Raw genomic sequence first — 144179 nt, 5'->3', positions numbered from 1 at the left:
CTGTTCTGTTCAACTGGTCTATATGCCTGTTCTTGTGCCAGTACCAGGCTGTTTTGATTACAGTGGCTTTGTAGTATAACCTAAAATCTGGTAGCGTGATCCCTTTTACTTTGTTCTTCTTTTTCAAGATTGCTGTGGCTATTCGAGGTCTTTTTTGGTTCCATATTAAATTTTGAAGTATTTGTTCTAGTTCTGTGAAGTATGTCTTTGGTATTTTGATAGGGATTGCACTGAATCTATAGATTGCTTTGGGTAATACAGACATTTTCATGATGTTAATTCTTCCAATCCATGAACAAGGTATATGCTTCCACTTTTTTATGTCTTCCTCTATTTATTTTTTCAATGACCTGTAGTTTTCTGCAAATAGGTCCTTTACTTCTTTGGTTAAGTTTATTCCTAGGTATCTTAATATTTTTGTTGCAATGGTAAATGGGATTGTTTTTTTTTGTTTTTTGTTTTTTGTTTTTTTTTTTAGTTTCTCTTTCTGTGACTTCATCATTGGTGTATAAGAATGCCATCAATTTCTTGACGTTAATTTGCCAAAATAATTTATTAAGTCTAGTAAATTTTTGATGGAGTCCTTGGGGTTTTCTACGTATAGTATCATGTCATCTTCAAATAATGACAGTTTCACTTCCTCCTTTCCAATTTAGATCCTTTTTATTTTTTCTTCCTGTCTGATTGCTGTGGCTAAGACTTCCAGTACTATGTTAAATAAGAGTGGCGAAAGTGGGCATCCTTGTCTTGTTCCTGTTCTTAAGGGGAATGCTTTTAATTTTTGCCCATTGAGTATGATGTTGGCTGTAGGTCTTTCATATATGGCCTTTATTATGTCGAGATATGATCCCTCTATTCCCAGATTACTAAGCGTTTTTATCAGAAATGGGTAATGGATTTTGTCTAATGTTTTTTCAGTGTCTAGTGATATGATCATATGATTTTTATACTTTCATTTTGTTTATGTGGTGCATCACATTTATTGACTTGCAAATATTGTACCAGCCTTGTGTCCCCATGATGAATCCCACTTGGTCATGGTGAATAATTTTTTTGATGTATTGCTGGTTTCGATTTGCTAGTATTTTGTGCAGGATTTTGGCATCTATGTTCATCAGGGATATTGGCCTGTAGTTTTATTTCTTTGTAGTGTCTTTTTCTGGTTGTGGAATGAGACTTATCTGGCCTCATAAAACGAGTTTGGAAGTGTTCCTTCTTCTTGAATTTTTTGAAATAGTTTGAGGAGAATGGGTATTAGTTCTTCTTTGAATGTTCAGTCAAATTCTCCCGTGAAGCTGTCCAGGCCTGGACTTTTGTTTGCTGGGAGAGTCTTGTTACATCTTCAATTTCTTTTGTTTTTATTGGACTGTTAAAGTTTTCTATCTCTTCCCGATTCAGTTTTGGGAGACTATGTGTTTCTAGAAATTTGTCCATTTTGCTTAGATTGTCAAATTTGTTGCCGTATAATTGTTCAGAATATTTGTTGCCGTATAATTGTTCATAATATTTGTTAACAATCCTTTGTATTTCTGTGTTGTCAGTTAATATTTCTCCTCTTTCCTTTCTGATTTTGTGTATTTGGGTTCTCTTTCTTTGTTTCTTGGTGAGTCTAGCTAAGGGTCCATCAATCTTGTTTATCTTTTCAAAGAATCAGGTCTTTGTTTCATTGATCCTTTGAATTGTTTTTTTGGTCTCCATGTCGTTTATTTCTGCTCTGATCTTGACTATTTCCTTCCTTCTACTTGCTCTGGGACTTTCTTTTTGTTTGCTTTCTAGCTCTTTAAGTTGTGAGGTTAGATAGTCTATTAGAAATTTTTCTTGCTTCTTGAGGGCCTGTAGTGCTATGAAATTCCCTCTCAGAACTGCTTTTGCTGCATCCCATAGATTTTATGTTGTTGTGTGTTCATTTTCATTGGTTTCCAGGAAGTTTTTAGGTTCTTCCTTGATCTCCTCGGTAACCCATTCATTGTTCAATAACATGCTATTTAGCCTCCATGTTTTCAAATGTCATTGCATATTCTTGTTGCAATTGATTTCTAGTTTCATGCCATTGTGATTTGAGTTTTCTTAAACAAACTAAGTCTGTGCCCTAACGTGTGGTCTATCTTTGAGAATGTTCCATGTGTACTTGAGAAGAATGTGAATTCTGCAGTTTTGGGGTGTAATTCTCTGTAGATATCTATTCAATCCATTTGATCTAGCACTTCATTTAGAGTCTGTGTTTCCTTGTTAATTTTTTGTCTAGAAAATCTATCCAGTGATGTCAGTGGGGTATTGAAGTCCCCTGCTATGATTGTATTGCTGTTGGTTTCTCCTTTGAAGTCCTCCAAAAGATTTTTGATATATGTTGGTGCTCCTATATTGGTGCATATGTTTACCAAGGTTATATCTTCCTGTTGGATAGATCCTTTCAATACTATGTAGTGGCCTTCTCTGTCTCTACTTATGGCCTTCATTTTGAAATCTACTTTATCAGATATGAGTATTGCTACCCCAGCTTTTTTTTCTTTCCGTTTGCTTGAAAGATTTTTTTTCCATCCCTTCACTTTCAACCTATGTGAGTCTTTTGTTGTGAGGTGGGTCTGTTGTAAACAACATATATGTGAGTCATGCTTTCTTATCCAATCAGCTACTCTGTGTCTTTTTATTGGAGCATTCAAACCATTCACATTTAAGGTGATAATTGATATGTACTTATTTATCGCCATTTTTGATTAGTGTGGTTCTATTTTTCTTCCTATTTCTTCTAATTACAGCATTCCTTTTAGCATATCTTGCAGTGCTGGTTTGGTGTTAATATATTCCCTTAGCATTTTTTTTTTGTCTGGAAAGCTCCTTATTTGACCTTCTATTTTGAATGATAGCCTTGCTGGATAGAGTAGTCTTGGATTCAGATCCTTGTTGTTCATTACCTTGATTACTTCATGCCATTCCCTTCTGGCCTGTAGTGTTTCTGTTAAGAAGTCAGCTGAGAGCCTTATGGTTTCCTTTGTAGGTAACCTGTTGCTTATCTCTTACTTCCTTTAGGATTCTCTCTTTGTCTTTAATTTTTGGCATTTTAATTACTATGTGTCTTGGTGTGGGCCTGTTTGGGTTCTTCTTACTTGGGGCACTCTGTGCTTCTTGAACTTGAGTGCCTTCTTCCTTCACCATGTTAGGAAAGTTTTCTGTCACTATTTCTTCAAATATATTCTCTAACCCTTGCCCATTTTCTTCCTCTTCAGGGACTCCTATGATGTGAATGTTATTACGTTTCCAGTTGTCCCGGTCCTCAGCTTCCTCTGCCCTGCTGGTTAGTCTTTCTAATGTGTTCTTAATTTCTGCTATGTCATTCTTCATTTCCACTTGGTTGGTTTTCAGTGTTTCTATATCTTTACTCATGGTGCTGATGTCCTTACTCATGCTGTTGAGCTTCCTGAAGATCATGGCTCTGAACTCTACCTCTGATAAAGGCTTAGCTGCCTTTCATTGATCCCATCTTCAATAGAGTTCTCTTGTTCTTTCATTTTGGGATTTGTTTCTTTGTTTCACCATTTTGGCTATCTCAGTGGGTTTTGGAGCCTGCCCAATTTTTCCTGTGGGTGGTGGTGTTCTGCTGTTTGTGGCTCCCTCTACTGGGTTTGGATGAGCCTGGTTGGGCCCACGTTGAAAACCCTGTCAAGTCTCACTTTCCTGGGTAGATTTGCAAGCCAAGGAAAGGTTCAGTTATCCTCTAGCTTCTTCTTGGTAGCTAGTAGTCTCAGTTGCTCAGTACTTGGAATGTAGCCCTGGTGTTCTGCATAAGAGGATTTCCATAGGGATAGATGCTGGTTGCTAATGGGCCTGAATTTGCATTTTTTTGCCTCACCTGGGAAAGGCTGAATATCTGAGGCTGGGGTGGGGCTGCAGCTGCTTTCCCCCACAACTTGGGGAAGGAGCACACTGGCCACTGTCCTTTGTGGCCACAACTCAGCAAAAACTCTGAGTGCCCCCCAAATCCCTGGTATCCCTACAGAGTTCCAGCCCAGTCTGGCCTCCCTCTGCCATAGCCCCTAGGTGAGTGGCTGTGGCTATTTCAGTGCTCTGTCCAAGCTTTCTGTGCTGTGGAGTGGGCTTGGTCTTTATTCCCCAAGGGCAGTGCTCACAGCTAAGACTGCAGCTGTCCGTGGGCTCCCAGCCTGCCACCCTCTCGTGCCTCCACACATCCTACCAGTGTCCCTGGTTATTTGGTCCTGTCTTGCTGTTTCTCTGTTGCTTTTTCTGAGGATTTGTCTTTATTTTAGTTGTAATTCCAGTTTGGTCTTGGGAGATCGTCTGGGTAACTTCTATTCACTCCGCCTCCATTTTCACATCCTCTACACCTGTCTTGTGTGCAGCTGGGTCGCACAGGACTTTCTGGTGCACCCGCACCCTGCAGGTCCCACGGGTAACTGGACAGCACAGTCCCTTTGGGGACCTGGCTCTATGCCTATGTTATGGGCTGCTGGGTCGCAACAGGCCTCTCTGGTGCTTCAGCACCCCACAGGCCCCGTGGGTAACTAGATCGTGCAGTCCCTGCTGGGTCGCACAGTCCTCTCTGGTGCCCCCACACCCTGCAGTTCCTGTGGGCAGCTGGATCGCACCAGTCTCTCTGGGGCTCCAGCTTCACACTGCTCTTGTGGGTTACTGGACCACACAGGCCTCTGTGGAGCCCCAGGTCCCGCCGCTGACAACTGGGGAGTGCTGCTACTCATTAGGGCTCAACTCCTGCTCAGCTTTTGCTGTAGTTTTTGGGGATAGGTCTCAGCTGCTGGTCTGTGCTTCTGTTTCCTGGGAATGGATGTCTGCTCCCAGCCTCTGTTGTTGGGGGTATATCTCGACTCTGTTCGGGCTGCTACTATGGGGGATGATGCTGGGCTCCGGGCTGTCTGCGGCTTCCATGACCAGCACCTTGGGAGTTCCACTACTGTGCACTGGTCTGTGTTGACACAGAGTGTCCACTGGTCCAATGGTGCCAGGTGTGCTGGTGGGCTCAGGTTGCTGGGCCCTAGCTGCTCCCACTGCCTCCTCCCAGGGAAGATTCGGGATCTTCCAAAATGGTGGGACCTTCCTGTGGCGCAGGGAGAGGAGCCCTTTGGGGCCACTTACCGTGGTAACTGGCTTCTCCCATCCACAGCACACAAACTTTCTACCTTGCGGCTCTGCACTGCTGGGGTTTGGTCATCCACCTTCACATCCACTCACACTCTCTCAGACACTTGCTCACTCTCTCACACACTCACCCTCCCTCCGGTCCTGCCTGCCGCCATCTTCCCTTCTCCTCAGCATGTTTTTTACTACTAGTTCTTTGTAAACATCACTATTTAAAGAATATTAAGTTACATACCTACCTTCTTAATTTGCTGAGGCTAAACCTTAAAGTACTTGCAAGCAAGGGCAGGACCTTATCAACTGGCATCCCTTTCTCCATACCACCCCAGGACCCAACCTGAAGTTGCTTTGATGGATGTTGAGTTAATGAATTATATCAGACCACAAAAACATTACAATCAAGAGAAAGCACCAAAACAGAAATCACTGGGCATACCAGGTCACCTTTCCCAAAGAATATAAATTTCTAATATTTATATAAAACTTTATATTTTACAATCTTTTATGTCCATACAATATAATGAGAAAGGTAAACTAAGGTAAAAGGATGTTTCAGGGAAATCAGCACTGCCTCTTAACCAGCTGAAAAATTCATATGCACTTTAAACAATGCCCAAAAGATACTGTACACAGTGTATCTAATTTGTACCAAATAACTTCTTAAATGATCCAGTGTCATTTATAAGTGATTGTCTCCTACAACTGTCTCATAACTGGATTTAAGCTTATTACATCATGACTGTCTCCAAGAAGGTACATTCCTTGTAATGAGGTATGTTTACAGAGTCTGTACAGAGTGGGGCAAAAGCAGGTTTAGAGTGGGAGTATGTGAAATAGGTTATTCTTGTATTATTATTTATTAATACATTATTATTATTGTATAATAATATTCTTGTATTATTTATTCTTATATTATTATTTATTATGTTATTTGCCATATGAACAACTGTACACTTACTTTTGCCCCACCCTGTATGTCAAGGGCATGACCAAAAGGACACATTTCACTATAAGAGGTTGAAACAGGTACCCTTAGAATCATATGGGATCTTCTAATTCTTTAATATTTATGCTTCAGTTGCAGAATTATAACAACTGAAGTAGGATAATTCCAGGTTAAAATCCTTGATTCCAAGTTTAGACTAGCTCTTCTGACCCCTAAGGAGGACTGAGAGGTGGGTGCCTGAGTGTCTTCTGTCAATGCAGCCACTGCTGATGGTGGCATAATTTGTTCGACCAGTGTGAACATCTGTGCTCTGAAGACCAGAGAGCTGCTTACAAAACAAGCTGTGCTGGAATGCCAGGACAATAAAGAACAGACAGCTGTGGGCTGAGGCATTCCCTGGACATTTGAATATCCACGACACAATGCTAAACCACCAAAGGATCAAGCTAGGTGACAGTCATCGTACCCTCACCTCAACTCCCCTGGATCAAGGGGCTGGGCATCTCACAAAGGCATTCAAAGGAGGAAGGCTCTAGACTTGCCTGTTTTCTCTGAGGTCATATGAGGAATGGCAAGTGGCACTACCGTAGTCAGCCTCTGCACCTCCATGATGGTGGCTTCTGTGTAGGGCATCTGGGCCTTGTCAGTCAGGGAAGGGGCTCGGCCGGGATGAATGACCCTTTCAATTTCTTCATGAACCTTTTCTATATAAAAAAGGAAAGAACAAACTAGAAGATAAGCCAGGAGTGAGTTAAGACTGCCCTCCTACACCCACTCTCTATCATCTTGTTCACACACCAGTAACGGGGCAGCACAGGCCTGACTTGGCCTGAGTGAGTGAAGCACTGGTCAGATCATTCCAAGCAGAGCCAGCTAGCCTCAGGGACCCTGTTCCACTTTGTGACTTTGGAGGATAACAGAACAGAGAGATGGGCAAAGGAGAAAGCATTCTGTATCCAGGAGCACTTTGAATCATTCTCTCATGTGAACATGACTGACTTTTATATATGACAATGTATGTTAGCCCAACCCCAATGATCTCATGCCTCTTGATTTACACATTCTTTTTAATTTTGTAAAATGGGTTTTGAGAGAGAGAGGAAGGGAGAGGGAGAGAGAAAAACATCAATGTGAGAGCAAAACACTGATTGGCTGCCTCCTGTATTCCGCCTACTGGGAGATTAAGCCCACAAGTTGGGCATGTGCCCTGACCAGGAATTGAACTGGCAACTTTTTTGTATACCAGACAATGCCCAACCGACTGAGCCACACAGGCCAGAGCTTGGTTTACACATTCTTACGCAGTCCCCTCCCACTTTGTACCAAATTGGTCTAAGTGACCAATAGAGTAAGGGAGAAGAGTTGGATTTCATTTCTGAACTTAGGTTATAAAAGACATCGTGGCTCCTGTCCTGGCCATTCACTCTCTCTTGGGCCAAGTCAAGCAGCCCTATGGAAAGTCCCAAGAGTTAAGCCCTGCAGCCAGTAGTCAAGAGGATGAGCCATCTTGGAAGTGGATCCTTCAGTCCCAGTCAAGTTTATAGATGACTGCAACTCCAGCCAGATTCAACTATAACCTCATGAGAAATCTAAAGTCAGACCATCCAGGCTAAGCTGCTCCTGGATTTCTGATCCTCAGAAACTTTGTGAGATGTTGTTTCAAGCCACTAAATTTGGGATAATGTATTACTCAGCAATAGATTAAATAGTGCAGGTAGGCAAATCCCATCTATAGTAGGCAAAAAAATGGTCCTTCAAATATGTCTATAACCTAATCCCCTGAAACCTGTGAATATGCATCTTACCTGGCAAAAGAGACTTTACAGGTATGATTAAAGTAAGGACCTTGAGATGGGGAGATTATCCTAGATTTTCTGGTTATGCCCAATCTCATTACATGGGTTTTTAAATTGGGAAATTTTTCCCAGTTGGGTTTAGAATCAGAGAGAAATGTGACTATGGGTGAATGGTCAGAGATTCAATATTTCTGTCTTCAAAGATGGAGGAAGAGAATCATGAGCTAAGGAGGCTGGAAATGGATTCTCCTCTAGAGCCTCCAAGGAATGCAGCCCTGCCAACATCTTGATTTCAACCCAATGAGACATGTGTCAGACTTCTAATGTACAGAACTAGAAGATAACAAATTTGCATTGTTTTAAGTCACTAAGTATGTGATTATTTGTTATAGGAGCAACAGAAAACTAATACACTGTCCTCCCCTGAGTTCTTCTACTATGAACTGCCACTGGCATTCACTGCCTATTGGTATTGATGTTGTGGAACTAGCTGTGTGAACTTGTGAAAGTCACATAACTTCTCTGGGCCTCTGTTCTCCATTTTCAAACAAGATGAATGGGTTTAGATGATCATTATGATTCCCTTCAGCTCTAAATTGTTATTCCTCTCTCAAGTTCTTTCTTTATCATAGATTCCACACAGAGCAGACCTGCAGAGGTTTAAAGCAGGGGACGCACATGTGACACTGTCTGGAAACATGGAGTTTCACTGCTCACACCGCTTCACTGCTTAGTGCCAAGAGCCACAGGATCACCAAGGTTGCTGATGCTAATTTAAATAACCTCATTTTGCTATTAATAAAGAAAGCATCTATTCATTACCTTGTATGTGAGGGTTCAGTGACATATACAGAAGGCACCAAAGCAGAGAGTTAGTCGTGGTGTCAGTCCCAGCAATGAAGAGATCACCGATGATATAAAGTAAGTAGTCTTCATTAAAACTACCATTGCTATTATTTTTCTTCTCTTCCTCCATCTGGAGAAGGTACATATCTATGAAATCCTGAGGGTTCTCAGCATCCAGTGACTCTTGATGGTCTTTGATGATTTTTTTAAGGAAAGTGATAATGTCCTTTTCAATTTGTCTTAATTCCTTAAATTGTCCGAAGGGAAGGTAATAAAGCCAGGAGCATATGTTGATAAATTGCAGCTGGACGTTCAGAGAGAGTTCTAACCCTCGTGACATAAAATTAAGCATTTTCTTAAACTCACTATTGGTGTAATCAAAGCGCCGGCCAAAGCACAAGGAGCAAATGATGTTAGAGACGGCATTGTTGACAATGGGGAAAGGGTTGAAGGGGTTTTCTCCATGCTTTTGCATTTCCTCCTTCACGTATTTGAACTCCTTAATAATGTGGGGCTCTAAGCTAAGTTTTCCTAATCCAAAATGACGAAGAGTTGAATGAGAGAACTTCCTCTGTTGTCTCCAGATTGGACCATAATGTGCAAATACAATTCCTGCAAAAGGACACATGAGAAAAGAAGGTGAGAGAGAGCCATGCTTGATAATACCCACCAGGACATGCCAGGAATGTATTCTGTATTTCTCAGATCACTTGTACAAAAGTTCATATACTGATACATATCACCAGCCAAAACAAACTATTACCAAAATGTAGTTGTCAAGGTACTATATGTTTCTAATAACAAAAATCATATGCAATTTAATTAGGAAAAGCATTTGCTATATAGCTTATTATTACAGATTCTAACTCCTGGTGAAATGAAAAGCAATGAATTTCAATTTCTACGGTTAATGTAACTTTCAAAATCTTATTTTCATAAAAGTGAATCCAGGCTTTGAAAATATTTTAGGCTGGATACACCCACATTCTAAACATTCTGAACAAAAGGAGTGGTGTGGTAGCAGACTGCACATGAGGACAAGGTTAATATCTGATAGTACTCATCATTAAAATCCTAGCTTCTGATACAGTGCTGGGTACAAAGGAGCTTATTAAATATGAGCTGAATAAATCATTAGTGCAAATGGATTAGGCCACTGGCCACCAAACTTTGGACTCAAATAACTGGCAGGTAATCTAAAATGTCTGCTGTCGCCCTGGCCGGTTTGGCTCAACGGTTAGAGCGTCGGCCTGCGGTCCGGAGAGACCCGGGTTCGGTTCCCGCTAAGGGCACGTACCTCGGTTGCAGTTTGTCCCCGGCCCTGGTTGGTCGTGCGGGTGGCAGCCACTCGATGTGTCCCTTTCACATCGATGTTTCTCTCTCTCTCTCTCTCCCTCCCACTCTATCTGTACAAAAAATGGAAAAATGTCCTCGGGTGAGGATAAAAATAAATAAATAAATAAATAAATAAATAAATAAATAAATAAATAAAATAAAATGTCTGCTGTTGGCAACAGCCCTAATTTAAATGTCTGAAGTCAAGGTCATCCACAACTACATGTTATTTGCGTCTCACTTATGTTATACATCTCCCACCAGACTTGCTCTCAGACACACCTTTTCTCCTGTCGCCTATTTCATCCTCCTACTTTCCATGGTGTGCCTTATTGTTTCAGCCAGTTCTCCTCCTTTCCCATTTTAATCTTCGCCTTTTCTGCTACTTTCAAAGATGTGCTTCATTTACTTAGCATATTTCTGAGTGCCTACTATGTGCCAGGAACTGGGATGTAGAATAGTAAAAGTGGTTACTGTTATTTTATAATAAGGTATATAGAAACTTTATAATTAATCTAATATCTAATGGAGAAGTCTTCCCCTACCCCCTCACCACTGCCGCTGCCTTGTTCTTTTCCAAAATTGTTTTTGATTATTTTTCACTCTTACCTCTTTTATAAAACTTAATCATCTGGTCAAGTTCTATTTTTTTTTTTTTTAAGTGCCTTTGGGATTTTGATTGAATTTAATTTATAGATTAACTTGAAAATTGTCTTCTTTTTGATAATTGGACTTGCTTACAATCCAAGAATAAATCCAAATTCAGTTATGATGTTTTTATGCTTTTTAAAAAACACTGTTGGACTTGGTTTCCTAATTTTTTAATTTAGATTCACAAATGAAAATAACCTATAAATTTCCTTTTTCATGATGTACTTGTCTGGATATACTGGTCTCTAAAATGAGCCAGGGTGTATTCTTTCTAAAAGAAATTGTCAAAAATTATGACATGTTCCTCTTTTTTTCCTTTGAATTTATTCTTTTTTGGATATATAAAGTTGGTCTTCTAACTCATTGATTTTTAGACCTTTATTCTAATAAGTGAGTTAAGACTCTGCAATTTGCCTTTGGGTACCACTTTAGCTTAGGCCACAAGTACTGTTTGCATGGCATTTTCATTACAGTTTAAGTTTAAATTCTTTTCTGTTATGATTCTCTTTTGCCACCTAGCTCAATTTGTCGCATCCTGATTTCTGACATTGATGAGCTTGCTTTTTAGCCTGGTATATGATCAATTTTCATAAAACTTCAAAATAGTTAAGAATGACTTTTATCCACGCAATCGTTGGGTATAGGATAATCTATATGTCCAACAGAAAGGAATTAAATCTTCTATAACCTTAACAAATTTTTATCTGTCTGATCTCTCAACCACTTAAAAACTTATGTTCAAATATTCTGCTACCATGATGTGTTTGTCAGCTTCTTTTTGCAGTTCTGTAAGTTTTTATTACATGTACATATCATAGCTATATATTTATATATATATATGTATCTGTCTATATTGTTAGGTACATATATATATACACTAGACAATATTTTTAGGTACATTACAGTTTAGAATTATTATATCTTCCTTGTTAAAAAAAAACAAAACCTCCTTTTATCATCATGCAGTGCCTTCCTTATTCTTAATAATTAAGGGTCTCAAAGTATATTTTGTCAAAAATACATCAGCTTTTCTTTTTAAAGTTTTTTTTTTTTTTTTTTTGGTATAATCTTTTCCTTTTACTTTTAACTTGAACATACCCTTATGTTTGGGGTATGTTTCCTTTTTGGGGAGAGGGCATGTATCTTTGAAAACATATATTTGGATTAAAAAAAAATCCATTCTGGCAATTGTTTAGCCTGTAAATTTAGTCCATTTACATTTAATATAAGTACTATTTCTAACATTATTTTGCACTTTCTATTTGTCCTGCCATGTCTATTCTCTTTTTCCTCTTACTTTCTTGCCTTCTTTTGCATTGAGAGAAACAGGGTGTGTGATCACCATTTAATTTTTATAAAGCTCACTTAAAGTCTAGTTTAGTGATCAACAAACTACAAACCAAAAGCCAATTCCAGCCTGCCACCCCTTTTTGTATTTTCAGAGAGCTAAGACTAGCTTTTACATTTCTACATGGTTGAAAAAAAATCCAAAGAATATTTTGTGGTATGTGAAAATCAAATGACATTCAAATTTCAGTGTCTATAAATAAAGTTTAACTGGAACACAGCTGGTTAATGAGTCACTGTAATTCATTTACATGTAGTCTACAGCTGCTTTTGCACTAAAATGGCAGAATAGTTGCAAAAGAGGTTAGTGATGGGGGACAATTTTCTCTGCCAGGGTCTAGGTCAAGACAGGCAATTTTCCTTGTTTTCTTTGGCTGGTGACCAGGTTTGTTGAGTGTTCTTTGTCTAATTCACTCAGAGTTAAGCTCTTTAAGAGCCCTCTCTATATCTAGGGGTAACTTACCAGCTTTTGTGGTACAAGACCATAACTCTCTGCCCTTCCTTCCCTGACTCCATCCCTGACTGCCCAAGAGGTCACTAAAACCCAAGGTTTTCTATTTTCTGCAGGGGAGAAGGTAGTACTAAGCCTTTCAGGCAATCACTATTTTTAGCCCACTGGCCTACCCTTGTAACTCTAATTCCCGAGTCTTTTGGAAGTTCTACAGTGTAAATTGTCTCACACCCCACTACTACTCTCCTCTGTGGTACACATAAAGTTGTCATCCTCCATTCTATTAAGTCATTTGCTAATCCCGTGTCCCCTTTTTGCCTTCAGATGTTGTGGGCAGGACTGTAAATACATTTATCAGGGGTAGAGTATATGCTTCTGTTAAAAGTCCCTCTGGTTTGGTATGTGATTTTTAAGACAAAGATGGAATGAAATGTTTCAGCTATTCCCCAAAACAGAACTCTGCCTTTGTTTTTATTTTATTTTATTTTATTTTATTTTATTTTACATTATTTCTTTAATCCTCACCCAAGGATATTTTTCTTTTTCTTCTTTTTTTTAATCCTCACCTGGGGATATTTTTTCCATTTATCTCCAGATAAAGTGGAAGGAGCAAGGGGGGGGGGTGCACAGAGGGAGACATATCGATTGGTTGCCTCCCCCATGACCCCGACCAGGGCCGGGGACAAACTGCAACCGAGGCACATGCCACTGGCTGAATTCAACCCGTGACTCTCTGGTCCACAGGCCAATGCTCTAACCACTGAGCAAAATCACCCAGGGCCCAAGGGTATTTTTCTGTTTATCTTCAGATAGAGCGGGAGAGGGAGAAATGAGGGAGAAAAGGAGGGAGAGAGAAACATCAATGTGAAAGACACACATCAACTGGTTGCCTCCCACACGACCTTGATCAGGGCCAGGGATGAACTGCAACCGCAACTGCAACCAATGTACATGCCCTTGGCCAGAATCAAACCCACAACTCATTGGTCCGCAGGCCGATGTTCTACTGCTGAGCCAAACTGGCCAGGGCTCAGCCTTTGTTTAATAAAGCTCCGTAAACAACTCCCTAGGCAACCACTCTTGCTATCTTTAACCATGGCCAAGTCTTTTGCCAAATTCAGCATCCTTTTCTTTTCTTGGAAAGACATGGCTCTCACTCTACTGCATGATTCAGTACTAACTCTTACTACCATCCCATCATTTAAGATATTACATATGACATTTCTGCTTTATCCTGTTACTCAAGATGCTTTATTCTTCCTTTGTTAGGTCCTCGGTCTGTACCATCTACTCACCATCTTTCAAATTACACATCTGTATTTCAGAAATACTTTAGCAAAATGCCCTTTTTCTTTTTTATGGTACGTGCCCCTAGCAGGAACCGAACCCAGGACTCTCTGGTCCACAGGCTGACATTCCAACCTCTGAGCCAAACCGACCTTTTTTTTATCCATCTTCCCAATACTTATTTAGAATGTCCTATGTGCTCAATACGAAGGGCACAAAGATTTAAAAGGTACAGTCCCTGTTTCCAAGATGCTTACAGTCTTGTGAGGAACTGGGTAAAAACCAACAGTCCTGTTGGATTGGATTGAAGTTGCATATTGTACTGAATGTTGTTTGTTGGAAGTATATCAAAGTTGCAATGTAGACAGGAAGGAACACCATGTCAGCTAAGGGAAGACAGTACTTCTTAGCAGAAAGGTCATCTGAGCCGGTACTTCATTTGTCAATGAGGATGTGCATGAAGGCACCTCTTAGAAAAATAAATAACTTCAGCAATGTCAGAGAGGGTGTATTTCAAGGAGGGCTAAATTACCTTCAAGGGGAAATCAGGTTTAGATAAAGCAAGAAAGTGGAGGAAACATTCTCAGACGAGGCTAATTCTTGAGCATTTGGGTTTCTGATGATGAGCCGACAGGAATGAAGTGCAAGGCAGAAGGGGTGACCGAAGCGACTTGGTCTGAGAATGCTGGGGATCAGACGTGGACATAATCAATGGCCTCAAGGTTCCAAACTTGACAGACACTTGTGATGTGGAGCCAGAATGGCTTAGGGTCTCAGACGTGAGTGTAAGAGATTGGAGCATATCCTACAGTTGGTGACATTATCTACATTCCTAGCCCTGAAAAGCAGTGGTGTCCATGAATGTATGCAAAAACTTCATCTCGCAGAGGATAATGATACCGGGAACAAAAACAGCTCCAAGGAATCTTTTGGTTGAGAATGACAAAAGGTCAGTTAGGATGTGGAACCAAAAAACAAAACAAAACAGAAAGGGCGGGGGTCACCACCTCAAGGAACATTAAATGTCAGAACTTTTTCTTGCTGCACCCAATTTTCACTTCCTTCTGCCCGACTGACTTCTTTCCTACTGCAGAACAGCTTTTCCGAGAATAGCAGCTGTCTTGAGATGTCTGTTCTCCCGTCTTTACCACCAGAGAGAAAAGCCCTCTATTCTCCAGGTCCGACCTCAAAAACACTGGGGAAGGATTCAAATGCTTCAGCCCAGTATGCCACAATGATAACATCTGGGACACCTTGAGTTCATTTTGTGGCTTGAGGTTTTCAAACTATGCCACCAGTGTAAATTCTTACCCCAAAACCAGGTGAGGATAGATCTGTAGTTATGCATGTTTGAGTTCTGTGCCCAACCCACAGACTAACCAGTGTTACAGAGAAGTAAGATGTTCTGATCAATCCACCTTTGATTAGGGGTCTGTCCCTCAACAAGTCACTGTGGCCAGGCAGAAGTTTTTATCAAGATATGGTATCTTTTATTCCAGCCACAGTTAACAGGTACAAACGGACTGTGGGGACAAAGAGTTCCTCAGAGGAAGGGGGTGTTCTTATCAGAATAAAAGCCAGAAAGTTGAAGCAAAAATTCACCTCAAACCAAATAAAATACAGGCTAAACTATCATACATTCTCACAAAGAAATACTGCACAGCTCTTAAGAATTTTGCAGGACAATTATTTTCAATTTTTTTTTTCTTTTTACTGAATTAATTGGGGCAACATGGGTTAAAAAAATCATATAGGTTTCAGGTACACATTTCTACACATCATCTGTACACTGTATTGTGTGTTCACCACCCCAAGTCAAGTATTCTTATGCCCTCTATACCATCCACCACCTCCCCATGGCAATCACCATACTGTCATTATATCTATGAGTATTTTCTTTCTTTTCTTTTTTGCTCAATCCGTCCATCCCTCCACTCTGTCCCTTCCCCGTAGGGGTCAGCCTGCTCTCCGTCTATGAGTCTGTCACTATTTTGCTTATTAGTTCATTTTGTTCATTAGATTCCGTATGTGAGTGAAATCGGAGACAGAGGGACCCTCTGAGGTTTGTGCACGGCAGCTGTGGCAAGAGCACCAGTGTGGAGGACGCGATGTTGGGCGCCCCTGCCTGCTACTTTGGGCCTCGGCCTGCCTGGGCCTGCGGCTCAGCACTGCACCCTGGCCCACACTTGTCTTCAGCGCCCACCAACCAGGCAACCCTCGCACCACTCACCCCTGTGGCACCAGAAACCTGTGAAAATCACCAAAGCTATGTTTCCTGGGTTAATGCTAGCAGTGATGTTGTTAATACTACCTGCTTTGGATGGAATGTAAAGAAGCAGGTGAAAGCTACTCTTCACATAATTCAACAGTTTCTGGTTGCCAGATGGTGAACAGTACAGATTTATGTTCTGTGCCCACTGCCTTTTTTTTTTTTTAATCCTCACTGGAGGATATTTATCTTCAATTAGAGTAGATGGGAGAGGAAGAGAGAAAAACATGGATGTGAGAGAGACACATCAACTGGTTGCTCCTCGTACGTCCCTAACAAGGGCCAGGGACAAACCGCAACTGAGGTATGTGTCCTTGACCAGACTTTAACCTGTAACTCATTGGTCTATGGGTCAATGCTCTAACTGCCGAGCCAAACCAGCCAGGGCCCTCATGACTCTTTTGGCAGTTAAATTCAGTCATTTTAAAGCCCGAAAGCTGCATTGTTTTCATCCTATCTCAGGATGTGCTTCAGTGACAGGAATTGAGAAGAATGTGCCAAAGGGCATCAATCAAGTGGATTTTTGTCAATCATTTTAAAAATGGAATAAATTTATAAGTTTAATGCCCATATAGTAAACTGTATCCTTAGAGTAAAATTGTATGCTTGATAACTTATTTTTTTCTACATTAGAAATAAGATGCCACACAGGGAATTACATTCCAGATTTAAAGAAATAAATGGGAAGGATACAAACCATTAAGTCATAGCAGGTTATTGTTAGTACTTGTAAATCACCTTATATCATTGAGAAAACAGACCAGCGCCTTAAAAGACAGACTGAAAGGTAGACTGTAACTTAATGTTTGTGACTTTCTGTTCCCATTAAGGAAGGTAAAAGGTTGATCTGAGGACGTAACTGTAGATGTCAGCAGTAGTAAACCTGCTTTTAGATACCATACTGTAAGTATTGAATAAGGATTTCCTACAAATATGTAAACATTGTGTGTGTGTGTGTGTGTGTGTGTGTGTGTGTGCACGCGCGCCTGTGGTGAATTAAAGATGACCATGGCCCTGACTGGTTTGGCTCAGTGATTTGAGCGTCGGCCTGCGCTCCAGAGAGACCTGGGTTTGGTTCCCGCTAGGGACATGAACCTCGGTTGCAGTTTGCCCCCAGCCCTGGTTGGGTAGTGCAGGTGGCAGCCACTCGATGTGTCCCTTTCATGTCAGTGTTTCTCTCTCTTTCTCCCTCTCTCTCCCTCCCACTCTATCTGAACAAAAAATGGAAAAATGTCCTCAGGTAAGGGTAAAAAAAAAATGGCCACGAATTCTTGTCTCCTGACTACTCTTCTCATGGAACAGTGGAATCTATCTCCCCTCTACCTGCATCTGGAAGAGCTTTTAACCTACAGGCTGCAGATGCTACTTTTAATATTTGCTTTCATCCGCTTGAAACCCAGTTGCCATTGTGTGAGAATCCCAACCCATATGAAAAGACCATATTAAAAGAACCAAAGTGCTTTAACCAACAACAGGCCCAGATTAAACTGGTTCTGACAAGGAAGATTAACTTACTTGGCAAGGCAGTAAGGGGGGGGGGGCACCTCCCTCAGCAAAGGCATTTAACATCTGCAAAGAAGTGGCTCAAACCAAAAGAAAAATAAGAGGTCTAAGACCTATGCCAGCCAATAAGATAAAGGGAGTCCAGTAGGTGTGGCTGAATGGATTGAGCGCTGACCCATCAACTAAGGTCCTGGCTCAGTTCTCAGTCAGGGCACATACCCAACCTTGATCCCCAGTATGGGGGATGGGGGTGGGAGGTGGAGGGGATGGTGCTGGTGCAGGAGGCAGCCAATAGATGATTCTATCTCTTTCCCTTCCTCTCTAAAAAAATCAATAAAAAAAAAAAAAATTAAACCTGGCCGGTGTGGCTTAGTGGTAGAGCTTCGACCAATGCACTAAGAGGTCACTGGCTCAATTCCTGGTTAGGGCACATGCCCAGGTTGTGGGCCCGATCCCCAGTTGGGGGCATGCAGGAGGCAGTCAATCAGTGGTCTCTCTCATCGATATTTCTCTGTCTCCCTCTCCCTCTAAACAATACAGAGCCCTGGCCGGTTTGGTTCAGCAGTTAGAGCGTCGGCCTGCAGTCCGGAGAGACCGGGTTCAGTTCCCGCTAAGGGCATGTACCTCGGTTGCAGTTTGTCCCCGGCCCTGGTTGGTCGTGTCGGTGGCAGTCACTCTATGTGTCCCTTTCACGTCGATGTTTCTCTCTCTACCTTCCTCTCACTCTACCTGAACAAAAAAGTGGAAAAATGTCCTCAGGTGAGGAAAAAAAATAAAAACCAATACAGAAAAAACATTTTTTAAGTATTAAAAAGATAAAACAAAGGGAAGAGAAGACATAAACAAAGAGTGATAGATCTAGATAGATAGTCTGATTCTGGGAAGGAGAGGGTACCCCTGGAGAGATGCAGCCTATCTTCACACCTTGTTCTCACCCCATTTCCTTCCATTGAGGAGACAGATAGGCAGGCTAGGCAGTTAGGAAAGAGACCAAAGGAAGGGAAATAGAGGACCTTGGGAAGACTGACACAATGCAGCTTGCCTGTGGAGATCACCTCGTGTAAAACGAGATGATTTAGAGCTGAACCCAACTCGGTGGGAAAACACAAACCTTAAAATATAGATGTTGCTAAGGCAGAATTCTTAAAAGAATCAATCAGAGACTAGTAAGGTATTTATCTACCCATGGACGGTGGAACCCCACAGGCAACCCACTTGGGTCTTTTCTTTCCTTGACTTTTGTCCATGAATTCATTCTTCTAGTTTGCAAGACAACAAACCAGACCGAACACCGTCCCTTGGTTTCACCATTACCCTTCTGATCTTGAAATATGAACAAGTTACTCAACAGTTACAGCTGAATGGCATCTTTTATAAAAATATGTTTTTGTTTTATTTTTTAGGGAGAGAGAGATAGAAACATCTATGTGAGAGAGAAACATGGATGGGCTGCTTCCTGCACGCCCCCTAGGGGGGATGGAGCCCGCAACCCAGGCATGTGCGCTGACAGGAATCCAGCTGAGACCTCTCAGTCCTAGGGACCAAGTTCAGTCCCGTGAGCCAAACCCGTGGGGCCTGAATGGCATCTTAAAGGCGCCAGAAAAGGCATCACTGCCCACCGCCCAACCCCCTTGGCTCAGATGCGGAAGTTTGGTGGGGTGTCGGGCTGGAGGGGGCATAGGACCCACAGCCTCGCAAGTTCACGCGGCCCATGACACCCCAGGCTCCCAGGCCCAGCTCACCCTTCTCCTTGGTCATGTGGGAGACAATTGGCATCCGAGGGCGGTCGCTGAAGACCTCGGCCTGCTGCACCAGCGCCTCGCGCACGCTGTGGAAGTCATTGAGGACGACCACCAGGTAGTGGCCCAAGAAGAAGCTAAAGATGTTGCCATAGACTTGGGCCAGGTGGGTCAGCACCACCTGCGAGCTCGCGGAGGGGTCCACGCCTGCGCCCCTCTTCGGGCGGTACATCCAGCACCTCTTGCGGAGGAAGGGAGGCAGCAGCACGAAACCGATGTTACCCACCAAGGGCCAGGGCGTGGGCCCGGGGGGTATGCCCGCAGGACGGCACCGCCGCAGCCAGCTCCAGCCGAGCAGCGCGGCCAGGCCGAGCAGCAGCAGCGCGCCGCCGGTGGGGTCCAGCCGGAGCAGAGGCGGGGGCAGAAGGCTCAGCGACCAGGGCGAGCCCTCGGCAGGGGCCTGGGGCGGCGCGGGAGCAGCCATGACCTGAGCCCGGGCAGCCACAGCCTGTGTTCTTCCTGCTGGCCGGAGGAGAGCGCACGCAGATGTGGGCTGCGGCCTCAGCCTGGGGGGTGAAGGGGGGCAGTAGAAAGCACCCCATTGGCTGGCCTCCTGCTCCACCGAAGAGCAAAGCCCAAGCGGAAGGGGACGCGCTCCGACGCCGCAGGCTCTGATTCCAAATTGCAGAAGCGGGCTCCTGGGGGTCTGGCTCGCCTGCGCCTGCGCCTGCGCCGGCCACGAAGATGCTGGCGGCGTCCTGGCGCTCTGCTCGGCTGCGGCATTTCCTTAAGTCATGTTTGGAGTCGAGTGTATACAACTTGCCGGGACAACAGGCCCCTGATGTGTCTCAGCTTCCACCCCAGCAGCTATACCATCACTGGGAAAGGGAGTCCCCGCCCCACGCCCTGGCAGCTAAGAGACGGGGCTACTTGTTTACCCAGATCGGGAATCGGAGGAAGAAAGAGCCCTTTCCTCTTCCCGGAGACAGGAGGACGGTAACGCAATGCGTTAGATTTGTAGGTGCAGGTGGCCAACTCCGCGGGAAGGATGGCCAGGTGGGGTGAGGGAGTCAAGTTCTCAGAACTTGCCAGGGTCGGGGAAACCTTTGCAGGGAGGAAGAGCTCAGTGTCCGTTTCAGCCGGCGGCCTGGGTGAGGCAGAAGGCCCGGAACTTGCTTGGAGGATTTAAGTAGCTAATAATATAAAAAGAAAATGAATAAGGTGAGGAAGGGTGGCAATATTATTATTGATATGAGACCAAACTTGAAATGCTGAGGTTAATATGTTATATATAAATTGTATTATAATTTTAAGACAAAAGTCCATCTCCTGGTCTTCCATCATAATGGCTTCTAGGTGCTTCCCTTTCCCCTCTTTCACACGTTAAATCCCCTGTTTTTATCTACTGAAAGATCAGCTTCATATGAGTCATCTTAATTGATAATAACGAACAAATCTGCCTCTCGATTTCTGATTATTTTGTATTCTTCCGCCCACTAAGAGTTTGAACACCATGCTGTACTTGGCTTACAGAAATGAGACCAAAGCATAGTGAGTCCTCCTTATTCTTCTGTGATCCACTCTGTTTAATATAAACAAGTGATGCCAGGAGGAGGCTATGCTAACTTTCAAGTCTACTTTGTTCTAGTATTATTTTTTGCCATGTTCTTCATAAGTCATTTTAAGCATAAAAAAATTATTTAAAAAAACACCTCTTATCTTCTATAATTAACCATTAATTTTAGATTACTTTTTTCATTTTTCAAAATTTAGAGAATGTTTTAAAATTTATCTTTATTGTTGCAAGTATTACGATGCCCCCCCCCTTTCCCCCATTGACCCCCTCCTCCCCACTCCCACCCACTGTTGTAGACAAACTAGACAGACCAGACTCAGACTCCCAACTGGGTTCAGATTTAGAGAGCTTTATTAGCCGCGTGGCGACTGTCCCATCCTATGCAGAAGAGAGAGCAGCCCCAAGCTCAGGGGGAAGGTTGCTTATATAGTTGTCTTAGCCCCTGGTAAGGAATTTAGCTAAGGGTTTGCAAGCAAGTACAGAAGCAGATAGTTGCAGTTAGCTGTTATGCCTGAGGGAGCAAGCCTTTCCGGTGTACACAAAGCAATGGTTATGTATACAATGCAGTGGTTATCTATTAACTCTAGCAGCTAGTTCTTGCCATTCTCTTAAAATCCAGGGGGTAAGGTCTGCCTGATGGGAAAAATTTTACTGTATGTTCACATAGCATGTGTTTGTCCTTTACACCACCTCCTGCCTTCCCCACACTATTTTCTGTGTCCGTTGGTATGCATGTCTGCATAGAAGTTCTTTAGTTTATCTCTTCCCACCCCCACCCCCCTCCCTCTGAATTTCATTAGTCTAACAACCAATTTGTACTTTTTTTTAGTGAAGCTCTTTATTTATTTTTATCCTCACCCGAGGACATTTTTGCATTTATCTTAAGATAGAGTGGGAGGGAGAGAGAGACACAGAGAGAGAGAGAGAAACATCGACATGAGAGAGACTTATGGACTGGTTGCCACTCACACAACCCCAACCAGGGCTGGGGACAAACTGCAACCGAGATGCGTGCCCGTAGCAGGAACCGAACCCTGGTCTCTCTAGTCTGCTCTAACTGCTGAGCCAACCGGCCAGGGCCAATTTGTACTTCTTAATCCCTTCATCGTTAAACCCAATAATAGGGTGGCCTATTGTTGTAGGTGTCCTGTAGGATCCAGTGGCACAGCCTCCCTGATCACCCCAGCTGGGCTCTCAAGGTGTACCCCCATATCTGGACAGTACACCCTTCAGCTGTAGTTGAGACTCGATTGCTGTTGGCACATCATTGGGAGAGATTTACTCAGGCTGATCACCTGCAAGGACTGGCTGTGACCACTGACCACTGACATCTGACCACCTGGAGTATCAGCTGTACAGGGGTCTACCACACAGAGCACTTACTTCAGCAGGGCTCTGGTACCCACTGAGTCCATCCCTTGAGTGTGTTGCTTGTGGAGATGGTTGGATGGTGTTGTTTCCACGTGGTCTTAAGCTGTCCACTGGGTGTGTTGACTCTGGGGCCTCCCAGGAGGTTCATGTCAAGGTCAGTCACTGCCTGTGTTCTACCTGGAGCCACCAGGCATAAGCTACAAAGTGATCTGCAGATGGCTGCTCCTTGTGCTGGGCTTGAACGTGCCTAGGCAAGGCCAAGCTGTGAACCAAGTCCAGCTGCTGCTAGTACCAGCCCTGAGGCCACTTAGCCAGAGGTATGGGGTTCACTGAGGCCAGATGTTGTTTGAGAGATTTTTAGCAAAATCTGAAGCATGAGGTCAGACAGGCCATTTCTCTGGTAAAGCCACTGGAAACAGCTTGGGTGGGCCTGAAAGTTGGGTGGGGCAGCACCTCAGGGAATCACCAGGGCGGGGCAAACAGTGTGAGCCAGGTTGCTAGAGTCCCAAATCTGGTTCCCATCTGCCAGCCCTCTGGGGGAAGGGCTCACCAAAGGAACAATGGCCTCTGCCAGCAAGTCTGTCCTAGAGAAAGGTGCCTCTCCAGCCCTCGCCCTAATGTCAAACAACTCCCTGTAGGTCTCTGATGCCTTTCAAGCTGCCTCCCTGGCACTGAAGCTGAAGCCCGGAGGGAACAAATCCCAGCAAGTTCATGCCTGTGGGCCATTTAACAGGAACTGCCTGGGGCTCCAGCAGTCTCAGCCTTAATTCCCACTGGTTTTTATAGCCAGAAGTTATGGGTCCTTTTTTTCCTGGCACTGGAACCCTGAGCTGGGGGGCCTGGTGTGGGACTGGGACCCCTTGCTCCTGTAGAGGACCTTCACAGCCAAGGTATCCGTCCTGATTTTTATCCACCACCCATGGGTATGGGACCTGCCCTTCTGTGTCTCGGCCCTTCCTACTGGTCTTGATGTGGCTTCTTTAATTTCATAGTTGTAGAACTTCCATTTAGCTCTATTTCAGGGGGTTCTTGAATTTAGAGAACTTTTTTTTTTTTTTTTTTTTAATCCTCACCCGAGGATATTTTTCCATTTTTTGTACAGATAGAGTGGGAGGGAGAGAGAGAGAGAAACATAGACGTGAAGGGACACATCGAGTGGCTGCCACCCGCACGACCAACCAGGGCCGGGGACAAACTGCAACCGAAGTACGTGCCCTTAGCGGGAACCGAACCCGGGTCTCTCCGGACCGCAGGCTGACGCTCTAACCGCTGAGCCAAACTGGCCAGGGCGAATTTAGAGAACTTTTAACATTTAAATTGTTGTTCTTATTTGCAGATATGAACAACATATCATTTGCTTCTCTTTATGGCCTTGCTCTCTAAAACAGTAGCCAATAAAATCTTTCCTTACAAGCAACTTAAATTTCACAAATGATTTTAAAATAGTTGAAGATGTGACTGATTTAACAACCCTAACAGACACCCTCTTGTACAGGATATAATTGCGTTGATAGTGTTTTACTGAATATTCTCTTATTTTATTAGATCTGTGATGCAGATAGAAATTGTTGTGGGCTGAATTATGTTCCCCTGAAAATTCATATGTGGAAATTCTGATCCTCCAGTACCTAAGAATGTGACTGGGTTTGGAGACAGGGTCCTTACAGAGGTAATTAAGGCAAAATGAGTGAACCTTAGTGAAATATAACTGGTGTCCTTATGAGAAGAGAAGATCGGGACACAGAGGTGTGCACAGAGGGAAGGCCATGTGCGAGCAAAGCAGAGAGGCCTCAGAAGAAACCAGCCCTGCCAGCACCTTGGTCTTGGACTTCCACACAGGGAGGAAATTAATGAAAGCGACCAAGTCTTTAGTACTCTGTCATGGCAGCCCTAGCAAATGAATAGAGGAAGCTGTATTGTTCATAATACCAGGGATAAATGATTTTAAACACGAAGCCACATAGCACATCTAGTGCTTCTTAAAGATGAATTTCCCCAAATTGTATTCAGGGCTTTCTTCCCAGAGAAAGGAATACTTCCTTCTCCTTCCTTCCTATTTTAAATAGGGGGATAATAATCAGTAGCAATAAAGAAATAGAATACTAAATCATTGGGGTTGGTAGAGAGGGGAAAGAAGACAAGGAGGACATTAAGGAAAAAATAATAATTTTTTATTGAATCCCCAAAGGTCATCTTTATTTTTATTTATTTATTTATTTATTAAAAAAAATTTTTTTTTTCCTTTATTGATTATAGAGTGAGAGGGAGAGAGAGATAGAAACATCAACAAGAGAGAACATCGATGGGCCGCCTCCTGCATGCCCCCCACTGGGGATCAGGCCCACAACCTGGGCACGTGCCCTGACTGGAATCGAACTGGCGATCTCTTGGTGCATGGGTCGACACTCAGCCACTGAGCCACACCGGCTGAGCGCAAAGATCATTTTTAATGCACTCACTTTCCCACTGAAATTCTTTCTTGCTATACATGGATTTTGGCCAGAATTGTTGGTAACAGTATATCTAAAATATCAATGTACTTATTATTTTGTTATAAAGAGTGGTGTTAAATTACTCCATTTGTAAAACTACGATTGTCTAGCTAATCTGTGATTCCCTGGGAGGTAAATGTCTTACACTACACCCATCCAGAGTCAGTGAGTGTGAACAGAGTTTGCAAAATGCTAATGAGAAGAAGTAAAATGCTATTTATACTATTTAGTTGCACTACTAGCCATTTAAAAATTAACCTCTTCATTTCCTTTAAGCCGCTGTGATTTGCTTCATATATGCTCCTTTGAGTATCTTCTATTTATAATGTTTATGTAGTTCTTTATGTACCCTCTGAGTGTCCATGCGCTCTACCTGAAGTTGGGATGATAAATGTACCTACATCAAGCATAAGGATTAAATGAAATAATTAGCACAATGTCTAGCATTTAGTTACAGGTTAATAACTACAAACTGTAATTAAAATAATTATCATTGGGACCGTGATGGTACCTTAAACTCTATAGCATAATAATCTCAAGGTCCATCCATGTTGTTGCAAATGGCAGTATGTCATCCTTTCGGATGACTGAGTAGTATTCCATAGTATATATGTACCACATGTTCTTTGTCTAGTCCTATATCGAAGGACACTTTGGTTGTCTTATGTCTTGGCCACCATGAATAATGCTGCAGTAGACATAAGGGTGTGTATATCTTTGTAAATAAATGTTTTCAAGTGTTTGGGGTAGATACCCAGGAGAGGGGTTGCTGGGTCCTATGGTAACTCTATTCTTAATTTTTTGAGGAACCACCACACTGTTTTCCATAGTGGCTATACCATTCTACATTCCCACTAGCAGTGAATGAGGGTTCCTTTTTATCCACAGCCTCTCCAACACTTGTTATTACTTGTTTTGTGTTGTTGATAATTGCCATTCCAACAGGTGTGAGATGGTATCTCATTGTAGTTTTGACTTGCAGTTCCCCAATAGCTAGTGAAGTTGAACATCTTGTCATATATCTGTTGGCTGTTTTTTTTATCTTCTTGAAAGACGTGTCTGTTCAGGTCCCCTGCCCATTTTTTAATTGGATTGTTTGTTTGTTTAGTGTATGAGTTCTTTATATATTTTGGATATCAACCCCTGGTTGGAGCAGTTGTTTGCAAATATCTTCTCCCATTTGGTTGGTTGCTTTTTCGTTTTGTTGGCAGTTTCTTTGGCTGTGCAGAAGCTTTTTAGTTTGATATAGTGTTATTCATTTATTTTTGCCTTTACTTCCCTTGCCTTTGGGGTCAAATTCATAAAATGTTCTCTACAGTCAAGGTCCATAAGTTTCGTACCTGTTTTCTTCTGTGCAATTCATTGTTTCAGATCTTATATTTAGGTCTGTGATCCATTTTGAATTAATGTTTGTACATAAGGACAAATTGTAATCTAGTTTTATTCTTTCACAAGTGGCTTTCCAATTATCCCAGCACCATTTATTGAAGAGGCTTACTTTTCTCCATTGTATGTTTTATGTTTTTGGCTCCTTTGTAAAAAATTCTTTGCCCATATACATGTCATTTTATTTCTGGGTTCTCAATTCTGTTTCATTGGTCTTTGTGTCTGTTTTTCTGCCAATACCATGCTGTTTGATTATCATAGCTGTGTAATATAACTTGAAGTGAAGTAGTGTGATACCTCTACCTTTGTTTGTTTGTTTTTTCTCAGATTGCACTGGCTATTTGGGGTCTTTTGTGGTTCCATACAAATCAGATGATTGCTTTTTGTTGTTGTTGTTGTTCTAGTTTATTAAAAGATGACATTGGGATTTTGATGGACATTGCATTAAATCTGTATATTGCTTTGGGTACTATGGCCATTTTAACTATGTTTATTCTTCCAATCCACGAACATGGAATGCCTTTTCATTTCACTGTGCCTTTTTCAGTCTTTTTAAATAATGCTTTCTAGTTTTCAGTAAATAGGTCTTTCATATCTTTTGTTCATTCATAAGTATTTTATTCTTTTTGTTGCATTGCAAAAGGAAACATTTTTTATTTCTTTTTCTGATGTTTCATTGTTAGTATATAGGAAAGCAGTTTATTTTCTTCTCATTTTTGTTGACTTAGATTTTTTTTTGTTTATTTATTTATTTATTTTGGTACGTGCCCCTAGCGGGAACCAAACCCAGGACTCTCTGGTCCGCAGGCCAATCCTCCAACCACTGAGCCAAACTGGCCAGGGCATGTTTTTATCTCTTTATTGAAATTATTACAGATGTTCTCCCTTTTCCCTCCCATTGATCCCCCCTCCTCCCCACTCCCAGAAGTTTATTTTTGTACATTGACTTTATATCTTGCAACTTTACTATATTTTTTCATTGTTTCTAATATTTAATCTAGAGTTGATTTAAAATATATGGATGTGCATAGGTTATATGCAAATACTACATTGTTTTATATAAGGGACTTGAACATCTGCAGATTTTGGTATCTGCGGGAGGTCCTGGAACCAATCCCCCATGAATACTGAGGACAATGTATTAACCAACAATTGGCTATTGTTTTGATCCCTTGGGATTTCATATGAACTTTTGGATTGGTTTTTCTATGTCTGTAAAAAAAAAAAAATCCTTGAGATTTTAATAAAAATTGCATTGAATCTATAGATCACTTTGGGTAGTGTTGTCATTATAACAATATTAAGTCTTCCAATCTATGAACATGGGACGTCTTTCATTTATTTAGGTCTCTTTTAACTTATTTCAGTAATGTTTTGTACTTTTTTTTTTTGGTATGTGTCCCTAGCGGGAACCAAACCCAGGACTCTTTGATCCGCAGGCCGATGCTCCAACCACTGAGCCAAACTGGCCAGGGCTGTTTTATACCTTTTAAAAAAATCCTCACCCAAGAATATTTTTCCATTTTTGTTCAGATAGAGTGGGAGGGAGAGAGAGAAACATCAACGTGAGAGGGACACAATGACTGGTCACCTCTTGCACGACCCCAACCAGGGCTGAGACAAACTGCAGCTGAGGTATGTGCCCTTGACTGGAATTGAACCCACAACTCATTGGTTTTCGGGCCGATACTCTACCACTGAGCCAAACCGGCCAGGGCAATGATTTGTACTTTTTAAGTATACAGGTGTTTCACCTCCTTGGATGAATTTATTCCTTTTTTAATGTTATCATAAACCAAATTGTTTTTTAAATTTCCTTTTCATTGTTCATTGTTAGTATATAGAAATATGAAGGGTTTTTGTGTTTTTTTTAATCCTGTAACTTTTCGGAATTAATTTATTTGATTTAACAGGTTTTGTGTTTGTGTAATATTTAGGGATTTTATGCATAAGATCAGATCATCTGAACAGAGATAATTTTACTTCATTCTTTCTAATTTGGATGACTTTTCTTTTTCTTATCTAATTGTTCTGGCTAGAACTTCAAATACTATGTTGAATAGAAGTGGCAACAGCTTGTATTCTGTTGTCTTCCTGATCTTTGAGTGTGATGTTAGGTATGGGTTTTTCATATTTATATAGCCTTTATTATGTTGAAATAGCTTTCCTTTATTTCTAGTGTGTTGAGTATTTTTATTGTGAAAGGGTGTTGAATTTTGTCATATGCTTTTTCTGTATCGATTAAAATGATCATGTTTTCTCCCCTGCTTCATTGTGTTAATGTATTGTATTATACTGACTGATTTTCACATGTCGAACCACCCTTGCATTCCAGGAATTAGTCCACTCGGCCATGGTGCGTAATCTTTTTAATATGCTGCAGAATTTGGTTTTTCCAATATTTGTAGGAGATTTTTGTATGAATATTCATAAGGGATATTGGTTTTAAGTTTTCTTTTAATGTCTTTGTTTGGCTTTGGTGTTGGGGTAATTCTGGCCTCAGAATGAGTTAGTAAATATTGCTTCTCTTTAGTTTTCTGGAAGAATTTGAGAAAGAAATTGTGTTGATTCCTCTTCAAATATCTAGTAGAATTCACCAGTGTAGGCATTTAGTCCAGGGCTTTTCTTTGCTGGGAGTTTTTGATTACTAATTCAATTCTCCTATTATTTATAGGTTTATTCAGATTTTATAGTTTTTCATGATTCAATACTGTTTGATTCTTTGTTTCTAGAAATTTGTCCATTTAATCTGTTATCCAATTTGCTTGCATACAATTATTCATAGTACTTTTGTTTTTCTGTAAAATCAGTAGTGATGTCCCCACTTCATAATGCTTTTGTCAATTTGAACCTTTTTTTTTAGTCAGTTTAGCTAAAAGTTTGTCAATTCTGTTGCTCTTTGCAAAGAACTAACTTTATGTTTTATTGATTTCTGTTTTCTATTCATTTTTCTCCACTCTAACCTATATTTCCTTCTATCTGTTAGCTTTGAGTTTAGTTTGCTCTTCTTTTCTAGTTCCTTAACATCTACAGTTAAGTTATTCATTTGAGATTACTTTTTAAATTTTTTTCTTTATTGATTTTAGAGAGAGAGGCAGGGAGAGGGAGAGAGAGAGAGAAACATCCATGAGAGAAAACATCAACTGGCCACCTCCTGCATGCCCCCCACTGGGGATTTGGCCCACAGCCTGAGCATGTGCCCTGACTGGGAATCAAACTGGTGACCTCTTGGTGTAGGGGTTGATGCTCACCCACTGAGTCACACTGGCCAGGGGAGATCTTTCTTCTTTTGTAATGTATGCATTTACCGTTATACATTTCCCTCTTGGGCCTGCTTTTACTACACCCCATATGTTTTGCTACATTTTCATCGCCATTTGTCTCAAGGTAGTTTAAAATTTCCCTTGGGATTTTTTCTTTGACTCACAGGTTAAGAGTGTGATAGTTAAATTTCCATATGTTTGTGATATTTTGTGTTTGGGAAATTTGATTTTAAACAGCTTCAGCAGAAGATTTCTCATCACTTCTCTTGGGAAGGCTGCTATACAACAAAACAGCCATTAACAACTTTTTCTGCTTTTGAACTCAACTCTCTTTGATATTTAATCTCAGCACCCTTTGAACTTATCCAACCTCAGGTGTTCTCTCAGATAGATGAACAGTCATTCAAAGTCAGCTCACCTCTCTCTCTTTCTCTCCTTCTCCTTCTAAAAAAATAAAAACATATTAAAAAAAACCAAACCTGGCTGGTGTGGCTCAGTGGGTTGAGCATTGTCCCGTGGACTGAGAGGTCATTGGTTCGATTCCTGGTCAGGGCACATGCCAGGGTTTTGGCTGGATTCCCAGTAGGGGGCATGCAGGAGGCAGCCAGTCCATGTTTCTTACTTTCTCACATCCATGTTTCTCTCTCTCTTTCTCTCTCTCCCCCCCTTCTTCTCTCTCTAAAAATCAATAAAAACATATTTTTTAAAAAGTCAGCTCACTAGAGTAGTTATTGGTGAAATCTAGTAACTTCAACTACCAACTATAGCTACTAAGACTGGGATAGAATGATCACTTAACCCATGACATAAAATGGTCATGGGGCAGCAGGGCCAGGGTTTACCTTATTAATGAATTGTCCTTTTTTTTATTAGGGAAAAAAATATTTCCACACTAGTAATTCATTACTCACTTTTCTGGATGTTTTTAGAGAGATACAATAAAACAATGTATGCACCTTATTGGTATACAAAATGTGGGGAAGGCATGAAGAGTGGGGCCTTTGGAAGCATAAACTTAAACACTTAACATTGTTATCAACTAATATCCAAAATTTTGAGAAGGTAAAGCTTTCAGGAGATAAGACTTAAGCTGAACTTTCGGGATGGGCAAGATCTGGATAGTAATAATTTCATTGTTAGAGCCATGGTGCCTAAAGTCTTTAATTAAACTTGGCCAACACTTACTGAATGTGTATCTTGTAACAACATCTTTCATTCAGTCCTCCCAATAACTCTATGGGACACGGACTAGTATTATTTCCATAGTACAGATTAAAGGAGCTAAGGCACAGAGAGGTTAGGCGACTTGTCTGAGGTCTTCCATGTACCACAAGTACCAGAAGAACTGAGATCAAACGCAGAGAGCACAGGGCCGCGCTCTTCCGATTGGGCGGGAAAGCACGTCCCACGCAGGACTGACCCCCGCAGTGCAGAGGACGGGGCAGGGGGCGCTGTTGTTTGAAAGCAGTGGGAAGTGCCTTGCATTGATAGGGCTCGGACTAGGAGGAACCACGAAACCCAAAGAATTTGAGACTTCGGACTATAAGAAGTACGCTTTGCTTTAAAAAGATGTATTTATATAAAATTTAAAATCCCAGGTGTTACAAACTACCGGTTTATGTCCTCCCAAAATCCATATGTGAAACCCTAGCCCCCAATGGGATGGTATTAGAAGGTGTGCTTTTTGGGGTGTAATTAGGTTTAGATGAGGTCATGAGGGTGGAGATTTGTGTCCTTTACAAGAACAAGAGACGGGACTCTTGCCCAGGTGTCAGGAAGACTGGAAGAGACCCTCGCAGACCCTGACCCCAGACTCCCCAGCTGTCAGGACTGTGAGGAGGAAATGTTCACTGTGCGAGCCGGCCCATCTAGGGCACTAAGACATCAGGGAAATGTCTTTCCCCCAGTGTCAAATACATTCTCTTCTGAACATGAACGAGGAAGCTGACCAGGTATAATAATAAAAATATATATATGTTCCAAAGTGCCATCTCCTCCCAGTGAAAACCTCATGCCTGGAGACGCTGGGTGAGTGTTCTGAGGGTCAGTCCCCACACAGGCCCGAGTCCCTCCACCACGCCTCAGGCAGCTGTGATGAGTGACGGGAACAGCAGCCTTGCCCCACTCACCACGCATCAACTGCAGGGCAGAGGATGTAGAGAGGAACACACTTGTATAGATGGCAGGACTGGAGTTCATGGGGAGACGGGAATTCCGGGGCAGGTGGGTGGCAGAGTCTCAGGGGGGCTGTCTCAAGCACTCCTCAACTCGGCCTCAACAACACGAAACCTGGGGGTCTAGGCTTCCGGACACACCGGCACGCGGAGAACATGATGGGCCTTGGCTTTCCTGGGACTGGGGCCTGTGTGCTCCTTCCCGTATTTCCCTCCGAGGCGGAGCGCCCTCAGCGTGGACGGAGCGTGAGACGCCCCTGGCAGGACTGCGCTGCACCCAGGCGGCGGAACCTACCTGCGGGGCCTGCTGCATGGCAGCTTCTCCAAAGCCGTGGCTTTTCTTCTTACCCAAATAAATACAGCGTTTAAGGAACTTAGAAAGAAAAGGAGATTACCACTTGGATCTAGGAACTGGAGTAAAGTGTGTCCAGAATCTTGGCCAGAAGCAAGCACGCATACTGAGTTGGCCAGATTTTTAGCACAGAAAACTCAAAACTCGCCAGTTCATGCCAGGACCAGACAATCCTGGGACTTCACGTTGGCCTCTTGGGGAGCCCAGAATCGATCCAGACTATACTGACTCCAGTCTTATCCTGTGCTGTCTTTGAAAGCAGGCCATAGCATCTCTCCTTTTGACATCCCTTCGGGAATAGATCCCGAGAGTCATTTCGCAGTGACGCCTGTGCACTTCCATGTTCGCCACGTTAACCTGTGTAAGGTTGGGGTACCCGGGAGTGGACTACGCTGTGAGCCAACATGGGTTGGCTCTATTCTGACAGACTTGTGAGTCCAGCATTTGGGGGTCCCTTTGCTTTCAAGGCTCTTTTGCACCAGAAGCATGGACTTTCCTCACCTCTGAAATGTCAACTATATTTAAATGTCAGTTGAAACTAAGAAAAACCAGTAGCATTTGACAAAGAATCTATTCCAAGGACCAGTCTCTCTCTCAAAAAACCAACTGGCTGCAGAGGGAATCAACTCCCCTAACAAATAAACAACACCTTGAACAGACTGGGGTGGCAACCCCAGTAACTGACAGGGAAGCCACAACACAAAGAAAGCAGCACTCAGGTCCCGACTCAGTGAACGCTTTCATCTCAGAGAATGGGGTTGCCGCTTTTTTCTTTGCCTGGTTTCAGGGTTTTGTGAAGATGAAAGAATGTAGGTCAAGCATAACTGTCAAACGCTGTGCCTCGTCCCAGGGGCCACATGCAAAGTACATGCGCCTTATGTAGGCACAGTGCAGACGCCGTTGCTATTCTAATATGTATATCAATGGGCAACCCAGTATCATGTTTCTGATATTCTCGTGTGTTTTACTAGAAGGACATGAAATGCTAGCTGTCCGCGTGGGTATGGCCTCCAGCAGCAACTTGTACTATGCACTTGGGACGAGGACAGTCTTTGAGGCCACAGCCTGCAAAACCAGTACCAGTGAGCTAATGTTTCAGACAGGAGGACGGACCATCATTGGGATGAGCTTTCCATCCAAGGCCTAGTTGTAGGTGGCGGAAAGACTATTCTGGTCTATACTCTATCACTTCCAGCTAATCCAAAATAACCTGGACTCTATCCATCAGCTTAACTTTTGAACCATATTTATTGTATCCTGGCCCCATTCTACTGAATTGCTTTTATTAAATTTGTCTTTGGTGGTGGTGGTGGTGGGGGTCACACCTTCATCTTTCATCAGAGGGTCCAAAACCAAGTCACTGCAGCCTGTTGTTGCACAACTATCTTGTCAAAACTTAGTTGAGGACCTTACCCTGGTTCCCCCTTTGTGAGAGGGTGAAGAGACGTTTCTTTCAGAACCCACATAAGGGACTCTGCTCTCCTTGAAGAATTCATGATTTGGTCTCTGTGAACAATGAGAATCGGAGTCATGGAGCAGGTAACTGACTCTTTTCTCCGTGATGACCTTATGTTGTTATGAATTATTATTTGTTTTAATCCTCACCCAAGGATATGTTTATTGATTTTTAGAGAGAGCAAAGGGGAGAGTAAGAGAGAGCAAGAGATGATCATCAATGTGAGAGAGAAACATCAATCATTTGCCTCCCGTTCATACCTCGACTGGGGATCAAACCTGCAACCTAGGTATATGCCTGACCAGGAATCAAACCCGCAACCTTTTGGTGTATGGAATGATGCTCCAACCAATTGAGCCACCGGGCCAGGGCTGAATTACTTTTTTCACCTTAAATCCAACGGCAGGAAAAATAACACTCAGTTTCTTACAGTTCCAAACACTGAAGGCTATCAGCTTATTTTAAAAATTGTGCTTGGAAAAAAAACCCACTTGTGATTTTAATAAGTATTTAAGACTAAATAAAATTTTAAAATCTTTAAAGAAAACAACTTAAAAAAAAAACAGAAAGAAACAGTACTAGTGATTTTGAAAAGACTGTTGATGTCACGGTGGTTTATTGGGTAAATACAAAGTAGAGGCTCTGGATTATTATTATTTTTTAAGCAAAGCTAAAGAGATTAGAAACCACGTACACATATTCTCTTCAGAATAAAAACAAATTAGTTTTAACTAACAATTAGGCACTTAAAATATAAATGTAAAATGGCATTTTGAAGTACAAACTATAGCTACACTCTTCAATTCCTCCTGAAATGTTTTTACAAACACAAAAGCACAAACATGGAAAACATACTTCTAAACAAAGATAATTTCTTCTTTTCAAGAAAAGAACCTGAATTCAAATCCCATCTGATAAACCAATGACTAAGGTACTGGTGGGTAGGAGAAAAGAGCTTTTGAAATCCACATATTTGATTAAAACATAAGCATTTAATAAAACTACTACAATAACATACAGTATATATCATAATGAAAAATATATTTCAGGAAAATAATGCATTCTAGGCTTAAAATTTTACTTTACAACAAGGCACTTAACACATTGAAACAGTACAGTAAATTTCTGAAAGAATGCAATTGACTACTTCTCAAACCTCATAATATTTCTTTTATGAATATACCATAACATAACCATACATTTTGCAGCATTAATCATTGCATAGGAGGTAAATTAAATATGAATCCCAACTTGGCAGCTAGATTAGCTTATATTTATAGTTTCTTATTCTTTTAAAAAACAATTTTAAATAATTCCTAAATAAACAACTATTCTCATTCATGATTCATTTAGAACAAAGCATAGTTAGATTAATTAATAATAAAATAAACCACAACTTATAAGGTGTGTATCTGTATAAAAACTTATCTTTGGGTACCTTAGACACCATTTTCAGTGTTTTAGGTATTGAAGTCAAGAGCACTTCTTAATAGACAAAATACTTTTAGCAAGTAAGTCAAATGAATTAAATAACTGCAACACAATGACATTAACAAAACAAAATACCAGGCATCTTTATACATACAAACAGAAAAGCCTTCAACACATGGCATATTACTTTTAATATGCTTGATTTAAACATGCAAACACATTAAGAAATTCCTTCTTACACTTCCTTACAGTACAGAAGTGTGTTAAGACCGGCTTAAGTTTTTAATCAGTTTTACAGTGCAAACAAAAATAACAATAAAAAAAGAATTAAAAAAGAAATATTTAAAATATTCAAGGACAAGGTGAAGTTTCAATGAAAAAAGAAACTGCATGAGTTCTAGCATGTAAAAAAAAAGGCAGCCAACTTGGTGTTTCAAAGTAAACAAAGTGTTGGTAGCTATAAAGGGAGACATGAATGATTGTGATGGTGAGAGGTAAAAATGGTCTGCAAATTTTCATCAAATGAATAAAAGATTAGAATTGCAACTCCCTGTGATCTAAGTACATTTTCCCTTTGGGAAAGGTTTAAAATACCTTTAAAATAATTTCTTTTACATTATGCTTCCATATTATTGGCAAAAATAATAAAAAACACGTCTTTTAAAAACATGAAAATACACTTTAAAAAGTGGCAAGTTTGTGTTCCAAATCATATAACGTACTTCCACAAGGAGGCGCTGGTACACAGCAAAGAACCTGATGCAAAGTCATCCATAAACCAGCCCAGAGACTAGCCCTCGCTCAAAACAGCATTCCTTCCACAGCAAAACTTGTTTCCCACGATGCCAGTCAATTCAATAACAAGTGCAAAATAACTTCCGGGGGAATTGGGGAAGCGTGATTTTCAGAGGAGCTCACTCAAAAAATAGATTCTGAGAGGAATTCATTTCCATTTCAAAGAATTTAGGGGAAAAAGTGGTATCATTTAGAGGAATTGCATGTTATAGATAGTGCACTGAGGGCTAAACTATAGGAAAAGCTTCAAACAGGAGTACTAGTTTACAAAAATAAGAGTAATAGGTAAGATGTCATGTCTTGATTAGCAAGGAAAGGAGCTCCAAAATTTTGTTTCCAAGGCAAGATCAACATTTTTTAAAATTGAGATATAACCGATGTATTAGTTTCAGGCACACAAAATGATGGTTTGATGTTTCTATGGACTGCAAAATGATCACCACAATAAGTCAAGTAATTGTTTATGTTTTTTATATTCCAAAATGGCATGTTGGGTTAAAGGTCAATTTTGCTTTCCTAAATGGAAATGAGATGCACTGTTTCTCCTATCTTCCCATTTTGAAACTTGGACATTTCCCTCACCCTGATTTGATACCACCTGCTTCCACAGCATCTATTAGAGAGCTGTGACATGTCCACACACGGGGGAGGGGAGGGCAGAGATGTTTTTAAAGTTCTTCAAAAGATGATGGCATTTTTAAAAAACTAGATTATTTGACTAAAATGCAAGGTTTACTGTTTCAAGGGTCTCCAACAATCAATGCACCAGGATTTTAAAAGCTTAAATATGTTTCCTAATTTAATTTGATGAAAAGGGGTCTAAGATGGAGTCAGGTAAGGCTCTAGGGTATACTAGGTTGTTCTATTTAAATTAGAAGCTCGCCCTGGCCCGTTGGAGCATCGGCCTAGGGACCAAGGAGTCACGGGTCTGATTCTACCCAAGGGCAGTAGCTTGGTTGTGGTTCATCTCCGTCCCTGGTTGGGGTCATGCGAGAGGCAGCCAGTCGATGTCTCTCTCTCACATCGATGTCTGTCTCTTTGTCTCTCTCTCTCTCTCCCCCTCCCACGTATCAGAAGCTAAATGGAAAAATATCCTCGGGTGAGGATTAAAAACAAAAATAAATTAGAGGCTCGACATTCCAGGGTCAGAGAGCAAAGCCCAGGCTCCGGGGTCAGATGTTTTTCCTCACAATCAGACAACAGGAATCTAAAAGCACTGTCTTTAAGCAGAACACCCTGTATTAGCACAAGTGCCAATATTTAGTAAATGAAAATAAGCTAAAATTATGTAGAATTATGACTAAACACATCCGGTAAGGTATAGATGTGTTTCCTATTGGTTTAGTAATAAATATCAGGAATATTTCTTGCATTCCGAAACCTGCCAAGAAGGTTCAGGGTTATGTGTCTTGTTTCTAATAACCAGATTAGAGAATCTCTCTTCTCAGCGTTGAATTCCACTGCGTTTCCTTTAGTGATTCTTCCATCACACAGAGCAACAGTGAGACTGGAAACACACCGACTTTTAGCACCAAAAGATGATGACCCTGCTGAACACATTTACGTTCGGATTGTGTTTCTCTCAAACCATTTAAAGGTCAGTTTTGTATATCAAATCAAGGCTGATTGGTTCATAACGACAAATTCAGGGTTGTTTTTTTTCATTCTCAGTGGTGGGAAATTTTTACCTTCGATATAAATGTAACTGCCTCTTTCCACCCAGTTGGCCTCTCTGCTCTCTATGTTGACTTTGTAACTTTTTTTTTTTTTTTTTATCCTCACCCGAGGGCATTTTTCCATTTTTTGTTCAGGTAGAGTGGGAGGGAGAGAGAAGAGAGAGAGAGAGAGAAACATCGACGTGAAAGGAACACATCGAGTGGCTGCCACCCGCACGACCGACCAGGGCTGGGGACAAACTGCAACCGAGGTACGTGCCCTTAGCGGGAACCGATCCCGGGTCTCTCTGACCGCAGGCCGACGCTCTAATCGCTGAGCCAAACCGGCCAGGGCAGACTTTGTAACCTTAAATCCTTTCCTGAGGTGACTAAAAGTCGTCAGAAGTGAAGAAGTATGCACAAGACCCACGGGCAGTAAACAGTGCACTAACTCTGACAGCGTTAAATCTGACCAAGCCCAGCTTCTTTTCTGCATCACCTGAAAGAACTTTAGAAACAAAGACCCCCTTCATCGACAGGTGGGAACTGTCGAACACCGATTCCCACAGTCGGTGACAGGGTAGCACCGTGGTATAATTTCAGGGTCAGAGTAAAATGACGCGGTTGTGGTAACTCTCCTTCGTCCTTCCTATAAACACTCGGTGGACAAGGAGCTGGGCCTCTCGCAAAAAGGCAAGGATGTACTCAACGTCCGGACTCCGTCTTGGTTGTTCCATAAAGCAGAATGTGACTAGAAAGAAATGGGTGTTCTGTGACATGTGACCAGTTGTATTTCTGAGAGTCCCAATCCGCAGCTCTGACCCAGACCCCACACAGGGCGAGCCCTGGGGGAGCAATGCAGGCTGGTCCACGTGCTGGCAGGCGCCGGCCCTGGGTGTGCCGGGGGCAAAGGCCCCGGGCAGACAGCGGTGTGTGCAGGCGGGACCACCGCAAGCACCGACGGCCCTGCTTCCCGCACGGCTGTCACCGAGCCCTGCAACGGAATCTGTACACACAAGTCAAATCTGCGGGGTGTGTCAGGTATTTCCATATCTACTTAGATCACGTTTCTTTAATTTCTTTAAATAAAACGATCAGGTTAAAAAAAAAAAAAGTCAAAGTGACACACAGTACATTGGGTGGTAGCAGCAGAACGTATGTGCAGACCTCTCCCTGACCGCCCCCCAGAAGTTCACCCGAAGTGGACTCACAGCCCCTGCATCTCCCCCTCACCGATGGGCCTCGTGCTCCAATCCACTCTCAACATAAGGCTATTCTGTTCACACAGCAGTTGTATTCGTCCAGATGGTTTATTTAAAACATTGACAAATTCTTCTGACCTCGGAGGAAAAATATCCTGAAAAAATTCTTTAGTGGAGAAAGACTAAGGAAAGGCGGACGTGTTCTTTGGCACCTGGGTGACAAGCTCGTCGGGCAAACCCCAGATGGAGGGGTGAAACCCCAGATGGAGGGCTTGTCACCGCGAATGAAGAGCCATAGGAGAATACAACTCTCGGGAGCAGTAAAAAACCAGTCAAAGGGTCGCACTTGGTTCATCTTCCTAGTCATTCACACAAAGTTTGGTCCACTTATTTGTCTATTTTAGTCAGTTCTCCTAAAATTAAAAAAACAATAAAACAAAACTAGACCTTTGGTTACAGCGATACCTCTTGGTGTAAGGGCTGATGCCTTGCTTGGCTCCTCAGGTAGATTTCTCATTGTCTTCCCCTGTCTTCTGAACCCGTGAATACTTTTTGCACGGTGATTTAAAGCAGCCAGGAGGCCAGGAGAGTGGCCAGGAGAAGCAGCAAGGAATTGAGCCTTGAACGTTTTTCTCAAAAAAATAAAAGATGGGGAACCACCATGCACGAGACAGGAAGTTGGTCTGTGAGGAGACCTTCAGGTTCTGTAACGGACAGAAAAGGAAAGTGAGACACTTTTCTCATGGTTTGCATCCTAATTTCTTCCCCCCACTAATTACACTGTCACTCCTGTAACTTAGCCGGGAAGCAGCAGAGCCCGGACCACAAGGCGGTGACTCTCTGCTCCTCTTCCCTGACTGACGTGACCTGGCCCCACCCTCCCAGCCCCTCTCTCGTCCCTCTTTGTGGCTTATGCCAACCTTCTGCCTGCAAGTCCAGTGACAGTGGAGATGGGGATGTATGGGGCAGTCCCTGAGGACGAACACGTCTCAGGAGGCGTGAGTGGGCACATCCGTGGGCCAAGGAAGAGAGAGCAAAAGGAGAGCCACAGGGTTGAGCGTGCTTAAGAGGAAAGATGACCATTTTGGTTCTGTGGTGTCGGCAGACAATAAAATGGAAGATGGAAAGAGAGTGCAAAGCAGGAAATAGAGCTACAACACAACCCATAGAAAGGTAATTTATGAGTGGATACCACTACCACTGTGACAACTGGAGTGAGATCCTTTGGGAAGGACACATTGCAATCTCTCCCAAATCCTCCAAACACTATGCGTCAGACAATATGACAAGATGACCCCAAGGTAAGTCAGTTGTGGAGCACAGACTGACTGTCGCACCAGGGACACACACCAAGGCTAGGGAGGCATAGAGAAGGGGAGGAATACTTTCATCTCGGGACCAGAAGCAGAGAGCAGGAGTCCGGGAAGGCTTCCCAGAAGAGGAGGCACTTGAGCTAGTGCTTTCAGAATGAGTGGCAGAAGGAAACACGTTTATCTGGAAACAGGATGCAGCAGCAGTAAGAAGAAGAAGGGCAGCCAGGGTGCACAGCATCACCAAAAGATGTACTACATCCAGTTATTCGTAAGTGACTCATTTGGCCTGACTTTCAAAAACAGTTGCTATCATGTTCTCAAAATGAAGTCCTCTAGGGCAGAGAAGGTTTTACCCCGCTGTACCACACTGCTGGGGCCCCGGATGTTAAGTGAATGTACGTACTTCTTTAATTCTCATATAAATTAGTCAAATCAGCACCACCCTCACTTAAATGTTGTTTATATTTGCGACATTATCTGAAGAGGTGACAATGGATGTAAGTTTAAGAAGAGCGCTGACCTAACCACACAGTGGGCAGCGACAGCCGTCCCTCCCGTCAGACTGCCCGCCGAGGACAGCTCACCTTCTCGTTGGCCATGGAGTGGTACCACCAGAACAGCCGCGTGGTGATGTAATAGGCCACGATGACGTCCACAGTGTAGTGCTCGTGGGCGACGAGAATGCAGATGACCCCCGCGGCGCTCAGCAGCCTGCAGACCAAGTGATACCACCAGAAGTGACGAGGCGAATCTGCACAGGAGGAAAACGGGGCGTCAGTAGGGTTCCCAGAGAGGAGCTTCGTGATGAGTAGTCTATCCTCGTGGCCTTCATTGGAAGAATCTCAGGTCAGCGAGTCTCAGGAAGGAGGAAACTAGTAACCCCAAATGGGTGGCTGTTGACAGCCCAGGCCTTGCTCAGGCTGGAAGGGGGCAAGGGGTACCCGTGCAGCAGGTCTGAGGGTCATGCAGTGGGGAGGCCGGTAACCCTGGAAACTCGAGGCCTTGCCCACTGCAAAGCTGTTTAAAAAGGAAGCGAACAGAGTTGTGTCTTATTAGGTGGTTTGGACTGGACTGGCTCATTAGGGATCCCACTGGAAGGGAGAACAGAGGGGGTCAAAAGAAGAGCTAGTTGTCAGTGAAGGGGGGTGTGGGGGGAGATGAGAGAGCAGGAGCGATGATTTCTGGGCTGACAGACACTCACTTCCCTTTCTCCAGGCGGGGAGAAGGAGCACTGTGACTAGCAATATTTTGATTCTCAGCAAGTTTGCACTGTTACTGCCAATAGCGACTGTGATACACGCCCTGTGTGAAGCTTGCCCACTCGCTGGTGGACTTTGCCTTCCTAGTGAGGCCACTAAGAAGTTCACCACACTGATGAGCTGGAGGACGAGAGCACCCCCAGGTGGACGGATGGAGCACTCACTGTGGTAACAGCACACATCAGCGGAGCCAGAGCCCACTGCTAGGACTGCTCTTTTTCCTTTAATAACTGTTTTTTCTATTTTAAAACTTTGTTAGCCCGGTCCGGTGTGGCTCAGTGGTTAAGCATTGACCCATGCACCAAGAGGTCGCTGGTACGATTCCTGATCAGGACACGTGCCCAGGTTGTGGGCCAAATCCCCAGTGCGGGGCATGCAGGAGGCGGCCAGTCGATGTTCTCTCTCATCGATGTTTCTCTCTCTCTCTAAAAAAAAAAAAAAAAAAATCAATAAAGAAAATAAAAACTTTGTTAGCTCACGAAGTTAATCTAACAGACTGAAATGTACTTCCCACTGTGTTCACGGTTAGTGATGTTTACTTCCCGGTACAGAAGAGTGGTTGAAATGCAGGAAGCACCGTTTCCAGAATATTAGACGAAATCCCAAATTGGGTATCATTCAAATCAAAAAACATCTCTGGTAAAATGGCTGTTGCTCGTTTGGTCTCAAGTATTATTTGCACGTGCAAATCTGACTTGCTAATTTTTTTTTTTTTTAATCCTCACCCGAGGACATTTTTCCATTTTTTGTTCAGGTAGAGTGGGAAGGAGAGAGAGGAAGAGAGAGAGTGAGAGAGAAACATCAACGTGAAAGGGACACATCGAGTGGCTGCCACCCGCACGACCAACCAGGGCCAGGGACAAACTGCAACCGAAGTACATGCCCTTAGCAGGAACCGAACCCGGGTCTCTCTGGACCGCAGGTCGATGCTCTAACCGCTGAGCCAAACCAGCCAGGGCTGACTAGCTAATTTTGAATGTGCAACTCAGTGTTTCTGGTTTGGTCCATCCTGCCACTATGTGCTGGCAGGTGACTCACAGTCCTGCAGTTTTAAAGCGCGGAGTGGCCTTGCCCTTGGAGCCGCGGGGGCAGACCCAGTCCCCACAACTGCTCTGGCTTTTCCATCTGTAACCTTCTGAGCCAACACACACTAAGAAACCTGGAGATGTCACTAAATACTGTAGCCCTCCCCCCTCCCCAAGGTCTCACACCTGCTTCCTTCGCTTAGCACGTCATCTGGTGTTCACCTTCCAAGTTCAAGATGGCTGAGTCGGCCCGAGCTGTCTTGTATCTGTGTATGCGTGAGAAGCAAAGCCAGAGTGGTAAGGAGTACGGAGGTGGCCTGATGGTCACTTTACTTCCCGTGGAATTGAAAACAAGGTTTTAGGACCGCTGGGAACCCCTAAAATGCATGGTCTGTTATGCCACCACGTTGGGGCCACTGCTCTTTCAACAAGGACACTGGCCGACCCAAGGAAAAGACTCTGAAACAGAGCTGCTGAATGCGGTCCTCTGCTCTCTCGTTACCCAGAGGAATAGCACCAGTGTAGGCTGATGACACACACACGTTAGTAATGCCGCTGTCTGTGTGGTAGCAAGGTAGAAAAACAATGTTTTCGCAACTAGCAAGACAGGTGGTGCCAGGAGCTAGGCTGAGCTCCCCAGGCTAATTTTCTAGGACACCTCAGCCCCAGTGATAAGATCTGCACAGCTGTGTGAAGCCCTCTGCCGTGAACCTCAGAAGGGTCCTGGTCCCACGTTTTCATCCGCTCTCATAACTACGTTAAAATCTACTCATGACGTCAGGGAAAACAAGGAGAGACTCCGAACTGATCAAAAGGCAGGAAAGTAAAAAAAAAAAAAAAAAAAAAAAACACCCATAAACGATGCAGCTACTTCTGGAAGCAGACTGTTCCAGGACTGCTGCTTCCTCAGGACAGTAACACTGGTGTGGTTCAGAAAGTGCTGTTTCCCCTGACTGCACAGGAAACGGCACGAACACGGGGCGCCTGTTCCCGTGGAGAACTGGCTTTAAGGTCGAGCTGTATTGAATATAACAGATTCGCCATTTGATTTCTCATCAAAGATTGGAAAGAGCAGGATATAACTCTTTCCTTGCTGTATGTAAACTTACACAATTTAAAAAACCTCAAGCCAGCCCTGGCTGGGTAGAGCTGTGGGTTAGAATGCTGTCCCAATGTGCCGAGGCTGCAGGTTCGATCCCCAGTCAGGGCACATACAAGAAGTGACCAATGAATGCACCAATAAGTGCAATAACAAATCAATCAATCACACCCCCCCCCCCACACACACACACATCCCCTTCTTTCCTCTCTATAAAAAAAAAACAAAACAAAAATCTCAAGCCAAAGTCCTATCTTGGAAAGAAAATGTCTCTACACGCTGCATAACCTACATTATAATGTATAAAAGGGCCCTGGCCGGTTTGGTTCAGCGGTTAGAGCATTGCCTGCGGTCCAGAGAGACCTGGGTTCAGTTCCCGCTAAGGGCACGTACCTCGGTTGCAGTTTGTCCCCGGCCCTGGTTGGTCGTGCAGGTGGCAGCCACTCGACGTGTCCCTTTCACGTCGATGTTTCTCTCTCTCTCTCTCTTCCTCTCTCTCCCTCCCACTCTACCTGAACAAAAAATGGAAAAATGTCCTTGGGTGAGGCTAAAGAAAAACCAAAACTATAATGTATGAAAGGTATCATAAGTTGCCCTCAGTTGTTCTGAGGTAAAAGAACAATGATGAGCAATATATCCAGACTATTCCTTCATAATTCTATAAAATCAGACAATTTGGGCTTCCAACAATTCTCAACAGAACCAAGAAATGAACAGCGTAACCTCTGGAGTCAACCTGCTCCAGTATGAACAGCCCGTCCTCCGGTTACTAACTGTGGCCCAGGGTTAGGTTCCTCATTTTATGCATCAGCTTCCCCTTTGGAAATCGAGGAGTAACAGTGCTTCCCTCATGCGGAGGGTGCAGGGAGCTCATCGACAGCACGAAGCGCGGAGAGAGCCTGGCGCAGAGGAGCCGTCCCATCTGCCGCTACTGTTCACACCACGTGTGTTATCTCAGAACTCGCTCTCGGTTCCCTGGAGAGTTTTCCTCCTCATTACTTTATGGTTTTCAACCCACAGCGGCTTCACCCTTAACATGCAACTCCTCCCTGCCCTCACCCTCCTGTTCTATAAGCTTTTCATGACCTTCAGATCAGGGAGAAAATCCTTCAACTCAAATGCCCCTCTGGGCTGAACAATGATTGATCTCACATACAGATAGATGGGAGTCTTCTTGGCAAAGGCTCGAGTTAGAACCTCATACAAAGCACATCACTCCACCCGCCCCCAGAACCAATAAGTAGGTATTAGAAATGCAGTAACTAAACTGGAAGGAAGAGACTGTCTTCTGCTGCTGGTGAGGACAGCCCGGGGCTCTGCCCACCACCACCTCTCTGACAGCGAGATGGGAAATACGGGCAGGGAAGGGTGTGGAAGGCCCTCCACCTAAAAGGCAAGTGTGATGCAAGCTGCACACTTAATCCGCTTCTCTCCCTGCTCTGAGTCCACGTGTAGCATTTACAAAGGAAACATTCCAGAAGCTGCACCATAGGATAAGTGAAGAGAACTGAGATAAACTTCTGACTAACACTGGCAGGGGTGTCTTGGAAGTCGAGATGAGATGAATGAAGGTCATCACTGAGCAGCTTTGCAAAAACGGAGGGGCAGCATGGAGATTTCACAAGGACTTGGGGCTAATGGGCCTAAATGTACACTGCCTCAGAAGCCTACAAGAATGGGACAACCAGGCCGTGGAAACCAAAAACAGCCCACAGGAAACAAGACACCGTTCCAGCCACTGCAGCGGCTGAGATGCACAGGGATTTTATACAATGGAAATTCGGAACATAAATCAGGAAACATACTTCCCATTCTTGCTTCCGCATTGCTTCTTACAAAGAAGATGATCGGTATTGGTAAAATATGCCACGGAGGTGCCCAGGAAACCATAGAGGTCCGCTGGAAGTGCGAAGGTAGAGTAACGGGGGACAAGGATGTGTTTTAAAAAGGGGAAAACAGTAACTAAATTATTTGGAATGATGGAAGTTTCCTACACAGTGGAAATTTCCCTCCAAAGTCATGCACGTTTGGCCAGAGAGCACAATAAACTTAACAACGTTCTTGGTTCCAACACGGAAAAGCTTCTCTTACCTGGAGACGTACTAACCATGGCGGGAGATGTTTTGGGGGCGTGCTAAATGTCAGAGAGAAGCTAGGGCCATGTTTTAAGCCTTCAGTGTTTCAATCACATATAACTAGCTGAAATGATTGAAAACTAACTCTCCCCTCCTGCCCGCCCTCCCCATCTCTATCAGTACCAACAGAGTAAGGGCTCTGCCCACTTTCAGCGCCTAGAGATCGCTCCGCCACAACGATCCCTCCAGATCCCTCCCGCGGGAATGAGTTACTTACATTCTTTGATGAACAAGTAAGTCAGCGTCAGCACAACCGTGTGGCCACTGAAGAGGAAGTCTCCGCACAAGACGTGTGACCCAGTTATGGACAATCCTCCCCCCGAAATCAACCGCAGGATCCGCTGCACTTTTGCCTGAGAGTCCCCGTTGAGCTGCGGAACACAAGAAGGCCGGGAAGAAAATTTACACGCCGATACAATCATGTTTCAGCCTAATTTGTGTGATACTTAGAAAGGTCACCAGGTTGTGATTTTTTTTTTTTTGAACTTAAAAAGTCAAAGAAACTCCCAGGGGTAAGTTCCCCAAATTGGGTTTTATTCATTATATTGTCCAGTTTTTAGGGACATTTTAAATTATTTAATATATCACTAATATGTTTTGGTGATTTGTCCTTGGGCAAAGCTTTAAAAAATATTAGTAACAGTGACCTCACCACAGCTACATTCTCTCCACTTTGCTGGGGGAAGTCAGGGTTTCGACGTTAACATCTGATTCAGCTGCACAGCAATTACTGGTATGGCACAGGGCGGCCACACTGTGTTAAGTGGGCTGCCTGCATGTGCACGAGGGGAGCTGCTAACACGTTAAATACTTTAAATGGGTTTGAACATAATGGATTAGCAACTGATAGGCAGCTTTAAAATGAGCGGCTCTGATCAGGAAAAACACCCCCCAAGGAGATCAGGAAAGCGCTCCCTTGGACAAGAACGTAGAAGCCACTAGAAGCAACATGATGACATGGGAAACAATGAGGGGCCAGGCAGGAGTCCGAGGCAATAGTCAGGGGTACAACCCATGAAAACCGAAGCCCACAAGGAGGAGGAGTGGGCTGAGCTGGTCAGTATGGTAGGCACGGAACACTGGAATACTGACATGTTGGGGGTCCGATGGAGGATTTAAGATCAATCTGGGATAAACTGACTAGGCTTAGAAAATTAAAGGATGATACTCGGAAATAAGACTGAGAGAACACATGAGAAGAGAATTATAGAAAGAGCAGTAATGACTATTTTGGGGACCTGAGGGACAGCGGAAATGGCATGTGGCTTTTTATACTCAACGCTGACCCTCTGGGCGGCTGCCCTGCGGCTCGGCCAGCTCAGCCATGATGGTGGGTCAACTGCTTAGTGGTGAAGACAGGTGTGTCTTGTCCAGGTGGGTGTATGGTGGTGACGGAGAGTGAGACATGTACTCATGGATGCGGAGAGAGTCCAGGAGTGGAGAAATTATGGTCACCTCTAAAGCACATGGAAAGCCATCCAGTCCCGCACAAGAAGGAACTGGGGCGGGAGTCCTTGCCTGGCACACCCATAACGGGGTACCTAAACCTTCCCAGTTATGTTTTTGTTTTTTTTATCCTCAGCTGAAAACATTTTTGCATTTATCTTCAGATAGAGTGGGAGGGAGAAAAGGGGGAAGAGAGAGAGAGAGAAACATCGATGTGAGAGAGACACATCGAGTGGTTGCCACCCACACAACCCCAACCAGGGCCGGGGACAAACTGCAACTGAGGTACATGTCCTTAGCGGGAACCGAACCCGGGTCTCTCTGGACTGACGCTCTAACCACTGAACCAAACCAGCCAGGGCAACCTTCCCAATTAATAACAATCTCACGGATCTGGAAAGCTCTCCGGGATTCGGGTGACCCTTGTGAAAAAGCAAACACACCATGACTTGTTAGCCATTGAGAACAGGGTCGAACAGAAAAGACGTAAACAAGGATTATGGGCAGGTTGAGAAACGGGAGGTTGTGAAGAAACTTAACCTTCTTCACAAGTTTGCTTAGGGCAAGCCCCGATGACAGAAACCAAGAGGACTTGTGTGCTTTTCTCAAGAGATAACAGTCCTTAAAACAAACGTGCCTCGTCTCAGGTGACCCTGCCTCCTCTGGGCCACACAGGGTCCCCCGGGAAGGTCGGGGCTGCTACAGAGCTGCAGGAACACGGGCACCAACCACATGCAGGGATCCGCTGTCCCCGATGGGGAGGGGTCCACCATGTGCCTCACCAGACTAACCACAGCCCTCGAGGGACCTGTCATGCGGTCGGTACAAACACCTGTCAACACTGAGATCCAATGAAAGGTACACACGCTCTGCCCACCTATGTTTCCAGTTTAAAGGACACATTATTCTTTCTTTCAAAACCATAACATATTTTTCTTTTTTACACACTCACTCATCCCAGCTCAAGACTTCTAGTTTTCAAAGGGCAGAAACACTCCGAGCCACCAGCCCCTTACTGGAGGGATTCAGAAGCAAACACTAGGAGCGAAAACAAGCCCAGCCCCCTCCTCCCCCATCCCTCCTCAGCAATGCTGGGGCATGGAGACCTCTGAGAACACCTGCCTCACGGCGCCTTTACAGAACAGAGGGAGGACCCCCCTTCTGGCTGTGTCTCTGCTCAGTCCTTAATTCCCCAACCTCGTCACTGGGGCCCAAGCTGTCAGATCATGCCCGGTGTAAATGCTAAACAGAACCTCAAAAAAGGAAAGAGCATAGGAAGACTACTGGGAAATGGGGGGGGGGGTTGGAAATGAATGGGTTGTTTTCTAGTTCTGCCCTAGTTCACGGGAACCCCTATCACACCCCACGTAAGACCCTAGATCCTGTTCATTTCCTCGTTTTCCAGACGCCAACCTGTTCCACCGCTGACTATGGAACTGAAGATGGAGAAAGCTAAGAGGAGAAGCAGCAATCGTAACAGCCACAGCAGACGGGGCTCAGTGTTCTTGAGGGTTCTTCCAACTGTGGCCACCACACCCCATTTTCCACAAAAATAAACAAGGTTCAAGAGAGACCAACCTGACTGCCGCCAAACCAGAAACCTTACCATCCAGACTGTCCCTTCAATTAAGAGGAGAAGTCCTCTGGACGTCCAGGCCCAGGGTGCGGGCAGCTTTCTCAGGGATGGGGCTGTATCTCTGCCAGCCCAACAGGCTTGCATGTGGCAAAATGCGTGTTGAAAGCGATACAGTTTCATGTGCAATGTATTTAAATGCACTTTGCAGAACACAGATTTTTGTGACCGTAAACAAAAGCTTGGACGGGTGGCTCAAAGCAAATCCTGAGCAGGGACTTTGGGAAACAGAGTCGATAAGGCGAAGGCAGTTGGAAGCCTGAAAGCCACGGTTTCACCAGGGCCCCACGGCCGCCACGGCTCCTGTGGTGACACATGCAGCGCACCAGTGACGAGATCGGGTATCTCCCCTAGCGAGTGGTTTCCGTACACTCGGTCCTGTCATTGCTTATTGTCATGAAGGGCATTCTGTAGCGCCAGCAACCAAGGAGACAGGCAGATTACCCAATGGCCTCGTCACCACAAAATCTAAGGAGCATGCGAAGCCAGCGGCTGAACCCCGTTCAGAATGCAGGTCTGACTCCCATTCTAACAAACCGACCACTTCTGTGGAACCAAGTGACTGTGTCGGCCTCACCGAAGCCCGAGCCGGACACCAAGAGCCTGCCCCTACTTCAGGAAGAGGTCCTGACAGCGGAACATGGGGGCCGATTAGTAAGGATGCTACCAGAGCTCCGCTGTATTTGTAGCCGGGTTATCCAGGGCTATGTTTACTACTGCGGCTTCCGAAAATTGCAGCCCTCCACGGAGGATACTTTCTTTCTGTAATCACAGCTCATCCCTGCAAACCTCATCCATTACTAGGATGGGCTCGCCTCGTTCCCCTGTGGCCATTTCTTCACTCGACACGTTGCAGTAACCCCTGAGAAGTGTTTATTATGTTTCTGAACTTCTCCCATGCCTTAATTTAGCTTTGCTAAAAATCAGCCGATGTTTAAGTTCAATATGTACACTGTTTTACTCACAGATGCTTTCTGCTTTGATGGCTTTGGAAAAGTACAGCTTCTCCAAACCACACCTATATTTGGGGAGGGAGACTGTTGACTTCTTCACAAAAACTTTATTTTTCCTTCCACCTTGGACGTCTGCTTAGTGTCCAGTGAAGTATGAGGTTAGCTTTCATTCCTTTGTGCAGAAAGCACAGGATTTATAAGTTTCCTTTGTTATAAACCAGGGTACACCGGGGTCCAAGATGATTAACAGCTCTCTCAAGGAATGACTGACTCTCCCTGAAGGTGTAAATCCAGCTTGAGACGGTATCAGTGCCTCACTGCCCAGCAAAAGGCCACTCTCTCTGTCCAGTTGCTAAAAACTGGGGTCGTCCTTGACATCTCTCTCCTAAACCCTTATCCGGCTTATCAGCACATCCTGCTGGCCCTGCCTTCAGAACAGTGTCCTGAATCGAACAACTTCTCACTTCCTCACTAGCCAAGGCTCAAGTCCTGCCGTGGCCACACGGCCGGGGATCTCCGGCCGCACCACCGCCACCTACACGGTTGTCCCCGCGGCGCCGGCCTCTCTGCCCTCCCCTGAAGGCACCGCGACGGAGTCATTTCCTCGGCCTGGAGCTCTCCACTCGTCCGCGGTTCATGCCCTCATCTTGATTTCTGCCCCGATGCTTTCTCCGTAGAGAAGGCTTTCTCACTCCTCCATAAACTAGTGCCTGCCCGAGTCCCCTTCACTCCTCCTCAGCTGCACCATTCATCTGACAGCGCCTGGCTTGTCCCCCGTGACGAGTCACACACTCCCCATCAGTCGGCACCTCTCCGTAGGGCGTGAGCTCCAGGGGAAGACCTGCTTCGGTGACTGTGTCACCGCAGGCCCGGGACACCGCAGGACCGAAGCGCTTGAGAACGGACGCTTACGTGAGGAAAGGCCAAACGGCAGAGTCCAAGTCCCAACAATAGCTTTCAGTTAGCAGAAGTGAGTTTTTTATGCAGAAAAATAAACATTTTACGAACACATCCTAATCCCCTCCCCGCCCCAAATCAAAAGAACCAGAAAAGATGCCAGATTTTAGTTAACACGTGAAAGTGTATCGAAGGCTGTATACCAGGGAGGTGAGGTGTTCGACACTGTTTCCTCGACGTCCTGTGCATGGCAGCCCGGAGGTGCTTACCTTTGGAGCACACTGGAAATGCATCCCAGGCACAGGCAGAGTGGTGACGTACATTGTAATACAGCGATACAGGTATAAAGTTCCGATGATAAAGAAGAACCTACGTCCCACGATGGACCTGAACGAATGACAGGGATGGAGAAAAGACAAGTTTACTGGTTGTTTCTGTTCCTGATGCTACAGAAAAGAGTGTTTAACAGGATAAAAAATAACACAGAAAAGTATTAACAGACCACAGTTTCCCAGCTTACTTCTGAGCTGCGTCCCTGCATTTCCACGGGGAGGCCACACCGTGTCTCCCCACATTGTAGTAAGTCTAGGTGGACCGGGCCCACAAAGAGTGAGTCTGAGCGGGGAGCAGTTAAAATGGACCAAGGGTTCTAGAAAACCATCTTTCCTAAAAAAAAAAAAGTCACTCTGCAAGAGAATTCAATGAGCCTCTCTGTTTTCAGTCAACTCGGCGCATTAATAAAACTCTCTCTTGAGGACATATCAAAGGCATAAGCAACCCAAAGTGACTGAGGAATTAACTAATGAGCGAATGCGATGCTACATAATTGGACACCTAGGGAAATGGGACAACTCACTGAACCGGTTATATGATATGCAAGGTTGATTTGGGGACCATCCAAGAGTATTTTGACAACCTGGGCATGAATTATTTTGTCTCTGACTAGACTACAGGTTTTCAGAGAGTATTTTGAAGATGTTCAGAGCATCCTCGTGCATTTACGAATATATAACAGTGAAGTTATAAACTAATTAGTTTACCTTTATTCCATCTTAAACAAAAAAGACAAAACAAAAACAAAACCCACCCACAAGTCCTTTTTTACCTTGTATTTTTAGGTGGAGACAGTCCTGACTAACACCAGTCCCTGTCCTTCACCAACCATGTCCTAGGCCCACGGCAGTGGCTCCAGGGTTGACTTGACCTTGAGCACACAGGCACCACAGCCTCCAGGGGGCCCGCAAGGGCATCCAGGGTGCTGGGCATCCTTCCGCTGTGTGGTTAGGGGGTGGGTTTATAAACACTGGGCTCTGGGGACTAAGTGATGGGTGGGATCCATAAAGCCACTGGAATTACTAGTTGTAACTTCCCTAGTACATTCCAGATCTCCCATGTTCTGAGCTCTCAAATTTCCCAAACTCGTAATGGTCAACGAGTTCTGGAAAAACAGGACATTTCAGGCATGTGGCATTTATTTATTTATTTATTTATTTATTTATTTATTTATTTATTCTTTTAATCCTCACCTGAGGACATGCTTACTGATTGTAGAGAGAGGGGAAGAGAGAGAGCGGGGGCGGGGGGGTGGGGGGGGTGGTGAGACACTGCCTCCTGTAGGCGCCCTCGCTGGGGATGGGACCTGAAACCGTCTGGTGTACTTGATGATGCTCCAACCAACCGGCCAGGGTGCATATTTTAAGTTTTCTACAAGACTGTGGTCTGACATGTATCAGGGTCTAATTCAGGTAACTGCTGGGACTTCTAATTTAAAGAACCATGTACAAACATAATTTTAGATGCCTATTTCTAGTAGCTCTTTTGAGAACATTCCAGGGTTTCTGGGGTCAAAATGGAACCACCACCTTGACTAGTTGATGAAAGCATGCGCGTCCTGCAAGGCTCTGCTGTCACAGCTCGCTGTCCAGGCTCTGCCTCTGCTAGTGCGAAGAGGGGCAGGTGATAGTGCTGAGTCTCTCTGTTCGGTTAAGTGAGAAACAATTCACCCCTTCATGCAACCCCAGGCCCCCAAAGAGTTCTGAACTGCGCTCCGTGCATTAGACAAGAGGAAGTGACAAGTAGGGTTATGAGTCAGTTACATTCATTCCAGGGTTCTGAGCTTAGCTGCAGAGAAAATGAACTAAGAAGGTGAAGCATGCCCTCTGCAGCCTTATTTAGAAAAGGAGCAACTACCAATGACGTTCCCGGAGCTTTGAAGGAGCTTTTCAGAGAGAGAGGGAGAGAGATTTCTTCTTCAGCTGGATGTTCAAAACAGGTTATGGAAATTATTCCACTAGTCACTAAAATGTAAGCTCCAATTCTACCTCAAAGGCAAAAAGGAAAATGAGTGTGATTTCCCCAGCAAGTTTTGGATGATGGGTTGTGACTGGAGCAGTATCACTGAAACATGTGGCGAGCTGTGTGACCACAGGTTTGACAGCGTAAAATCTCAGGCAATATGGAGAGGTGGTCAACAACTCTCAGGTGAAGATTCGAACAAACTGTGATTGTATGTCAGGCTGGAAGCTGGACAGTCTCTCTTTTCACACACACGTGAGTAAAACTTTGCTCTAAATTAGGGGCGAAAGCAAACACCTCTCTCCCAAGCAGTCCCTCTCGTATTCAGTGTCAATTCCAGACACAAAAAAGAAAAGTGCTCAAGTTCAACAGATACCGTTTACTTTCAGCACAGGCATGCTGTCGCGGACAACCTGAGCAGCAAGACGTTCTACTAAGTGGAAGACAATAGCTATTTTATTTCCACATATTAAGGAAACATATTAAGAGAGACACTTTCGGGAAAATTCTCAGAAATGACTTGTTCGTGAAATAAGTTTCCTGAAACTGCAAACTTGCCTGCAGGGGACTCTAGCAAAGCTGGACTAAACGCTTCTGATCTCAAAGTGTCAACCAACTGAAAGAACAAAGTCCCAAATGCCCGCTTCTAAAAATAATCTCACGGCATTGATACAGAAATCCTACTGAACTCTGAATTTCTGAACTGCGTCGACTACGCCGGCACACATTACATTTTCAGAAAGCCTCTGTTTGTGGCCAGTGTTTTGATCAAACTTATATTTTAGTGGTTTGACACAAACTAGAATCTTGGTGGAGAACAAACATCTGAAGGCCGAATGGGATGGGAAAGAGAAGGGCTTTGTTTTTTATGGAACGAACAGGAAAATGAAAACAACCACTTCAGAGCTAGGTCCTATTTTTAAGTGTCTTCAAAGCCAAAGTACCTGGCTCAGGCCTTCCCAACTCCTGCTCTTCCACAGCGGGGGCCAAAACCAGCCCACTGAGAGCTCCTTTGTGGTGCTGCGGGGAAGCCAGCCGGCGAGTTGACCTTAGGAATCTAAAACCAAAGCCGCAGGGACCCACTGCTAAATCCAGTCTCTTAAAGGGATTCTTGCGACTGGCTTGCCAACAGGCCACAGGAAAAGACGTGGAAAATGTGAGGACTCCTGAGCAGAAGCAAACCCCAGCACACGCTAACACCTACACACTGAATACAGCCACGGCTCTGGGAAGGACGAGGGAAAAGCTGCCGCCCCCCTCCCCACCTGTCAGGGGCCTGAAATAACACGCGCGTGATGAAGCGCATGTTATGACTCCCGGGACTCCTGATGCATCGCGCGGAGAGCACGGTGCCAAGTTGCTGGGAATCAGAGCTGCGCCTCAAGTTCGCGGGCTCTGAGTCACCCACCGCAGCACGCGGCTCTCCTACCGGACAGCGGCTGCCTTTAGCCAACGGGACGGAGCTTTCTATGCCTCCTTCATCAAATGCCTGGATGAGACTGAGTTTTATGAGATAAAGCCAAGATGCTTCTAAGTACACATCTTCTCACTGAAATACAAACGAACGGCCACCCTCCCAAAACACGTGTCACACCTACTTACTTGTATCTCAGAAACAGCCACTGGGTGATCCATAATCCAACTAATATAATCCCGTTTATTTCTGATACAGAAAATGCCCACTTCACCCGATCAATGTAGTCAAAAAACTTGTCTGGGAGCGGAGGGCTGAGCTCCTTGGGAGGGACCCTCTCGTGTACAACTGTGATCATGACGGTGGTCAGGACCAGGTTGAAAACCGCATACACAAAAGCGATGCCTGTTTTCCACCACTCTAGGGGGAACTTGTTCCTCGAGTCAGTGGGCATAGCAATCTGGATATAGTCTGGGTACTTTCGGGTGCCCTTCCGCAGCCCATTGGATAAGCTCTTGGGTTTTCCGTTGCCATTTTTGTTTTCTTCTTCGGCGGGTTCAGCCGGCTGCGTGTACGTGTTTGCTGGGTCGGTGGTTTGATTTTCCATATGTTCTTCAAGTTTCGCGGTCTCTATGATATCCATGGTCCCCCGGTCTTCAGATCAAAAAGGAGATGGCCAAGTTCTCTGTAGAAACGTTTTGGAATCCTTCTGCTTCCAAGATCAACATGGACTCTTCACCTGACTCTGTTTCCCGGTGGGAGACGCGGGAAGCAGCCACCAGACGACTGGGCCTCCCATGCAGCTCGCCCTGCACGTCCGCCGCTTTCAGACGAGCAAGCCTATTTTCTTTTCCCCCCAAATTTTACTGTGGCACCTGTGAAAACAAAACAAAACTATGTTCAGAAATCCAGCCTGTCCGATTGTCAACCATCCAAAACATGATCAAAATACGAAAACAAAACCCCAAGCCATCTGCTTCACAATTACAGTATCGTCAGAACATAGTTATAGCTGCTGAGCTTATTTAGAAAATGTTGAATTGTTTCATCTTGGAATTCCTCTCTTTTTGAGCTGATGTCAGTATGAACAGGAACATTTTAACAATCAGTTCCTTTTAAGTTTCTTGAAATGGAGGCCAGGACCCAACATTGCAAACACTTCATCAGGTACTAGTACCTGTTGCTAACCGTGAAGTCACAATAAGCTAGAACCTCCCCAGATCACATCATTCCTTCCCAAGACTGCAGCTTTTCCATGGACCTCACAGAATAAGAAACCGTGATGATTACATACACTGAATAACTGTTACCCTCTGCATTTGTAAAAAAGTCAACTTTCTATTTTCTAAAAATCAGTCTTGCCCTGGCCTGGCAGTTCAGTTGGTTGGAGTGTCATCCCACACACCAAAAGGTTCCGGGTTTGATTCCTGCTCAGGGCACATACCTAGGTTGTGGGTTCAATGCCCAGTCAGGGCATATGTGGGAGGCAACCGATCAATGTTTCTCTCTCATATCGATGTCTGTCTGTCTTTCTCCCTTCCTCTCTCTCAAATCAATAAATATATATCCTTGGGTGAGGATGAAAAAAATTGTATTCTAATCTGGAATATTTTAGTGATCCCTCTTCAGAACATATTCAGGAACTCAATGGCACTGCCTCAGTTTACCCTTTCATGTTCAGAGATGCACACCCTACACACCCCAGGAAACCTCGAAAGGAACAGCCTCAGATGCACAAGCCGTAGTTATGTCTCATCGAGCGAACAGGCGCTACTCGTTGCTTGAAGGATAAAATAACTTACTGCGACTGCCTCGGTAAATCAGTAAGGTTCTGGTGCAGCCAGCACCGTGTCTGGCAAACAGAAACAGGCACGAGAGGACCGCTCAGGGCACTTACCCACCACGACCCAGTGAGGAAAGGGTGCCTTCGGCAGAAGCTGCACAGGCTCCAGAGCAGGGCTGCGTTCACAGCATGGGGCCAGCACCGCTCTTTATACGCGCCAGCAACACGGCCCAGCTGTTCTCGATTTGCAAGAGCAGTATTTTAGTCCCGCTACAGATCCCAGCCACCTGAAGAGGTTTTCGAACCTTCTAATTAGTCCCAGCTCGAGTACACTGCACAACTGAAGCATAATCCTTTGCTTTTTAAAGGCCTCTCTTTCAGGGTAACTTCAGGGGGGAAAAATGAGGAGGAAAAACTCAAAGTGGCGACAGCTAAGCCTTTATTTAACGAAAGGCAAAAAAGTTGTTAAAATGACACAGTTAATAAGCGCAGGCAATATTTGTTGGCAGTCGTGGATGGCAAACAGAGCAACCACAAGTGTTGACTGTGCACCTAAATGCCCCAACGGTGAGGCGTATGTGGGGGCAATTAAAAGGAGTTTAAAGAAAAACAACAAAATGACACCGACCTGAACATTCACCCAAAGGGCTCACAGTCTAATGGAAGAGGCAGAACTAACATGACCAAACTCTTTGGGAAGACTGGAGGGCACGCTGTAAGAGCAATAAGGAGCAGCTGATGGCTAGGTCAGGCGAGCCTGCCGGTACCCCTGCTGCCCTGACCAGACATGGCCACAGGGAGGCGCCGTCCATTTCTGAGGAATGGCAGAGAAGCGGAGGATGGCGGAAGGATGGAGACCCGCTAAGGGCTATAACTAAGAGCTTTGGGCATCTCCCTTTCTCCTGTCCCCGGGCAGCTCCCAGCTGCTAACACATTGGAGTTGGGTGAGAAGGCACCAGAGCCCCTCTCTGTAAAACAGGGCTCACGGATATTCTCTGTAGTGGCCTCGCATATTGTTGTAGGAAGAGTAAGTAAAGACAGTGTTAAAAACAGGCCTTCAACACCATGGATTACTATTCCTAATGGGGGTACCACAGCACAAACTCGGCCATTACCTGTCTCTTTTTACCAACTCCAGGCTAGACCGCTTGGAGCATCTTGCCAAATGCTCACCCCAATTTCCTCCAACATGACTATTCCATGCTGTGAGCCTGGCACCGGATGTGGAAGAAGCCTGTGATTTTAAAACCTAGGTCCACCAGCTGACATCCAGACGGTCTTTCTAAGGTGGCTACCCAGTTCCAAAATATCATGTAGAAGAGAAGAAAATATAATTAGTTACCTTTTTTTTTTTTTTTTTTAAAGAGGAAGTGCTCAGCCACCCACCTCAGGGGACAGCTGTGAGGATGACTGAAATAATTAATCGTGAAGAGCTCTGTGCTCCGGGGAGTAAGAGCACGCTGTGAGTGCAAAGCCCATTTATCGTCATTAGCAGGTGGATTGATATTTTCCTTGGGATTTCATTAAGAAGATTAAATACACAAACCACATTCAGTATGTGTCAACCAATGTTGGGCCGCAATGTTTGTCATCAAGATAATGATTGCAACATACTCATTCCTGCGGTGATCCTTCCCTACCAGTGAGTATCTGGGGAAGTGACAAAGGCCACCGTAGTTCCTCTCCATGGATGACAATGCCATTAGTTCCTTTGTTTAGGGTGCTACGCCAGAACACGAAGCAGAGGGAGAGCTTTCCAAATCCTCTTGCACGGCAAAATTCTAGGAGTTAACCGAGATAATACTGAAAGAGCTAAACATCTATAGACAAATCAATCTTCCTTTGGAAGGCAAATGCAAAACTCTGAAACTTTTAGTACACCGACACTGTTTTCTTGGGGTTTTTTTTTTTAGAACTAGGTGTGATTTATTCCAGAAATGCAAGGAAGGCTTCAAATGAGTACATGATTGTAATAAAATACAAATATATGTGAAGGGAAAAGATATGATCATCTTGAGTGAAGTGAAAAAGGCATTTGATAAGATTCAACATCCACATGACTTTTGGGGAAGTTTCCGATAGTATAAATAAAGGACTATATGCAGCTATGCGCTTTGATGCCAACATCACTGTTTTAACTATGTAACGTGTGTTCTAGTGGCTGGTGGGAAAGACTTCCTCTGCTGGTCCTCTTTCATCCCTAAGAGAACTTCAGAAGTATTTTCCATGAAATTACAAGAAAACACATCATTTTGCTTCTGTTTTATTTCTATTACTTCTATTATACCATAAAGGGCTTGATATTACCATATTAATATATAACCTTAGTCATTTTCACTTAATAATCTCAATAGGATTGTCCCTTAATTGACAAACTGATTCTCAGCTTTACCAGGAAGCTGATGGGAGCATCAGTCGAAGCTTTGCACTGGCAGATGTTAGACTACATTACATAACTAATATTGGGGCAATGGCATCCAATTATCTATTTTGTGAGTTATCCAAAGGAAATAAGGATGTACAAAAAATATACTTCTGGGAGAATATCACTGCCAATGATACATCAGATAAGGGGTTAATTTCCAAAATATATAGAGTACTCATACAACTCAACAAAAGGAAGACAAAGAACCCAATTAAAAAATGGGCAGAGGAACTAAATAGACACCTCTCCAAACAGGACATACAAATGGCCAAGAGACATATGAAGAAATGCTCAACATCACTAATCATCAGAGAGATGCAAATTTAAACAACAATAAGGCATCACCTCACACCTGTCAGAATGGCTGCCATCAACAAATCATCAAACAACAAGTGTTGGCGAGGGTGTGGAGAAAAGGGGACTCTAGTACACTGCTGGTGGGAATGCAGACTGGTGCAGCCACTATGGAAAACACTATGGTGTTTCCTCAAAAAATTAAAAATTTAACTGCCAATTAAAAATTGAAGTGATCCTACTTCTAGGAATATATCCTAAGAAGCCTGAAACACCAATCAGAAAGGATATATGTACCCCCATGTTCATAGCAGCACTATTTACAATAGCTAAGATGTGGAAACAGCCCAAATGTCCATCAGTAGACGAATGAGTAAAAAAGCTGTGGTACATATACACAATGGAGTACTATGCAGCTGTAAGAAAGAAAGATCTCTTATCCTTTGAGACAACATGGAGGGACCTGGAAAGTATTATCCTAAATGAAACAAGCCAAGCAGAAAAAGACAAATACTACATGGTCTCACTTATTTGTGGAATATAATGAACATAACAGTCTGAGGAATAGGGTATACTCAGAGACATGGAAGTAGGGCACAGACTGACAACCCTCAGAAGAGGGGGTGGTGTGGGGAGGGAAGAGATAAACCACGGAACTTATATGCATGTACACATAACCAATGGACACAGACAACAAAGCTGGGGATGGGGCGGGGGGTGGGGGTGGGGAGGAGGGTGTCAATGGGGTAAAAAAGGAGAAACATCTGTAACAAAAATAAAATTAAAAATTAAAAAGAAAAAATATATTTCTACAAGTATGTTTGAAAGTTGGAAATAGTGTAACATTGAAAGACAGGGTATTAAATAAATATTATAAAATACTGTGTTTTGACACAGTAACTATGAAACTGTGGGACAAGTATATAAATAGTATATAAGAAGGGTACAGTATCGAATTAAATAGCAACTTATACCTGAACAGATATAGGACCTTGTAATTCATATCAGAGGTTATGGTTCAAAAAAAGGGAACAGGCCATGTGACATATTCAAGGCTTTAAGAACAGATACACGTGTGAAACCCATGACACGCCTTCCACCGCAGTTCTGACCTGAGGCTCTCTGAGAGCACACACTGGGTTCCGGTTGGAGGGCTTAGAAATTCTTTGCTGCTAGGTTTGTATGTCAGCCTGGTTGTACATTTGAAGTGGTTAAGATAATGTATTAAATGTGTAAATATAATTGAAAAATTAAGGAAACATCTAAGCTTACATATGGGTTTTTTAAAAAATATTTTTTATTGATTGATTTGAGAGGGTGAGGGAGAGAGAGAGAAACATCAATGAGAGAGAACATCAATTGGCCGCCTCCTGCATGCCCCCCCACTGGGGATCAGGCCCACAACCTGGGCATGTGCCCTGACTGGGAATTGAACCGGCGACCTCTTGGTGCATGGGTCGATGCTCAACCACTGAGCCACACCGGCCAGACTTACATATAAGCTTTAATGTAATCTGTTACTTATATGTAATTTGTTGAAGACGAAAGTTAAACGCTGATCAAAGAAAATGTGTTTCTAACATTTACAAATTGGAAAATAAATAAAAGAGATTTATACATTGAGCTTAAAGGTTTGTTTTTTTAAAACTAGGTTTTGAAACAGAATTTATAAAATTGAATATCAGTGAAAACAAATTGCTGATGAGTTTATTAACAGACACAAAAGCTTTCTCAGACCTTAAAAACTCAGTTGTCACCATAAAGGCCTTAAAAAGTCAAGTTGTAGAATAAAATAGCCACAATGTAACAGTCCTCAGTAACTGTTACTCATGTACCATTAGTGAAGATTACTATGTATACTTACTGTGCTTTGTGTATTAGCTAATCCAAATACCAACCCTAGGAAACATTCTAAAGGAAAAAAAAATTGAGATAAAGTGAGATACCCAAGGTCAGACAGGTAGAAAGGGGCAGAGTCCAGATCTGAAACGAATGTCTGACTTCAAGGGCTCCTGTTCGTAATGGCACATCACAACCTCCAGCGCATTCACTACATGTTAGAGGTCAACAACATGGTCAGTGAAAAAGATTGAGATAATCTACTATAACCTTTCATTTTCCCCAAAGAGACATGAAAATACACAGTGATGTCCTCTAGAAAACATTAAAGGCATTTTTTTTTAGTCCTCACTCAAGGATATTTTCCCATCTATCTTCAGAAAGAGTTGGAGGGAGAGAGAGGAGGAGGGAGGGGGGGGGGAAGGGAAAGAGAGAAAGAGAGAGAGAGAGAGAGAGAGAGAGAGAGAGAGAGAGATCTATTTGTTGCCTCCTGCATGACCCCAACCAGTCTGGGGATCAAACCACAACCAAGATACGTGCCCTTGACCAGAATTGACGCAAGTCTCTTTGGTGCATGGGCCAAACCAGCCAATGCTAAAGGCATTTTTAAATATTTGTAATTTTATAAAAAAAAAATAACCTATATACTAAGAAAAAATTTCATATATAATTCAACCCTCTTATGGGGGTGGGGGAAGAAGTATGGTAGGTATTTCCCTGCTACCTATATGTACCACTTAATTATAGTAACTGTTACTAATAAACCACCACATTAAATTTATAATACAGGTAGAGCATTTCATGTTAACAAGAGCCAGTTTAGCAAATACATTTTATGCCCATAAAGTTTTCTTCTGAAACCAAGACATTTTAGCTTTTCCTTATTAATATTCTTAGAGCATAACTTATTTATAAAAATCTTCCCATCCAAAACTGTGAAGTACTAACAAGCCTATGGACACAGGGCGCCTGCCTTATGAGTCCTGGGGCTTTACTGCAGAAGCATCCACAGCATTTGTTAAATATTTTTACCAGAAAGTTTTTGAAGACTGTAAACATCCACTGCTTACTAAAGAATTATCGTGTATATTTGAGAAATACTTTTCCTACAAAAGTAACATGGAAAAGGGTCCTTGAAAGACCATTTGAGCCATGGCCGGATTGGCTCAGCGGTTAGAGCATCGGCCAGTGGACCAGGGAGACCCGGGTTCAGTTCCCGCTAAGGGCACGTAGCTCGGTTGCAGTTTGGCCCCGGCCCTGTTTGGGGTTGTATGGATGGCAACTACTTCATGTGCATCTCTCACATCGATGTTTCTCTCTTTCTCTTCTTCCCTCTCTCCCTCCTGCTCTATCTGAAGATAAATGCAAACATTTAAAAAAATAATAATAAAAGATTTTCCAATTAAAAGAAGAAAAAAAAAGAAAGACCATTCTAAGTTTTTATACTGCCAATAGGTCCCACATTTATATAGGTATGATAGATTTAATTAGGGAAATGAGCAGGCTTGTAAGGTAGTTTGGTGACACTATGCTGAGAATGGATTGGGGAAAATCATTTTTTAATGTAAAAGACAAAACTGGAAAACCAGTTACCAAAGACTGCCCTTCTGAATGTTGGGAGTCATACTCTTGGGTCGAGGACAGACCTTTGGATTTCTGGTACTTACTTGCTATCCCGTACGAAGGTAGATTGGATGACATTAGTTCTGTATCTGGTTGTTATAAGAGAAAGAAAGATACACCTATGAATAGTGGTTGCCTGGGATGGAATGAAGAGCAAAAAGGCTGGTTTCTTTTTGGGGTGATGGAAATTTTCTAAAATTAGATAGTGATGACAACTGCACAATTCTGCGAATTTACTAAAAACACTTTCTTTTTACCCTTTTAAAACAAAAGAATTTTATAGTAAGCTACAATTCATTGAAGCTGTTAAAAAGAAGATAGAGCCCACTAGATAAGTTGCTTCTAAAGAATGAGAAAATCAAGGACTATCCCATACTCGGCTATAATCCGGCTCACTTATCCTTTAAAGTGTTGTACTTACCAGCTGACCACTTCTTCAGCAGGGATTCTGAAATAACACCCATTTCTAAGTTTTCTACAGACAAGACCAAGAACCAGCCAATGAAAGGCAAACTGTTTAACAAAATTTGTGTAAACTGTGCTCCAAAAATAAACTTGTAACTAAATAATATAAAGTGACAAAAAACAGATGGGTTTTCTAATAGAACCCATCAAAATTTACTATGAGTTGAATTAAAAGGAAAAAAAACCCACATGGTCTGTCTTTTTTCTCACTACAAAAAAAAAAATTGGTTGAGGTAGACAATTAAATACTTGTTGAAATGGCTGCTTGTTTACACAGAGCAAATATTAGCTGTGCAAATTTGAAAACACTGACGTGTGGGACTGAGAGTATCTCCCAGAAAGGGGTATTTGTAGGAGAGTGCAGCGTATTGGGAGGGTGGAGGAGTCCTCAGCCAGGATCAGCTGTTTCTGGTTTAACTAAGTTCAATACAATCAAGTACCTTCACTAAAATCTGACTTGAAAAAAGTTCCATAGGTTGTTTTAAAATTTGGCTTCTATTCTCCAGCTGTTACTCTTTTTCCTTAGGCATTGTATCAGTGAAAATTTTGCTCTGTGTGGTGTCAGAGATTTTGCTGCCTACATTTTCTTCCAGGATTTTTATGGATTCATGAGTTACATTTAAGTCTTTTAGCCATTTTGAGTTTATTCTTGTATATGGTGTAAGCTGGTGGTCTAGCTTCATTTTTTTGTAAGTAGCTGTCCAACTTTTCCAATACCATCTGTTGAAGAGACTGTCTTGACCCCATTGTATATTCTTGCCTCCTTTGTCAAATATTAATTGAGCATATTGTCTTAGGTCAATTTCTGGGTTTTCTGTTCTGTTCCATTGATCTATCTGCCTGTTCTTGTGCCAGTACCAGGCTGTTTTGATTACAGTGGCTTTGTAGTATAACCTGATATCTGGTAATGTGATCCCTCCTACTTTGTTCTTTTTCAAGATTGCTGTGGCTATTCAGGGTCATTTCTGGTTCCACATAAACTTTTGGAGTATTTGTTCTAGTTCCATGAAATATGTTGTTGGTATTTTAGTGGGGATTGCATTGAATCTATAGATGGCTTTGGGTAATATGGACATTTTAATGATGTTAATTCTTCCAATCCATGAACAAGGCATATGCTTCCACTTTTTTTATATTGTCCTCTATTTCTTTTTTCAATGTCCTGTAGTTTTCTGCAAACAGGTCCTTTACTTCTTTGGTTAAGGTTATTCCTAGGAATCTGAATTTTTTTGCTGCAATGGTAAATGGAATTGTTTTTTAGTTTCTCTTTCTGTGAGTTCATTATTGGTGTACAAGAATGTTGTCAATTTCTAGATATTAGTTTTGTATCCTGTTACTTTGCCAAATTCACTTATTAAATCTAGTAGATTTCTGATGGAGTCTTTAGAGTTTTCTATGCATCATATCATGTTATCTGCGAATAATAACAGTTTCACTTCCTCCTTTCCAATTTGGATCCCTTTCATTTTTTCTTCCTGTCTAATTGCTGTGGCTAAGACTCCAGTACTATGCTAAATAAGAGTGGTGAAAGTGGGCATTCCTGTCTTGTTCTTGTTCTTAGAAAAATGCTTTTAGTTTTTTCCCCATTGAGTATGATGTTGGCTGTAGGTTTTTCATATTTGGCCTTTATTATGTTGAGATATGGTCCCTCTTTTCCCACATTGCTGAGCATTTTTATCAGAAATGGGTGCTGGATTTTGTCAAATGTGATACACCACATAAACAAAATAAAGGATAAAAACTATATGATCATATCAATAGATGCTGAAAAGGCCTACGGGGAGTTTTGGAAAGGCAAAACTGCAGCTGTGGGCTTGAAGTAAAGGAAGCTCTCCAGTGGGCGGAGAGGAACCTTAAAGAGAGGTGGAACCACGCAAAAACCATTTAACAATAAACAGATGAATAAACAAACAAGTGAGTAGGGTAGACAGGATAAACAGATTAGAATGAAAGAATAGATGGATTAGATAGGTAGGCAGACAGCCTGGGACCCTGAAGATAGAAAAGGGCTGTAAAAGGAGGTCAAAGATGAGGGAATATTTAAAATAATCCTTTCCATTTCCTTTGGGATATACTGTAAATCAGAGATTCTCAGAGTTACGGGGCAAAGTGCGGATCCCCATCCCTGTGCCCACGCCCATTCCTGGTCTGTCTAGAAGATCTCAGAGCGTGACTAGAGGGTATGTGAATGCCAAGTGATTTCTTCCTCCTTCAGCTAAGTGTTTTCAGTGTTCAGGAAAAAGAATGAGGCTGGAATTTTCTACTTCCCACCCTTTCTGAACTTACTGCCATGATGTACCCATGGCCTCAAAGAAAAAGCTGGGTTGAAGGCTTATCTTTGTGTTGCAATGCTTATCTACTTTAGCAGGTGAGCGAAAGACATCCTCTATAATTTAAACGGACATCTGTACTCTGAATAATTTGAACTGTTAATTCTGTGAATTCCGGGCAGGGGAGGTGTCACTAGAACAATTCTGTACAACTGGCCTGACCGGCTCAATGTTTACTGGTCAAACAAGAGCAGCCAGCACTTGTTTATCAAAAACACCCTGGAGGCTGTATCAGGAGGGCAAAACCTAACAGCCTAACTGAACAATAGTGACAACGATCTGCTTCTCCATTCCTCGACTTCCTTATGTGCCCCAAAGATTTATATACCTAGAAACTGATTCCAGGAGGATTTAACACTTATTACTCTGGGCAGATTGCCTGTTAAAGTGAGACTTTTTTGTTTGTTTTGTTTTTATTTTTTTTATCCTCACCCCAGGACATTTTTGCATTTATCTTCAGATAGAGTGGGAGGGAGAGAGGGAGGAAGAGAGAGAGAAACATTGACATGAAAGGGACACGAGTGGCTGCCACCCACATGACCCAACCAGGGCCGGGGAAAAACTGCAACCGAGGTACGTGCCCTTAGCGGGAACCGAACCTGGGTCTCTCAGGACCGCAGGCCGATGCTCTAACCACTGAGCCAAACCGGCCAGGGCTAAAGTGAGAGGTTTTATGCTGATAACCATAAAAAACACTCCATTTAATATTTTTTAAAAATATTTAAGTCTGACGTTGGAGTTTATATCGTCTAAGAACAGTGGCTGGTCTAAGAAAGAGAAAAGCAGAGGCTGGAGAGAAGAGTTTGACATTATACTGCCCAAACCACACATTTCTAAAGGATGTTAGAGAGTTCATTCTAAATTAATAAACAGAACACCATGAGAGTCAACAGTGTATCTCCTTGTCAACAACAACAAAAATGTTTTTAGATTGGAAAGCATAGTATCTTATTACAGGAGAACCATGCTAAAAAATGAGAAGGAAAAAAAAAAAATAGTTCCTTAGAAATAATTTCATAATTTTCTACTTTTTACAAATAGAGCTCCTTTATTCATTCCATGACTTTCAGATTATTTAGAAACATACCAATGGATTTCACTGTCTACCACACAGTGACCAAACTGTATATTTTATGTGATTTCAAAACATTTTTGCATCAAATAATATAAATAGGCTACTTAAATGGGTTTTTAAAAAACAGCATCTTGAAACATCGCTTGCTGTTTACTAGTGCATTAGAGTGAAATTACCTTTAAGCAGGAATCTATAAAAAGAGTTCAATCATCCTGCCCTAGTTTGGAGGCAAAAACAGAGACTTCAGGAGGAACACTTAACCAGGCGCCTGCGGTTCACACGTATCATGGTCGCCGCGGGGCGAGATGTCTAGGAACAGGAAGCTCACTCACTCCCAGCGCCGCTGTGGAAACGACACGAAGCTACACAGTTTCCTTGAAGAGGTCTCCAGTCTCCAGTTAGACATCAACGGGTTGCTGGTTATTATATTTCCACTCAGCGCTCTGTGCCAACGACATAAATTCAAGAAGTAGCCTAATAAAGCCTGGGAGATTTAGGGGAGCTCTTCCAGAATTCCAGTGAACAGTTAAGAAGAAGGAAGGTTCTAGAATCTGCACCTTTTGCAGGTTAGTCCCATCTGCTTGTTGCAATTCAGTGTGGTGTTACCCAGGCCTTGGCAGGGGCTCTGGAAGGCTGCACAGCTCTGTGTATCTGGACGTCCTATGCTTTAGCCCACCTGGGTCTCAAGACAGAGCATGGTTTTCACTCAAAGGAACAAACAGGAAAGGAAAGGGACCTTGGAAGACCCAGAAAGCTCTCGTAAAAGCCTGCATGTATCATTCACTTATGCCAACCACAAAAATGTTCTACAAATAAAGTAATAAAGAACGCAGTCTACTCATATATGGTATACGCTATTTCCAGCTCCCATCAAAAGACACAGGGCTATGTATTTTCTAGAGCTGCTTTCGCATGACAGGCGGAATGAGCGTTGCTCGCAGATGGTATGAGACTATAAAAAGCAACTCCAAAGCCATTAAGGTCAGTGTGTTTGCCTCTAGTTTCTCCAGGATTTAAACGGCTGTGTTGTATTTAAGTAAATTATTTCTCTCAAAAGCACTTATTTGACGAAGACTCCCAATCTAGGCTTTGGTTTCTGAAAATAACCTACTTACGGTGATTTATGTTTCCTAAATTTGGGTCTATAAAGGGGGACCCAGATTCCCTAGCCCAATCCAACACAAGGAAGAATACCTATGGAGATGAGGCAGCAAAAGTACCTTAAAAGGTTAAACTCTGGAGTCTAACAGAATGCCATTTTCACAGAGTCTGGATAGTCAGGATTGCTCACAGACATAGGGTCTGTTAGGGAATATGAACGTTTTTAGAAGTCAGTCCTGATGTCTTTAGCAAGAACAAGTGATCCAGGAACCTGTGTCAACATGTTTTGATGCATTTGTCTCTATAAACAGGGAGAACAGCTCACTCAAGACTTTTGCCATCTGTGACCAACAGTGTTGGTTCACAAAGTTGCAAAGCGAAGTTTCTAACAAACAAATGTGTCTTCCATTGTCTACTCAACTACATGTCCCCTGCCTGGAACTGGAACATGCACCCCAAAGCACAGGCAGCTGTCGGGATAATAAAGATCACAGAATGAATGTTTGCATACCATTGATTATGGAATGACCTTAACCAAAAAGTCTAGAACAGGATACACAGTTCTCGTTTTGTATTTCTTTTTGGAAAAGGAAAAATAGACATGAGTGCTGTACTTAAATGGCCCTTAGGGGCCCAAAGTTAGACATGTTCTTCCATAAAAGGGTAGCATACAGCGTGGGGAGCACAGAGGCAACAGAACTGAGCATCAATCTGTCATCAGAACCAGGGCAGGCCTGAATATCTGGATGGAAAACCAAACTGGGGTAGGGGTTGTTGCACAGCAACACAGTAATGAAAATCTCAGACAACATACACTAACTTTTCTATCCTAGTAAACACAACTACAACTGAAATGAAGTTTGCACGTCAAAAGAGCCAGATAGTCTATTTAGCAGAAACTGTTAGTATATGTCAATAAACATAAAATATCAAGGCTGCATAAATAAATTCTACATAAACAATATATAAAATGTATTATAATTATGATTAGTTATTTATTCACGGCTTTCACGTGGGGCCATGGCTCTCATCTTTCTTTGCACAATAAGTCGGTTTGCATTCTCACGTTCTTTGCAGGAAGGGCGAGTGATTTCAGGGGCCCAACCCCTGAGGCCAGCCTCCTCTGTCACTGGGAGCACGTGTAAAGAGACGAGGCCCAGAGAATAACTTCTGCTGAGATGTCCATGCAGTGGGTGGACAACAGCCGGGCAAGGAAACGGCCCAGGCTCAGCCAGAGCTCATTTCCTCGCCGTCTACTTGCAGCGGATTCCCTGCTCCTCTGCCCACGAACCCTCGGCAACAGAGCTCCTGTGACTAAGTGCCTCCCAATATTTACAATAAAAACTTCCTCCAGAATGTCTTATTGACAAATTAACACACGAGCTTCTACTCCATTATCATCCATAGATAGGAAGACTGGAAGGTGACCTTGAAACAAAGCCCATTAAAATGCAATTGAAGCTGTAATTGGAAAGCAGATGGAAACTGCAATGAATTGCTAGTGGGATCATACACGGTACAATTCTTTTGAAGATCTGTCTCTTCTATTTTTTGGACATAGGATGAGGTTTTTTTTAATGTTTATACTTCTTGACATAGTAACTCTATGACTGTGAATTTTGGAACATGTCTTAAATACAAAAAAAAAACAACAAAAAAAAAACACAGTCTAAAAATATACTTGGTGAAACATTAAAACAATCTAAATGTCCCCAGTAGCAGACTAAAGTACCCATGAAATACATTACATTTATCGTTTAAAAAACAGCACTATAGCCCTGGCCGGTTTGGCTCAGCGGTTGGAGCATTGGCCTGCGGATCAGAGAGTCCCGGGTTCGGTTCCCGCTAGGGGCATGTACCACCAAAAAGACAAAAACAAACAAACAAAAAAAACAGCACTATATTCTTATTTTTATAAAAATGTAGATGTATACATTAAAAAAAAGACCAAGTTAATAAATGTACCAAAAGAATATCAAATATTTTTATTTTCTTATGTACTTTCCTATTTTCTACACATTTTCTAATAAAAGTATTCACCCTTGCATCTGCTTACAAAAGCACTTTCAAATAGTTTCTAAAAAGTATGTTTAAGATTTTAATGAGAAGGAAACAACAGTTATAATTTTAGCAGTGTAAAGACATATATTACATATATGGAAGAGTCTGAAGAAAATAGACCAGATATTAACACTACTTGATGAATTTATGGGGAGGGGGGTATGTATGTATATGTGTGTGTGTGTGTGTGTGTGTGTGTGTGTGTGTGTATATATATATAATATATATATATTTTTTTTAACCCTCACCCAAGGATATGTTTACTGATTTTTTTTTTTTTTTTTAGAAAGAGAGAGATAAACATTGATTGTCTGCCTCTTATATGTACCCTGAATGGGGACAGAACTTGAAACCTAGGAATGTGCCCTGACCAGGAATTGAACTGGCCACCTTTTGGCATACGGGATGGGATACCCAATCAACTGCCACACTGGCCATGAAATTTTATTTATTTATTTATTTATTTATATGTTTATTTGTTTCAGAGGGAGGTGGGGGGGGGGAGAGAGACATCAATTTCTTGCTCCACCCACTCCTGTTGACCCCTGCATGTGCCCCGACCAGGGATGGAACCCCAATCTCCCTTGCTTCGGGACATTGCTCCAACCAACTGAACCCCCTGGCCAGAGCTCCACATGAAGCATTCTTATAACAGGAAAATACTAATGACTATTTTAATCTACAAGCGCTGACAGAGTTAACAGGGAGAATGTGCTTTGGTTTTAATAAGGTACTGTGTTTTGAGCAATTTGAAGTATGTAAAAATGCACGTACAGAAGAGTCAGAGCACAGATACTCTAAAATCTTAAGAATGGCTGTTCAAGTGGTAGGAGGAGGATATTTTTTTCCTTCTTATATTTGTGTACAGTTCATATTTTTGTACTTTTCATTATAAATGTGTTATTTTATAGCTAAAAGTATCAGAAACCAAGTATACTTGTTACTGTTGCTTCTATAGAAGCATTTATTAACTGAAATCTCTATTTCATGTTTTCCACTCAGCCTCAATTAATTGCAATTAAAAATATATGTTTAGAAGGCTGTGTTTTGGAAAAGTCTGCATTACTGCTGCTGCTTGAGAAAGCCTGATAAACTAGTAACTATTTGGATGCTACATCCCTAATTTGAAGTACACGTATTCAATTAAGTTTGTTTTTATTTAGTGTCAACTTTCAAGAAGAGATTTAATTGTGCTAAAATGTGATGTCTTTTCTGCAGGGTTTATGAGCAAGAAAGGAGTGAGGACTGCTTTATAAAGGAATCATTTCCATATGTAACAGATGCCACTCAGTATTTCACAAAACCTAACCAATCACTTACCCAGCTGCCAAATAGCAGGCAATCAAGCCAAACTGGATTTGATAGAGAAGACAACTCAGTCAAAATCATTGCAAATCCCCAAACTCTCTTTTGCAAATACTGGCAATTTTGTGCACCGAGGATATTTTTAATAAGTCTGTATATTTGAGCATTTTAAAAAACATTTTTTCCTGATACTTGGTGGATTCTTGCCTTATTGTACTCATGATCAGCTAACAATTTTTGCCCTCTGCAATATGTGACAACAAAACTTTGGATAAAAGCTAAAATTACCAAATGATTAATTAAATAAAGTATGGCTTTCAAAAGAATACATACCCTATTTGTAAAAATCATTTTAACAAATTGCATGAGTAATTGAAAACATTAATTTACACCAGTTTGCAGAAACCCATTAAAAAATTACTGAATAACAATCCCAAGTGTTCCAAAATTCTAATTCCATCTTTTTAAAAAATTAGTGTTTTGTTGAATGTATATCAATAAAGATAAGTTTAAAAAAATTATTTTTTAAATTAGTGTTTTTTCCCTAATTTTAAAAACTATATGCTATCTACTTTGAATCACTTCTAGGAATTTATCTTAAAGATACTCCATAATAAGTATGAAAATATTGTTTTCCAAATTCACTAATTAGATTTTTTTTAAAAAAAATGATGCATTTAAAAATTCAGAACTCTGAATTTCAGAATGATTGTAGGTACCATATATTAAGTCACATAGCTCACCACCACCACCTGGCTGGATTTTGGAAACCCCTGATAATCAAATATTAATATATCTGAATGAAACATACAGATGTATTCATACTAGTTGGATGAGTAAGGACTATAAAGAAATGTCGGTCAGTTCAAGAAGGGTGTTGACATCAAAGATTACTGAGGAGGGAGGGAGAGAGGACAGGAGGGAGGGAGGGAGGAAGGGAGGGAGGGAAAGAAGGAAGGAAGGGAGGGAGGGAGGGAAAGAAGGAAGAGAGGGAGGGAGGGAGGGAGGAGAGAGAAAGGACGTAAGCAATGAAGGAGAGGTCTTTTCATTTTTAGAAGTTTATATTTTGAAACTACAGATAAGTCATTCTATTAAGACTAAAACCATACTGTCCATTATGATGGGACTAGTTACATTATAAATATGTTTTATTTGTACAATAAATACTATCACACAGTGTTAGGTAAGGGAATGAACTTGCCAAGTTGCGGGGAAAAGTTGTGTTATGTATAAACAAAGAGTATGGTTATTGGGAAGGGGATGTTACATGGAACATTTACTTTATTTACCTTTTTGGTATTGAAAAAATAGCAGCATGCTTTGATTTTAACTGCCTAAAAAGTCAAAGACAATTAGTCATTCAACAATATTTAGTGAGTACCTACTCTGTCCTGGGCACTGTTGTAGGGATACAACAGTTTTTAAGAGATCATTTCCCTCATGCTTACATTCTGCTAGCATATAGCAGGAATAATAATAACAAAAAGGTGAAAACTGCAATGAAGAAAAATAAAGCAGGACAGGGCAACAAATAACAGGAGAGCTAAGCAAACTAGGATCACAGGTTGATGAGGTGACATTCAGTTTAAAGATTTTAAATGAATACTCATTATCACAGAAAAAAATCATAGTACCATCAAGTCAAAAGAATATTAAGAACATCTGCGTTCCAATCTGCTGAGACCCAAGTCCAGTAAACAGCTTCTAGAGAGCTGTGTTAATATAGCTTTCTAAAGCTAAAAAGGGACACCACTGAAAATGTCCCCATACTTATTCAATTACAGATTTCTGCCTTTGAGTTCTTTTCCATTTCTAATAGATCAAAATAATGTGCATCTGAGTGTAATGTTCTAATTTATATTGGTCGTAATGGACTTTTATTTAACTGATCACCCGAGTGATGTCTTCTAAGGAATGTTTTACCCACATGAGGCTTTTAAGAAAGGTTAAAGATGCAGTATTGTAAACACAGGAAGAATAAAAAACAAAGACATGACATAGGGACAGAAAAGCTGAAGCTATCAAATATTTAAGGCGGTTTCAAAATTCTACTTGACTTTCAATGCAGAAATTCTACAATGTTATCTTTTCTTTCTTTTTTTTTTTTATCCTCACTCGAGGACATTTTTGCATAGAGCAAAAAGGGGAGAGACAGAGAGAGAAACATCGATGTGAGAGAGACACATCGACTAGTTGTCACCCACATGACCCCAACCGGGGCCAGTGACAAACTGCAACCGAGGTACGTGCCCTTAGCGGGAACCGAACCCGGGACTCTCTGGTCTGCATGCTGATGCTCTAACTGCTGAGCCAAACCAGCCAGGGCTATAATGTTATCTTAAATAGGTGGCAGAGAAACTACCAATATAGGAAACTTTTAAAACCAGACCAAGTTCACTGAGACAATGACCAAGCTCCAGATGAGGGGTACTTGAGGGTAAGATATGTGGCAACTGTTCGATCACCCCTGAGAGCCTGGGCAGTTAGGCAAACAAATGCGCAGCCAACGTGGAAGACAGAACTTCCTGGCCTTCCATGCTGTGCAGACTGGGCTTGGGTGCCAACCAAGGAAGGTAACAGAAAAGAAGGTTTTCCCCCTTTGCCAACCAGAAGTCACTTAACAAAGAACAAAAACAATGAGCAAAGAAAACGACTTTTGTAAATTAGAGAGCCTGAAAAAACATCTGAAGTTTAGTAAAACCATATACCAGATAGAAGTAAAAGTAAAAAGAAAATCCAAATAATGAACATAAAATGGGGGGGGGGAGTTGATTATATATAATTTAGAAATTTTATAAGTCTAGGGGATATACATGAAAATACAAACAAAAACAATGATGCGAGAAACATTGATCGGTTGCCTCCTGTACATGCCTCGACTGGGAATCAACTCCACGACCTCTCGGTGTATGGGATGACGCTCCAACCAACTGAACCACCTAGCCAGGGCTGACAACAAAAAGTTTAAAACTTAAAGTGATCTTTATTTTTTAAAGACCCTTTAAAAATGTCAAGCTCAGTAATGAGTAGAAAGCCAGTGAAGTAGTTACCCTGTTCAGTTGAGCCCTGGTCTATCTTTGGGAGTCAACTACAGTCAGATCTATTTTCTACGGAATGAAGCAGATTTACAACAAAACAGCATGATTAAAAGCACTGTCTCTAAACCTGAGCATCATGCCAAGAGGTAGCCAGGAAACACTTTAAACTCAATGTCCAATTAGTATCAGGAAACTGAAAGATGTAATTCCATATTTAATCTTATTTCCATTAAATCTAATTTTCATTGATGGCCCTCCATAAATAAAAGTATTTGATTATAATCACTTGAAATCGATTTTTTTAAACATACATAAGCTATAAAAAAACATCTGTAGTTAAAAAAACTGAAACAAAGTAACAGCCTAGAAAATGAAAAGTTACTTGTTTTCTATTTGTTATTGGAGGGGGGGGGCTTTTTTTTTGCTTCTAAAATATCTATATTAGGAGATTGGGGGCCCAAAGCTTGTACTGAACAAGACCAAAAATGACGTTCTGATAGGGGTATCTTTAAAGGAAAAGAGTTAATTTTTTTTTTTTTTTTTTATCCTCACCCGAGGATATTTTTCCGTTTTTTATACAGATAGAGTGGGAGGGAGAGGGAGGAACAGAGAGAGAGAGAGAAACATCGACGTGAAGAGACACATCGAGTGGCTGCCACCCACACGACCAACCAGGGCCGGGGACAAACTTGCAACCGAAGTACGTGCCCTTAGCGGGAACCGAACCCGGGTCTCTCCGGACCGCAGGCCGACGCTCTAACCGCTGAGCCAAACTGGCCAGGGCGGAAAAGAGTTAATTTTATCGGAAGGATTCAGGGCCCTAAGAACAGAAAAAGCAGATGCTTACAGCTCAGGTCCCAAACTGCAGCTGTCCTTCCCCAAACTCCTCCAAGACGAGTGCCTCCTCTTTTGTTCCTTACCTCTGTAAATTCCCCCCCCCCCCCCACCAGTTACTCAGAGTAAATAAAGTCATAGCTATCATCTGGGCTGCACACTCCCCACGCTGCCCCCCCCCCCCACGGTCACCCCAGTCCGGTCCCTTCCCATCACTCACTAATACCCCTGATCGTTTGGGCTCAATTCAGTCCACAAACACCTCTTGCTTGCAGAGGGCAGGAATTAGTCCAAACACACACCAGTAGCCAGAACACGTGAAATCCATCCTCCAAAAAGATACATTAACATCATTTATTTAACAGAAAGAAAGTCAACGTGGTCCTAGGAATGTCGGGCATGGCTGTGCTCCGCGCGACTAGAGGCAGCGTGACCGTGTTGAGAGAAAATGGATGAGACAAACCGTTCAGAAGAAGAAACAAGGTCATGAACACTCCGCCGGAGGAGAAGGCGGCGCCCCATCACTGCGGGGGGGGGGGGGGGGGGCTAGTCCAGTGTCCAATGCGCACTCCCTCCCCCTGGTCTGTTCCCAGCCCATTTCCCGCTGTACCGGCTTATTTACAGCCCTTAAATGGCTCCCTATGGTCCAAAGTCCATTGCTTATTTTGACTTAAAAAAAAAAACTTATAGAAAATTTCAAACATATTATATTGAAAGAAGAGAGAACAGTGTAGTGAACAACTTCACCAGGTACAATTATCATGGAAAATCTTTTCCCTCTTTCCTCTACCTCGATTTCTTGGAAGCAATCCCAGAGACCATATTTCACCTGTAAATATTTCAGTATGCCTCTTTAAGATAAAGGTCTCTTTAAAACAAAACAAACCCCGTAATGCCATTGTTACAGCTAAATAAAATTAACACAATTTCCGTAATAACCAGTATCCAGTCAGCGCACCTTTCCTCAATTATCTCCCTCACTTCTTCTCCAGACGGCTTCCTGGGGGTGGTGTGTCCTACTGCTGCTTACAAGGACCTGCACGGTCTGGCCTCTGCCTTTCTGTCAGGCTCAGTTTTTGAAACGCTTTTTTTCCCTTTCCTTTCCCTAAATCCTGTGCTTCCCGCCATATTTACTTAATTTCCGTTCCCTTTTATTAAGCCTTTACACAGCATTTGCCAGCAGCCTAATCTCTTCTCAGCCTTATCCTCTTGCTTCAGGTCTCAGCTGAGATGTCACTTTACCCCAGAAACCTTTCCTGCTACTTCTCCTGGACCAAGAAATGGACTGTCAAATACAGCACTCGCTGCCCAGTGAGTTACAAAACCTAGTGTCCCCCTCCCCAAGTTCCATTTAAACACCGATGCCCATTTATAACTTCTGGCTTCTTAAAAAAACGAACCTTCCCCTCTGGGGTGCTTTGTTTCCAACAGTTTCAGGGTAGTTACTATTTTTATGTTTGCTTTTTGGCAGATGTGTTCATACACAGTGATTATACCAACCTCCTGTCCATGGTGTTCTGTAGGCGCAAATCAGACTTTAGTTCAAAGGTTGTTGATGGTTAAGAAAGTCCACAGAATTACTTAAACACTACACTTCATAATCATTAAGCCTTTCAAATCTGAAGTAGATATTTGGCTAATATGTGGGTGTGATACAGACAAGGACAGATGACCTAGTGGAAAGAGACCCTAACTCTGAAGCAGGGCTGGGGGATCCTGTTTGCTCCAGCAGCAGAAAACTGCTCCTCACTCTGAAAGTGCCCCAACTCCTAAAAGCAAGTCCGCACCCATCAAGGATGGCACTGTTCTTCAACCGGTCACTGCATAACTAAATAGACTTTCTCACAGAGATTTTCACTCAAGTACAGTCAGACACCTATATTTGAAGATCAGCTATCAAAAAGAAATGTTTAGGATACTGTCTGACTATTCTGTGTAACGTGTTTTATCTGCAATAGAAGAGCACGCATAGTAACCAGATAGAAGTGAACATTGTGCTGGGACCTTAACAAGTCTAATTATATCGCAAAGCCAACTGATTATTGTATTTTTGGCTCTGTAGTTATCTTAAGAAAGCTTTTGTTTGAGAAAGTACAGATAAACATAGACTTTATTTTTTATTTTTTATCCTCACCAGAGGACATTTTTTCCATTTTTTGTTCAGATAGAGTGGGAGGGAGAGAGAGGAAGAGAGAGAGAGAGAGAAACATCGATGTGAAAGGGACATATCAAGTGGTTGCCACCTGCACGGCCCAACCAGGGCTGGGGACAAACTGCAGCCAATACATGCCCTTAGCAGGAACCGAACCTGGCTCTCTCTGGACCACAGGCCAACACTCTAACTGCTGAACGAAACCGGCCAGGGTGATAAGCATACACTTTAAATACTAGATTGGAATATTTACCTGTTTAAAAAATGTTGACTTTGTGTCCCATTAATAATTTCAGTTTATATGGCCTAGACTTAAGAATAAGAGCTCTAGTTAACACTGACATAGTATTTATTCTTGCCCAAACACTATTCTAAATATCTTATTTAATCTTCACCACAACTCTATGAGGTAGATATTATTACCCACATTTTACAGATGAGCACAGAGAGGTTAAGTGAATTGCCCAAGGTCACCAGCTGGTAAGTAGCATTTGGCACTTGGGTGGTTTCTGACTCAGTGTCATTCTACCTCTCTTTGGGAAAAGCATCTACAAATGAGCACACAACTTCAGGAAAATTCTTACAGCAAAGAGAGGAGATGGGGTAGGCCGCCCCCCGCCGTTAGAACCAGCCTTGGAGATCAGTGGATTCACACAGCCAGACTCCCCCCCCCCCCCCCCCCCCCCCCCCCCCCCCCCCCCCCGCTGCTTCCCCTCCACACACAGTTAAAACATTCCGAGTCACCTGGGAAGACGACATTTCCTTCATAGCTGTGCCTCCCGGTCTGCGTCAACTCACCTCCCCCAACTTTTCCATTTACGTCCACTTTCAGACATAGGGGACAGAAATGCTCCAGAGAAGTGGAATAAGACCAGGTTACGTTTGACGTGAGGGGTAGAAGAGCCACGTGTTTTCCCTGTGCGGGGATCTGCGCTGAGAAGTCCATCCCAGCGCAGTGTCTCAGGAAGACCACGTGGACATGGCTCCAGGCCACTAGAAGAGCTCAGCTTTGCTTTCTGTTTGGGGGGATTACCCAAAATCTCAGCTGAAAGCATGGTTTATCTTTTATCTTTATTTCTCATGATCAGAAATCACATGATCAGAACAGGCCACATGAAAAGGGAAATAAATACATGGAAGAATCATCCATCAGGTTCCATTCACTATTGAGGCATCTGCATGGAATAAGGAGACTATTATGTGGGATCTAACGCAGAACCTCCTTTCCCATCAGGACTGAGCCAACTACATAACACTTCAATGAAAAGCTCCTGATCTCAGGCACATTAGAGAAAAAAATGACAGTAAGACAAAAAAAAATTTTTTTTATAAGGTTGAAGGTAGAAAATCATATCCCCTAGATTAGAACAAAAAAATGGTAATTAGATGCAAGGTAGGATACTGGGTGAGCTCAGAGGACAACACCAAAGGAGATAAAAGAATAAAGTATTGTGCTTTATTATATACCGATTGACCAGTTAATGAATGCAGATTCAAAATTAGCAAATAATATGATACAGACTAGTATAAGCTATGCTTAAAACACTTGGTGTTTAGCCCTGGCTAGTTTTGGTCAGTGGTTAGAGCATCGGCCCACAGACCAATGAGTCACAGGTTCGATTCCAGTCCAGCGCACCTACCTCCGTTACGGTTCATCCCCGGCCGTGGACCAGGTCGTATAGGAGGCAATCAGTTGATGTGTCCCTCTCATGTTGATGTTTCTCTCTCTCTCCCTCCCTCCCACCCTATCTGCAGATAAATAGAAAAATGCCCTTGGGTGAGGAATAAATAAATAAATAACGTGATGTTTAAAAATGTCTTTTCTGAAATATTTAAAATTATGTATTTTGTTTTAAAGAAGTAAACTACTCTGCTAGCATTCATGTTTCAAGGCAGACAGTTCACACTACCAAACAAGACCAGGCATCTGGGGAAACGAATCAGCAATCCCACATTTGACTTCTTTTGTCTGGGTAACAGACTTCTCCAGGTTCCGTCCCAGACATGACATACACCCCTGAACCAAATCACTTTTGAAAAGCAGCTGATCATATGTCAGGGCTCTGAAGCATTATTTATGGCCTATCCTGTTTTTTAATATAAGTTGTTTATTCATTATGATTAATGATTAATACAGTTTTCCATCAAGTATAATAAAGATTTCCGATGAAAGACTGAGAATCTAAATTAATGGGAAAACTCTAGGTTCTTCATAAAACAAACCAAACTTAAAAGCATTTCTCCTAAAGTGACATTCTAAACTCACAAAGTTTGGATTCTACCTTCAAAGCCAAATTCAGGGAAGCACTATGCATTGTAGCTTCAGGGAATGTCAGAAAATTTCAGAGTTAAACAGGTGTTTCTCTTACGATTTAGAGAGATGCAGAAGTCAACCTCAAGTCATTAGGCTGCTTTTCCGGCAATAAAAAAAATCTCTACAGTTATTGAATAAAATGGTGTCATGTACTTATTTTACACCACTGACCAAGGCTTTTAATAATTTTGAAATTAACTATAGTACATAATGCTGAAAACCTTTAGAGAGGTCTCTTAAATGATGCTATAATTATAATGTCTACAACTGTAGTTCTCAAAGTCATAAAAGACTAGAGAAGTCATTTTAAAAGTTCTTATCTATCATTGGGTTTTCCCTTCTTTCCTTCACATTCTGCCCCCACTGCTTAGGGTGTTGTCTGAGGGTGGAGGGCATGATGCCACTTTCCCAAAGCTCATGGTAACAGAGACTGGTGCTTCCCAAATACTAACACGTTAACATGCACAAGCACCACCCTTAACACCACCACGTGAGCTATGAGGAAGTGAAACTCAGAAATGCAGGTCCGGAGCTCATGTTCTTAGCTACTGTGCTATGTTGTGATTTTCCAAGATGCTGGTCTATTTTTATAATTAGAAATGTACTATTATTTTTTCTACTAAGAGCAATGAATTTCCCTTTCCTGTGAATCCTTCTGGGGAGAGATTCCACCCTCCTGCCCTCCACCCTTTCTCCCCACGGTTACCACGCAGGTTACACGGTCTGTGTTTGGCCTCCCTTCCAAATATCAGCCAGCCCCACCTTCTAACACACGGTTACCAGTTCTGGTTCATCTGATGCCTTCAGTGCCCATGTGAATGTTTGTCCCACTCCCTAGTGATTATAAAAGCGACATTTCCTGGAAACACAACTGATGGACATTTCACTTCAGTGAGGTGTTTCATGTCTGAGTCAGTCCTGTTGCCTAGAAACCTGTTTGTTTTTGGCAGGAGGAAAGTGACTCAGGCACAGGTACGGTCAGACAGTTATTAAGCATGACCTCCTAGCTCTAGACTGTTGATTTCATGCTGAACCTTGACACTGTTTTTTTCCCATGTCACTGTTAGTAGAGGCTCCTTCAATTCTTTTCAAGTCGGAGAAATTCAAAAGGCACTATGGTGCACCTAGGATGGACAGATCCCTATAGCTGAAATATATGCTACATTATTTTACTTATCGAATTCTGAAGAAAAGCTTTAAGACAAAAGATAATTACATGATTCTTATATGTAAAGGGAACTGAAATTCTATGGTGTCACAGAAGTAACCCGTCATCCCTGTAAGAATTAGTTCTCTCTCATAAATTCAGTTGATATAATGCATTCTTAAACAGCACTGAGTCACTATTTCTGACCCCATAGCCAAGAAAGAACTTTTTTTCAGGCAACTAGAGGGCTGACTCATTTGGTAGGCCACATTCAGGCCAGAAAAACTGCTATACACATGTCTGTCTGTCTGTCTGTCTGTCTCTCTCTCTCTCTCTCTCTTGGGGGTCTGGGAGGATAATAAGAAATAATGATGACCACATGCAAGTGGCTTCAGAATTGAGAGGGTTCACCCTCAAATACCATAATACACACACACACACACACACACACACACACACACTACAGTTGGCCAAAGGTCATTTCACTGACTTTTATCTTCAAACTTAAGTTAGCATGCATGCCTAAGTCATTCTAGAAGAATAAAACATTCTAGAAAAAAAATTAATGGCTTTTGTTTCATGTAAATTCTCCACCAGTTATTGCTATTCCCCTGGTATTTGGGGGCTTCACTATTTTTCTTAGTAATTCTATGTATTAAATATTCAATGGAGGAAAAGTGGGTTAAGCAAAAGTGAACCCACACACACATATCAGATACTGGAGTTTTTGCCTTGTCCTCCTTTTCTCTCTTTTTTTTTACCCTCACTCGAGGACATTTTTCCATTTTTTTTTGCTCAGATTGAGTGGGAGGGGGAGAGAGAGAGAGAAACATCTACGTGAAAGGGACACATCGAGTGGCTGCCACCCGCACGACCAACCAGGGCCGGGGACCAACTTCGACCGAGGTACATGCCCTTAGCGGGAACCGAACCCGGGTCTCTCGGGACCGCAGGCCGATGCTCTAATCGCAAAGCCAAACTGGCCAGGGCTGTCTTCCTTTTCACCCATGCCTGCTAAAGACACAGAAAGTAAGACCTAAATGTTACCTTATCTTTGTGGGAAAGTTCTGAATCCTAAATTTATGAAATGCTTATAGACTGAAGGATACAAAGTAATTTTAGAAAATATTTCTTCCCCATACCAAATAATATTCATCCTAATAAGGGTTCCTGTATACCTGACATCCATTAAGTACTATTCAACATCGAATAGATGGAGGCTTCCAGTCAAGATGGCAACATATGGAAATGCTGTACTTGCCTCCTCCTATGACCACATCAAAATTACAACTAGAGAACAACCATCATTGAGAACCACCTGAAGTCTAATTAAACAAAAGTTCTATACCTAAAGATATACAGAAGAAGCCATATCAAGATTTGTATAAGGGGTGAAGACATGGAACAGGCTAGTCCCATACCCATGCATGGCAGTTAAAAATTGGGACGGATATCTTGGCTGCAGAGGTCCCCCCGCCCCCCAAAGGAGCAAGGGGTCCCAGCCCCACACCAGTCTCCTCAGCCCGGAGTTCCAGTGCCAGGAAGAGAAGTCCCCATAACTTCTGGTTGTGAAAACCAACAGAGATTGTGGTTTAGTGAGACAAAAGGCTGCTCGAGTCCCAGGCACTCCTCTTAAAGGGCCTGTGCATGGACGAACTTGCTGAGGGACTTGTTTGTTCTGAGCTCCAGCACTGAGTCAGCAGTTTAAAAGGCTCCAGGGAGAGTTCGATCGATCAGTAGCGGGAGCGGAGAGCGGACCCCAGAGAGCCCTGAGCAGCCCCACCGCCGCCGCAGGCCTAGTTACCATCACACCCCGGGAGCAGCCGCAGCTGCCGCAGCCGGCCCCAGGCACCCCCAGGCACCCCCAGTCACCATCACTGCAACCATGAGCAGCGAGACCCAGCAGCCGCCCCCCCCCCCCCCCGGGTCCCCACCCTCAGCGCTGCCGACACCAAGCCCGGCACCACCCGCAGCGGCGCACATGGGGGCGCCTACCGGCGGGGACAAGGTCATCGCCACCAGCAAAGGTGCGGAGGCAGCAAATGTCCCAGGCCCTGGTGCAGTTCAGTGCAAGGCAGTAAGTGTGCAGCGACCGTAACCATTATAGACGCTCTCCACGTCGCAGGGGTGCTCCACGCAACCACCAGCAGAATTACCAGAGCAGCCAGAGTGGGGGAAGGAATGAGGGATCGAGCGTGCTCCCGACGGCCAGGCCCAGCAGCGCCGGCCCATCGCAGGCCACGGTTCCCAGCTCACTACACGCGGAGACCCTCTGGGCGTGGACCACAGTCCTCCAACCCCCCGTGCAGGGAGAAGTGATGGAGGGTGCTGACGACCAGGGTGCAAGGTAGACCAGTGAGACAACATGTATCGGGCCATAGACCACGATTCCGCAGGGGCCCTCCTCGCCAAAGCAGCCTAGAGAGGACGGCAATGAAGAAGATAAGGAAAATCAGGGAGATGACACCCAAGGTCAGCAGCCACCTCAACGTAGGTACCGCCGCAACTTCGATTACCCACGCAGACGCCCAGAAAACCCTAAACCACAAGATGGCAAAGAGACAAAAGCAGCCGATCCCCCAGCTGAGAATTCGTCCGCTCCCGAGGCTGAACAGGGGGGGGGGGGCTGAGCAAAGCGGCTTACCATCTCTACCATCATCCGGTTTAGTCATCCAACAAGAAGACACGAAGATGAAATTCCAGCAATAAGAAATGAACAAAAGATTGGAGCTGAAGACCTTAAGTGCTTGCTTTTTGCCCGTTGACCAGATAACTAGAACTATCTGCATTATCTATGCAGCATGGGGTTTTTATTATTTTTATCTAAAGATGTCTCTTTTTGGTAATGATAAACGTGTTTTTTAGAAAAAGAAAAAAAAGCCTGGTTTTTCTCAATACACCTTTAAAGGTTTTTAAATTGTTTCATATCTGGTCAAGTTGAGATTTTAAGAACCTCATTTTTAATTTGTAATAAAAGTTTACAACTTGATTTTTTCAAAAAAGTCAACAAACTGCAAGCACCTGTTAATAAAGGTCTTAAATAATAAAATAAAATAAAGTAAAATAAAATAAAATAAAATAAAATAGAAGGCTCCAAGGACATTCAGGAAGGAACTGGATTATCTGGCATCAGGGTAAGGGCTGGAGGGGCAGCTTTGTCCCCCTAAAAAAGTGCTGACAGAGGCCACTATTCCTTTCCTGAGCCCTCTCCCCACAGACTCAGCAGGCAACATATCTGAGTTTCCATCAACCTGGCCAACATTGTTCACCCCACCCAGGTGATTCCCTGAGATTCCACCCTACACATCTTGTGGGCCAACCCAAAGTGTTTCCAGTGGCATTTCTGTACTAATGGCCAGTCTTGGCTCATAGAAAACATAAAAATGGAGATAGAAAACATAAAAAGAACTCATCAGAAATGAAAAATACATTACAGGGAATCAATAGTAGGACAGATGAAGCAGAGGATCAAGTCAGCAATTTGGAAGATAAGGAAATAGGAAACGCCCAATATGAACAACAAAAAGAAAAAAGAATCCAAAAAAATAAGGATAGTTAAAGGAGCCTCTGGGACAACTTCACGTGTACCAACATTTGCATCATGGGGTTGCAGGAAGGAGAAGATAGAGAGAAAAAAATTGAAAGCCTATCTGAAAAAATAATGATGAAAAATTCCCTAATCTGCTAAAGGAAATAGACATACAAGTCCAGGAAGCTTAGAGAGTCCCAAACAAGAGGAACCCAAAGAGGCCCACAAAGAGATAATCTTAAAAGCAGCAAGAAAAAACAATTAGTTACCTACAATGGAGCTCCCATAAGACTGTCAGTTGATTTCTCATCAGAAACTTTGCTGGCAACAAAGGACTGGCAAAAAATATCCAAAATGATGAAAATCAAGTACATACAACAAAGATTACTCTTCCCAGCAAAGCTATCGTTTAGAATCAAAGGACAGATAAAATCTTCCCAGACAAGAAAAAGCTAAAGGGAGTTCATACCACGTGTAAAGGGTCTTCTTTAAGAAGAAGAAACGAAAAAGATGAAAAATAATAATAATAAATAGGCAATAAATACATATCTATCAACAATTACTTGAAATGCAAATGGATTAAATGCCCAATCAAAGACACACCATGGATGAATAACAAAACAAGACCCTTAAATATGCTGTCTACAAGAGACTGACTCACTTCATTCAGATTGAAAGATACATACAGACTGAAATTAAAGATATTTCATGAAAATAAAAAAAAACTGGAATAGCAATACTTATACCAGACAAAAATACTTTCTTTTTTTTTCTTTATTGGTTTTTAAAATCCCCACTGGAGATTTTTGCCCACAGCCTGGGCATGTGCCCTGACCAGGAATTGAACTGGCGACCTCTTGGTGCATGGGTTAATGCTCAATCACAAGTCACACTGGCCGAGCCAGACAAAAATATTTTAAAACAAAGCCTATAACAAGAGACAAAGAAAGACCCAACAATTCCACTTCTGGTTATTTATCTGAAGAAACCCAAAACACTAAATAAAAAAGACATATACATCTATATATTCACTGCAGCATTATATACAACAACCAAGATACAGACCCAACTTAAGTGTCCATCAACAGATAATGGATAAAGAACTGGTACATACATACAACAAAATATGACTTAGCTATAAAAAAGAATGAAATCTTTCATCTGCAACAACATGAATGGACCTAGAGAGTATTACCCGAAGTGAAGTAAGTCAAACAAAGACAAATGACATAGGATTTTATTTATAAGTGAAATCTAAAAAACAAAATAGATGAATAAACAAAATTAAAATAGACTCACAGATACAGAGAAGAAACTGATTTTTGCCAGATGTGAGGGGGCTTTGGAGGATGGGTGTAAAAGGAGAAGGCATTAAGAAGTATAAATTGGTAGTTACAAAATAGTCACGGGAATGTAAAATACAGCACAGGGAAAATAGTCAATGACTATTTGTGATAATAAAGTTTGGTCAGATGGGTACAAGATTTATCAGGGTGATCAATTTGTAAGTTGATGTTGAATATAATGTCTAATTACCATGTTGTTCGTCTGAAACTAATATTGTACATCAACTGTAATTGAAAAATAAAAAATATTTTTTAAAATTCTGATATAAATTTTATTTTGTCCTTGACAGCTATAAAAAGGATATGTATATAAGTTTACTTAGCAAAGATTTTCATCTTAAACTAATATGTTAAAACTTTATTGTCTTTGCCCTGGTAGGTGTGGCTCAGTTGGTTGGGCACTGTCCCGTACACCCAAAGGCTGCTGGTTTGATTCTTGGTCAGGGCACATGCCAGGGTTGCAGGCTTAGGCCCTGGAGGGGACACGTAGGAGATAGGATTGATCTGTTTCGCTTTCACATCGATGTTTCTCTCTCTCCCTTCCTCTCTCTCTAAAAATCAATGTAAAAATCTTAAAAACACACACACAAAACTTTAACGTCTTCAAAATGCTTTCTTGTTGAAAGGTATGTTATAGGGGAAAAATCTTTGTCTATAAAAATTCCTGAAATCCATCAAACTCTGTAACAGTTTTAAGAAAGGGATATTGTAGCCCTGGCCTTTATGGCTCAGTGACAGAGCGTCGGCCTGCAAAGCAGTCACGGGTTCGATTCCGACCAAGGGCACATACCTCAGTTACAGTTAGTCCCCGGCCCCGGTTGGTGTTGTGCAGGTGGCAACCAATCTAAGTATCTCTTTCATATCAATATTTCTCTCTCTCTTCCTCCTGCTCTATCTGAAGATAAACGTAAAAATATCCTAGGGTGAGGATTAAAAAAAAAGGTATTTTCATCGTTTAGAACTGGCTTATTGTTGGTTAGCATTAGTGTTGGCAAGCAATATGGGGTCAGTGCTCCAAGATACTCAGAAGTCCTTAACCACGTCTAAGGATGGTTCTCCCCATGTAGGCTCAGAGCTGTACGTGGGTCTGCTTCTGCAGCCCTGGGCACTGTTTGGGCTTGTGCACGTCACTGGGGATGGAAAGCTCTGTTCTTCAGGTTTTCAAAGTGGAGCTGAGTGCTGGGAAATAAACTGCCAGCAGAAAGCTTAGGATTTAAGTTCAAGACTCTGTTGCATGCCCTGGCCAGTTTGGCTCAGCGGTTAGAGCGTTGGCCTGCGGTCCGGAGAGACCCGGGTTTGGTTCCCGCTAAGGGCACGTACTTCGGTTGCAGTTTGTCCCTGGCCCTGGTTGGTCGTGCGGGTGGCAGCCACTCGATGTGTCCCTTCACGTCGATGTTTCTCACTCTCTCTCCCTTCCTCTCTCTCCCTCCCATTCTATCTGTACAAAAAATGGAAAAATATCCTCGGGTGAGGATAAAAAACAAACAAACAAACAAAAAAAGACTCTGTTGCTGACTACCTGCTTAATGCATGTGTCATTACCAAAAGAACATTTGTCCCATGCTATAGTAAAGCTTTCTGATAGTGATACGGGAGTCAAGTCTCATCTATGATAGTCAGCACAGTCTGCTGCCTTGGTGTACTCTCTGAGAGCGAAATCGCCACTAATTCTGTCTCATCTTTTGAAACCTTATCAACCTTCATTTAGGTATCTGAACGTCTGTGATGGCCAGGTGAACCAGACAGACCTAGTCCCTGCCTTCACAGAGCTTTAAGTCTAGGGGAAACAGCCACAGCACAAGGAAAAAAAAATCTGGATAATTACAAGTTCAAGACGTTGTGGAAACTCATGGCCAAGGCAAACACCCTCAGTCCAGGAAGGTCAAGGGAGACTTCCTGGAAGAAAAGGCCTCTCAACTCAGATCTGAAGGGTGAAGTAGAGTCAGGCAAGCCGGGGTAGGGTTACTTAAAGCACAAGGAATAGTATGTGCTAAGGCCCTAAGAAGCGAAGGAGAGTGTGGTTTGTATGTATGGGAATAGAAGAAATGTCAGCTTGGCTGAAACGGGAAAAAGTTTCCTGAAGATCCTGATAAGGTCTTGTTACATTTGGATTTTGCCACCAGTGTAATGGGATTAGGGAAACATGATCAGTGTGTGTTTTGTAAGGATCCCACTTATAATTCCTGATACTTAGGAACCAAGGAGATAAGGCTTTCCTACACTCAGCAGAAACATTATCAGCTCATCCGTATACCCGAGGGTAAATGGATAAGTTTCTTCATTTAACCAACTTCCTGTAACACCAGATACCACGTGACCCCAGAAAGCAGTGCGGCTAAGAACTCAGCCTCTGAAGGGAGGTGAGCGGAATTCAAATTCCAGTTCTGCCTCCTTCTAGCAAATCACTTTACTTTGGCAAGTTGCTTAAACCCTCTGTGTCTCAGCGGAGTTGACAGTGGCTACCTCACAGAGCTGCTATGAAAATGAAATAAGGTACTATCTGTAAAGAACAGTGGCTGCCACACTGTCGGTCACTCATAGTTATTATCATCAAAAATGTACCAGTCACCTGTGAGCATGAAGAACCAGTGCTCTGGACTACACTTAACATTTTATTTTTTATTTTATTTTATTTTATTTTTTATCCTCACCAGAGGACATTGCTCCATTTTTTTCTTCATACAGAGTGGGAGGGAGAAGAAGAGAAAGAGAGAGAGAGAAACATCAATGTGAGAGGGACATATCAAGTGACTGCCTCCCACACAACTCAACCAGGGCTGGGGACAAACTGCAACCGAGGTACGTGCCCTTAGCGGGGACCGAACACGGGTCTCTCTGGACCACAGGACAACGCTCTAACCGCTGAGCCAAACCGGCCAGGGCAAACATTTTAAACCACATAAATATAAACGCTTCTCTTTAGATGCCATCTAATTTCTTTAGGAAAAGCAGCTGAAACGAATACATCTTTATGTTTGTCAATTTTCCATTTGAGTATCTAAAATTTTGAAATGAGATGCTAATACACAATTGTACAAAAGAAAACCTTGTTTCAAAATCTTTGGGCCTCATGTCCTATTTAGACAAAGTTCTGCTGTGCTGAGTGAAGTTTCTAGGATTATTTATTTGCAGATCAGCTTTAAAATCAGAGCACAGTTAGAAATCAGACTGCGTAACTAAAATTCTGTGGCTAGGAATCCAAAGGAATTTGAGTAAATCCATTTACCTAATAATCAAATTATAGACAATCAAAGCAAGAAACTTCTAAGCCTAAATATGGACACAGGGGGGACCAATGACAGTTGTGGATTCGGCACTAAACAAAACCATTCAGTACCCAGCAGCCTTCTTGTTGCCTCCATTTATAGATGTAAATGCTAAGTCACTGCTCAGAAATCTGAGGGATTACACATTTTACAATAGAACACACATTGCAAGTCAAGATATAATGCCAAAGGTCAATTCACTGCACGCTAAAAATATTGGTGTCACTCACCACTAATACTGCAGACAGACAGGATATTTAAATCTTTGCAAAGTTGATTGGGTCAGGGTTCCCAAGACCAGTTCCAGTTCAGTGATTCACTAGGAAGACTCACAGAATGAGCATGTAGTTGTGTTCATAGCTATGGCTTGTTACAGCGAAAGGATACAAAGCAAAATCAGCAAAGGAAAAAAGGTGCGTAGAGCAACATCTGGAGGAGACCAGCAGCGAGCTTCCAAGGGTCCTTTCCTAGTGGAGCCATAGAGATCAGACTCACTTCCCCAACAGCAAGTTGTGACAATACCTGTGAAATGTCTGCCAGGGAAGCTCATTAGTGACTCAGTGCCCGGGGTTTTTATTGGGGCTGCTCACATAGGCACCTGCTGCCGGGCATGTATCCAAATTCCTCCCAGAATGCAAACAGGTATTCAACACAAAACATTACTGTCTGCACGAAGACTTCAGGCACAGTAACACCATGGTGGAAACCCCACTCAAATCTAAATCCCCAGATGCCCGCCAAGGGCCAACCTTACAAGCAGGCCTGAGAACAGCAGTCTGTGATAACTCATTTTGTGCAGTGCCCTATTTCAATGAGCTGTACAATACAGGACCACACTATAGGAGAAAGGTCTGACTCTTAGCAGGTCACCTAGGTACATCATGAGCCTGAGAAGTATTTCTATCCTGTGTGCTTTCAGACTTCAAATGTTGCATTTTTAACATCAACAAGTATTATTTTAAATTACATAATAGAAGAATTAAGATGACCTTTAGTAGTCTACTCGTACAATAAAAACAACTGAGTTCTAGTTCTGTTTGGTTTTCTGAGCATTTTTTTACTTAAAAAAAAAAATGCCACAGAAAATTCTGAACAAATAGTATTCCTATATTGAAACTCCTCTGAGACACCATTTAACCTACCAAATTGGCAAACAATCCAGACCCTGGACAGTTCTTCTCATACATTCCTAGCAATGGTGAGAATAAGAAAACCCTCCTCTGGGAGGCAATTTGACAATATCTATCAAAATTATACACACATTTTATGACCTGCAATTCCACTTTGCAAGTGTATACAAATATCATTGCATACATGCAGAATAACTTATGTACATTATTTACTGTAGCATTGTTTAAGAGCAAACTGACCACAATCCAAATGTTTATCAATAGGTCACTATTTAAACTATGGTACATCCATACAATGGACTACACTGTAACTGTTGAGAAAAAAAAAAAAGAAAGAGGAAGCTCTCTTAGTACCGATGTGTTAAACCCTCCTACGTACACTAGGAGAAAAACACATATTGCAGAGAGGTATACTTTGTTATCTTACTTTATGAAGGGGGCAAATATGAATTCATGTTCACATTTGCTTGTCTGTGCATAGAGAAACTAGAAGGATGCATTAGACACTGACAATGGAGGCTGGAAGGGGATGGTAGAGGCAGAATATGGGCAGAATCTACAAACCTGAAAAAAATGTTTTAAAATGGTATACTTGAAAAGTAATTCCTCTTTCATTTCCGAGCCCAAGTTACATCCACCTGGCATCTTTTTGTTTGTTGTTTTACTAAGCTTCTATATTTTCACAGAGATTAAACTAGAGCATAGTTTTATATTCCACAACAGATGCCAATAACCTTTTCATCTTGTGTCTGGCTGTCATCTTCATGTGTGTGTGTGTGTGTGTGTGTGTGTGTGTGTGTGTGTGTGTATATATATATATATATGTTTTTGTTGAATTTTTAGAGAGAAACATAGAAACCATCAATGTGACAAACATCGATCAGCTGCCTCCTGCACGCCCCCTGCTGGCGATCGAGCCCCCAACCTGGGCATGTGCTCTGACTGGGAATCAAACCGAGACCTCTCAGTTCATGGGACTACGCTCCATCCACTGAGCACACGGGCAGGGCTCCCGCTGCATCTTCAAGGGGGCTTTCCCTAGACACCTGAGAGCGAGTCAAGTTCTCTGCATCTGCCTTCTCCCACGTGTTTGCTGAGGACATCTGGGAGCTTTTTAAAAGCTCCATGAAAGCAAGGATTTTATTTTGTTCACTGCCTTGTTCTGAAGATTGAAAAATGTGCCCGACACACAGAAATTGTTCCGTAAGTATTTGTTGAATAAATGAATTCTTTTCTTTACCCAGCTTCAATGGAACAGACACTACCAGACAAAGAGAGAGATGTCACTGGGGTCAAACATGTAGAAATAGCTGTCATTCCTAGTACAGGCCCAATACAGGCATTCAACTCCCAGCGACATTCCTAGAATTAGTTTGAATATGATAGAAGACAAATAAACCCATAGAATGCAGTGCTGAAAGTGACTCGTAAATATTCATAAAAATTTCTTTTTAATTAATTTGAGATTACGTGGCCCTGGGGTCCATATTAGGGCTGAAGTCTTTTTAGGCAAACACCACACTAACTAGTAATGATGGAAAAGAATGGCTATCCTAAGACTCCAAAGAGCCCCAGTCGTAAGGTGCTCTTATATGTAGAGAAGAAAGAGAAAACATTTTGTATTAAAAATGCATCCGCTATTTTTATTTTCAAAAATAAATGGCCATTGAAATTAAATTTAAGTTAGTATAGACAGTGAACTGACTTTCAGTTGCAAAAGAGAAAACCTCCTTCCTCCTCATTGAGCACAGAATGGGTGTAATAACCACACTGCTTTAACCTTGGTTTAGATAACTATAATGCAGAATAACCTGACTAGCAGTAATTGCAGTAACATTGCTGAGCAGGTGCAGAGCTGACTGATGTTTCTCTGAAGATTTTTAGTGCACAAACGTTTCTCAGTGTGCAGTTGAGGCAGGCCCTGCATGCTGTCTCCCGGCAGTAATGGGAAGAGGCTAGGATGTTTTGGTGTTACCTCCATTTCTCCTGCTGGCATTTAAGACAACAACCCAATGAGTGAGGAAGCATCCGCTCACCTGAAACAGCCTGAAATCTAACCCTCTCCTGAGAATAAAGTAGAAATTCTCATTGTCAAGGCATTTATGAAATAAATGTCTTAACTGGAAAACAGAAGCCAGCAGAGAAGTTGCAGGACAACTGGGAGGCAGCCAACCTTCCGCTGATGCAAATTACACTTACGATGCAGCGCCCGGAAGCACCAAACCTACCATTTGCAGATGGTGCACAGCAAGTCCCACCTGGTCCTCAAAGCAGCCGCCGCTTCCAGTCTCGAAGCAGATCCTTTCTGAGAAGAGTGGTGTGGGCCAGAGGATGATAGGTCTACACGGCAGAAAAAGTGAGACGGTATAAGAATGATGCTTTATTGTTATGTTTTGCTGGTTTCCTGGGAGTGGAGGTGAAATCAAGAGCTCTCTGATACTGTCCCCAGGAAAACACTGGCTCTAGTAGGTACCAGCATCTCAGGAGGAGAAAAGCAACTCGGCCATTCAGTTCATGGACATTTGTGTAATGCATGACAGACCCTGTTCAGAGGTGGGGCAACATGGGAAGGCAGCTTCCCTTCCCGCATGATATTCACATGCTCACATGGGCACTAACTAGTAGATAAATGAGAAGACTGTGATAAATGTCACCTAGAGAAGTCAGTCAAAATCAGAGCAAGGCTCAAGTGGCTGATTTAGAGCAAGCAGTCAAGGAGTCTCTCCGGGAAAATGCTACTTAGTTAAGAAAATAATAATTGGGGAATGGGGGTTATCCATGGAAAAACAGTACTCCGGACTAAGGGAGGAGCTAGTTCAAAGGCCCCGAGGCAAGAATGAGCCGGGTCAGTTGAAAGAACAGAAAGGCAAGCATTGCTGGAGCACTGTGACCAAGGAGCACACAGGTGCCGAGGGCAGATGCCAGGTAGCCAAGGGCTCTGCAGAGAGGCAAGGGGACCGTGTACACACAGAGCAAACAGGAAACTGCCTGTTGTGCAGTATACAACCTGTCCCCTTCACAGCAAATGGTGGAAGATTCCCTCTGAAATACATACAGCTGCTGTGAACTTTTTTTTTCCTTTTTGTGAAATTAATTTATTTTTGTTACAGATGCTGTGAACTTTCTAATGGATTTTTAAAGTAGACTTTATGTTGTAGAGCCATTCCAGATTCACAACAAAACTGAGCAGAAAGTACAGAGATTGCCCACATTGTCCCTGCCCCACACATGCAGAGCTGCCTCCCTTGTCAACAGCCCCCGAGAGTGGTACATTTGTTAGAATCAAGGAACCTGCACGGACATCACTATTTCCCAGTATCACACCATTCACTGCACATCAGGGCTCAGTCTTGCTGTGCACTTCCTACCGGGCTGGACACATTTCTAATGACACGTACCTATCACTATGGTATCATACAGAGTAGTGTCATTGTCCGAAAACTCCTGTGTGCTCTGTCTATTCATCCCTCTCTCTCCTCTTTTCATGGATTGTAAGTCACTGAGAAATGGCTTGTGGGTAGAAGGAAACATGCTGTCACAGTCCAAAGGCTACAGTTACTAGAACCACAATACGGACATCCTAAGAGTACAGCCTGAGATCCACTACCAAACTGCAGTTACACACACACACACACACACACACACAACTGGTAGTGGATCTATGTATCTTTGAACTGCCTCACAAATTTTGTTCCAATCTATGTTTAACAATCCCAGGACATATCTATCTGCAACCAGAAACTGATTTCCAGTTAAGAAGCCATTTTCACCAAAACTATTCAACTGTTAAAGGAACTCAGGGATGTGTCACTCCTAGGAATAGACCCATGGAAAATGAAAACAGTCGTCCACACAGAAAGTTGTACGGAAATATTCACTGTGGCATTATTCACATCAGCCAGAAAGTGGGGACAGCCCAGTGTGCATCAGCTGATGAAATGATAAACAAAATGGGAGAATCTATAAATAAAAATATTTGCCAATAAAAAGGAGTGAAGTCGCGGCGCATGCTTCAATGTTAATGAACCCTGGCAACCTTATACTAAATGAAAGAAGCCAGTTTCAAAAGACCACATTTATGTGACATGAGCAGAATGGGCAAATCCATAGAGCTAGAAAGTAGACTGGTGGTTGCCAGGGCCTGGAGGTAGCAGGAAATAGGGAGTGAATGCTAATGGGTTTCTTTTTGGGGGTGATGCATGTGTTCTAAAATCAGATGGTGGTGATGGTCACACAACTCTGTAAATACACTAAAAACCACTGAATTATTCTCTTTCAAAGGGTGAATTTTATAGCATGTGATTATATTTCAATAAAGCTGTTACAAAAATAAAAGACTGAAAGTGCATCTGAAATGCGTTGTGGAGATTAAATTAAACTTCTATTGGTCAAAATGCCATATTCCACCCTGGCCGGTTTGGCTCAGAGGTTAGAGCATCGGCCTGCAGTCCAGAGAGACCCAGGTTCGGTTCCTGCTAAGGGCACGTACCTTGGTTGCAGTTTGTCCCCGGCTCTGGTTGGGTCATGCGGGTGGCAACCACTCAATGTGTCCCTTTCACGTCAATGTTTCTTTCTCTCTCTTTCTCTTTCTTTCTTTCTCTCTTTCTCTCTCTCTCTCTCTCTTTCTCTCCTCCTCCTCCCTCCCTCCCTCCCTCCCTCCCTCCCTCCCTCCTCCTCTCTCTCTCCTTCCCACTCTATCTGAACAAGAAATGGAAAAATGTCCTCGGGTGAGGATTAAAAAAAAAAGCCATATTCCAGTAAGGCCCATAATAAGAGGTAAGCAGCTTAAGTTTTATGTTTCACATACCGTAAAACACTCTCAGAGGGACATGGATAATGCTTTACAAAGACCACCCACCCTTGGAGGATGCTTTTCTCATTTCACTGGGAATGTTACTCCAGCTATTACCCTCTCTCTCGACTTCATTCACAGCCCACTGACCCGACCTGTTTCCAGCCACCATCATGTTTCCATGGTTATAGCAATCCCTCCCTCAGTCCCTTCCCCAAATTTCCACATCAGTCTATCTGATGTTCTACTCTCCTTGAACCCTTCAGAGGTTCCCCATATTTAAGATATCTCTACAGCACCGAGGTTCTGTTAGGAAAAAATTATGTATATTCATATTCCATTGGGCAGTAAAAGAACCAAAGGGGTCTTGTGGTCCTTAATATTAAAGGTACATACACGTGCGGCCTCCGGGGACCCCAAGCTGTGCCTGTCCCTAGCTCCAGTGACTGCTGCAGTGCTCACACCACCAATGATCTCACCGGGCTATGTACCTGCCAACTGGAGCTACTCTATCCTAAGGATCAATTTAATTACCTATTTATGAAGTTGAGTTAAATTAGCTTAGAGCAGCGATTTTCAACCCGTGTGCTGCAAGAATTTTTAAAACGTGCAATAGCTAACTATTTAGTCAGGGGCACTGACCTCTTTTCTCTTAGAATGTCAAATAAAAAAATGACAACGGCCGTCTGGTGTGAATAAATCAAAACTATACCTATATTTTGTCAGATCGGCAAAAAGTATATTTTTTGGTGTGCCACAGAATGTTAGTAATTAGTTTATGTGTGCCACAAGATGAAAACTGTTGAATGTCGCCGGCTTCGAGAAATACCTGATAAAGTAAGAACTGGGTTAACAAAGAGATTTCTCAAGGAGACATGTCGAAGGGCAAGGTTTTCATGCATCTGCACACAGCCACACTTAGAACAAGCCATGAGTGCCAAACGGGGAGAAGCTTCAGGTCAGAGAAGCTCACAAAATGGCAACATTGTGTTTCTTAAGTAGAAAGCACAAGTCAAGTTCAGGAACCAGGCTGTCGCTCTTGGGCCATAATTTAAGTCTGTGGACGGTTATAATTGTTGATAACATGGTATTAATGATACTAATCATGTCATCAGCGCGCAGATTTTATTCAATTACAAAGCTAAGCGTGACTTTCACTTAGTCAAACATAAAACGTGTGCCCCTGTCAAAAAGAATAAAAATGGGGGTGTGCATTCGTGCTTACTAGTCCAAAGACTATCTGCATAGACCCTAATGTGTCATGTTCAGAAAGGACCCATTTTTAAAAGTGTCACCAAAATTCATGATTTATTTTCATCGGAAGCATATTACCATGCATTACTTCAGGAAGGACTCAAGTAAATGATCCAACTTACAGAATATGACCGTCAGAAGAGCAATGCCGAGTCAGAGAGCCAGGCAAATAGAGACCAGGGGCTCTGATCGCAGGATGGAGTGGAAGAGGCTTGGGTATTTCTGTGACTGAAAGCCGTTCACCTGTTTCTGGTGGGGAATCACTGCCGAGGCTGCAAAGCCCAGGAGCTGAGAGCCAGGATTTTGAAACCCAGTGTCACACTCAGCACCTGTGTGACCCCATGCCTCAGTTTCCTCATCTGTAAATAGGGATAACAACAGTACTAACTTCTGAGGGTCCTTGAGAGCACTAATGAAGTTAGTATTTATAAAGAGCTGAGAAACACCACCAGGCAGATAGCATGCATTATCCACACTTGCTCAATGACTAAAACAGAGACGAGACGGGGGTGATAGAGGATATTAGTTAAGTCTTATAAATGAGTCTGGCTCTCAACTCCCTTTTCCAGACTCAGAGAGCGAGTGTGTACATCTCCATCCCTGTGTGTGTCAGGAGGATGCAGGGGGAACAAGTTTTTCTTCTAATTCAGCTCCAGGATGGTCCCTTCAGGTCTGTACAGAGTCAGTGAGCAGTAGCACAGACCAGGTAGACCACCGTGTGACATTCTACAACAGTTTTTCACTGTGTCCCTCAATAAACTCCACAGCCTAACTTTCTAGTGTTTCTCTGGGAAAAAGCCCAGGCAATGGGATACACACAAGCAACTCTGACGACCTGGCTCACTGCAGGGAAACTACTGCTCCAGAAATCCACCCTTTACTTCCACTCCCCCAGCGCTGCTTCTGACAAGAGCTGAGACAGTTAGTTCCAAATATATGGAACAAATTCTCTGCCATCAGGAAGTGACAAAAATACAGCCACATAAAAACCGCAAGTTAACCGGAGAAGTGACTTTCCCCAGAAGTATGCGTTTACATCTAACAGACTTGAGAGTCACCGGTGCAAGAACAGCCATAATCATCTCAGGGGATAACTCAGAAGAATATTCCTATTGTCACAGTCATCTCAGGCTCTACCTGACAGTTAAATGTGGGGCTTCCAATTACGAAAACTATTGTGGTTAAGGCACATTCTATTTTAAGTTGGAAAACAGATAATTTATTTTCTTTTATTTTTTTAAATATGTTTTTATTGATTTTTTTTTTTTTTAGAGAAAGCGGAAGGGAGAGAGAGAGAAACATCGATGTGAGAGAGAATCATTGCTCGCCTGCCTCCTGCAAGCCCCCTACAAGGGATGGAGCCCGCAACCTGGGCATGTGCCCTGATCGGGAATCAAACCAGGATCTCTCAGTCCACTGGACAATGCTCACTCCACTGAGCCACACTGGCTGGTCAATAAACTTTTATTTTTAAAGATTAGTTATTAGAGAGCAAATCTTAGCTGAAAAGGGACCTTTGTTACTTCGATATTCCCGTACGGTATGTGGAAGACATGATGCTGCTGAACTTCTGTGGCTAGTACACATGTCTGTGGATAAGCTGATGTCCCAGCAATTTGTCAGCCTTTTTCATTCCATCAGCCAAAACATGCTGTCCTTAAGGCTAATTTTTGTTTATCCTCACCCAAGGGCACTTTTCTATTTTTTGTTCAGATAGAGTGGGAAGGAGAGAGAGGAAGAGAGAAACATCAACGTGACAGAGACACATCGAGTGGCTGCCACCCACACGACCAACCAGGGCCGGGACAAACTGCAACCGAGGCATGTGCCCTAAGCAGGAACCGAACCCCGGTCTCTCTGGACCACAGGCCGACGCTCTAACCGTTGAGCCAAACCGGCCCGGGCAAGGCTAATTTTTTGAAGATTTTTTTCTTCAGACGAAATCGTGTTTATCTTAAAGTTGTTAATCCACTATAGCAATGTGTTTTCATTTTAATACTTGTGGGGTATTTGCTAAAGCACCAAAAAAAGAAGAAACAGATGTTCCCTTGCAGCTCACAGGCACCTACAGGCAGCATCCCACCGGGAAGAGCCGCAGGGGATGTCATGTATGATTAACCCCTAAGCACCTGGACGAACATCACTTCCTTAGGGAAGCCTCTCTCGATTTCCCCAGACTGGACTGGAGCCCTCTCTGTCAGCTCCATATTGTTCCCTACTTTTTCTTCATTATAACAGTTTCCTGCTTGTAATTATTTAATTAGCTCTTGTTAAAGGTTAACTTTCCTCTCTTCTGTCAGACTGTACAGTCCACGAGGGAAGGGACCACGTCCGTGAGTTTTCCTGCTGTCCTCCTGACAGTTGCCTGTTCACTGACTTCCTCTTTGTAAGACAGCTGGCAGTGTTCCCAAGTCCCAGGTAAGCTCTTGCAAGTAAGAGAAAGTCACTGAAGTGATCTTACAAAGGAGGAAAAGAAGGGGAAACCTTGAATATCATAAAACCTACAAATTCAGCTCTTGCCGGTTTGGCTCAGCAGTTAGTGTTGGCCCTCGGACCAAAGAGTCGCAGGTTCAATTCTGGTCAAGGGCACATACCGTGGTTGTGGTTTGGTCCCCAGCCCAGGTCAGGGTCATGCAGGAGGCAACCAATCGATGTGTCCCTCTCACATTGGTGTTTCTCTTTCTCTCTCTCTCTCTTCCCCCACCCCCTTCCACTCTATCTGAAAATAAATAGAAAAATATCCACGGGTGAGGATTTAAAAAACAAAACAAAAACAACAACAAACCAAAATTTGACACCTTGAAGGTTTTCAGAAGCAGAGTCCTTGGGCATCCTTAAGGCGGATCTGAGTGAGAGTGGGAGGGAGGAAAGGCAGTGGGGAGGAATGACCCACTAATGTAGATGGGTGCTTGGAGGGTAAAATGGTATCATGAGAACTCAAACAGTGTTTTCTAATTATAGACTCTTAAATTTAAAATATCTTAAAAGGTCACTCTGTACTTTCCTCTGCCTAATACAAGCTGCATTAAAAACATCCCAGAAATAGGCTTTTTTTTTTTTTTGAAAGCCCAGAGAGGAAGGCTGAACAACAGGTTAAAAAGCCCTGTGTCTGGCAACCTCTGCTTTCTACAGCTTTTCTGTTGGGTCTTCCCTGAAGAAACAATTGCCACTGTAGTTCTTTCCTTCTTGACATAAAGTTGTTATTGTTACATCTGAACTCCTAAAGCTCCTTGCAGCGGTTCTCAACCTGTGGGTCGTGACCCCTTTGAGGGTCGAACAACCCTTTCACAGGGGTCACCTAAGACCATCGGAAAACACATATTTCCGATGGTGTTGGGAACCGAGACACGGCTTCTCCATCCGTCTCCAGGCGGGTCCGCCCACGTGCAGATACGCCCACACACAACAGGAGAAATTGTATTAAAGGGTCACGGCGTTAGGAAGGTTGAGAACCACTGCCTTAGAGTAAAAGGCATAAGAAAGGACATAAAGTTAACATATTATCATAGCAGTGAAAGGGAAATAATTACTTAATTTAATGAAATGCTTTCAGACCTTCTGTAACAAAGGGAAATAACCCCTTTGTACCTTTACATTGAAAGTGAGAAAGTGTTTAATCTTATTGAAGAAACCAAAATCAAAAAAATAAGACAATGTTTTACATATTAAATTGGCTTTAAAAAAAAAATCCAAAACAAAATCATCAAGCAGCTCTCCAAGGACTATTGTAAAATACATTTCTAATATTTTATAAGCACGCTAACAATGTGAACAAGATGGAGCTCTGAGCCTTTGACATGGTTAATGACAGTAAAAAACTGGAGATGACTAAGTGTCCAACAGTGGTGGGGAATGGATACGGTGGAATACTGAACTACTTCTTTACCATGTTTAGCTGAGAGTGACAGGTTCATCATATAGTCATGTGTACAAAACAATATGTGTATGACCCTATTTATCCTGTTTTTTTTTAAAGCTACATGTATAAGCATAAATATGCTGGAATATAATGCAAAATATTAACAGGTGATAGATATATAGATGAGTTAAAATTTCCTGTTGTTTATCCAGGTTAAAAATTTTCTAAAAAAACAACATGAGTTGTTATTATCACTAAAAAATTAAAGAGAAAAGATGAGTTGTCCTGGCTGGTTTGGCTCAGTGGTTAGAGCATTGGCCTGTGGTCCAGAGAGACCCAGGTTTGGTTCCCACTATGGGCATGTACCTCAGTTGTGGTTTGTCCCCGGCCCTGGTTGGTCGTGTGGGTGGCAGCCACTCAATGTGTCCCTTTCAGGTCGATGTTTCTCTCTTTCTCTCCCTCCCACTCTATCTGAACAAAAAAAATGGAAAAATATCCTTGGGTAAGGATAAAAAAAAAAAATCAATTAAAAAAAGATGAGTTGAAAACTCCCAACATAAATTTCCAAATATCAACTACCATATTAAGATTCTCTAAGAAAAGTTTATTGTGATAAGTAGTCTAATATCATTATGCACTAAGGATAAAAACAGTAAACCTCATTTTTCATTTTGATCACTATGTGTGGGGTGGGTAAATAAAAATACTCCATCCTGAAAATGTAAAAGTTTTCTTTTCAGCAAGATGCCATTTGTTGTGATGTAGCACCAGGTAGCAAAAAGGTTAGCCTCTCCGGGTAAATATAGCATAATTACATAGTTCCTAAAATGTACATATGTACTATGATTATTACTCTTGCTCAAATAAAATTCTCTCGTTGAAAATAAAAATGAAACTAGTGAAATGAAATGAGACATGGATAAATATGAATTAAGATAGAAACAAATTTGGGAGGGGGTTACTATTAGAAATAGGGCTTCCAGAGAGAGTTCACCTCCGGTCAGGGAGAGAGGATATTTGTTGGGAGACAGAGTAATTCCTCAGGATATAAATAAGTATCATAAAACCTCAAGGATCCTATAGTGTGTATACCTGAGTAGGTTAACAGAACGAGCAGACTGACTTATACCCGAGGCATTTAGCTAGAGCTACACATGCCAACGCTCCAGCTCTCACTTAGGAAGTCTCCTTGGCTGCCCAGCCATCCAGATCTCTTGGCTCTCTTATCTGTTTTCTCAATTTCTTATTTTGTATCTCCTAATCTTTTGTTGTCTGAAGATTGATTTCTAAGAGGTTGTTCACTCAAGCCTCCTCACTAGTCATGAGCAGTTTGCTTCTCCTGTGAGAAACTTGTTTTAGAAAATGAAATCTGTGCTTACTTTAACTCTTCTGTAAAGAGTTTATTTGGTTTACCTTGTCCATTATTACCCATATCAGACATCCTCACCCAACGGGTTTCCAGCATTCCTTCTAAACACTCTCAAAACAAATTGCATACTGAAATATTGACATAACCCTCTCTTTCACAAAGCAGCATCTTCCAGTTGAGGTCTTCTTTTAAGTCTTGGAGGAAGGATGATGTTTAGAGAACACCATGAGAATCAAGAAAGTAAACTCTCAGGACTCCAAAGAGCTATTTGGTGTTCAAATAAAGGAACAATTATAGTACCAAGAATAACTGGAAAAAAGGAAAATAAACAAGGAAGTGGAATGAGGGGCACATTAGAAGTTTGTACAACCGAACTTTGAGCAAAACGAAGGAAGATTAAGCAAAGCACCCTGAAAAGATGAACGCACTTTAGGGACAGGGGTCAGAGGTGAGGTCTTACTGGTGGAACCTGAGGCACATTCAGGCTCTGATAGGCTGTCACAAAATGGATGGTGATGTTGACAAAGTAAATAAGTCGGCCACGTGCTTTTACTTTGAGGTTTTAAGTCATGCATGGTCACAGGCTATACCTCCGGATACAGGAAGGAACAATTTAAGGAGTAAGCATTATGAATGCCATTGTGAATAATCATGCCACTCTCTTGTTTTCAGAGTACAATCAACAGACTGTGGAGACCTAAGATACACCAGGATCTCAGCATACGGCACCTTTAAAAGAAGGGTAAACTTTAGCAGCACATGGAAAAAGAACCTTTGAGGTTCTCCCCAAACTCTCTAAAATGTCTAAAGATTGCTGAAGGGAAAAATTAAAGAATAATTCTTATTATGGGCAAAGAATATTTTATTACAATCAGGAAATCTGGTTTTAAACTGGATTCTGACATTGCTAATTGTGATACTTATAAAGTCCCTTTAGCAGATCCAGCAAGCAGAAAATTAGTAAGGACATAGAAAAACTCAACAACACAATCAATCAACTGGATTTAATTGACATCTATAGACTAATTCATCCAAAAACAGCAGAATACACACTCTTCTCAAGCTCATAAGAAAATTCACCAAGATGGAACACATTCCAGGCCATAAAACACACTTAATAAATGGAAAAGAATGGAAATCATGCAATGTCTCCTCTGAGACCACAATGGAATTAAACTAGAAATGAGTTACAAATGGAAAGATAGCTGAAAAATTCTGAAATACTTATATATTACACACTCCTAATTAACACACAGGTCAATGAAGAAATCTCAAGAGAAATTGAAAAATAATTTGAAGTAAATAAAAATGAAAACACAACTAATCAAAATTTAGGGATGTAGCAAAAGCAGTGCTTGAGGGGAATTAATGGCAGTAAATGCATATATTAGAAAAGAAAATCTAAAATCTAGACTCTAAGTGTATACCTTAGGAAACTAAAAAAAAAAAAAAAAAAAAGAGCAAATTATTTCCAAAGTAAGTAGAAGAAAAGAAATTACACAAAATTAGAGCACAAATCAACAAAACTGAAAAGAGAAAATCAACAGAGAAAAATCAAAGAAACCAAATGCTGGTTCTTTGAAAAGATCAATAAAATCAATAGGCCTCTAAGCAAGCTAACTAAGAAAAAAGAGAAAGAACACAAACTACTAATATCAGAAATAAAAGAAGATATCACTACAGATCCCATGGACAATAGAAGGGTAATAAAGAAATACTATGAACAACTCTAGGCCCACAAATTTGAAAATATAGATGAAATGGACCAGTTCCTTCAAAGACACAATCTGCCAAAACTCACACAAGGAAGAAACCATCGGAATAGGTGTACAGCTATTGAAGAACTTGAATCAACAATTAATAAATTTCCAAAACAGAAAGCACCAGGCCCAGATGAGTTCACTGGTGAATTCTAACAAACATTTAAGAAAGAAATAATAACAATTCTCTGCAATCTCTCTTAGAAGACAGAAGCAGGGAGACTACTTTCTAATTCATTCTATGAGGGCAGCATTAGCCTAATACCAAACCCAACAAAAATATTACAAGAAAACTACAGACCAGTATCTCTCATGAACGCAGATGCAAAATTCTCAACAAAATATCAACAAACTGACTCCAACAGTGTTTGGAAAGAATTATACATCATGACTGAGATTTATACCAGATATGAAAGACTGATAAAACATTTGAAAATCAATTATTGTAATCTATCACATCAACAGGCTTAAGGAAGAAAAATCACATGATCATATCAATAGATGCAGAAAAAGCATTTTACAAACTTCAGTGTCCATTCATAGTAAAAAACTCTTAGCTAGAAAGAGGTTGGGGAACTTCCTCAGCTTGATAAAAAAAAAAAATCTAGACCTGTCCTGTTTGCTCAGTGGTTAGAGCGTTGGCCTGTGGTCCAGAGAGACCCAGATTCGGTTTCCGATAAGGGTATGTACTGTGGTTGCAGTTTGTCCCCAGCCCTGGTTGGGTTGTGCAGGAGGCAGCCACTCGATGTGTCCCTTTCACGTCGATGTTTCTCTCTCTTTCTCTCTCTTCCTCTCTCTCCCTCCCACTCTATCTGAATAAAAAATGAAAAAATGTCCTCAGGTGAGGATAAAAAAATAAAAAATCTACAAAAACCTACAGCTATAATGTTGAGCATATATAATGTTGAGAAGCTCATAGCTTTATCACTAAGATCAGGAACAAAGAAACGATGATCCGTCTCTCCACTGTTTTTTAACATGAAACTGAAAATCCAAGCTTATATGATAAGAAAAGGAAATGAAAGGTATACAGATCAGGAAGAAAGAAATAAAGCTGTCTTTGTTCATAGACCACATGATCATCTACAGAGAAAATCTGAAATTAAAAAAAAACAACTCTCAAAACTAATTAGCAAGTATGGCAAGGTTGCAGGACACAAGATTAATACACAAAGTCAATCACTTTCTTATAAACCAGCAATGAACAAGTAGAATTTGAAATTTAAAACACACTATTAACATTAGCATCCTCCCCACCCCCAAATCTAACAAAGTATGTATAAGACCTATATGAAGAAAACTATAAAACACTGATAAAAGATATCACAAAAGGCTCTGGCCGGATGACTCGGTTGGAGAGTCATCCCGCACACCAAAAGGCTGCAGGTTCAATTCCCCATGAAGACACATATCTAAGTTTCGGGTTTGATCCCTGGTCAGGGCACATATGGGAGTCAACCAATCAATGTCTCCACCCCTGCCTCTGTAAAATCAATAAAAACATATTCTGGATTAAAAAATATATATATATCACAAAGAACATGGAGAGATATTCCATGCTCATCAATAGGAAGACTCAATATTGTTAAGATGTCAATTCTTTCCAACTTGAGCTGTACAGTCAATGCAATCCCCATAAAAAATTCCAGCAAATTATTTTGTGAATATTGATAAAATGCTTCTAAAGTTTATATGGGGAGGCAAAAGACCTAGAATAGTCAACTCAATTTTGAAGAAGAACAAAGTCAGGACACTGACTTTAACTGGCTTCAGGACTTACTATAAAGCTACAGTAATCAAGACTGTCTAGTATTTGTAGAAGAATAAACAAACAAGTCAATGAATAAGAGAATAAGAGCCCAGAAATAGACCCTCATAAATATAGTCCACTGAACTTTGACAAAGGAACAATGAAAATACCTTGGAGCAAAGATAAGTCTTCTCAATAAGTGGCGTTGGAGCAACTGGTTATCCGCATGCGAAAAATAAATAGATCAAACAGACCTTACACCCTTCACAAAAATCAACTCAAAATGGATCAGAGGCCTAAATGTAAAATGTAAAACTATAAAACTCCTAGAAGACAACATAAGATAAAACTAATTGACCTTGGGTATGCAGGTGACTTTTTAGATATAACACCAAAAGCATGATCCACGAAAGACATAATTGATAAGCTAGACTATACTAAAATTAAAAATCTATGCTCTGTGAAAAGCAACACTGGAAGAATAAGACAAACAATAGACTGGAAGAAAATATTTGCAAAAGACATCTGATAAAGGACTATGATCCAAAATACACAAAGAACTCTTAAAACACAACAATAGAAAAACAAACATCCAATTAATAAATGGGGCAAAGACCTGAACAGACCTCACCAAAGAAGATATACAGATGGAAAATAAGCATATGAAAACATGCTTCACATCATAGGTTACAGGAAAATGCAAATGAAAACAATGAGATACCAACACCTATTAGAATGGCCAGAATCTGGAACACTGACAACACCAAATGCTGGTAAGGGGCTCTTATTCATTGCTGGTGGAAATATAAAATGATGCAGCCAATGGCATACCAAAACTCTCTATACTTTCTGCTCAATTTTTCTGTAAACCTAAAGACAGCCTGGCAGTTCATTACAAAACTAAACACCTCCACCATATAATCCAGCAATCATGCTACTTGGTATTTAAGCCAAAGGAGTTTAAAACATGTCCACACGAATATCTGCACAGAGATGTTTATAGTAAGTTTATTCATAATTGCAAAAATGTGGAGGCAACCAAGATGTCCTTCAAATGGCAAATTAATAAACAAACCATGTTACATTATACAATAGAATATTATTTAGTAATAAAAAGAAATGAGCTATCTCAAGCCACAAAAAGACATGAGGAAGTCATTTGGTCTATAAATTTAGGTCTGCAGAGTAGTTTAAATACACTGAAATCTTGTTTAGCCTTTACAAATGAGAAATTTTATGGATGACAAAGGGAGGAAAAATGGAGACATCTGTAATAGTGTCAACAACTTTAAAAAGTTAAAAAGATAAAAAAGACATGAGGGAACTCTAAGTGCAAACTTCTAAGTAAAAAAAAAAACACAAAAAAACGAAAAAGGCTACATCTGTATGATTCCAACTATCTGGCATTCTGAAAGAGGCAGAACTACGAGAGACAGTAAAAACATCAGTGGTTGCCAGAGGAAGGAGGGATGACTCGAAGAAGCACAGGAGACTTTTAAGGTGGTGAAACTATTCTCTATGCTACTGAAACGGTGGATGCATATCATACATTTGCCAAAACCCATAGGATGTACGAGTGAACCCTGATATCAACCAACAGGTGTATTTAACAATAATGCATCACTATTGGCTCATCAAGTGTAACAAACGTACCACACTGATGTGAGATGTTAACGACAGGAACCTGCGGGAGGAGGGGACATGGTACACGGGAACTCTGTACTTTCTGCTCAATGTTTCTGTAAACCTAAAACTGCTCCAAAACAATAAGGCCTATTAATTTACAAAAAAAAAGAGTACACCTCAGAATTGCCTATAAACACATTCATATTTAAGATTACAATAATTTTTTCAAAAATAAAAATGAGAAATAGTCCAAATATGCTGATTCAAGCTGCAAAGCCACACTCGAACGTTCATGGCAGAACAGCGCTCAGCTGTGTCTTTTAAGAACAGTGACAATTTGCTCAAGCACAACCATGGATCTAAATTCGCCGTACGAAAAGCACTTAAGGCTTCTAAATGTAGAGGACATTCTAAACCCTGCTTAACGTCAATAAAACAACCGGTCCAGGCAGCGCTCCTGTTTGTGCTGTGACGGGTGTGATCTGTGTCCACCGCTGCCCACAGGTTTCACACCCTCGTACACTCGCTCCAGCAGACATGGAGGCGGAGGGCACCTTACGCCCGAGGGATTACAGGCTCCCTTCAGCGTGCAGCGTAGCATATAGGGAGGGGGCTGAGCACAGATCTTTGCCATTTGCAAAACTGGACCCTGAGGAAACGACACCTAAGACTTGCTTTGCCTCCAAAATGACATCCTTACGACATCCCTTAAGGATATTCTTAGCCTATGGACACAGACAAAGAGGGGTGAAGGCCTGGGGTAGGGCAGGGGCTGGGTGAAGGGGAACCAAGGGGGGGGGGCATCTGTAAAACTGTCAATAAAAAATATGTATATTTAAAAAAAGGCGCTGGCCGATTTGACTCAGCAGTTAGAGCGTCGGCCTGTGGTCCCGAGAGACCCAGGATCGTTCCCGCTAAGGGCATGTACCTCGGTTACAGTTTGTCTCCGCCCCGGTTGGTCGTGCTGGTGGCAGCCACTCCATGTGTCCCTTCCACATTGATGTTTCTCTCTCTCTTCCTCTCTCCCCCTCCCACTCTATCTGAACAAAAAATGGAAAAATGTCCTCGGGTGAGAATAAAAAAAAAAAAAAGAATAGTCTCGTAGCCAAAGACTTACTTTCATGGAGCCCCCTAAGTGACAGTTTCCCAAGCTGTGTGCCTCAAAGAACCCTGCTACCAAGAGCCTTGCTATCAGCTAAGAAGAGAAAGCTACCATGAAATATATCTGCCAATAAGACAGAAATCTGACTACGGAAACAGCGGCCAGGTCCCAAAGGATATCTTCCCGTCGTTTGCAAAATTCCATCTGATTTTAAATGAAAACATCTCAATTTCAAACAGCCTTCTTAAGGCTTCTATGAAGTACACCTACAGTTCATAATTCCACATGGAACCTGGCTGGTCACCCTGAATGCCTTGTATAAAGTTGCCGCACTTTACAGTAACCCAGCGGGCACGGGATCTTCGGGCCTGTTCCTGTGAAAGCAGCCTTAGAACAGATGAAGGGCCCTAAGGGCCCTGGACCTCAGCGCTCCTCCTCCAATTTCCCCTTGTGCTCACACCCTCGGCCTGTTCTGCTTCTCACTGACAACTGTGTCCATGGCAATTCACAGCTGACACTACGCTACTTCCACAACCTCTGTTTTGAGACATAATATTTAGAAACTATTAGTAACACTTGTGGTTTATAAACAGCTATGTTTATTAAATGCTGACTATGTTTAGAGTCCACCCAAACTCTCTTTAGAATCTAATCTAATCTCCTTTAAATGAATAAAAATGTTTTTGAGGACAAGTAATTCCAAAAAAGTATTTTGTCAATATTTCCTTCTTTTTCAGTTTCATGTTGGAAAGGATCAAAGGAGTCTTAGAATTCAAAAACAGCTAATTTGCCCTGGCTGGTTTGGCACAGCGGTTAGAGCATCGGCCCATGGACCAGAGAGTCCCGGGTTCAGTTCCAGCTAAGGGCACGTACCTTGGTTACAGTTTGGCCCCGGCCCCGGTTGGGGTCGTGTGGGTGGCAACCAGTTGATGTGTCTCTCTCACATGGATGTTTCTCTCTCTCTCTTCCTCCCTCCCTCCCGCTCTATCCGAAGATAAATGCAAAAATGTCCTCTGGTGAGGATAAAAAAACAACAGCAGCTTATTACTCGTGTAAAAGATAAGTATAATATTTAGTAACACATAAGATTAATTATTTCATTGGTTGTTTAAACTTTTTATAGATATTTGTTTTAGAAGTTCTAGGTCTATAAAAAAGAAATAAGTATATATGCAACCTTAAGACTGTTTTACAAATAGCATTTTAGAAGTAAGGTTTAAGTACATCATTTGAAACAAAAAAAATCCAGCCTCATTTTCCTTACTGATGATGGCAGAGTAGGGCAGGGGCTCAACTGCTTGTGCTAATGGGGTAAAAAATATGGTGTGGCTCGTTGGAGTGTCTTTCCCCACCAAAAGTTTGAGGGTTTGATTCCTGGTCAGGGCACATACCTAGGTAACAGGTTCAATGCCCAGTTGGGGCACATATGGGAGGCAACTGATCCATGTGTCCCTGCGCATCAGTGTTTCTCTTTCGCTCTCTCTCTCCCCACTCCCTCTCTAAAATCAAATTTTAAAAAAGAATAGATACGAAATTTAGGGGCTGACACCATATATTACCTTGATTTTGTCTTTTCTTTTTTTTAATTGATTTTTTTAGAGAGAGAGGGAAAGAGATAGAAATATTGATGAGAAAGAAAAGCATCGACATTGATTGATCAGCTCAACATTGACTGATCGGCCTCCCACATGCCCCACACTGGGGATGGAGCCCTGTGCCCTAACCAGGAATTGAACCCGCAACCTCTTGGTGCATGGGTCGATGCTCAGCCACTGAGCCACACCAGCCAGGCTATTTTGTCTTTTCTATTAAACCATTTAGAAAGGACTTTTATAAATTTCATCCTTCTGGCTGCTGTTTCATAATTTTCCCGCTCCTTGCTCACCTACTAAAGGCACTCGACTTAAGAGGGAAAACAAAACAACAAAAAAGAAAGATTAAAAGAGGGGGGGAATATAGGCTTACATTACACTGTTGGATAAAGAACCTTGAAAAAAAAATAAGATCTACATTATATGTGGCTAGTGGTCGATGAAGAGACAATAAAAGGAAGCAATCACTGCAAAATTTATAAGTCTGTCGACAGGTTGAGCCTACCTGGAAAATTCATTGAGGCACAATTGAAAATTGAAAGATAGTTCATTGAGACAGGTACTCTTTACTCCAGTTTCCACCACTGTTTGCCAAATAACCAGAACTAGCTTCATCTAAATTTCTTTCTCACACACCTATTAGCACACAGAGACAGATACATGGAAAAGGTCCAGAATATAGCTTCCTTCAAATATATTCTTGCATTCCTTCTAACCTCAATTATCCTTAACATCAATTATCCTTAATAAACTCATGTCCTTTAGACATGTATAATCTCCAACTTAATGACAGAAGAATCTCGGTGATGAAGAACAGTTATATTGCCCTGGCCGGTTTGGCTCAGCGGTTGGAGCGTTGGCCTGCAGAAGAGCCGCAGGTTTGGTTCCGGTCAAGGGCATGTACCTCGGTTGCGGTTCGGTCCCCAGCCCTGGTTGGATTCATGCGGGAGGCAACCAGTCCATATGTCTCTCTCTCCCTCCCACACTATCTGAAGATAAATGGAAAAATATCCTTGGGTGAGGATTTAAAATAAAAAAGAACAGCTATGTCACCCCCTTAATTTCCTTCTCTTAAAAGTTACTAGTATTCTATATCTTTAGTTTACTTTTCTTCTCGATTCCTGCAAAGTTATCTCCGCAGATAAATGTTGTGTTGCCTCTGAAACACGGAAGCAATTATTAATCAGATGTTTCCTTTTTATCCCTTGTCACGACTGTCATGTTTCAGAAAAACATAGGAAGAGTCTGCCAAATGAATCTCCCTAAGACTGCAGCTTTGCACATAGCCACATCTTTCAGGACCTCCAATAGCCCCTAAGCTCCTCCTCCTGCCAGTCACCGTCTTCCTGAATCTGGTCCTTTCAGAGGGGTCCTGGACACGGCACCAAACTGGATTAAAGAGACTGACTAATCCCAACTGCCCTAGTAATCCTAGTTTCTTCATCTAAATATACAATTAGACTAACTCGACTATTTAAGGATTTTTCATGCTTTGCTTTTATTCCACCCCTACCAATCTCATGAAAGATTAAAAAAGAAAGTGCCATCTAAGTGGTGTCTATTACTACTGCAGTTCCTACTAAAGATGGAACTCAAGGAACTTAAAATCCTGCTGAAGATCCAAGGACATTAGATTAAGCCCAATAAAAGCCTATTTCTGATTGTCCCAAAATAAGCCCCATAGAGAATAATTGATAGAGTGTGCGTTCTCAATGGCGAAAATTGGTGCTCTAAGGTGAAAAAAATGAGTTGTGGTCCTCCAAAGGGCATTAAAATATCACTGGTGGTTTGTCAGGAAAATACTAAAGAGGCAAGAGTGAGAAAAAAAAGGGGCTGAGAAACACCGACAGAGGGATCCACAATGAGCTTTATATTTGCTACTAATGGGCTAAATTACTTAACCTAGTCTCACCTTGATATACCCCCAACAGCATGGGTTTTTGTTTTTTTTTTTTGCTTGGATTCCAACTACATCTTTGCATCCTTCACCTCTCAAGTTTAATGTTCCTTCCTCAGAGGAGTCTTTCCTGACCACTGTCTAACATAGGTCTCCCTCTTTTTCTCTCTCAGATCAGATCGGCTTTAACAAGTTGTAGTTATGTGCCTGCTTCCTTGTTTTAATGGGATGTCTCCCACATGAGGTGGCGGGCTCCATGAAGGAAGGACCATGTCCTGCTTGTTTACATGAGTATACCCAGCCTGGCACAAAACAGGTGCTTGCTGGTTCTTGCCAAGCCCTTTCTGTTCACCAAATGAAGGGTGTGTCAGGACCCCTGTCTAGAGATTAACCCCAAAAGATGGTCTCCAGTACTAGCAATTCACTAATTCTTCCTTTCATTTAAAACCACTTCAAGGTCCCCTTGGTCCCTGAACATGACCTGTTAGAATTTTCTATAAAACCTTTCATCAACTATAAACTTTTCAGTATCATTTTTAGTTTTTACAAGAATAAACTTTGTATTAAGGGGAATGAGTTAGAGAAGGAATGTGCATATTTTTTACACGCAAGACTGAATATCAAAATGGCATGTTTCACTCTTCAAGGTGTCCAGGAATTCAAAAGACCTTCCCCTTCTTATTCCAGTGGCTGTTGTACTCTCACGTGCGGCAGTAACTGAGCGGCTAATCGAGAGGAGGCCACGGAAAGGCTAGATGTACACCCATTCCACCTGCAGGGGGAAATCTAATGCAGACCAGAGGTGAGCAAGTATGCTGGGCAGAGGGGAATCAAACCACAGATACAGGAAGTTATTTCAAATCAGAACAGTGAGCATTTGGACCTTATTGCTGCCCTGAAAACAGCTTCTGCCCATTTAGGAGGAGCCAGGACCAGGCATTATTACAGTGAAATACATCTTAGTGAAAATATAACACGAGGAGATCAGGAAGACAAGAATTCTTCTGACTTGCTTATATACATCTTGATACCTTTCCACAGTATCAAGACACATGGCAAGTTCTAAATTATAAGTTTAGTTGGAAAGAGCAAAAAACATATATATACATATATGTGTGCATATGCGTGCATGCATGTATAAATGCACTTATATCCATATATCTATATATAAAACTTATGTGGATTAAAACAAAAAATACTTCATTCCCTCAGTATTCTATTAAATATGATCTTTTAAAAAAATAAGTTAGATCATTTTTTAAAAATTTAGTTTAGAGAGAGAATGGAAGGGGGAGAGAGAGAGAGATAGAAATCAATTTGCTGTTCCACTTATCTACGCATTCATTGGTTTATTCTTGTATGTGCCCTAATCGGGGATCAAACCCGAAACCTTGGAGTCTCGGGAGGATGCTCTAACCAAATGAGCTACCCAGCCACGGCCTAAAGGTGGTCTTTAATTAGAGTGACCATATAATTTAACATCCTAACCAGGACAGTTTTGAGAGTGAAAGAGAGTCTTACTAATAATTATACTAGGACAACAGGTATACACTGGAACTATCCTGGCCAAACCAGGACACATAATCACCTTAATTATAATAAAGGCCATGAAAAACAGCAAGATTTCAGGAAATAAATATCAGATGAACAATATTAAAATCTGTCTCCTTTAGTAAAGTTGTTTTTAAAATGTTTTAAGAAATTAATTTTAAAAGATGAAGTCCACAAAACATTTTGTCCCTATGAGGCAAAAACAAAGGATATAAAAAAAAATAGTAAATTATTAAAATATGGAATTAACCGCTAATAGGACCAGAAGCTCAACTTAATATTTTCTTTAATTAAGAAAAGCAATCCTTTCTAAAAACCTAAGCCAACCCCATATAGACATTTGTGTGCCACAGTATCTAGTACCACTTAGTTATTTTTGTTACTAGGAAACATTTGCACAAAAACAAGATTTAAATCCTCCGCTTGCTTCTATTCTTCCACCTGAAGGAATAACCTCCGTTATTAGCAATACACTTAATATCTCCACGGCAACTGGGATAATTGGGGTGTTGCAACAGAAGGATAACAAATTGCAAAACAAATGATATTAATGTAGAAGAAAAAACACCTCCACACAGCCTCGATGAGAAAAGAACCACCAAAGGAAAAACAAAAAGAGCAAAACTTGCTAAAAAGAAGAACCCTTTTGAGGTTGCTTAGGTCAGTCGGTACTAGGCTTTTAAGATATTTAAATATGCGACAGGGCAAGTAAAGTTTCAGAAATGGTAGAATGTATGGAGTAACTGCAGTGACTTCACCAAAAGAACGCAGAGGTGGGAAGAGATGAGAACAGACAAGAAGACTGTTCCCTGAAATAGACAAAAAGCGACTAAGAGACAAGACATGGGTCTCTCAAGAAGGTACAGGGTCTAAGAAGAGAGGACTAGCACTGAGTGAGATTTCCAAATTAACCACTTGCAGCTGGTGAGGTGAATGGTGGGGGGGGGGGGTCGGGGTGCGGAGGAGGAAGGGCAAGGGGAGGGGCACAGTCCTAGCCGAAGATATCCTCAGCCCAGGCTACAGAAGGCAGAGGGCAGCAGACTGAGAATCAGGAAAACCACTCTTCATGGGCCTCTACCTGACACAACACAGGTGTAAATCAGACAGACAAAAAAGTGCTATTTGAGAATACTCAACTCATTAATTCAGAAACATGCTGTGAGTGTCTATCATGCTAGGAAACACCGCCCCCAAGTATACATTTGGCTTACAAGAAGCTCTGTCTAGAAGGAACATGATTTCAACGTGGTAGTCATATTACAATGTGGTAGTCCAACGACCGAGAAAGGCTTAAGTACTCTGAACAAAGAGGGAACACCTAGCCCCCAAGGGTGAAGTAGAGAAGGGAGAGAGTGAGGAAACCCCCTACGGGGGTGCTGGCGGCCAATTCCGTGTGCTTTAAATCACTTCTCTAAACATGGCTCAACCAGATCACCACCTAAAGGAATTCTCCACGTTGCAAAACCAATGAACACTGTGTTCTCATCTTACTCAACTCCTCAGGAACTTACAACAGAACTGATTACTCCACCCTGCTTTAAACATGTGATCCTATGGGCTGCTGGAAAACGGCTCTTCTGGTCCTCCTCCTACCTCACGGGCTACTCCACGGTCGCCCACTTGATCTATTAATTCTGTGATTCCTCAGGGTCTGGTCTCTATCTCTCTGCTCTGCCTACCAAATTTCCCTAGGTGATTCTAGATTTCCCATAACCTTATGTACCACATCTATGCTGGCACAACTCTGGCCCTGATTTGTCCCTGAATGTAGATGCCTCCATTAAGAGACTAATAGGCAACTCTAACTCATCAATGGTCAAAACAGAACTCTCTTCCCACCAAAACACTAGGAGTCCTGCTCGATTTCTCCTATTCCCTCGTGTCACCTATCCAAACCTATCTCTGTAAGTCTTGTTGATTCGATCTGCAAACCTCTCAAATCCATCCACTGCTCCCCACCTCCAACGCCACCCCTCGACGCCAGGCCACACCACTTCTCAGGTACAATGCTGCCAAGAGCTTCATAACTGATGTCCTTGCTTCTCAACTCTGGTCCCTTTCTACTCCACTCTGCCCAGCAGCTAAGCTAGATAGATGTTACAAATATCACTCAGAGATATCACGTCCCTCTCCTTCTCGGATCATCTCACAGTGCCTTCTCATTGCATGTGAAATGAGCCTCACACTCCTTACAAAGTCTGCAAGCCTTACCCACCTGGCACTGTCGGCCTCACCACCTCTCCTCTCTCACCACTCTCCCCTGCCCAGACACTGCAGCCAGATGAGCCTCCCCTCCTTTCTCTGTGTCACCAAGCACTTTCCCCAGGCAGGTGTCTGCACATGCTGTTCTCTCTGCTGGCTCCTACTTATCCTTCACAACTTAGTGCAAGTCTGACCTCTTCACACAGACCTTGCCTGACAGTGCTATTGCAGGTTTTCCCAGTCCCTCTACTGTGTCACCATGTCTTCTTTAAAGAATTCCAAATCCACACTTATCTTGTTTGTTTATTGGTTTTACTCACTCATCGTCTGCTCAACCTGCCTTTTCAACACCTTTTCCTCTCCAAATACATAAACTCAATCAATCTCCATTAGTGCAGAACTTGACTATTGTTCACTGAATCCCTAGAATTAAAAATAATGTCTAGCACAAAGCAAGGGCTGGAAAAATTGTGTTGAAGGCATTAATCAATTTCAGAAGGAATTAAGGAGGGCTTGGACTCTGTTTCAGCCATTTGTGCATTGCAGGTGTTTGAAAAAGTCAATCCATGTGTGACATCCAAGGCAACCTATTTGAGAACCTTGTGAAAACAGGTCAGGCTTGCTCAGTGGCTGGGGGAATGTTTTGGTATGAAATCCACTGCTATGGGTTCTTAGAGGATGGTTACATCCAGGGGCAGGCCAGCAACTGGTCCAGGGTCTGGTCTTTGCAAGCTCAGAAACGATTTTATCAGTTCACCCAGGAGATAGAAGCTCTGGAGCTCTGATTTGTACTAACAAAGATGCGACAGAGAACATGGATCTGTTAATTTATCAGTGATGGCTGGGAGGTGACTAGTGAAGGAAGTTACCTACTTGATCACGTACATAGCCAAGACATCTTCAGTCTGCTATGGGATATTGTCAGGGAGAAGCAAGCTGTTAACCAACAATTGCTTGATGAGGATAAAACACAAGCAAATGGGTCAGTCATGTAGGGCTTTATACCCGCAGAGCCATATCTTGGAAACTTTCTAGCAAGAGAAGCAAGGGGCTAGAAAAATCTCCTGCAAAACATTTTAGAACCAGATCAAAACTTTCCTTTGCTTATATGGTTTGAGTTTTTTCTACACCTTCACATTTATAGGAGGAAATTGATTATCCATATATATTTCCCCCCTAAACTAACAAACTGATTCAAGATCTAAAAAGGGTATATTTAAAAGAAATGCAAATATGAAAATACCTTATCTCATGATTTTAAAAGTTTCGAATATTTTTATACTTCTACATAAGTCTGTTCCCCCACTAGAAACTGCTACACACACACACACACACTTACACCATCCAGCTAATTCTCTACTGTATTTCCTTAAAGTTATTTAAAAAAACCTATATTATCCCTTATTTCATTTCCCAAGACAGGAAGAGTCCCAAGATTTTATTTCTTACTCTGGAGCTCTTTCTACACTTAACTGAAGGACACTGTCTCCAGTCACAATGTAAGACTGCCACGGAGGATTTCTTAAGGGAAAGAAAAGTAACTCCATCCATGATGATAATTCTTGTTATTTTTAATTTCAGTAATTGACGCTTTCATTCCAAGATATCATCTACTCTGGGGGCTTTTAGCCCTCTAGGTACTTACTACCAAATCTGTTTAATTCATTACAGTTTGGGAGGCCTTGCCTAGACATGCCCTTGATTTCAGAGAATTCATAATAATATTGTTAGGCAAGCAGAGCAAATAAAAGATTTTAAAAATTTAAAGGGAGCACTGGCCAATTTGCTCAGTTGGTTAGAGCATTGTCCCTATACAACAAGGTTGTGGGTTCGATGCCCGGTCAGGGCACATTCAAGAAGCAACCAATGAATACATAAATAAGTGGAACGACAAATCTATAGCTATCTATCTATCATCTATCTATCTATCTATCTATCTATCTATCTATCTATTCCTTCCTCCTTCCCTCCCTCCCGCTCTCTCTAAAAAAAAATCAATAAATTAAAAAAATAAAAATAAAAAATTTAAAAATTAAAGGAAATTGAAGTCAAAACTCAAGTGGTAATCTCCACTACCATCACCACCACCACATTTAGGCTATCATCTTACCCCAAACAAATGCAAGGCTATGACCACCACTATATGGGATGCAGAACCCCTTTTCTGTTAGGCAGCTCTAATGAAAAAGGCCTGATGTGACTCCACTTGCTCCAGAATCAATAAGACCGGTTTTTGCTGAAACCTTGGTACTGTCATTTTAAATATTTGCTAGTTATAGAAATGTATAGAATTGCCCTGGCCAGTTTGGCTCAGCGGTTGGAGCATCAGCCCATGGACCAAAGAGCTGCGGTTCGATTCCGGTCAAGGGAACGTACCTCAGTTGCAGTCTGTGCGGGAGGCACAATCGATGTGTCGCTCTCACATCAGTGTTTCTCTCTCCCTCTCCCTCCCACTCTATCTGAACAAAATATCGAAAGGTGTCCTCGGGTGAGGATAAAAAAAAAATAGAAATGGTATAGAATTATCAAAAGTTAACTCCCCCAAACCCAAAGTGGCTAATTTTACATGTAAACTACAATAGCCCTCAAAATATCCACACCTGCTATGCCTGATGTGTCCATAACAATACATCATGGGACGAGGAGCCCTTTCCCAGGGCTGGCATATGGAACAAATCAAAACATCGACTGCTCTAGTAATGCTCTGTATTAGTTTCCTGTTACTGCTGTAACAACTGACAACAAATTTAGTGGCTTAAAACAAAACAAATTTATTTGTTTACAGTTCTGGAGGTCAGAAGTACAAAACAGGCCCTGGCCGGTTTGGCTCAGCGGTTGGAGCGTCGGCCTGCGGTCCAGAGAGACCCGGGTTCGGTTCCCGCTAAGGGCATGTACCTCGGTTGCAGTTTGTCCCTGGCCCTGGTTGGTCGTGCGGGTGGAAGCCACTCGATGTGTCCCTTTCACATCGATGTTTCTCTCTCTCTCTCTGTTCCTCTCTCTCCTCCCACTCTACCTGAATAAAAAATGGAAAAATGTCCTCGGGTGAGGATAAAAAAAAAAAGTACAAAACAGGTCTTACTGGGCTAAAACAAAGTGTCAGCAGGGCTGCATTTTTTTTTTTTTTCTTTTTCTGGAATCCAGGGGAGAACATTTCCTTGCATTTCCCAGCTTCCAGAGACTGTGCACTCCCTGGCTCACGGCCCCCTCCATCTTCAAAGCCAGCAACGGCTGTTTTAGTTTTTCCAATAATGCCAGGTCTCTTGTTCTGACTCCTCTGCTTCCCTTTTCCACTTACAAGGACCTCTGTGATTATACTGGGTCCGCCCAGAAAACCCAGGATAATCTCCATATCTTAACATCATCTGATTAGCAACTTTAATTCCATCTGCAACCTTAATTCCCCCTTGCCACGTTCTGGAGATGAACATGTGACCATCTTTGGGGGGCCATTATTCTGCCTACCACGGTCTTCTGCTGTCTTCAATAGTAAGTAGAAAACAGCCAAGTAAACCTCACATGTACATGCTACTCTCCTCAAATAAGGATATTTAACTATTTTAATTTACAATAGGCGAAAGCCCTAAAACTACAAAATAAATACCATTAGAAAAGCAGGTGTAATTTGCAGCTCTTCTTGCTGACTGTACTGAACAGCGGAATGGGAGAATACATCGCTCCCCGCCCCGCACCACCAGCCTGACAGAGCACTCAGAGCTTTTAGAGAGAAATGTTTGACAATACCATATTGAAAATTTAGCGTCAGTATCTTTCACTAACAAGAACGAAATATATGACCTAGTAGTAATCTTCCACACAGTAAATCATAAGGAATTTGACAATCATAAGGAATTTGAACAAGTGTGATTTTTCCTTTGATAAACCTGCAAATTTAGGATGCAAATAGGGCCCAAATTGTGAGATATATGCTAGAGTCCACAATCAACAATGCAGTGGTTAGACTCTACAGCCAAACAATCTGCTTTAGAACCCAATTCTGCTGTGTGACCTCAGGCAAGTGACTTAACCTCTCTGTTTCAAATAGGGATCCTAAAAATGGGTGTAATATCTGCTTCCCAGTAATTTAGAAGGAGTAAATGACTAAAAGTTCTAAGTGCTCAAAGCAAATCCTGGCACATAGTGAGTGCTGTATTTGTTAAGCAAAAATTTAAATGTTCCTGCTGGCTGCTCATAATTGCCAATCAAGCTATATTCCAAGGGAATGTACTTATCAGAAATAACTAATCCATCAGAGGATATGATATTTATCTATACACACACACGCACATATAATTTAACATAAACAATGCCCTTTGTTGCTATTCAAGTTCGGTAGCAACTACCGGGCTAGTAATAACTGGATGGTTAAGCAACCCACTGAACAAATGCAAATCTCAGAAAACAGTAGCAGCTGTGTTAAAAAAAAAAAAAACAAAAAAAAAAAACACTCTCTCAGGGCCTCCTAAAGAAAGACGCGGAGCATTGGGGAGGACAGTGGTGTTTGTGATTCTTAATGGCCTCGGCATTTTCTGGGACAGTGGTGTTCATGGTACAATACTCGTCAGAAGGCTCAGCTCTGCAAGGATAGTAACATTTGTGCTACACTCTCAAGCATCCGCGAGGCCCGGCACATTGTGATTGCCGCTCTGGAAGCTTTTCGGCATTCACAGTGATCTTAGACACTTCTTACGAAAGTTCTTGAATTCAATGGCAGTGTACAATCGATTTCAATATTTTAATTTTAACCTCGATGGAAAGGAGGAAGGGAGGGTGAGGGGTAGGATCCAGATCCTACCAGTACAAGGTAAGATGTGACAAATAGCTATTCTAATCATAAAATAAATAGGCCACCTTAATGAGAAATAACAATATGATTTTTGAGGTAACAGGATTGAACCTTTTGTTTTCAAAGTTAGAGGTACAGCTTATATGCAAAAAAGAAAAAGAAAACAATAGTTGAAACACTCAGTATTTACTATGAATCAGGCATTATTCACAATGTTTTACCCACAGGAAGTCATTTAATTCAGACGGTCAGTCACCTTATGAAGTAAATACTATTTTATTTCCATTTTACAGCCAGGAAATGGAGCTTCATCTGGGAAAGTTGCTCAAGGTCCCCTAGTGGTCATTGGTGGTAATGTTGGGACTCAAGTCCCATTTTAAAGGCTTATGTTCACTTCTACCTACCAGTGCCAGTTGTCTTCTGAAAGGTCTCCACAACTCTATGGAGATGGGGTGCTATCTAAAAGTATCTCTCCATGGCACCCCTATTAGTTAAGCAGGCCACGACCCCGAGCCACTTACTCTTTGAACTTCTTCCATGCCAGCGGGCGTTTATCTTTGTGGCATTACTTTATGCCTTAAGGCAGCACGGACCAGAAAAACATGCCAGGAGACATGTGGTAGACATACAACCTCATGTCAAAAATATATCCCAACAAATCTGCCATATCTCAGAAGCCAGTGGAGACATTAGAGAAAGCCACGAAGGATCCCGGGCATTAGAATGCACTGACTCTGCCTTCAAAGGCCGGGTCCACCTCCTACCAGCTCTGCAGCCTTGAGTACATTAACCTTCTACATTGTTCCCACCTCCACAGTGAGATAACATGGTTTCTATTTTGAAGGCCTGTCTGAAGAGGAAGACAGCATTTCATTGGATCTTCACTAGGTCCTATCTCAGAGGACCTGCATTATTTAACCATGACTATATCACTTCACTACCTCCAGCTCTGTGTATGAGGAAGTTTGGAGAACCAGCTTGAGCATGGTGTCTCTCTCTGGCCCACGTTAAAGGCTTACCTTCACTTCCAACTACTGCTGCCAGTCTTCTTCCGAAAGGTCTCCACAACTCTTTGGAGATGGGGTGCTATCTAAAGGTATCCCTCCATGGCACCCCTATTAGTTAAGCAGTCCGTGACCCCAAACCACTTATTCTTTGAACCTCTTCCCTACTCCTAAATAAAAGAACTGATTCCTTCCTGTTTTCTCTAGGTGTTAGAACAGACTACATAGTTAAAGCAGTTTCCAGATAAGGAAAAGTATCCTTAACCCATCTAGCTGGGATGTGTGTTAAGAGGTGGCTTCCCAGGATAACTGTCATTGACAGAGCAGGAGAGAGACATCCCTGACACACATTTTTACCCCTGCCAGGCTTCGAGGGTCCTACAACATGGCCCCAGCGCCAGCAGAAGCCAGTGCCCAGCAGGCCTTCAGAGGACATACAGCCCTTGCGGAACACAGAACCTGCCTTGGCCTGTCCCAGCTTCCTCTCTGCAGTTCTTTTCTCCCCTCCCGGCCACCCCTCCCTTCGGTCCCTTCCAATTTGTGGAAAAACTTTTTAAAAGTTTAATTCGTATCAAGTATTTTGCACTTCTAATCATCTTAATGAAAAGAGGTGATTAAACTCCAGGGGTAGATGCTTATTCCCCAATTATTTCATAAATATGATGCCTCCAGTTCCACAGTTTCAAGTGGACAGTAAATGCCTTTATTCCGATAATCATGGAGCAATTTCTTGGTGTAGACATCAGAGTTGAGGATGCTTAAGGCAGTATTTCAGCTCCAGCTCAGTTTTGTCAGAGGCTGGCCCCCGACATCTGGGCAGCTCTCTTTCCACAGCTGAAATGTATCACTATACATGAGCCTCAACACAGGCAGAGAAGTAAACATACCTAAAGGGCCCTTCGGCAGAGTTTCACCCAACCTGAGTTTTAGTATCTGGCTGTTTTCTCTGCCTCTTGGCCCTTGAATTTGTTACCTTTCATTCTCTTCCACTTCAACAATTTTACTACTGTGATTTTATTTAATTTTTAAAAATAATACAAAGGAATTAACTGAAAGAAAAGATGTATATACAAGACACTCAATCCAGTTAATGCTGTTTGTTTGTTTTTTTATCCTCACCCGAGGACACTTTTTCAATTTTTTGTTCAGATAGAGTGGAAGGGAGAGAGAGGAAGAGAGAGAGAGAGAGAGAGAGGAGAGAGAGAGAGAGAGAGAGAGAGAGAGAGAGAGAGAGAGAGAAACATCGATGTGAAAGGGACACATCAATTGGCTGCCACCCGCACGACCCAACCAGGGCCGGGGACAAACTGCAACCAAGGTATGTGCCCTTAGCGGGAACTGAACCCAGGTCTCTCTGGATCGCAGGCTGACGCTCTAACCACTGAGCCAAACCAGCCACGGCCAGTTAATGCTTCTTAAGAAAAATATCTAAGAATGTGCACTAGTCTCGTTTGAAAGTTTTAGGCAACACTATCAAACTAAGACATAAAATAATAAGGCTGAATTTTGAATCGTAAGCAAATAATCAAATTAGCATTTGGCAGTAGAGAAAAACCAATCAGCAAAATTGATGATCATATTTACACATTAATTCTATGAACTGTTTCTCTAAATTCTGCTTCGAATTACAAGTCATTATTAGAAACTAATAAACTGAACTGGTCTGGGTTTCTGTATGAAGAGGCTGAACTGACCACCACTCATATTCCAATACCCTTTATTGAAACCATCAGAATAAAGTAACAAGCATTGGAAATGGAAAAATAAACCCAAAGCAAAATTAAAAATTTGACTTTGGGTAGCAAAGAAGGTATGATACTATAGTAAAACTTGAGAATGTTTAAATGAAGATATGCTTTATATCTATAATGAAAATTAGCTAATAGAAATTTCTTGCCCCACTTCTAGGAATATACCCTAAGAAGCCTGAAACACCAATCAGAGAGAATATATGCACCCCTATGTTCATAGCAGCACTATTTACAATAGCTAATATCTGGAAATAGCCCAAGTGTCCATCAGTAGATGAGTGAATAAAAAGTTGTGGTACATGTACACAATGGAGTACTATGCAGCTGTAAGAAAGAAAGATCTCTTATCCTTTGAGATGACATGGAGGGACCTGGAAAGTATCCTAAGCAAAACAAGCCAAGCAGAGAAAGACAAATATCACATGATCTCACTTATTTGTGGAATATAATGAACAAAACAAACTGATGAACAAAATAGACCCAGAGACATAGAAGTAGTGTACAAACTGACAAAACTCAGAAGGGGGAGGGGGGAGGGAAGAGATAAACCACAGAACTTACATGCATGTATGCGTAACCAATGGACATAGACAACAAAGCTGGGGATGGGGTGGGGAGGAGGGTGTCAATGGGGGGAAAAGGAGAAACATCCGTAACAAAAATAAATTAATAAAAAAAAATAAGAAATTTCTTGCACTTTCATTTAACCAACCCAAAATTAGTAAGAACTAATGATATACTTTTCAAGAGGTCAAACCACAAATGTGTAAGTATTGTTTTTAAGATGACCTATTTAAAAGCTATGGAGCTTATTTCATACCTAGTGATAAATCTGCTCTATGCAATATCTGAAAAAAAAAATTTTTTTTATCCTCACCTGAGGACATTTTTGCATTTATCTTCAGATAGAGCGGGAGGGAGAGAGGGAAGAAGAGAGACAGAGAAACATCGATATGAGAGAGACATACTGACTGGTTGCCACCCACACAACCTCAACCGGGGCCGGGGACAAACTGCAACCACGGTACATGCCCTTAGCGGGAACTGAACTCGGGACTCTCTGGTCCACGGGCCAATGCTCTAATCGCTGAACCAAACCAGCGAGGGAACAATATCTGAAAATTTTAACTTGTCTATCTTACTGGGTACCTAAGGAAGCAAACTGAAGAAGTAGAATTTATTTTAGAGAGCTGCTTTCCACAATTAGCACTGCTCCACAGGGCTAATAATAATACAAACACAAATAGTTCTTTAAGAAAGCCTGTGTGTTCCATTTTCATCAGATAAATCCCTTGTGTAATGAGTTACTGACCTATTGTGCAGCTCCACGGAGAATGTTGATCCTATTGCTGAAATCTTATGAGAAACACTAAAGGTACACAGAAATTAAAACTCTTAAATTTTAAAGAGAAAGAAGAAAGTTTTCAAATTCTGAAAATGGTTTTAAAAAGGGCAGCTAAATGAAACATTACACTTCCCTTTTTAAAATGCAAAATTACTAAAATAATTATGGATGTACCCAGAGATATAACTAGAAGGCTAGTTAATGCAAAGTTGCTTAAAATAGTGAACATTTCTCTGGTCAAGTAGCTCAGTTGGTTAGAGTGTCGTCCTGATGTGTCAAGGTTGCTGGTTGAACCCAGGTCAGGGTACATACAAGAATCAACCAATGAATGCATAAATAAGTGGAACAACAAATCGATGTTTGTTTCTCTCTTTCTCTTTAAAAATCAATTTCAAACATTTTAAATAAAATAATGAATACTGGAAACAAACTGTCTAACAATAGGGGATTGGTTAAATCGAGATGCAGACATATAACAGAAAACTACAAATGATGCTGTATGAGTATTCTAGTGATATAAAGATGTCCGTATTTTGGTGGGAAAAAAGTAAGTTACAAAATAGTATGTAGAGAATAACTTTGTAGCTGTACAGCTTCGGGAAAGTTACTTAATTTCTCTAAATCAGTTTTCTCCTCAATGAAAAGGAGATAATCATAGTGCCTGCCTCATAGGGTAAGAGTGAGGATTACAGGAGATTCTGTATATCAAGCAACAGGCACATGCCTACTAGCAGCAAACTCAATACATGCTAAGTCTTTGTGTATATGTTCATTGGGTAAAAAAGAATTTGAGGATATAGCGGTAAGTGATTTTTTGAGTGGTGGCTGATTTGTTTAACCTGTACTTTTAAACTTCTATAAGTATCATACTACTTATAATATAGGAAACTATTAATAAATTGGAAGATTTACACACAGTGTAAATTTACACACAGTGATTAGTCTTCTAAAAATTTCCCATAGTGCTTTGCTCACAATAAAGGAATCTTGGTTGAGCTTCAGATTCATTTAAACAAGTTTGCCCTAGAATTTTTAAAATTATTTAACTGAGGGGCTAAACTTGTTTATAATATATTGGGTAAAACAAAGCATACTTCCATTGTTCAGCCTCATAACAATTTAAGAGCCCAACTCCAGACCCAGTAGAATGCCACCGGAACTTGCATTATCAGAAAGCCTAAGAGAGCCTAATCACCTCTCATTTCCTCCCAACTCCCAGCCCTGCTCCACCTTTTTGACACTTTCTTTTCCTTTCCATAATCAAAGCCTAAAGTTTCTCTCTAGTGTGCTGTAAACCTCAAGGGCAGTAAGTGTTTCCTTCATCTTAGCATCGATAGCACCTAGCATAGTGACTGGAATAGTAGTTGCTCACTAAATGTTCACCAACTGAATGAACTGAATAAATGTCTGACAGCAGTAGTTCAGGATAGAAGCTTCAAATCCTCCGTAAGAGAAGTGGATAAAGGTAGACAGGCTACCTTTAGTCTGAAACTGTCTAGAATTCTTAGTAATTGTTCCTTAAAAAAAGAAAAGAAAGAAAACATCTCACTTCAAAGTATCACTTCTTTAAAAAGAAAAGTTCTTACTTGTATTCCATTGTCTATTTTAATAGATATATGATTATTTCCATTTTTTTCCCTATATATTATTTTTCAAGTCCCACAAGAATTGCAGAGAGTTTAAGTAACTGGCTCAAAGTAACTCATCTAGTAAGTTACCACCCAGACAGCCTCCGGTCTTCTGATGCCACTGCTCCAGACCGCTCTACAAGGGCCCTGTGGAAAAACACCCATGACCTTTGACCCTAAACTCTGTTGTAGATATGGGAAGAACAAATGTTTTCAGTAACACCTGAACAAATGCTTCTGTTTCTTCCAAATATTTCCTAGGGCTTTTATGAGATTCAGGGAAAGAGAAACTGAGGACAGGAGGTAGCAATACAAAGGTGTCCAAGTGTTTCCCTCCAGGTTCATATGTCAACCAAATTAAATATTAACTCATAAAAAAACACTTCCACCAGAAGACTACTGTGAAGTAAGACTATCATCAAACCAAGGGAAGGGTAACAAAAAGGAAATTTTGCACAGCTTATTTAAAAAAAAAAGTTAAGGATAAAGTTAAACAGTTTTCCACACATTCAGTCTTCCTCTAAATTGCGGGTTTTCACTTTCAGCCACTGCTCTGACTTTTTAAAAAACACTGAATAGCAATTCCCTCAACATGAGGTGAGAACCGAATACCTTTCAGGTATACACACTGAAATGTTTACCTTCCTGGTATACATACTTGGAATGAAGCCATCACATCTCATTCCAAGGACCTTGCTAAAGGATTTCACATGCAAAACCTCAGTAGAAAAATTTTATAAGTAGAAAAATTTGTAGAAATTAATTGGTTATTACCTGAGCCAGCCGGAACACCCTATTATTTATATATAAACAGTTGCAATTTCCTGGGGTCTGCTTTGTGCCAGACATTATAGCTCTTTTGCACTCTAATCCTCATATTTCTGAAGTCGTTAGAGTCCCATTTTACGAAATCAGAGTATTTAATGTAACTGAGAACCTGCCCATTAACAGATGGGAGGAGGGGTGAGCCAAAGATTTGAAAAGTTAAGTTTAAATTCAAAATTCACACCTGACCTAGAGAGACTGAACAGATCGCTTCGAAAATTTAAAATACATATCAAAATGATTTTAAGGTCATATCAGAGCAGGCAAGATGAAATAGAAGACTGACAAAGATCGATGAATGAAAGATTACAGGGAGTTGTTTCAAGACGTAGTTGCGGGTTATTAACAAGCATTCATATCTCAGAAAGATAGGCAGGCTCCTATGTGCACTGAGAAACCAAGTCTTTCCCTAAGGGGACGGCCAAACGTTGAAAGGCTTCAGTGTGGGCTGCCCAGAGCTGGATTATTACTGTTCACACATCATCAGCAAGTGCCTCTCAAAAAGAAAAAGACTCAGTCCCTCCTCCGCCGCCTGAATTCAGCCTTGACCTCCGGAGTGGCCCCGGGCAACCTATGGTTCAAAGTGTCCCTTCAACGCCAGGACCGAGTTACCCGACATGGTTGCAAATGAATGAGCTGAATGCCCAAAGCAAAGAGACTTAAGCCACACGTCCATCCTCCATCTGGCAAAATCAAGGAGGGATGCCCCGGACTCGGTGCGTGGGGCCGAGTTAGCGCCACGTCCCTGCCGGTAGCGCACCTTCCCCTCCCCGAGCTTCGCAGGACGCGGCTGCCTCCCATCCTCCTCCCCAGCCCGCCGGCCCGGCGCTCCTTACCTGCTCCCCGCCGAAGGCACGAGCGGCGCGGGCGACCTGCTAGCGGACAGAGCCCTGCCGCAGCCACCACCCCCGGCCGAAGCCGCTAGAAAGTTTGCTCCGGGTCTCGCCCTCTCGCGCCGCGGCCCCGCGAGGCAAGCCGCTCTCGGGGTGCCTCCCACGGCCGCCGCCCCAGAGGCCGCTCTCGGCGGCGCTGCAGCAACAGCCGGGCCGGGCGGCTCCGTGCGCGCCGCGGGCGGGGTATCCCCGCCCCACTCGCCGCCGCACGGCGCTGGGTGTTTACCGCGGCCGGCCCGCTCTCCCGCCCGCCCGCCGCCTCGCGCGCTCCTGACATCATTCATTCTCTCACACCCACGCCCGCCCACTCCATTTCCAAACAGTGACTCACCGCCCGGCCACTGGTGACAGCGCTCGCCCCCGCCGCCGTGGCTGTCCCCGCGCACAGCGGAGCACAGCGGAGCTCCACAAACCCCTGCGACTTCTTAGGAAGAAAACCCGCCGCCTCTCCCCTTTCCCAGCTATTAAAGGTGCAGGGAAGGAGGGGCTTGGCTGGGAGAGCCCATTGGCTCCCGGGGAGGCTGAGCGCCCGGCGGACCTCCCTGACCAGTGACTGCGATCAATCTGGGAAAGTTGTTTGTTTAGGTGTCACTCCCAGTAACTTTCAAGGGTGGGGCTGGGAGGGGCTTCCCCCGCCCCTGCACCTCGCCTGATTCAGGCGCTGCTTCCCGACTGCGAAGTGAGTGGGCTCGGGGCAGCAGCGGTTATTCAAAGGGTGTTGCCGGGGCCTAGGTGGGTGTCCCCACCTCGCAGTGTTGCCTGGCAGGGTTAGTCATCAGTTCGCACAGTGGCTACTCCAGGTGCGAGCTGGAAGGGTACTCCAAGTTAATGTGGTTAATAATACTTTCCCTTCAGTGACTAACCGCCGTGCCATTTGTTCTGTTCATTGATTCACTTCTCGTTAAGGATAAGAAACGGTAACCAAAATAAACAGTGAAAGTCTCTTTGCTCCACAACGCTGCACTTGCCCGGCAGCTTTTGAGGCACAAGGCAGTCATGTGTGGTTTCCTTGATGAGCTCTGCGACTCTGTCTTCGGAAGGGGTGTTGCCTTCTTAAAAATGGTCAAGGCTCTACATTTCTTGGTGTTGCTATTTGTACACCTGCTGGGCAGTTTTCAAAATAAAGGATGGCAGCCTCGGAAATTATAACTAGGATGAATCAGAGGGAATTTAGCCAAATCTTTATTGAATTTAATTGACAGAAATGTTTTCTGTTAATTTCTACCTGGGGACAGGGTAATTATGTTTAGGATTTACACTGGGTGCCTAGTGCAGAAATAGTGTGGGTAAACAATCATTTGTCTATGGTAATTAAACATAATGGTAGCAGAAAAAAAACAGGGCAGTCCCAAAACAGACAACTGTGAGCTGTTACTAGAGAAGTCTCCTCCAAATGAAAATACTGGTGAAATTAACCAAAGGTTCCACATCGTTGTTGTGAAAATACACTCAGTAGAGAACACCAACAATTGATATTTATTTTCCTTTGGTCTATTTTTTCTTTTCAATAGGAGTTCATTTTTAATTTTACAAAGCTCAGGCATTTTGCCCAGAAGGCAACAGCAAATGGATTGGTTTGTTAGGATGCAGTCAAAATAAATGGAAATTCAAACCAACAGTTCTTACAATCACAGATCTAATCAGAAGCTTGGGTGTTCTGTCTGTTTGTATGGAGGAGCTTGATTCAAATGTGCAGCCACAAGAAAATTTGGGTGAATATCCCACATGTCCTACTTTATGGCCCACGTATTTGAACATTATGGAAATATGTGTAAATAAGATTTTCTACAGATCTTAAAAAATTATGTTATGGGCTTTTGGGCCTTAGTACATGGATGAAGTAAAAAAGATCAAAACAGAACCTGCCATCCTGCCTGCATTACTGCATGATACAAATCCTGCAGCTCTCTCTAGGCAAGTTTCTGTTTGTTTGGGGGCTTTATTGGGTAATTTTGAATTTGTGGTTACTGTTGGGCCTCAGTTTAAATACTGTGAAATAAATAATTAGGTCATTTTATTATACCACTTAAATATCCTCCAATAAACATAAGGCTATAATTGTGATTGAGTTGCGTGAAGTTTTTTCCGTTCTACTCATTGTCAACATACAAGAAAGCAAATTACTCATCTTAATTTCTGTTGCGAGAAATAGTGACTTGTCCATTGCAGAGAGGGGTGATTTCTTTCTTTTCTTTTCTTTTTAACTTTACCTTTTTGTTCTTACAATGCATCAATGTTTACTAAGTCCCTGATTAGTCACCTCCCGGAAATAATAGTGCTGAATGCTCTAAGGGAGAGAAAGGGTTGACAGGTATGTTCTTGTCATTTTCCCACCTAAACCATTGCATACAGTAAATCAAGTTTTACAGATCTTCATGGGTTTGATTAAAACATGCTAACTTAGTAAAACATATATATCTGTTGTCTCTATCTCCTTTTATAATAACTCCTACTCTGGATGTACTTAAGTCATTTACTCAACCTACAGATGTTTACTGAGTTCCCATTTTGTGCCCACATTGTTTAAGAATCGCTATGGGCATCTTCTAAACATATGTCTCAGCAATGAGAAAGTTTGCTTTTTTAAAAAAATTGTATATGGATTTTATTTTAACATTATTTATAATTTCCCCAGGGTCCAGCATGGTACCTGGCATGTAATTACTAAGTGAGTGAAATAAACAAATGAACAAGCCTTAAAGAATAAACCAATGGTGAAGTAACTCCATGTTATGGGATTCTATGTAGGCAATTAAAAAAAAAAAAAAACATAATTCCATAGACTCTTAGAAAATTGTCCTTGTTAAGTGAAAAATATAAGTAGAGAGAACATACATGTGCACATGTACACACACACCATTTTTTGTGACACAAATACCACACTCCTGTGCAAAATCCATTACCAAACTATATATTACCTCTTGCCATGAAATATAGAAGGGAGAGTGTGAGGGGGAAACCTGTATTTCTTGACTATTTTTCAATGAGTGTGCATTGCTTTTGTAATTAAAAACAACTCAAGCAATATTGGAACTTAGAAGGCAGTAAAACAATGAATTATGACATAAGGGAGCTTACTGTCTAGTTGGAGAGACAATAACACCCAGAACAACTATAGATTAAAGCAGCTCACCTTGTGAATTTGGGGTTTCAGATATTCACCCTGTGCCTGGCCCATCCAAAGAGCAAATTTATACCATTTTTTTATTGAGTACTTCCTGTATGCCAGGGACTATGCAAATTGATTTCCCTATATTATCTCATTTAATCCTTTCAGCAACTTTCTGGGGTTAGGTATTCATAATGTCCTCCTCTACATATGAGATAACCAAAGATAAGAGACTGCCATTTTTCTGAGATCACACTCAAGTAAGTGCCATTTTCCCGAGATCACACTCAAGTAAGTGCCATCATCGAGGCATCAAACCAAGACTTTCTGGCCCCAAAGTTCATATTTTTGATGATCATTCCTTAAATTGTATCATCTACGCTGATGTAACAGTAATCTCATTTTTTTTGGTTTTAAAAGTTATTATTTATCAAAATATAAGGTAATATTGCCATATTATAGAGCAAATGGAAAATAAAAAAATAAATAGAACGACTAACATTTTATTGTTTGATATGCATTCTTTAGATTTCTATTGTTTAAGATAATTTTAACATCATACATGATTCTTATTCTGATGTTTAAAAAAATGTTTTTATTGATTTTTAGAGAGAGACAGGAAGGAGTGGGGGAGAGAGAGAAACATCAATTTGTTGTTCCACTTATTTATGCATTCATTGGTCACTTCCTGCATGTGCCCTGACCAGGGATTGAACCCACAACCGTGGCATGTTGGGATGATGTTCTAATCAACTGAGCTACCTGGCCAGGGCTTCTGATTTTTTTTTAACTTAGCACTATATCATGTACTCTTTGCTCATAATTATATTAGCGGCAGCATGATGTGCCAAAAAATGTATGTGCTTGGGCAACTGTGTATATATTGAACATAATTTCAAATCTAATAGTCCAACTATTAATTTGGGAGCAGTTTAGTATAATATTTTTACATTTTTTATTAATGAAAACTCTTGGACTATCTGTTTTATTGTTAATACTACTATACTACGTATATACAGATGTTCTAATTACATTAAAGTGTATTCAGGAAAGTAAGTGAAAGGTACTATGTGCCACATTTCATTAGTGTGATTGTCCATACTTCTGGATTGGAGCAGGAGGAAGGTGTAGGGAGAGCAGGAGGTAGCTTTGCAGCAGCACAGGTGTAAAGCAGCAGTGTCCAGGTTAGGAGAGTGGTGATGGGAATGTAGAAAGCAGAGTGGATTTCAAGTATCATGGACAGAATTTACAGATCAATTAGATATGGGAATGGAGCCAAATAATTCCTACTTTTTTTGTTTGTTTACTTCAGCACTTGGATGGATGGTGGTGCCTTTCCCTAAGCCACATAGGGAATGCCTAGGTAGGGACTGTCAGCTGTGAGCCACCTTAGCAGCTAGAGGCATCTGTCCCAGAGCCAGCAACAAACTGTGCTGAACCCTTCTCACACAGAGTCTGTCAGACCTCCTCTGCCCCATCTCTGCCTCAGCTGAAGAAAGTTCTGTTTTTAATGGCTCATGTGATTAAATCGGGCCCACCTGGGTATTCCAGTCCGCTCTTTCTAGATTAAGGTCCACAATCTTAATTATATCTGCAACGTCCTTTTGTAATGTAACATACAGTTTCTAGGGGTTAGGGTATGGACATCTTTGGGGGCCCATTCTGCTGACCCCAAGGGGACATCATCAACTGAGAATAAAAAAGTGGCCTTGGCCGGTTTGGCTCAGCCGTTAGAGTGTCAGCCTGCGGTCCAGAGAGACCCGGGTTCGGTTCCCGCTAAGGGCACGTACCTCGGTTGCAGTTTGTCCCCGGCCCTGGTTGGGTCATGTGGGTGGCAGCCACTCGATGTGTCCCTTTCACGTCGATGTTTCTCTCTCTCTCTCTCTCCCTCCCACTCTATCTGAACAAAATATCAAAAAATGTCCTCAGGTGAGGATAAAAAAAAAAAAGAGAATAAAAAAGTGGAATAGGTGGGAGGCTTTAGAAAGAACGTAAACTGAAGTAGCCACCTGAAGAGTAAGAACATGAACTGACTAGAAAGTTTCGTTAATCTGACAGATGGCATTGAAGAGTGAATGAAACTCTGGGCCACAGTGGCACCTAGAGTGTCTTTCTCAAGCAGTACTTGGCTACTTGGGAGTCGCACAGAAAATGGATCTGGGGATGGGATACATAGGGAAGGGAGGGAGGGAGTGTGGGATAGTGTCAAAAAACAATGGACTTGGGAATCTAAGATGATCAGGGAGAGAAGCAAAGAGAGGAGGGAGCCAATGGATAAAAGAAAGTAAAAAGATCAATGGCCTAGAGATCTGGAGATGTGAACCATGGATAATGGACGGGAGACTTTGGAAGCATAAGAGACCAGGCAGGGAGACCGCTGAACTGTTTCTCTTTGCGGGATGGGCCAGCGGCAGAGCCTGGGAAGGTGGCTGTGGGTCGACGAGTGAGGTGGACGAAAGGAGAAGAGACAAAGGTCATTTCAGAGTTCAGAGCATTAGACGAGTAATTCTCATGGATGCTGAAGTTACTCAGGGTGATGGCCAGACCAGAAGTAGACTGTAAATCAGGTGCCAAACAATTATGGTACAGAAGACGTCAATGTCTCAAAGGAGTGGGGCCTGTCACTAAAACCTGGCATAACCTCAACTCAAAAGTATCTCCAGAAATCAAAGGGACACAGACTTTACCTTGTGACCACAAAGTAGGGATTTCAGAGGATACCTGAGAAGGGTTAGGAAGCGATGGGTAGGGTCGGAGAGATCAGGAGAAATAATTCACAGAGTATAATGGAAATAAGTGTATGGAAATGGAATAGACATGTGAATGGGTTGGGGAGGTTTTCTTCCTAACCCTATCCTCTTCCTTTTCTGGAGCTGACAGCATGACCCTTTCCTAAAGCTGGGGTAGTAGAAAGTGGTCTTGTTTAAGGCTGGAGTGGAGACACACTTTTATAGTATAATAAAGTTCAGGAGATATCCCAAGAGGAGATAAATCTTAGTGGAAATGGTCTCATTTGATATTAGCTGTTTCATTCAGAAGCTAAACAACTATGAGAACCTCTGCTCCTTCCCTTTTCCTTCCTCAGGATCCAGGAATACTAACCTCTCCTGATCAGGAGAGGAAGCCATGGTCTGTTAGGACAGTATACAGCTGTGGCAGAGCAGGAGTAGAAAGGAGCTGGGCGAGAAAGAACAGTACCAAGTATCCATCCTTCAGGGGGGAATCTGGTTGGAAATATGGTGCCCGAACCAGAAGTAAGGGCTGGTTTAACCCCTTGGGCTCTGTGTATATGCTTGACTGGCTAACATGGACATTGCTTTGTTTTTACTGTATGACTCTCACTTCCACCATAAAGGGTTAAGTGTTGGGCCCACATGAGAAATGGCAGATCGAGTTCTGAGAGGCTCCTGCAGGGTAGTGGGAACAGGCAACCTGGAAAATCCAGCAGCAGCAAAAAGGAGACCTACGTGATGACAATGATTTCATTCTGGATAGGGTAGCCTGGAGCAACATTGCATGCTTGCCAGCTTCATAAGAATCATCATCATGTGAGGCTCACATGAATCTTTAGGGGAGGATTTCCAGATAAAGTAAATGGCTGAGATGATTCTTATGTTGAGAAGAATTTGGAAAAGCCAATGATTCTCTACCTGTAGGACTCCCTGTAGGACACATCTGGACAGCCTGCTAGTCTCCCAGGCCATGCTCACTTTCTTCATCGGCTTCCTGTCACATTGTTTCCCTGGTTCTATTTTAATTCAAATGTGCGCACACACACACACACACACACACACACACACACACCCTCCTCCACACAGTATTCTAGGGCACTGTAGATGATAATATCACCTTGCTCAAACTGGCCCTTCTTAAAAGGAATGAGGCTTAAATTGCAAACTAAAATAGATTATTTTTTTTCCTAATTTAAAATGTAAAGAAGGCCCTGGCCGGTTTGGCTCAGCGGTTAGAGCGTCGGCCTGTGGTCCACAGAGACCCGGGTTCGGGTCCCGCTAAGGGCATGTACCTTGGCTGCAGTTTGTCCCTGGCCCTGGTTGGGTCGTGTGGGTGGCGGCCACTTGATGTGTCCCTTTCACATCAATGTTTCTCTCTCTTCCTCTCTCTCCTTCCCGCTCTATCTGAGTAGAAAATGGAAAAATGTCCTCGGATGAGGATAAAAAAAAAAAAAATGTAAAGAAGGATGATATTGTAGGAGGACATGCTAATTTTATGGAGCCCTGACTTTTCAGCCGTTAGTTCAAACTGAAATGTCTAACGAGAAAGGTACAAAGTCTGCCTGTTGATCTAAGCCTTCTCTATAATTCAGGGAAGGTAATAATTGTACAATGTTGTGCTTTCTATATGAAAGTATCCGGTCAATGACATCAAACATGTAATAAATACTGTATCATTCATCTTTACAGAGTCCTAGTAGTTAAATATAGTCATGGATGAAGACATAGAAGATGAGTAGTAGGAGATGAAAATCTTTGCTCAGTTTCTTTAACCCTTCTAATCTTACGTGTGTTTTCAGACAGTGGCCATTAAAGTATACATTACATATTCAATCTACAAGTTCAACATGAAATAACTCATTGCTTTTAAATTAATGTTGTTACTGAAAAGAATCCAGAGTGCTTTCATATATTATCAACTCATTCATATCTTTACAACTTTCTCTTAACTAAATTTCAGTGACTCTCAAGTCTGCATTCAGTATTTAACATCAAATGCCTTAAGATTCAGAAGAAGGTGCTTGCCTATAATAATTTTTGAAAATATTTCTTATTTTCTCTTGTGCTTTTAAAATCTGTTTTCTACTTAACTTCTTGATATTACCCCACACCCCACACCACACATACATCTGACCTGGCATTATTTATTCTCTTGCCCTGAACCTTTTTTATCCAGTTCTCATAAATTAACCTTGTCCTTTTAACCCTCTCTTTTGCTGGTTTGGTTTCATAGCTTGTATTTACTTTTTCTTCTAGTTAAAGTTGAAGGAAAAATATTATCTTATTTTTATTTTCTGTATTCTAGGTTTTACCACTTAGCAACCTGTTGCTACTTAATAAATACATTTGATTAATTGTACTTTTCACCCATTTTGAGCCTATCTATCCCATAAACTTTCTCAAATACTACCTACCTTGTGCTGAATTTTATGAGAGACAAAGATGTAGCAAATATCCCTGGTCTCAAAGTGCTCTCAGTACAGCTGGGAAAAGAAAATAAACACATTACAATTATATTCTCATAATGTCATCATACTTCACCTGGAATTAACTTAAAATTCAATGTGCTTATTTTACATTTGTTTTCAAAGGTTTTCAACCCAACTAATGGACAACATGATAATCTGCTTAGAAGCCACTTTAATTGTGTCTACCAGTGTCAACAGGCTAGCTTCTTTCCACTGCCCTTTCATCTCTAGGATAACCCTTTGAAACATGCTATATAATTTAAGTTGTAGATAACTAAATAAATAGAGAAGGTTAAGAGAAAAACAGAATAATAATACTAATTATATTTACCGAAATGCTGAACCATAGCATATGGCTATACATTTACTCATATAGATGAGGTCGTAGCAGGAAGAAGATGGCATACTCAGAGTTCTGTGTGTGTTTTTTGTTGTTGTTGTTGTTGTTTTTTAAGATCTAATTGACTTTAAAGTGACTCACGAATTGAGCAGCATCCCATCTAGCAACTCGAAAGTGCTCCCTCGGAGAGACTGTATATAAAGATCTTGTTGGAGAGGCTAGTACAAAGATGCAACAAAAATGGTGAACAGCATACAATGATGAGGCAACCATCAGATAACCCCCCCCCCCCCACACACACACACACACGATGAAGCACCCGGGGACACTGGATAAGTCATCTCCACCTCTAGGCCTGAAGAGGGAAGGGGGAGAGATGTTTCCCAGGCCAGATAGGAACTAGCACTATGGAAAAGGGGCTGGCAGAAAGGAGCTGTGGTCTTTGGTGGAGGAATTTAGCAAGAGGGGAAAGAGTGAGAGGAACAATGATCCTGACCTCTCTCCTCCTGCCCTCAGATTTCCTGCCGATAACTGACCCTAACTCAAAGTTGATGGGTGAAGGAAGCCCAGTTGGCATCGTAGGGAAAGATTCAGTGTCCAGGGCTAAGGAACGGGGCTGAGGAAGGTCAGAATGGATCTGGAATCGCAAATGGAGAATAACCCCTTCGACTCCTTATAGAGTTTTGGAAATATGTTACAGGTGGGTTGATGATAAGGTGTTTCTAAGGCAGTAAACTCCAGCATCTACAGCCCAGTTGGAAGTAATGATCATTGGGCAAATTGAAGAGACCAGTGACCTTAAAATTTAGCTTAACCAGTCACTCCCTGAAACCCCTTCCAAACTACTGCACAGCGTAAATGTAGCCATGTGTTCAACATTCATACCCTCTTATTTTGGTGGGGAAAAGATGCCCTTTTGTCAGGCCAAACCTTATCTTTGTAGTAAGGGCCAACTAGGAGAAAAGGAGAAGCCAACATGCAGGAAAGGTAAGCCGTTATGCAGGTTTGCCCTAGAAAACCCTAAGTTAAACCACACACAGGACAAAAACCATCCTAAGGTTTGTAATGCAAAGACTCTCTAAATGGCCTCTCCTCAGAAAAATGCAGACAATCCATGCCTAGGATCCTATTTAGAATTAATTTATGAAAACATTGTACTGTGTATACTAATACATAAAATGATTCTTAAGTATCAAAATTTACCAATTGCTTAGTCAATTAAAACTCTGGGGCCCTTTGCCTGTAGCAAATGACCTTCTCTGGTCATGTAATCTGAGCCTGGATCCCAAGCATTGCCAATTGATGGCAGAATTCTCTTAAACATCTGGGCTTTCATCAAGCTGACAGTGAAAGGGAAGTAGCCTTCCCTTCTTATCTCCACCTACTTCCTGGCCACCAATTGCACATTATCTTGAACAAATTGTGGTCATTTTAAGTAAAGAATCCCCATGATCAATAAACTCGGCTACAGAGTGGATGAAGACAGAGAAGCAAACATTGCATTTGTCAGTGAGGTCACTGATGTCCTTTGCCAGAGCAGTTTTGGTGGAGCAGAACCTCCCGCTTGGTATGCCAAGGTAGGCTGGGGAGCCATAAACAATGGCAGGTGAGCCGAAGAATTAGCCTCTTAAGTCCCTGACATGTCAGGAGGGGTTAGAACGACCTTGATTGCTGTCCTTAGTGTGCCAAATAAATCGAATGATTTCCTCTGGTTGCCATGACATGCAGAAGTTTGGAAAGCACAGCTGCAGAGTGAGAGAAGTGGAAGTCAAATCCAAGTTCAGGAGAACTAAGTGGGGAAATGGAGAAGTCCTTTAAGATACATGTCAGTGAAAGAAAGGACAGAGAGAATAGACAATTCTGAGCAGGTTCAATAGGCAGATGCTGGAGCACATTTATAGAGCGTAGAGGAGGATCTAGCCATAAAGAGAAATTAAAGCTATCAAGAAAGGAGAGAAAAGATATTTAATATTAAGGAAGAAAAGGGGAGTGCTGAGGGAGTTCACTACTATGACTACTAATTTCTTTGTCAAATAAGAGGTTGTTATCAGCTGAGAGTGAGAGAGGCAGGATCTTGATAGTTTTAAGAGAGAAAAAGACTTGAAATATCTGCTATCAGAAATGATAAAGGAAGCTGGCAAAAGATAAGTAAAACTTTGCCAATGATGAGAGCCAAGCTAAGAATGATGCTCATAAATTTATAATGAAACTAATCAGCAGAGTTATACGTTAAATATAGCTGTAACAGGACATTTGGGTGCGTGAGTACAGACAGTAGTTAGTTAGGTGGTTTCATCTAGAACCAAGACTTGGAAGAGTAAGTATCCTCTGGCAAGAGAATTCAAACTGCTGGTAATAAGCGGGGGGGGGGGGGGGGGGGCGAGAGGGGGGGCGGGTAGAATTTGAACTTGTTCTAGTAGGAGCTCTGCCTTATTTGTCTTGTTCATTGCTGTACCAGTAATCCTTAACCTTATCTGTGGATTCGAATCACCTGGAGAATTTCAGCAATTCCTGACACCTAAACCACACTGAAAACCAATTAAGCTGGAATTTCTGGGTGGGTCCCAGGCACAATATTTCTTAAATGTCTCTGAATAATTCCAGTGTATATAACCAAGGATGAGAGTAACTGGTCTAGAACAATACATAACATAACCTGGTAAGTTTAGTTGAATGAATGAGGGAATGGAATTCAGGTTAGATTAGAGAGGCCCTAACTCTAGGAATGGCTGAGATTGGGTTAGGGGGTAGAGACGGAAGTCTCTGCAAACTTGAAGTGTAGATTTGAGACCATTCTTTTCCGAGACAAAGATGTATAAGTTTATCATTTTGGAGTAGGCACAGTTCTGAGTGATATGATTTCACTCAATTCTGGCCAAGGGATTTTTGCATAGGTACCATGGGTTGAAGCTTGTTACGGTAGTGGCGGTTAAAGATCTGAAGTCAGGGTGTTGGAATGTTTGTGAAATTAAACGTTCAAGTTGCACAGGGCGTGGCCAGAGGGAGGAAGACTTGCTGTTAATGGCTCTCAGGTTGAACATTGATCTCAACTGACCCATTTCTGACATGTACTTCCTGTTATTTTCATGACCTTAAATTCATGTTTTTCAGCAAATCCCTTGGGCCCTCTGAGATCACCTTTGCTTCCCTGGGACTGGGTCCACCTTACCCTAAAACGCCCACAACTAAAGTCTTATTGTGGATTAGTTTATTCATTTTCCTGCTTTTAAGAGAGTATCACGTGAAGGCGTCGAAGGCTAGGAATGCAAAGAGTAGTGAAATGTGGAAAATGTTGTCTAAATTCACCTTGTTTACTTACAATTTTGCTTGAGGCTATTCTGATCAGGACTTCTAGTGAGGAAAAAATGACAATAGAAAAATCCATAAAACTCCTTCCACCCCAATCACCGAAAGAGTTTAGGAGAAAAACAGAGAAGGCAATGACCTCTAAAATGGCATTTCTTTTTTTTTTATTTGAATAAGACACTTATTGCTCATTTATTGTATCACGACCCACGAGCTCTATATTGGGTTATGAGTCATGCTGAACTCTGACTGTAATTAGGTGATTAGGGTGGGTTGGGCTTCCATGTAAGAGTTTATGTACACCCTCCCCACTGTCCAGCAGCCAGGCCCTCCCCAAAGAGTAGTTGGATCGAGTATGGCCACGTGGTAAAGAAGTTGTAATTCATGTCTTTATTTTATGAAGAAGTACTTGTCTTTGTTCTCCCAGTGAGATAAACATTAACCTTCTATGGAAACTGCCATCCTTGTCATCTCAGAGGCACTGGGTTACACGACATTTCTGGGGCCAGCTCCAGATGGCAGCATGGAAAACAAAGGGTCCAAGCCTCAAGCAATATTTGATTAAGAATTGTTCCTCTTGTGGGAGACAGTAAGCCCTCAAACCGGCAAACACTGATGAACTCTCCCCCAGCTCTGTGGCAAGATGTTTTGAGAAGTTTCAGGAGGACAATAACACTCCTTGCTTGCCCTGGCCAGTTTTGCTCAGTGGTTAGAGCATCAGCCAGCAGATGAAAGAGTCTCAGGTTCGATTCTGGCCAAGGGCATGTACCTTGGTTGCGGTTTGTCCCCGGCCTTGGTTGGGGTCGTGTGGGAGGCAACCACTCGATGTCTCTCTCCCACATTGATGTCTCTCTTCCTCCCTCTCTCTACCTCCTGCTCTATCCAAAGATAAATGGAAAAATATCCTCAGGTGAAGATTAAAAAAAAAAAACACAAAAAACAACACTCCTTGCTGCTGCAGCTGAGAGGAGATGAGCCCAAAAAATGGTCACACTGGCATCTGTATGAGAAGACAGAAGACTCCAAAGTGAACACATGAAGTGCTCACCACAGCAGCAGAATGGAGGAAGGCCATCAGGGCCCTCCATCATATTGTCACGATTCTGTCCAGCTCACCACCTTCTAGCCTCATTTAGAACCAGAACCAGGCACAGGTTCCTGAAGGGAGTGCTGCCTCCAGCCGTGGTCCCCTCCATCCAGTTCACATTCTTCAGCCATTGGGCTCTTTCTAAAATGCCGTCTGGTTTTATCATTCCTCTGCTTAAGCCCATTGCGTGGCTTCCCGTTTCTCCAATTTCTCCCAATAAAGTACAACTCTGAGCTAGGAGAGCAGAAAAGATCGGTTATAACTTAGTTTCTGCCTACCGCTCCATATTTAAATTTTGCCACTCTCAGCTCCCATTCTTCACAACATTACACTTCTAGTTTGTTTAAACCAGTAAAGTTCTCTGTATCCTCTCCTGGGAATTCTCTTCCCCTTTTCCTTTTTCTGGCTAGCTCCTCCTTATTTAACAAGACTTGATTTTGATAGCCTAGTGGGCGCTCCTACAGTGCCCTAAACTTCTCCAAGCATAAGTTGGCACATCCCTTAGGCTGTTTTATTATCTTCCTGTCCTTTATTATCTCATGTGGAGTGTTGTTTTTTTTTTTTTTTTTTTCCTCACCCGAGGATATTTTTCCATTTTTTGTACAGATAGAGTGGGAGGGAGAGAGAGGAAGGAGAGGGAGAGAGAGAAACATCGACGTGAAGGGACACATCGAGTGGCTGCCACCCACATGACCAACCAGGGCCGGGGCCAAACTGCAACCGAAGTACGTGCCCTTAGCGGGAACCGAACCCGGGTCTCTCTGGACCGCAGGCCTACGCTCTAACCGCTGAGCCAAACTGGCCAGGGCTCATGTGGAGTGTTTAATATTCACCCTATTTAAGCATTTTTCTTGCCATATCTCATGTGATTCCCACAAGGATCCTGTGAGAGAGATACTTGATTACAAATAATTAAACCAAGGCATATGTTAAGTCATTTGCTTAAGTCCTACAACCAGAAAGCTCCACGGGGCAAGATGGTGCATTGTCTATCATTTGAGACCCAGCAACAATGGTATCCCTAGCCCTCAGAGGCAGCTAGCACTTACACTGCATGTGCATGTGCTGGGCATAGCTCAATCTTACATCAATAGGATGGAGAAACTGAGAGATAAAGGTTAAGTACCCTGCTTATGGTCACAAAGCTAAGACGTAGCTAGGCTGGGATTCCAACCTCTGCAGTTGGCTTCAGAACTGCTGTACTTGTTGTTGTTGTTTTTTAAAATAAATCCTCACCCAAGGACATGCTCAGAGAGAGGAACGGAGAGAGAGAGAGAGAGAGAGAGAGAGAGAGAGAGAGAGAGAGAGATTAATGCCAGAGAGAAATAGCAATCAGTTGACTTCAGAATGCACCCCAACTGGACTGCAACCTTTGGGTGCACAGGACAATGCTCAACCAACTGAGCCCCTCTGGCCAGGCAAGAACTGCTGCACTCTCTACCCCTCCACTCTTCTTCCCTGGTATGACCAAAATTGCAAAAGTGTTAAAGAAACAAAACAGTCAATGAAGTAAAGCAAATTGAGATTACCATTTAATAAGGCAATTTGTTAGTCCTTCAGACCATCTTCCATGAACTCTTCCACAGTATACCCAACAGAAGAATGGATGCGTAGTTCCTGCCAAAAGAAAACATGTTTGAATCTTTTTTTTTCTTAAATCTGGGAGCATTCCAACTTCACTGAGTAGTAATCAGTGATACAAAAATTCAACTAAAATTTCCTTTCTGGCACTGAAATATGTACTCAAATCACATTCTCTAGAGAAAATGGGAGAGAAATCCAGTGGGATCATGATGAGAAGTTGAAGAAAACCAGCTATCATGGAAGGGGACTGCTGTGGTGTGGGGGAAAAAAGAATGGAAAAATCCTTGCAATTCCAAACAAGGCAAAAAAGTTTAGTTTGGCTTTGTCGAGTACAAATAGATCTTGGGTGGCAGAGGGTAAAAAAGCAAAGGAATGCTTTCATAGTTGTGTTTTCCTCCCTTCCCAAAATGGAAAATCTTATTGCTGTTTCTTCTGACTTCTATATTGTTCTGTTGGTTTCTTCCACAATGAATTGTTTTTGAAAGATCATCTCAGCATTTTTGTTTGTTTGTTTTTACAAAATAGAAGAAAATTGAATAATGGATGGAAAAGTATTTTACTTTTTGGAGGATAGATGGAGAATGATAGGGTATGTGAAGGAGGAGAATCTCTACATGAGTGAGGGATACTCCCCAATCAGCAGAAGAGATGTTCCTATAGTTTTGTGGCTCCAGTGTAGGATACCCCAATAATTGTCACAAGTGCTAGAAGCTTATTTGATTTGGCTGCGGACTTTTGTTAGAGACAAGAGGCAACAGTTGTGGACCAGAAATGATGGTTTGGAGATGGGGAGAAGCTCACAGGTTAGGGATGGGATTTGTTAGTGGATTTAGGGAGAAGCAGATGATAGAAAAGAAAGAAACTCATAAGTGTCTGACCTTAGCTTCCGGGTATAGCCAATTATTGAAATAGGGAAGTCTTTGGGGAAGAATAGATTAAGGGGAGAAAATTTAAAAAGTGGATTTTGGCCCTGGCCGGCTTGGTCAGCGGTTAGAGCATTGGCCTGCGGTCCAGAGAGACCCAGGTTCGGATCCCGCTAAGGGCATGTACTTCGGTTGCAGTTTGTCCCCAGCCCTGGCTGGTCGTGCTGGTGGCAGCCACTCGATGTGTCCCTTTCATGTCGATGTTTCTCTCTCTCTCTCTTCCTCTCTCTCCCTCTTACTCTATCTGAACAAAAAATGGAAATATGTCCTTGGGTGAGGATAAAAAAAAAAAAAAGGATTTTGTACATTTCAAGTTTCAAATTCCTGTACTAGGGTCCCACCCAGTCTCCCTTGTTTTATCCATACATTATAGTATCTATTAGCTATGCAATAGCTAAAACATCCTTCTAAATTGTAACTCAGAGTCATCCAATGACTCCACATTTAACTCCAAGTAAAAGCCAGAGTCATAACCTTATTTCTACCCGCCTCCTTGCTCATTCTGTTCCAGCTGCACTGGCCTCCCTGCTGTCTCTTGAACATACCAGGGACACACCCACCTCGGGACCTTTGTGGTGTTTTTTTTTCCCTGGAATGCTCTTCCTAGAAATATCTTCGATGTTATCCTGGCCTCACCTCTTTCAAACCTTGGCCTAAATTTCAGCATCTCAATGAGGCTCTGTGACCTTTGTACTTAAAATCTTCACTGCTCTCCCCTCCCAGCACTCCACTTTCTTTTCTCCCTTCCCCTCTCCCCTCCCCCTCCTCCCCTCTCCCCTCTCCCACCTCCCCTCTCCCCTCTCCCACCTCCCCTCTCCCCTCCCCCACCTCCCCCTCCCCTCCCCCTCCTCCCCTCTCCCCTCCCCACCTCCCCCTCTCCCCTCCCCCACCTCCCCCTCTCCCCTCCCCCTCCTCTTCCTTCTGTAGCTCTTTTATTTCATAACCTTCCATTACACTACGACTCTTGTATAAAGCCAATTGTTGATCTCTTGCCTTCTCTCACAGGACTATCAGCATCAGGAAAGAGAGATATTTGATAGTAGTATATCCCTAAAACCTAGAATATCTCATGGCACAGAGTAAGTACCTAATAAATATTGGTTGAGTGAGTTAAAAATAATTAGCCACTGTCTAAGAGATGTCAAAAAGGTGGTTGAATAGATAAGTCTGAAGCTCAGAAGAGAGATGAGGTCTGGAAATACTGATCTGCGAGTGGATAGTAGTTAAACCTATGCGAATACATGAAATTACCAAGGAAAACGCATGACTGGAAAAGAGAAGTTTCCATGTTAAGACCTGGGAAATGCCAACATTTGAACATCAGGTACAATGGAGAAACCAACAAAGGAGTCAGATAATTAGAACCAATAATGCGGGTGAAAACCAAGAGATGCCTAGAAAGAAGCAGAAACGCCTCCCGTGAATTGGCAACCATGGAGATCTTTGCCAGCCTTAGTAAAATCAGTATCTGGGGAGATCGAACTGAGGTGGGGTTTGACAAAATGCTTGAGGACATATTGGGGGCCTGCCTTTTACTATATCTTCACCGAATAAGAACAAAGGAGTAACAGGAGATGATAACTCACAAGGTCAAAACTAACAGAAAAGGAGGCAGCTGCAGATAAGCAATGTCGACATTGTTAGAAGACGGAAAGCATGTGGAGAAGTAGAAGCTGACTTAACTTACCGTTGGGTATACGCCTCTGTACCTGGGGGCAGTGGCAGTGTTGAAGGATTTTGATGGAAACAAGTCCGTTTGCAGATGTTCTGCGCTTGGATTCAGCAAGTATTGCAGAAGGTGCATGTGAGGTTCCTGGGTGGAGGCAGGGACGGTGGTTGAACGTTTTTATAGAATGCCTGAGCTCACGGACTCCTTCCTTATATGACCCAGCCAGGGGACTACATCTCCTTGTACCTCCAGCCTGGCCAAGGAGTTTTAGTCTCTGGAGAAATAGGCTTAGAGAGAGATTCTTGACTTTTGGACAGTGGGTGCAGCACAAGGATAGGGCAAGGCATGGGGTCAGAAGAGTGGGGATTAAGTGAAAATGCTCATACTGAGGGATAGTTCTTATACCCTCTTTCCCTGCTGGACTCCTGAAATTCTGTCAAAAGATTGGATAATAAATAGGAGGAATCTTCTTTGGCAAATCTAAATTACTTGTAAAAAACGACAAACAGATATTGCTCTAGTAAGAATCATCCAGTAAAAAAGGTACTGTTGCCATGGCCAGGTGGCTCGGTTGGTTGGAGTATTGTTCCGCTATACACCAAAAGGTTGTAGGTTCGATTCCCTATCAGGGCACCCCTCCCCCCCAAAAAACGGTCCTGTCTTAGTCTGCTCAGGCTGCTGTAGCAAAATACAATATACCACACCTGACGTTTATTTCTTACAGTTCTGACAGTCCTGAAGGCCGGGAAGTGTGAGATCAGGTGCTGAAAGGTACAGTGTCTGATGAGAGCCCTCTTCCTGACTTGCAGACAACTGCTCTTTTGTCATCCTCACATGATGGCAAGAGACATCTCTCTCTCTTCCTCTTTTTATAAAGCCATCAAATCCTATTGTATTAGGACCCACCCTTATGATCTCACATAATTTAAATTTAATTTAATTTAATTTAATTTTACCTCCCAAAGCCCTATATCCAATACAGTCCCATTGGGGGTAGAGCTTCAACATTTGAATTCGGGC

General features: G+C 42.3%; 2 protein-coding genes and 1 pseudogene across 2 annotated transcripts in view; 1 reads left to right on the top strand and 2 right to left on the bottom strand.

Moving 5' to 3' along the window:
- LOC118642331 (cytochrome P450 2U1) overlaps positions 1 to 19839 on the bottom strand; it is a 24765-nt gene extending 4926 nt beyond the window's left edge. The window contains exons 1-3 of the mRNA XM_036280062.1: positions 19283 to 19839; positions 8674 to 9309; positions 6598 to 6759 (exon numbers count right to left, since the gene is read on the bottom strand). Of these exons, the coding sequence (XP_036135955.1) occupies positions 6598 to 6759; positions 8674 to 9309; positions 19283 to 19763 (1279 nt within the window). The 5' untranslated portion in view covers positions 19764 to 19839. The remainder of the gene's footprint in view (positions 1 to 6597; positions 6760 to 8673; positions 9310 to 19282) is intronic.
- Positions 19840 to 38716: 18877 nt separating this feature from the next.
- Positions 38717 to 125955, bottom strand: SGMS2 (sphingomyelin synthase 2). Its single transcript, XM_036274628.1, has 7 exons — positions 125885 to 125955; positions 91187 to 91298; positions 54090 to 54776; positions 50462 to 50579; positions 45481 to 45634; positions 40330 to 40496; positions 38717 to 39136 (listed from the first exon to the last, which is right to left on the bottom strand). Exons 3-7 carry the CDS (start codon positions 54542 to 54544, stop codon positions 38933 to 38935), a joined length of 1098 nt encoding a protein of 365 aa, XP_036130521.1. The 5' UTR covers positions 54545 to 54776; positions 91187 to 91298; positions 125885 to 125955; the 3' UTR covers positions 38717 to 38932.
- Positions 81669 to 82317, top strand: LOC118630774 (annotated as a pseudogene).
- Positions 125956 to 144179: the final 18224 nt, after the last annotated feature.

This window comes from Molossus molossus, unplaced genomic scaffold, assembly GCF_014108415.1.
Source record: "Molossus molossus isolate mMolMol1 unplaced genomic scaffold, mMolMol1.p scaffold_m16_p_1, whole genome shotgun sequence".
Taxonomy (NCBI): Eukaryota; Metazoa; Chordata; class Mammalia; order Chiroptera; family Molossidae; genus Molossus; species Molossus molossus.
The sequence above is the reverse complement of the archived record's forward strand: the minus strand, read 5'-3'. Positions and strand labels throughout refer to the sequence as shown.

Excerpts from the sequence above, each read along its gene's own strand:
- SGMS2 (XM_036274628.1), bottom strand. The coding sequence starts at position 54,544 with ATGGATATCATAGAGACCGCGAAACTTGAAGAACATATGGAAAATCAA. Across the intron at positions 50,580-54,089 it reads TGGCTGTTTCTGAGATACAA|GTCCATCGTGGGACGTAGGT; the intron begins GTAAGTAGGTGT and ends TCATTCGTTCAG. Across the intron at positions 45,635-50,461 it reads ATTTCCAGTGTGCTCCAAAG|CTCAACGGGGACTCTCAGGC; the intron begins GTAAGCACCTCC and ends TGTGTTCCGCAG.